Source organism: Bubalus kerabau, chromosome 21 (genome assembly GCF_029407905.1).
Source record: "Bubalus kerabau isolate K-KA32 ecotype Philippines breed swamp buffalo chromosome 21, PCC_UOA_SB_1v2, whole genome shotgun sequence".
NCBI lineage: Eukaryota > Metazoa > Chordata > Mammalia > Artiodactyla > Bovidae > Bubalus > Bubalus kerabau.
The window spans coordinates 41,851,787-41,995,965 of record NC_073644.1 but is presented as its reverse complement, the minus strand read 5'-3'; the positions used below and the strand labels follow the sequence as shown (position 1 = coordinate 41,995,965).

The window sequence follows — 144,179 nt, the reverse complement described above, 5'->3', positions numbered from 1 at the left end:
TCTGCAACTTACTTCCTCTAAAATACAGATATGATAAGGGCCCCTCCGTTTGAAATATGGGAAACAAACTTTGGCAAACATTTCTTTTAAGGGATATTAGAAATGAAGTGACAGTTACATTGTCTATGCCACTATTACTGAACTTACTATGGTCATAGTCATGATGACTGTCTCTTCTAAAACGTTACCAGGATCCTACCTAGCATTTAATCATGAACTTATTAATCTATTCGGGGTGACTATTTCTATAGCTCCAATTTGCTACATCTTTTTTTTTTTTTTTCTTCAGCAGCTAATTCCTTTGTGCTGTTATGGTGAGAACATGTTCTCTCTACCATCTCAAATTTCCGTCCCCACTTCCCTACCATGAACAAATGACAATCTCCCTGAGAGCAGGATTATGTCTATCTTGCTCATAGCTCTGTCCTCAACCCCTTATGTATAGCAGGTGCTCAATATGCGTTTGTGAAGAGAATGATTGAATCGAAACCTCTTTTCTTTTTTCTAATTGAAGTATAGTTGATTTACAATGTTGCATTAGTTTTTAGTGCACAATAAAGTAATTCATTTATGTATATAATATATATTCTTTTTCACATTTTTACTATAACTTATTATAAATATTGAATATAGGTCCCTGTGCTATACAGTAGGTCCTTGTTGTTTATATTTTATATATAGTAGTCTGTATCTGCTAATCCCAAATTCCCAATTTAACCTCCCCCACCCCCCACCCCCAACAGCTTTCCCCTTTGGAAAACATCAGTTCAGTTCAGTCGCTCAGTCATGTCCAACTCTTTGTGACCCCATGGACTGCAGCATGCCAGGCTTCCCTGTCCATCACCAGCTCCTGGAGCTTGCTCAAATTCATGTCCATGAAGTTGGTGATGCCATCCAACCATCCCATCCTCTGTCGCTCCCTTCTCCTCCTGCCTTCAATCTTTCCCAGCATCAGGGTCTTTTCCAATGAGTCAGTTCTTTGCATCAAGTGGCCAAAGTATTGGAGCTTCAGCTTCAGCATCGGTCCTTCCATAAATGAATATTCAGGACTGATTTCCTTTGGAAAACATAAGTTTGTTTTCTATGTGAGTCCATTTTGGAAATAAGTTTATTTGTATCATATTTTAGATTCCACATGAGTGATATCATACAATATTTGTCTTTCTCTGTCTGACTTCCTTCACTTAGTCTGATCATCTCTAAGTCTATGCACGTTGCTGCAGATGGCATTATTTCATTCTTTTTATGGCTGAGTAATATTCCATTGTCTATGTGTACCACATCTTCTTTATTATTTTTTTTTTCACATCTTCTTTATACAATCCTCTGTTGCTGGACATTTAGGTTTCCATATCTCAGCTATTGTAAACAGGGCTGCAATGAAGATTGGGTGTGTGTATCTTTTCAAATTAGAGTTTTCTCTAGATATATGCCCAGGAGTGGGACACTTCTAGAGTTAATGTATGATCCAGTGCCTCTTTTCAATGCACTGTGAAGGACCAGTGTAAGGAGAAATTCAGCAACTGTCCCAATGGTCTCAAGAGAGCAAAATTATTTCAGCTCAACTTGGGAGAATCTCTTCCATGTTGTCGACAGCCAGCAACCTGAGGCTCCTGTGAAAGCTTGAGACAATAACAACAGTTTAAAGCTTTCTATTCATGAGAGTGAAAATGAAGGTAAGAGGCAAGAAAATCACCATTTGAGTCAGGGCAGACTGGTATAGTGGTTAAGAGATCCTGGAGAGAGGTGATCTGGGTTCAGATCCTTGGCTGGCCATTTGCTGGGTGGATGATGTTTGACAAATTCTTTAATTTCGATGTGCTGCAATTTTATCACTTGCAAATGGGGATGCTTACCTCTTGGAGTGTTGTAAGGATACACAAATGAATACATGTGAAATGTTTGGAAGACTTCCTGACTCATGATGACTACTGTATAGGCATTCACTGTTTACATTATTATTATTTACCCTCAAGAAGCCAGCAAGCAGGTCTGCAGGACCAGGTGACCAGAGATCGTTTCTAGGCTGTACCAGTAACTAGCCCCAAGTGCTGGTGCCAACATCTCTAGTTTTTTGTCTTTTCATCTGTAAAATGAGGTAGTAGGCCACATGGAAGGACTTCTGGATTAAATCCTGTAACAATTGCTTCCCTTCTAAAATGGAAATGCACGGGGGCCATAACAATGATCAATGAGTGTGTAGGTATCACACACATGCAAAGTCAATGTATCAGTACAGGGTGTATTCAGTACTCTATTCATTATGAAAACATTTGGATATTAATTTCCAAGTCTGATAAGCCCCACTTGCTCCTCAGGTTTAAAATTGAGTGATCACAAAAGGAAATGGAGGATGAGATGGTTGGATGGCATCACTGACTCAATGGGCATGAGTTTGAGTAAACTCTAGGAGATAGTGAAGGACAGGGAAGGCTGGTGTGCTGCAGTCCATGGGGTAGCAGAGTTGGACATGACTGAGTGAACAACAATAAAAGGAAATAAGGCAACTATAAAATCTTGTGGATGAAATGGATTGCCTGCTGCCCAGCAATTCCTTCTTTCTCCTCCACTCTCTTTGTTCATTTATTTCTTCTCTAACTTTTCCTCCTGTTCTCACTCCAGTTTCATGGGTTCCTACACCTGGAAGCATCTGTCTCATTCTTGATGGCCCCATAATTGAATACATTGCTGTTCTTTTTTTGGAAATTGGATTGTTCGTGTATTTCTTTTTATTCTAAAGTAAAATATGATCTATTTGTCTTCAATGGATAACTGTAGCCAAGAATGGAGATATTTAGTAGACTGGTAAAATCTATCATAAATCTACAAACACATGCAGGACACATGACTTATGGGAAAAGCATAAAATTAATCTGCTGTGGTCCACGTATTATGTGGGCTTCCCTGCCCACTCATGACTTGAGTGAAATTAGAGCCCAAAGTTTAGAAAACTGGACTACATATATATTTATTTCTTTAGGAAATCGAGTGTGTGTTCACTCAGTTGTGTCCAACTCTTTGCCATGCCATGGACGAAAGCCCACCAGGCTCTTTTGTCCATGGGATTTCCCAGGCAAGAATACTGGAGTGGGAAGTCATTCCCTTCTCCAGGAGCTCTTCCCGACCCAGGGATCAAACCTGGGTCTCCTACATTGCAGGCAGATTCTTCACCATCTGAGCCACAAGGGAAGCCCTTAAATATAGTGTAGATTTTTCCAAAAAGATCTATTTAGAAAGATAAACAGTTTCCCTCCAAAGCTGAGGACACAGGAGAAGCCAATGACATAATCTGTCAGATTACTTCCTTTTCCTATTACAGAATTGGCTCAAATATTGACTCTGAAAAGATCTATGTGTCTTGATTAATTTCTTAGGACTCCTGTTGAATTGTTCCTCTTTTAACTGGCGATTGAGACTGTGACTTTTATTAATATCAGATAAGAGAAGCATGGGAAAACATATTAGCTTATTCCCTAAGCATAAAGATAGTCATGGAATATTTAGGGTCATCTGTTACATTTATTATTTTACAGTTTGAATATTGTAGCAGCTAATAGATTAACTGGCTGAAATTCATGCTCAACCTATTCATCCCAAAGGATGAATTCTTTGATTCAAAGAATTTAGAATCAAAGTGGTGTCTAGTTATGCAGACAAATCTGTGTGAGTCGTCAACTAGATTAAGAGGAGAAAATGAACTTTCTACTTATTCCACTTGACCTCATCTGCCATCTCATTTGTAAAGCATGGAAGCTGAAGAATGGCTCATTTCTGGAAAGACCTATGAGCCGATCATGAAAGATGGATGAGGGCTTTAGAGATATTAACATGATGGAGTGAAGAATTCCACTGAGATGTCCTTATCCATTTAGTGTCAACCCTGTCCTGCAGAGCAAATGTTCCCTTCTTAGTCATGCCAGAAGTTAAGCACTGGAGCCTGAAGATGGAAGCCAACAGCAGACTCTGTTCCAGGAACTGTGTTAATATCTTAAAAGAATCATCTTATGTAGATCTCTCAACACTCTGAATGTGCTTGATTGGCCCCTTCCTCTTTGCTGATTTTCATGGGTGGCTGTACTTTCTGATCACCTGGAGAGCTGTTGTAACTCCAGATCACTCAGTCTACCCCCCAACACAATTAATTAGAAACTCTGAGGGTGAGACCACAGGGGAAGTATCTTTAAAACCCCCCATATGATAACTGTGAGTAGCCAAGATGGACAAGGACTGCTCTCAGGCATCTGCTGGACACTGGTCCTCACCAGAGGATGTGGCTCCCTGTACCCCTCTGGAGAGTGACTGTTTGTGCTCCTGCCTAGAGCTGAGAGGTGCCCACCTTCTCTTCCCAAACCTTTCCCCCTCTCTTCTCCATAAAATCCCATAGCTGTGACTGTCTGATCATCAAACTATCCAACCTACTACCCCTCTTTGTTGCCATCATGATCCACCCACTACTGTCACTTCCCCTTAGAAGATTTTAATTCCAGGAGTCTGAAGCCTTGCTAGAATCTGCCTGGAAAAATATGGTCATCGTTAAATTAGAGTGTTTTGCCATTTCCTCTTCAACAAACATTAAACAAACAGTGGCAAAATGTTAACAACTGGTAAATTTGCATGCTAAGTCACTTCAGTCGTTTCCGACTCTTTGCAAAACCATGGACTATAGTCTTTCAGGCTCCTCTGTCCATGGGATTCTCCAGGCAAGAATACTGGAGTGAGTTGCCATATTCTCCTTCTGGAGATCTTCCAACCCAGGAGTCAAACCCCCATCTCTTATGTCTCCTGCATTTCCAGGAAGGTTCTTTACCACTAGTGCCACCCGGGAAGCCCCCCTGTAAATCTGGATAAAGGTAAATAAATATCCCTGTAGAGGGAAATGGCAACCTACTCCAATATTCTTGCCTGGATGATTCCATGGACAGAGGAGCCTGGCGGGCTATAGTCCATGAGGTCGCAAAGAGTTGGACATGACTGAGCAACTAACACACACAAAATAAATATAGAAATTCTTCTTACTATATTCTTTCAAAATAAGAAGCTACCCAAGAAAAGATAACTCAAACAATTTCCATATAATTAGAAACATAATAACATTTATCACACTTGGATTACTAAATAACATGAGTTAAAAAGGAAGTCGTAAAGAAACTTAAGAAATACATAGAACTGAATGTAAATAAAACTACACAGAAAAATATGTTGGAAAGGGAAAAGCAGTCCTGAGGAGGAAATGTAGACATAGCTCTTTGAAATAAATGTATCTGAAAACAAGCAGCCTTATCACCAAGCCAATTTTTTTTCATTCTGGTTCTCCTACTGCTTGGCTCTCGATGCAGGGGCAGCCATGCAAGTGCCCCCAATTCCTGATTGAAGGATAGAGAAAGGAGCCCCAGCACGGCAGAAGTTACCAGGCAGTCACAGACAGAAAGAAATCCAGGAAAGCAATACCATAAAGCTGTTTATAAATCCTAGGTTCACCTTCGAGCTGCATGTGGAAGGATCTGATCCTGAACTAATGATTGCCACCCAGGTCCTATGCTGGCCAATGCATGAGAACACTTGCGACAGATCCAAATAGCATCCAAATATACCAAGCAAGGGGGCTTCCCTGCTGGCTCAGATGGTAAAGGATCTGCCTACAATGTGGGTAGTCCCAGATTCTAGCCCTGGGTTGGAAAGATCCCCTGGAGTATGAAATGGCAACCCACTCCTGTATTCTTGCCTAGAAAATTCCATGGACAGAGGAGTCTGTTAGGCCACAGTCCAAGGGGTCTCAGAGTCAGACACTGACAGCACACAGCACACAATACCAAGCAAGAGCCCTCTGAACGTGTGTCAAAGACTGACCAGAATGTAACCTAGCTGATTGTCTGCTAAAATTTAAAGAAAAAGAAATCAACATTTTTCCATAGGATTTCACATGGCCCAGAGTCTTGTAACATAGTGTTTAAAATACCTAAGACACAGTTCAAAATTACTCTGTATGAAAAGACCCAGGAAATCTCAATTCACTTCTAAAAAGACAGTCAACAGAAAGTAACAGTGAGATGACAAAGATGTTGGAATTATGTAACAAAGACTTAGAAGCAGTTTTATTAAAATTCTCCAACAAACTATTAGGAACACTCTTAAATACAAAACTAGAAAGTCTCAGAAAAGAAAGAGAAGACTAAAAGAAAAAACATAAATTTTAGACTGAAATAGACAACTGAAATGAAAAATCTCACTGAGTCGGCTAACTAGCAGATTGGAGGTGAAAAAGGGCAAATCAGTTAACTTGAGAGAGCAATAGAAATTATTCAATCTGAGCAAGAGGGCAACAAATTTTTTTAAAAATGAGAAGCCTTATAATCTTAAGAGAAAAAAATTTTTAATCCAATGTCTGTATCATTAGAATCTCAGAAGAAGAGAAAGAATGTGATGCTGGGAAAAAAAAAAAAGTGAAGAAATAATGGCCAAAAAGCTCTCCCAGTTAGAGAAATATATAAACCTGCAGATTCAAGAAGTTCAGTAAATCCCAAATAAGATAATCTTAATGAAATGCATCCCCAGAAATATTATAATTAAAATGCTGAAAACTAAAACAAGGAAAAAATCTTGAAAGAAGCCAGAGAAAAATAATTACCTACACAGAGAATCTTTTCGTTTTGAAATAATAATATATATGCGGAAGTTATCAAAAATATAAAGTGTTCCTATAAACCCTTCACCCAGCTTCCTCTAATGTTAACCCAAGAGAACCATGAGAGCATCCTCTGGATGACCAGCTTCAAGAGGAGGAAGACAAAGTCTGTCTTGGTGTGAAGGTCTACCCAGGGTAGACCAGATTCCCCACCAAGTTCAAGCCTACAGGGGAAGGATCCTTTCATTCAGCCAATTCCATCTTTTTTTTTAACATCAAAAACATTTTGTATTTGGGTATAGCTGATTAACAATGTTGTGATTTCGGGTGAACAGCGAAGGGACTCAGCCATACATATACAAGAACCCATTTTCCCCCAAACTCCCCTCCCATCCAGGCTGCCATATAGCATTGAGCAGAGTTCCATGTGCTATACAATAGGTCTTTGTTGGTTATCCATTTTGAATATAGCAGTGTGTACGTGACCTTCCCAAAGTCCCTAACTATCCCTTCCCCCCAGCAACCATAAGTTTGTTTTCTAAGTCTGTGAGTCTCTTTCTGTTTTGTAAGTTCATTTGTATCATTTCTTTTTAGATTCCACATATAAGGAATATCATATAATATTTCTCTTTCTGTCTGACTGACTTCACTCAGTATGACATTCTCTAGGTCCATCCATGTTGCTATAAATGGCATTGCTTCATTCTTTTTAATGGCTGAGTAATATTCCATTGTATACATGTAGCACATCTTCTTTATCCATTCTCTGTTGATGGACATTTAGGTTGCTTCTGTGTCTTGGCTATTGTAAACAGTGCTTCAGTGAACACTGGGGTGCATGTGTCTTTTGAGGCCATGATTTTCTCTGGATATATGCCCAGGAGTGGGATTGCAGGGTCATATGGTAGCAGCCAATCCATCTTTGTTCAACAGTTTTTCCCCATGGGCAAAGCAAAGCTTGTCCTTGTGCTCCTTACCTTGGAAGATGTTTGGAACTTTTTTGACTCACCCCTCCCACCTGAAAGGTTGCTGTTAGCTTAGGTTTTCTCTTTAGAGGTCAGGTATGACACAGAAGTTCCAAGGAGCAGTTCCTCGGGATACCCTGTTCTCTTTCTCTCGAAAATGAGAATAAACCTCCCCAGAAATTCACTTCACCAAGGGAATTCCCTGGCCCAGCATAACCAAAATGGGCAACAAGAATGTCCATAGCAAGGGCTCAATTAAATCTTGTATCTACAAAGCTGGAAAACAAGAGTGAAGTATCTTATAAGCAGATGCATCTCCCAATAAGCATATTTCTGAAGATATAGAACTATATATCAAGGTGCCTTTCCCCTCTTTCTACTGAAGAAAACTTTTTTTGTCCATTACTTTTATTGCTGTTAATTAAGAGATAATACAGTGGTTCAAGTGGAAGCCTGATATAATTAGAATTCTTAGAATAATGTTTTATAACTGTAGATCCTTTAAATGTGAATCTTATCAATTAATTGCTTCCATTTTCTTATATTTCTAGGTAGTATAATTAAGGTATTTTTGTTCTTAACAAGACCCTGAAATCATCCAGAAACACAGCAATAATAATGTTTGATCTTTCTTCTAAAATGAGTTTGAGCTTTTTCTCTTTTGGTTTCATTGCTGTCATTTAAGTGTTTATACAGTAACTCCAGTGAAAACCTCATGGGAACATAATTCTTAGGATAATGTTCTGTAAATGTGTATTCTGTAAATGTGAATCTCATAAGTAATCAGCTTTCCTTTTATTTGATTTCCAGATAGTATATAGTATTTCTATTGTTGCTATCTATTAATAACAAGTTTCTTCTCTTGATCCACAAACAGAGCAGTGTTTTGTGTCTCCGCTAATTCAGCATTTTCACTCATTTCATTTCAATGCTGTTGTTAAGTTCTCATATAGCCATTCAAATAGAAGTTTGATCAGAGTCTTTTCTTCGGGTAGTGTGATGAATGCATTTCATTTGAAAGTAAAATTTCATGAGTGAATTATTAACTTTTATTTCTAGATAAAGAAAGATAGGATTTCAGTTGCTGGTGTCAAAAAATCATTTCCCATAACCTGAACTATGAGAAAAGTTTTACATGAGCAGTCACACCATTGGAGGTATTTGAAATTCAAAGTCTATATCTGCTTTCCATAGCCTGCATTTACCCTAGTTATAAGATTATATAACCCTAGTTATAAGATTAATATATTTACCCAAGTAAATGTTAGTTTACCCTCTGATGGCGCTCACTGTGCATAGTATAAATGCACAGTGTGCAGCCCTCACTATGGACTGCAAAGCCCCAGATGTGCTGAGCTCCGCTGTTCCACCGACCTGTCTCACGCCCACTGAGCTTTGGTCACTCTGTCCTCCCCTAGAGCCTCAACCCACCAAGTCCCTTCCATCTTTTCCTTCATGCTATTCCCTGTCTGCCTGAAATGCTAGCCCCCAACCCCAAAGATGCCTGTCTTCCCTCACTCTTCTGGTCTCAAATATCCATCTTCGAAGCTTTCACTGAGTTCGCAACCAGAATGAGTTCCTCTGTTTCATGACACTCTGAGCTTTGTACCTTTTTATTAGTAGCATTATCAGAATGTGCAGTTGTAAAATTACTCATGTGATCATGTTTGAATGTGTGTTTCCCTACCTCCGCATCGTCCTGGATTAAGTCTGCTTCCTGTTCATGTACCATGTCCAGCATTTTCAGAGCAGCAAGGGGAGAGTGCTCCTGGCACTTGGTGGGACACTTTTCCTCACGCAGGTGTTTTACGTTTGGCTGCAATGACAAAGCATAAAACACAGCCTTCCGGCGCCTAACAAAGCAAGTGTTTGTTTCTTTCTCACTCACGAATTTGTGGATGAGCTGTCGCCTGCCTGGGCTTGACAGGGCTTGGGTTTCAGGTCAGCTTCCTTCTCTGAGGCCTGCTTGTCATTTGAGGGCCAAGGCAGAAGAGACAGTGGCAACCTAGGCCCAGTCCTCACGGAAGACCGCGCAAACCCAGGCGGAAGAGGGGAACATAAGCCGCTTCTCAAAGCCTCTGTTCAGAACACATGTGCCCACTTTTCTGCATATCTTCCACTGATCAGAGGGCCCAAGGTCAGTGTGATAAAGACATCAACTCCATGCAAATGATCTAACATCACCCATGTCCCTTGGGGGCCATTCCAAAGCCACTCTAGGTCCTGGCACCCAGACTCCTGCCTTACAATTAATGTTTTTACATTTTTATTTATTTATTTATTCTCAGGTATACTGGGTCTTCGTTGTGGTGTACAGGCTTCTCACTGCTGTGGTGTCTCTTGTTGCAGAGCCCAGGATCCAGAATGCAGGCTTTGTATGGGTTCAGAATGTATGGGTTCAGTAGTTGCAGCTCCCGGGCTCTAGACATAGGCTCAGTAGTTGGGGCACAAGGCTTAGTTGACTTCCCAGACCAGAGATCAAACCCATGTCCCCTGCATTGGTAGGCAGATTCTTAACTAGACCACCAGGGAGGTCCCGGCCTTACAAGAAGGTTCCAATTAGGAGGCAGCCATGAGCACCCTAGGGGGAGGAACAGTGTGTTCCCAGCATAGTTGTTGGCTTGAGAGTCCCACAGAGTGACAGCATTCGGAGCAGGAGAGGCAGAAGACTTCCTTCAAGGGCCTCAAATCTGTGAGTTTCAGAAAGCTCCTGAGCCCACATCAATCCCACAGCGTGTCCTTGTAACTCCCCGCAGTACTGCGTGAGTCGTCACTTACCTGTCAGCCCGTATTTATGGAGGGCCTAAGGGATGCTGGGTGGCGCTGAGGTAAGGCTGCTGTGTAAGGCGAGGTGCTGGGTCTGGGTCAAGCCCTTCCTTTGTAGCTTCCCCTCCTCCCTCCTCCAGCCCACGGAATTTCCTCTTTCGTTTACACTCACCCCATGATTCCCATGGAGCAAGGGACAGTCGGTCAGAGCCCAGGCGATGAGCACAAAAAAGCAAATGAAAAAGAGGAATAATTCATACAAAATCAAGATGTCAAGGATCTGTCACTTGAGAACTGCATTCTGCTGCTCAAGAACTCTTCTGAGCCATTTTAATTGGATCAGATTAGTCAAATCCTGAAAGACTTTACCTAGCCATATGCCAAGAGACAGTCTTTACATAGTAGATAGGTAATCAATATATGCAGAATGAGTATATAAAGCTATGCAATTAAGTGGTATGCAGGGAGTGTTTGCATCGAACGATGAACCATAACTAAGAGAGCTATGCCCACACACTGCTCTATGAAATGACAGCTTTATCGCTTGATAACATAATCCTATGATATACTGCTATTATTATCCCCCTATAAAAACACAGACAAGATTGAAATATAACCTTAAAAGCTTTGGGAAATCCCATGGACAGAGAAGCCTGGTGGTCTACAGTCTGCGTTTGCAAAGAACACCACTTAGCGACTAAACAAACATATAAGAATAATCAGGCCCAGCGTGGCATCAGAGGGGACGTGGGGCACCTAGGGATGAAGTGTGGGCCTGACCCCTGGTGGTTCTGGTTCTGTTCTTGCCACTAACCAGACAGACTTGGCAGGTCACTTAACACTGGTATTTGAGCTAATCACTTAATTGAGCATTACTCCATATAATCCTCACAATTTCCTGCTCTTATCAGAGAACAAGAAGTGAAGTTTAGGGAAGCTAAATCATAGACCCAATATTTGAGCTGAGTATGTCTGACTTTAGAACTGGTCTTTTCTACCTCGCTTCATTCAGTAGACCCTCAGGCTTTTGTGAACATCAAAAAGGATGTGTATAAAAAGCACTTTTGGAAACGTTGAAACCGACATCAATTACTACTACAAATCACCTCGGGACGAAAATAATTTCTTTTGAATTTAACACAATCATAATTTCTTCAAGGTGTATTATGGACGCGTTACAAGCGTTAATTTGTGTAATTATCGCACAAGTCCACAAGGATGGTCCTGCTCTAATTTTTAGATGTGAAATACGAGTGTTTTGGCGAAACGCTGTTAAAACAAGTGTGATAAAGCTGCACAAGTGACTCGAGGGAGCCGCGGCGGCGACCAGCTTCCTGTGCGTAGATGAGCAGAAAACGGGGAAGCGGGAGGGACTCCCCAGGACCGTCACCGCATGGGAGCGATGATGCTCCCACAGCACAGGAGTCGTTACGCTGCTCAACAGGGATGTAGGAACGGCGCTGAGTTATCAGAGTTCTCCGAGGGAGCTGCAAAAGAACCCGAACCCAGGGGCTCCACCGCCAGGGATGGGCTATTCGGCCTCCAGCCCCGAGACTTTTCCTTGCGAGTTTCCGGGGAGATGCGGCAGCGTGGGCGCGTCCCTGACTGGCTCCTGAGCTTTGGGGCTGTGTGTGTGGGTATGCGTGTGTGTATGATCCCTTGCCTCCCTGGGATTGGGATCGCCCCTTACAGTCCAAATGAAAAGATGTCACCTTTGCATCTCTTCTACAAACGCTTACTGAGCTCCTATAACTCGCCCATAGACAAAATGCGGCGGCGATGCCCGCTAAGACCCAACGCCCGCGAGCGCGCGTCTCGCCGTCTCCTGCGAGCGCGGAAGACAGGGTGCCCGGAACGCCCGTCCGGAACTCGCGGGCGAGCCCCGCAGCCGCGGTGCCCGGCCTGCGCGCGCCCGAGGGCGGCACTGCCCACGCACATGCACACGCACGGGAGCGCCGGGCTCCCGCGTCCCCGGTGCCGCGCCGGCGCCGGCGCAGGGCGCGGGCGGGAGCTCGGGAGTCCGAGCGGGAGGCGGGAGCGGCAGGCGGGGCGGGTGCCCGCGAGCGGCGCTCGTGCATTCGCTCCTCCGCTCTTAAGCTCCGCCCCGGTCCCGCCCACCCCCTTCTCCCGCGCGCGGGCTCCGCGCGCCCCAACCCGCGCGCGTGCGCGCGCGTGCGCAGGCCAGGGCCCTCCGGGGGCGGCCCCGTAGACTCCAACGAAAGCGACGCAAGGTCCCGGATTAACCCTTTCCCCGCTCGCCCATTTAGAGGCCCGGTCGTGTTCCGTGCCTGCGCAAGCCGGCGGCGCGCCTTCCCCCTGGCCCGCACCGCGCATGCACGGGAAGGGGGGGTGCCGGTGGGGGTGTTCGCGGCCGGCTAGACATTCTGTGCTCGTGCAGGAGGAGGGCTGCTACCATCAGGGACGTGCACGATTTCCCCCCCACCCCGCCCCCTCCCCAAACTCCAAAAAAAAAAAAAAAATCCAAAACACACTGCCACCCACCGTGCCCCCGCGCCCCGCGTCCATCCCGTCCCCGGCCTGCGTGCAGCGAGCGCGGGGAGCCCACGGCGAGTGTCTGTGGCTGTGCCAGGCTGCAGGTAAGCGCGGGCCGGGGGTGCGGAAGGGGCCCGGGCCGGCCGCGAGGCGGGCGCGGGGGCGGCGGGCGCGGCGGGGCTGCCTGGAAGAAGCGCGTTCTCGCCGCGCTCGGGGGCACCCGTCAGCTCCAGGAGATGCGGGCGGACCCGGCGGCGCGGCGCGAGCGGGGCCGGGCGTGGGGCCGGGGCGCTCCGGGGGCCGCGCAGGCCGGCGAGCGGGCTCGGGCAGCGGCCAGGCGGCGACAGTGGCTGCCCCGCGCGCGCGCTCGCCGAGTCTCGGCGGCGGAGTTTATGGCCGCCCCCGCTCGCACCGCCGCAGTGCACCGCGGTGGGGGTGGGGACGGCCCGGAGCCCGGCGCCGAGCGCGGCCCGCCGGGCGCCGCCCCTCCGCGCCGCGGGCCCCGCCGCGCCGCCCCCCAGCAGCCCGCGGAGGAGGGGGCCAGGACCCCCGCGCTCGCACTCCCGGGAGCGCCCGCGGAGCTCGGGAAGCCGGCCGCGCGCCGCCCCCGCCCCCGGCCGCGGGAGGGCGGGGGAGGGCCCGGCGCGAGCCGGCCGGGGAGTGCGCGGGGCGCGAGCTCCGGGCTCGCGGGCGGAGCGGGGCGCGGCGCGGCGCGTCGCGGGGCTGCGGAGCCCGGCCACACGCCCGCTCCCGATCCCCGCCGCCGGGGCCGCCGTGGGTCCTCCCTCTCGCGCTCGGAGTCGCGGCCCTAGCCCGCGCCGAAGAGCCCGATTCTAAAAGGGAAAACGGCTGGTGCTCCGCCCGGCTTTCCGGGCGGGAGCTTTTGTTCGGGAAGGAATGCCAGCCGCTGGATCCCGTCCCCCACCTCCCGGGCCGAGCTGGATGGGAGCGAGGCTCGGAGAGGTTCCGGAGGCGGCCCGGGTCCTGCGCTCGGTTCCCTGCTCCCTTCCCATCCAGAAGCGGCGAGCTCTCGACCGGGAAGTGGTGCCGCCGCCATTGTCGCGGCGGCCCCAGGGTCGGGGAGGCGGCCGGCTGGTCGCCGCGGCTTCTGTATACAGTTCGGCTTAGCGGGGCCCCCCGCGCTGGCGCTTTGGAGAAGCAACATGCAGGGGCAGCTTCGTCCAGGAGGTGTGGTTGGAGCGGCATCTTGCCCTCCACCTGTAGGGATACTGGCAACGGGGATCTTCCTGTTTGACTCACCTGAACTTAGCAATTGGAACATTTCAACAGAGGGGGGAAAATGGAGCTATGGAGAGATAGAGTGGGACCAAATAACACATAGGCTTAAAAAAAAAAAATCTAAGTACGTTGCCATGGGTACTGTACGCCTCTCCTGTACCTGGTCCAGGCACCTTTATCCCATAAGCTCCAGAGAGCGACTATAGGAAGTAACCTGGTAGGAAGGCTGCCTTCCCTTGGGGGTGGCCTCAGGCTAGGGTGCACCCTTAGAAATTATTCTGCCCTGTCCTTGCACTTGGCAAGTTAGAAAACAACCTGCCACTTTAGGCAGCTTTATGATGATTTTGCTTTTCTGTAGAGGGTTTTCAGGACTCTGGTTCTGCCACTCTCAAGTTTGGGTGGTCACCGTTCAGTAGAGAAGGCTTGATGTTTTTCAGGATGTTGGTCTGCAAAATGGAGTTTAAACTGGAAAAAATCAGGAATCCTTTGAGCTTCCCTGTAGGGATACAGGCAGACACACCTGGAGTTCTCTAATGCAAGCTTCAAAACCAGAGTGATTTAAGTAACTATATACTACATCATCGGAGAAGGCAATGGCACCCTACTCCAGTACTCTTGGCTGGAAAATTCCATGGACGGAGGAGCCTGGTAGGCTGCAATCCATGGGGTTGCTGAGAGTCGGACACAACTGAGCGACTTCACTTTCACTTTTCACTTTCATGCATTGGAGAAGGAAATGGCAGCCCACTCCAGTGTTCTTGCCTGTAGAATCCCAGGGACGAGGGAGCCTGGTGGGCTGCCGTTTGTGGGGTTGCACAGAGTTGGACACGACTGAAGCGACTTAGCAGCAACAGCAGCATACTGCATCATACAGAAGAGTGGATAGAAGTAAACAGCTACTGTTCCCTGTTAACTGTTGAGTATATGTACTTTTCTTAACTTTGTCTATATTTATCGATGTAAAAAATATACAGTCTATGTTTATATAAGCCAAGCAGAAAAAAATGTGGAAGGCTGTGTATCCAGCAAGAAATGGTAGGGGAACGAGGTACTTACCAGCTTTCACTCTATCTGTGCAGCAATCAATATCCTTGCAAATATAGACAGAGGCTTTGTGAAGGGAACTCCCTTAGTGGTTCCCCAGCCCATCCTTCCCATTCCCGTCGCACACCCCCTCCAGGCTGCCAGTGCTCCAGCCCTTACCTTTTCTCCTTCATATCTGTTCAGAGCTGAACCCGACGCTGCCAGCCACCCTCCTCTTTGTTCCCAACCTGAAAATGGGTACAGGTGCCAGTGACAGGACAAAAAAGGAAAGTTTCTTTTTAAAAATCAATTTTTGAAAACATTCTTGTTTACAACTGGGGATAGGGAAAGAGCCAACTTCACTCTTGTATGTCCTTTTCTTTTGTAGGACTGGCGTGCCCCTGATCAGAGTTATTCTGATCTGAAGATTTTGGTGTTTAAAGCATTAAGATAATAGCCTGAGTTGTTCATGGTAACTATGACTTTGCATATTAAGTCTTTAGAATCTTATTGGTGTCAGCTTTAAAATGTCTCTCAGTTATGTACTAGCATTCTTTGGAGGACTAGGTATTTTCCTCATACTTATGCTTGGTTGAATAAAAGAAAAGCAAGGTTTTTGAAAAGAAACACCCAGGACACATTAATTTAAAAAAGATCACTCCTTTAACACGTGGCAGATGTCTTCCATGCCAGTTCTCCATTTCTTTTTCTCATAAAACCCCACCGCACTTGTCAAGTGCATCCAGGTCTGATGACACTTTGATCTGGATGACAGATAGACTGGCATCCAGGGGGGGAATGAAGCTGCTTGTCACTGTCTTCCCAAATGTCATCAGATTCTCTGAGGGTCCTATTAAACCTTGCCCCTTGTTCAGAAGTGGCCCAACACTGGTGTGAAGACTAGAGGACAACACTGAATGGAGTGTTCTGGAAATGATTTCCCTCCCTGAGTCTGCAGGAGTGATCTGTCTCTTGCGTCAAGGAAGCAGAACCTTGAGAGCTGCTAGTTATTGTACTGAATCTTCCTCGGCATGAAATTAGACACAGCAGACGGCACTGGCGGATGCTTGCCAAACGGTTTTCTTAAACCTTGAAGCTGAGTTATCATTATTACCTCTAGTTATCAGGAAGCACTGGTTTTGGAGCTAGAGTGTCTGGATTTGCTAGAGAAGGCAATGGCAACCCACTGCAGTACTCTTGCCTGGAAAATCCCATGGACAGAGGGGCCTGGTGGGCTGCAGTTCATGGGGTCGCTACGAGTTGGACACGACTGAGCGACTTCACTTTCACTTTTCACTTTCATGCATTGGAGAAGGAAATGGCAACCCACTCCAGTGTTCTTGCCTGGAGAATCCCAGGGACGGGGGAGCCTGGTGGGCTGCCGTCTCTGGGGTCGCACAGAGTCGGACATGACTGAAGTGACTTAGCAGCAGCAGCAGCAGAGCCCTGACGGTCCACTAAATAGCTAGAATATTGGGCAGGTTCCTCAGTTTAAAGTAGGGTAATAATGCCTATCTCTCAAGGTCATTTGATCACTGCCTTTGTGAAAACATGAAAAATGCGTAGCACGATGCCAGGCAGGTATTGCGTGCCCAGTAGGAGTCGTTGTTATTATGAGTAAGCATACGCTGAGTACAGTGAAGATAAGTAGAAGGAACAGTGTGGAAATCCCTAAATTTGGATCTGTCTTTTCTCCTCTTATTCTTGAACCCCTCCTGACAGTGACTTTCTGAAATTGTTAGGGACTGGAAAGTGGTCAGAAAATGAAATCTCCCTGAAATTTTTATATGGAAAAGTACTGTCCATAATGACCAAAATTCTTTTTCTTTATAAACATTTTCTTGTAGGAGTTTTTCATCAGTATGTCTGAAACCATTAAATATAATGACGATGATCATAAAACTCTGTTTCTGAAAACACTCAACGAGCAACGCTTGGAAGGAGAATTTTGCGACATCGCGATTGTGGTTGAGGATGTGAAGTTCAGAGCGCACAGGTGTGTTCTTGCTGCCTGCAGCACCTACTTTAAAAAGCTTTTCAAGAAACTTGAGGTAGATAGTTCCTCAGTAATAGAAATAGATTTCCTCCGTTCTGATATATTTGAAGAGGTCCTGAATTACATGTACACGGCAAAGATCTCCGTGAAAAAAGAAGATGTTAACTTAATGATGTCATCCGGTCAGATTCTCGGCATCCGGTTCCTGGATAAACTTTGCTCTCAGAAGCGGGACGTGTCCAGCCCGGACGAAAACAACGGTCAGTCGAAAAGCAAGTACTGCCTGAAGATCAACCGCCCCATTGGGGATGCTGCCGACCCCCAGGATGACGACGTGGAGGAAATCGGAGACCAGGACGACAGCCCCTCGGATGACACGGTAGAAGGCACCCCCCCGAGTCAGGAGGACGGCAAGTCGCCCACGACGACGCTCAGGGTGCAGGAGGCCATCCTGAAAGAGCTGGGCAGCGAGGAGGTACGGAAGGTCAACTGCTACGGCCAGGAGGTAGAGTCCATGGAGACCCCCGAGTCCAAGGACCTGGGGTCCCAGACCCCTCAGGCCTTAGCATTTAACGACGGGATGAGCGAAGTGAAGGATGAGCAGACCCCAGGCTGGACCACGGCGGCCAGCGACATGAAGTTCGAGTACCTGCTGTACGGGCACCACCGGGAGCAGATCGCCTGCCAGGCGTGCGGGAAGACGTTTTCGGACGAGGGTAGGCTGAGGAAGCACGAGAAGCTGCACACGGCCGACCGGCCCTTCGTGTGCGAGATGTGCACCAAGGGCTTCACCACGCAGGCCCATCTGAAGGAGCACCTGAAGATCCACACGGGCTACAAGCCCTACAGCTGCGAGGTGTGCGGCAAGTCGTTCATCCGCGCCCCGGACTTGAAGAAGCACGAGCGGGTGCACAGCAACGAGCGGCCCTTCGCCTGCCATATGTGCGACAAGGCCTTCAAGCACAAGTCCCACCTCAAGGACCATGAGCGCCGTCACCGCGGCGAGAAGCCCTTTGTGTGCGGCTCCTGCACCAAGGCCTTCGCCAAGGCGTCCGACCTGAAGCGGCATGAGAACAACATGCACAGCGAGCGCAAGCAGGTCACCCCCAGCGCCATGCAGAGCGAGACCGAGCAGCTGCAGGCGGCGGCCATGGCTGCGGAGGCCGAGCAGCAGCTGGAGACCATCGCCTGCAGCTAGAGGCGGGGAACCGGGATGCGCACGCACGCGGCAGGGATGCTCAGCATCCTTTATCGGCATCCCGCATCCCGCATCCCGCATCCCGAGCCATGAATGCCAGCCGCCATGTTTCGTCGGAAACTTACTGAGAACTTGTACTCGCTGGACATAAGGCAGTGCTTGGTTGGGTGTTTTGAAAACTTTGCAAGGAAATAACCGTTCCTTGGTTCTGACCGAACTGTTTCACTGTCCCGTCTGGTGTGTAATATTAATGTTGCCAGTAAGCACCCAGCCCCCGCCCGCCCCCCCCCCTTTTTTTTTATGATTTCTGATTTTAATTTGAGAACTCCTGGGCCCAGTTCAGAAGTGAGAGACTTCTGTCCCTTTTTAAAAGTCCCCCTCTCCGCCTGCTGCACCAGGGAGTGCACCGCACGGAGTGATAATTGAGTGGATTGATTTCCTGACCATCACCATTCTGTGTGACTTACGGGTCACAGTGACATTTTTAAGAACTTTAGTAAAAGTACTTCGTATAGACGCAGGAAATACGGGTGGGTGGTTGACCAAGAACCCTGCGTGCACAGATAGGAAAACAAGTTCTGGAAATGCAAAATGGTGTCAGATTTATATATTTGGTTTGTTAATTTTCTATCACTGTTTTTCATGGTTTTTGTGGACAGATAATGGTTGCTTTGCTGAAGTGTTTCTTCATCCTTTTTGATTGCCCGCATGTGCCCCTCAAGATGTCACATGACCTGAAGGCATGCCAGTCGTTTGAGGGCTGAGTTTTTTCACTCTTACTTGGGGTATTGCTACTCTGCAGCTGATGGGGTTTGTGGGCTGACCAGTGGTGAGAGGGTTAGAAAAGGGAGTGTAGGAACCTGGCTCTCAGAGACAAGGTTTGCACATTTGCAACAAGTCCAAGATTTCCTAGATCAAAATAATTCCTGATTTTGAAATTGGATTTTTGTTTAGGATCAAAATTTAGGCCAAGAACAGGTATACCTCTTCGGGTATGTTTGTGTAACTTAAAGAGTGTCATCAAGCTTTTGGGCTCTCGGCATCACGTGATTATCCATAAAGAAGATGCAGTGTCCTTCCTGAAATCATTATGTTTAAAATCTTTTACCTGTGTAAATAGTATAGAAGCGTTGGTCTTATGTATCTCAAGTACAAATAGACAGCTGCACTTTTTTTGCACATGGGATTAACGATATCTCCATCAGCAACAAAGATCAGTCTGTTTTTAACCAATATTAAAGATTGTCAGACCAAATGTTTATGTTCTTGAAGTATATTTCATCACTGGTTACAGTTTTAAGTGGAAGATGATTGCCTTTTCATAGCCGTAAACTGAATTATAAGTGCTGTTCCAATTCGGGTGTACGAATTCCTAAAGAATGTATTTCTTTAGGAATACATTGAAATACCAACAATAGTTTGAATTATGTTCTGTAATAAAGAATTAGTTCTTTTAGAATGTACCATTTTCAAAAAATGTCGATTTTTAAAATTTATTTTTGGTTGCTAGGGTTTTTTTTTCTTAAGATACATTAAAGTAATTTCATTTCCTAGCTTGTTGCATTAACACTTGTAATTATTATTGTGAGAGAAAGTTTATTTTTTAAACTGGTGTATATGTTATGCCCATGATTGTAGGATGAAGATGTTACCTTTTTAAAAATCTTATTTATTGGTAAATGTTTAGTTTAAAACTAATTTAATTTCTTTTCTTAAATGTTGTTTATTTTCTCCAAAAAGCAGTTGTGTCACTGTGTTTATATGCTCTTCATAGAAGGGGAACCGATTGCTGTTCCTAGACTGTTTTAACCAAAGCAAAGGAAAAGTAATTTAACATCTTGTGGATGGCTACTTCAGCAAATCATACCTGGGGCCTTTGTTTTTGTATATAAAAGAAAATATACTTCTGTCATTCCTGTTTTTGTTTTTTTCCTAGCAGCCTGTCACACACCCAGGTTTCTACCCCAGTGCATTTTCTATACTGTCTTCATCTTGGTTATACAGAGTTGCAAGTTCCCCATGTAGCATTAACCTTCACTGAAACCACATAATCACAGTGGTATCCCCAAAAGAAAGCTCTTTCAGCACTTTATTTGCATCGTGTAAATATGTGTCATTGGTCCTATTTTGCATGAGAAATATATTTGTGTTGTAATTTCCACCACCAGTGCTGGGTTCATCTGTGTTGAGGGTGCATGTTTTTGTTGTGTTCTGGGCAGCGAGGTTGTGACATGGCAGCTCTCCTGTCTCCTGGTCATGAAACCTGCCTCTCTCCCACCTAGCTGGCTATAGTGTCCTGTGGATGATGAAGCCCTCGTGTCCAGCAGTTCTAGGGTACCTCCCTGCACAACGAGTTACTTCTGAAACATGCTTATGCTGAATCTGCCTTGTGAGAAGGAAGGAAATGCCAATGTCAACGTTCAGTTAAGTTCAGTCGCTCAGTCGTGTCCAGCTCTTTGCGACCCCATGAATCGCAGCACGCCAGGCCTCCCTGTCCATCACCAACTCCCAGAGTTCACCCAGACTCACGTCCATCGAGTCAGTGATGCCATCCAGCCATCTCATCCTCTGTCGTCCCCTTCTCCTCCTGCCCCCAATCCCTCCCAGCATCAGAGTCTTTTCCAATGAGTCAACTCTTCACATGAGGTGGCCAAAGTACTGGAGTTTCTGCTTCAGCATCATTCCCTCCAAAGAAATCCCAGGGCTGATCTCCTTCAGAATGGACTGGTTGGATCTCCTTGCAGTCCAAGGGACTCTTGAGAGTCTTCTCCAACACCATAGTTCAAAAGCATCAATTCTTCGGCGCTCAGCCTTCTTCACAGTCCAACTCTCACATCCGTACATGACCACAGGAAAAACCATAGCCTTGACTAGACAGACCTTTGTTGGGAAAGTAATGTCTCTGCTTTTGAATATGCTATCTAGGTTGGTCATAACTTTCCTTCCAAGGAGTAAGCGTCTTCTAATTTCATGGCTGCAGTCACCATCTGCAGTGATTTTGGAGCCCCCAAAAAATAAAGTCTGACACTGTTTCCCCATCTATTTCCCATGAAGTGGTGGGACCGGATGCCATGATCTTTGTTTTCTGAATGTTGAGCCTTAATCCAACTTTTTCACTCTCTACTTTCACTTTCATCAAGAGGCTTTTTAGTTCCTCTTCACTTTCTGCCATAAGGGTGGTATCTGCATATGTGAGGTTATTGATATTTCTCCCGGCAATCTTGATTCCAGCTTGTGTTTTTTCCAGTCCAGCGTTTCTCATGATGTACTCTGCATAAAAGTGAAATAAACAGGGTGACAATATACAGTCTTGACGAACTCCTTTTCCTATTTGGAACCAGTCTGTTGTTCCATGTCCAGTTCTAACTGTTGCTTCCTGACCTGCATATAGGTTTCTCAAGAGGCAGATCAGGTGGTCTGGTATTCCCATCTCTTTCAGAATTTTCCACAGTTTATTGTGATCCACGCAGTCAAAGGCTTTGGCATAGTCAATAAAGCAGAAATAGATGTTTTTCTGGAACTCTTGCTTTTTCCATGATCCAGCGGATATTGGCAATTTGATTTCTGGTTCCTCTGCCCTTTCTAAAACCAGCTTGAACATCAGGAAGTTCACGGTTCACATATTGCTGAAGCCTGGCTTGGAGAATTTGGAGCATTACTTTACTACCATGTGAGATGAGTGCAATTGTGTGGTAGTTTGAGCATTCTTTGGCATTGCCTTTCTTTGGGATTGGAATGAAAACTGACCTTTTCCAGTCCTGTGGCCACTGCTGAGTTTTCCAAATTTGGTGGCATATTGAGTGCAGCACTTTCACAGCATCATCTTTCAGGATTTGAAATAGTTCAACTGGAATTCCATCACCTCCACTAGCTTTGTTCGTAGTGATACTTTCTAAGGCCCACTTGACTTCACATTCCAGGATGTCTGGCTCTAGGTCAGTGATCACACCACCGTGATTATCTGGGTCATGAAGATCTTTTTTGTACAGTTCTGTGTATTCTTGCCACCTCTTCTTAATATCTTCTGCTTCTGTTAGGTCCATACCATTTCTGTCCTTTATCGAGCCCATCTTTGCATGGAATGTCCCCTTGGTATCTCTAATTTTCTTGAAGAGATCTTTAGTCTTTCCCATTCTGTTGTTTTCCTCTATTTCTTTGCATTGATCGCTGAGGAAGGCTTTCTTATCTCTTCTTGCTATTCTTTGGAACTCTGCATTCAGATGCTTATATCTTTCCTTTTCTCCTTTGGTTTTTGCTTCTCTTCTTTTCACAGCTATGAACTATGGAATGAGGTTCGTGACATTGTACAGGAGACAGGGATCAAGACCACCCCCATGGAAAAGAAAGAAATGTCAACTTTACTACTTTGTATTTCCAAGAATTAGAGTGAAAATATAGATGATACTTTAATATTTTTTAAAGATACATTTTAATCTTTTGAAGTTCTCATGTTCATGCTCACTCTACTACCCCACCAGGCTCCTCTGTCCATGGTATTTCCCAGGCAAGAATACTGGGTGGGTTGCCGTTGCCTCCTCCTGTGGATCTTCCCAACCCAGGGATCGAACCTGCATCTCCTTTGTCGCCTGCATTGCAGGTGGACTGTTTACCAGCTAAGGCATCAAGGAAGCCCTTTGAAGCTCTAATAGTATCGTTAAAGAATCACTTCTTATTTATTTATTTATTTTTAAAGCCCACAAAGCATCCAAGTGTCTGCCTGGTTCTAGCCTGGCAACTCAGAATTGGAGCCACATTTGGGGTACATCCCTGGTGGTTTTTCTGATGGCACCTAGCATTGGGTGGGTATGCTGCTGCTTTACAACAGTATCAGATGTCATTTAATTTAAAAAAATGCAGTTTGTCGTTTTGGTTGCCCTCTGAGGTTTGGTGCCTTTTAGCAAGGTATAAAGCAAATGGGACCATTTGGCTAGACTGAGAGCTTGGGACACCATTGATCTGAGATGGTCCCTACTGACAGGTGTGCAGAATGTAAAATGAAGATAGCAGCTTCCCATGCACATTGTTGGGGAGATGAATGTTATAATAGGATTATGTCCCATGGGGGAACTCCCATGGAACTGATGCCGGGGGGGTCAGTCAAGATGGGGTCCTTGGCTTCCTGTGGCTGGTGGACTTCACTGTGCATCACACAAGAAGTGTGTTACCACTTCTTTTTGAGTCCTGTGATCAGGGTCGCCAGTCTGAAAGTGGGGTGTTTTGTGTTCATTTGTAGCTTGCTGACACTCAGACAGTCCTGCTTCTGCTACTGCTAAGTCACTTCAGTCGTGTCCAACTCTGTGTGACCCCAGAGATGGCAGCCCACTAGACTCCCCCATCCCTGGGATTCTCCAGGCAAGAACACTGGAGTGGGTTGCCATTTCCTTCTCCAATGCATGAAAGTGAAAAGTGAAAGTGAAGTTGCTCAGTCGTGTCTTGACTCTTCGCAACCCCATGGACTGCAGCCTGCCAGGCTCCCCCATCCATGGGATTTTCCAGGCAAGAGTACTGGAGTGGGGTGCCATTGCCTTCTCTGCAAACAGTCCTACTGGGCAGTAAATACGGTAAGACTTGCCATGCTGATGTGACAGCTTCCTTCTTTCATTTGGGGGCATGATTATAAGTATCAGTTCCTGAGTCTACCTTTCACTTGTGGAGCAGGTGCAGGGTTCTCTGTCCACTGTTAGAACTACTTTTTCATTATATGAAAACCATCTACTTTTTTTTTCTATTTGTTCAAAGAGAATGTCTACAAACATTGATGGTAGTTGGTGGTAGCTTTTATGCCAACTTGCATGGCTTCGGTAATGATTGAGGAAGGGAATTTTAGACAATCTAAAATGTAGGTAATCTGCATTCTCATTAAATTGATCACAAATTCAGAATTGTTAGAAATCACAGAGGTCACTATCAAGTCAGGATGATAGTAACAAATTCCTCCTATTCTGTTGTGGGGAGAAGCAGTGGTGGTGTTTATGATGAAAATGATTGATTTTGGTGGATGTAGTTTCCAACTTCATGGATTATGTTGTGTAAGGTTATCTATAATTTAGTCATTGTGTATGCATGCTCAGTCATGCCAACTCTGCAACTCCATGGACTGTAGCTCGCCAGACTCCTGAGTCCATGGGATTCTCCAGGCAAGAATACTGGAGTAAGTTGCTGTGCCCTCCTCCAGAGGATCTTCCCAACCCAGGGATCAAACCTGTGTTTCCTGCATTAGGTCAGTTCTTTATGCTGAGCCACTGGGGAGGCCCAACTTAGTCTTTGTGTGCTGTGCTGAGTCACTCAGTTATGTCCGACTCTTTGCAACCCCATGGACTGTGGCCCTCCAGGCTCCTTTATCCATGGGGATTCTCCAGGCAAGAATATGAGAGTGGATTGCCATTCTCAACTCCAGGAACTCAAGTCTTTGGGAACCTAGAATTCATTTTCCCAAGTAGTGGTGTTAGTGGTGATTAGTTCCCCCAGCAGATGTAAAAGCCTTTTGTGTAAGTGGAAATGAACTAGTTTAACAGAACTTCTGGTCTTGAATTCTGAGTTAGGAGTTAAGGAAAGAAGGGAGAACAACTCTCAGGTTCCTCTCTGCCCTTCATCTTGAGCATTTGCCTGCTTCTCTCTCACTTAACTCCGCATCCCCACCAAATGTACGGGAACCATAATAAAGACATCCAACTGCAGGCAAAGTGACCACTGAAAATCATTCCAGGGACAGACGAGGGCCTAAATGTATTCCCTCCTTCCTTCTAATCCTCCACTGAAACCTGTGAGCACTCACAATTGTAGGGATTCCCTGCCCCCTGGTGAACACCCATTCCTATCCTGGGACCTCTAACTGCTCCTTGTGGCTTGAATTCTATATGTTTTTTGCCTGCCTCTTTGAACCTTCTTCCCCTTGGAACCATTCAAAATTGGTTTAACCCTGCTTGACAAAGCTTTAGGTACGTGAAGATAAGTGTGTGTGAGTAGTCCTCTCCGATTCTTTGTGACCCGTGCGAGGCTCCTCTGTCCATGGGATTCTCCAGGCAAGAATACTGGAAAGGGTAGCCATTCCCTTCTCCAGGGCATCTTCCCAACCCAGGGATCAAACCCAGGTCTCCTATATTACAGGCAGATTCTTTACCACCTGAGCCACCAGGGCAGCCCATGGTGAAAATAGCATGTCCTTAATTCAGCGTGTATTAAGCCTTGTGTGAGGCCAAGAGCTGAACCCTGAGATACAAAGGGAGATTTGGCCCCTGGCTAGTAGGGTAGCCCTTTCCCAGTCTTGTCTTCAGCAGTCTTTTAAAAAATGAAGATGGCGTTTTCCTGATTCCTTAAAGATCACCATACTGATCTTATCTCAGGGGCCCTGGGTGTGATTTATCTGGATTACAACAGATTTCATCAGGTGTGACTCCGTGATCTCTTCCAGAGATGCTCCCAGTTACCTTTCTTCACATAAATCTTTTCAGTATAGCAAGGAGGGATGGTGGGTTCATGGGAAGAATTTTCAAGTCAGGCTTGAATTGGATCCCGATTCTGCTTTTCAATTAACGTATACGTTTAGGCTTCCCCGATGGCTCAGTGGTAAAGAATCCACTTGCAATCCAAGAGACGCAGGAGATGAGGGTTTGATAGCTGGGTCAGGAAGGTCCTCTGGAGGAGGAAATGGCAACACACTCCAGTATTCTTGCCTGGAGAATCTCATGGACAAAGGAGCCTGGTGGGCTCTCAAAGAGTCGGCATGATTGAGCAACTGAGCACATCACATCATATACATTTAGGCAAATTCTTAGCTGCCCTGAGCCTTCATTTCATTATTTCTAAAACAGTGATTGGGATTTCTTCTTCATGGTCTGCTGCAAAAATTAGTGATAACCAGTACACACCTACTGCTTTTGAGGTGCACCAAAAGTGTTCCCTGCTTAAGGGGCGTTCTCAATAGAGAAGCAGAAACAAGATTGAATTTCTCTTGACTTTGACATCTGTCAATCATTGGCCGTAATCTGTAAACCTAGACCTCACTTAGCCTTCTTATCAGGTGATATCTGTAGAAGATGTGTTTATCTTAGCATTTCTGTAATCTTCAACCAGTTCACAGCCTTGTCCTCACAAATTCCTGTATTCCTCTAAGAGTTGTCTTTGGTTCTGTAGTCTCCCATCCTTTAAGTGGTTCATGGGAGTGTGGTCAAGTGTAAACACTGGTCTCCGGATGGCTCCCTGCTATTCGGAAACATGTGTGATGGCAGAGTCAGAATTGCAGTTTTGACAGCTGGCTTTTGAGTTTCCTCTCAGAAATCATGCATTTGGGGAGATATGTTTACATGTACTTTTCAGATATTGTGTGTATTTGGCCTACACCTGACCTTTGCTTTCTAGTTTGCATGAATTCCAGGATGACTTGTTGCATTCTCACAAAAGGGACTTACACTACTGCTCAGGAATTCGGTCCTTTTTTTAGTTCCAGAATACCATTGTACTGAATCACTTTGCTCTTTTTTTTTGGAGGATATTTCCATTGATCTTACATAAAACTACTTTCTGTCGATTAAGATTAAAGTGTATGGGTCAGCAAATGCTTCCTGGATGTCTCGTGTGTGCCAGGCCTTGGACTAGACACTGGGAGGTAACAGTGAGCAGGACAGACACCTGTCCCTTTCTCATGAAGCTTTCGTTCTGGGATGGAGTTAAACAGTGACTTCCCCAAGTTTTACTAAATTTTACAAGAAACCATAAATGTGAAAAATGCTTTAAAAACTGCTCTCACATGTATTTCAGAGCAGTTCATGGAATATACTTTAGGATGTAAGTAAACATTTTGAATGCATAGTCATGAAGTTTGGTTGTCCATGAGGAACATTCTCAGATGACTTTTGAATGTATACTAAGGAAATATATTTGTTCAATGTGACCATTTTCATAGAATGGTTCTCAACTTTTCTCACTGATACTGGATTTTGGAACTAGCCGTGTAAAAAGAGACCATGGTTTATTCTTAAAAATAATGAATGCTGTTGTCAAGTAAGAGTACTTAGGTACTTCCCTGGTGGTCCAGTGGCCGAGACTCTGCATGCAGGGGGTCTGAGTTCCATCCCTGGGACCTAGATCCCCCATGTCACAACTAAGACCCAGCGCAGTCAAATAAATATTTTTTTTTAAAAAAAGGGTACTGATGTAGAGAAAGTTAGGAGAGTAAAAGCATGATAACTTGGGCTTCTTACAGCATTGAACAAGGATAGTAATACCTGGGAAGAAGGGACCTCTATGAGCAATACAGGATATCCAACTGAGATTCATGAGGTCTTCCTTTAGAGTGCACAGGTCAGGGCAGGGTAGCAAGCCAGCTAAGGGAAACATGAAATCTCATCTGTTGCTTTTAGATCACCATGAGGTGCCCTACCATTTCAATGGAGCTCTGTACAAAGCATCCTGTGCTGTTTCACTTACTTGGAATGTGGTTATTTTTTTGGTTTCAATCAGAGGGGAGAAGTCTTTTATAGATGATTCCTATAAGTGATTCTTACAGATCATGGCTGTTTCTTTTCCTTTTTTTTTTTTTTTTTTTTGTTTTCACTTGTCGCTTTGAACTTCTGTCACTGGATATCAAGAGGATCAGGAATTAAAGCATAAAAACTAGCACATGTTGAATGTTTACCAGGTATCAGGCACTATACAGACAATCGCTTTGTATGATTTGTGATGACTCTTGGGTACGCATTATTATGGATTAAGATGTCAAGATTCAAAGAAGTTACAAAGGCTGCCAACATCAAATTGTTTTCAGAGCCATGACAGAGGGACCAGTCCATCCGCCTCCAGGGCCTGTGCCCTTAGTCACACGTGTTATATGCCCTCAAACAAGCAGAGGAGCAACTCTGACCCTGCCCACGTTCTTACCACCTTCAGCCCATTGTTAGGGGAGCAACTGGAGGGCAGAGGGGGCATTTATGTAAACTGCTGCTTCTAAGTTTGTACAATAAATTAGTACCAGTATTTTACTTTCTGTGCATGTTTCCCATGCAAGGGGCCTAAATACTAACCAACATTGTTTTGTCTCTTTTCCAGTCTGGAGGCTGCCCCCAAATAATGTGGAAAACTGCAGACAGAATGTCATGGATGATTGCAAAATAACAAAGCTAGCCGTCTGCTTTCTTTACATGTCCCGTTATGCAGTGAGCCAGGGAAATCCCATCAGACCAGAGACCATCGAATTTGGCACCAGGATTAACTCTTTATATGTATAAAAATGGTTACCTATGTCAGGAGTTCTCCCATACACTCCCTTCTTTCTGAGAGGTGCTAGAAAACTTGAATTCAGGTTCTATCTCTACCGTTTTCAAGCTGTCACCACTTTGGGCTGGTTGCATAATCTCTTAATTTCTTCAGCCAAAATGCAAACAGTGATTCCTTGTTCAGCTGACTCCACTCTTGCTTAATATTTCAAAGATAAATTCACTTTTTGCATAATTTAGCAGACAGGAAGTTTAGTTTTAAAATGTTTTGTAAGATCAAATATAATTGGTTTAAAATGTTACCAGCCTCAAACTGGATGACCCATAGAGAAGGTTAGATGGATAAGAGGAAATTAATTACACTTCATTCTTGTACATTTAATTAAGTGAAAGATGTGTGTATGAGGACTGGCTTTTTCTGAATCTTAGAATATTTTAGCTGCTCTTCTGTAATCTTCCAGCAAGCTTTCAGCCAGTTAGAAGCAGAAAGTATTAACCAGATTGGAAGGCTATGGATCAATTGGTCTGATAAGCATAAATAGGATTATATTTGATAGTCTGTAATAAAATGTGGCATTGAGAATTGAGGAATGAAAAATAGTAGGGATGAATTAATTTTAGGTGCTGTGTAACTAATCATTATTTCCCAAAACTCACTTCTTTGAATTATGAGGCCATAAGAGTTTCCTTGATATTTTTCCATGTAAATTTAGTGAACATCCATCTCATGTAGACACAAAATTAAAGAAATATAAAAATGTATTTTTCCTTGTGATGAGAACACTCAGGATTTACTCTCTTAAAAACTTTCATATTTAACATACACCAGTGTAGATTGTCATGTTGGGTATCACATCCCTAGTATTTATTTATCTTATAGCTGGAAGTTTGTACATTTTGACCACCTTCATCCAGTTTCCCTCCCCACCCCTTCGCCTCTGATCACCACAAACCTAATCTCTTTTCCTATGACTTTGTCTCTGAGGTATAACTGACCTACAACACTGTTAGTTCCTTGTCCATGACATAGTGATTCAATATTTTCATCCATTACAAAATGATCATCATGGTAAGTCTAGTTACCATCTGCTACCATACAAAGATATTAGGTAATTATCGACTCTACTCCCCACACTGCACATTTCACACCTGTGACTCATTTATTTTGTAACTGGAAGTTTGTACCTCCTTATCTGCCTTCCCTATTTCTCTCTCCCCACCTCCCCTGGTCAACTACCTGTTTGTTCCCTTTATGGCTGTTTCTGTTCTGTTATGCTTATTCATTTGCTTTGTTTTTTAGATTCCACATATAAGTGAAGTCAGGCATTTTACCAGGCATGAGATGATATCTCCTTGTGGTTTTAATTTGCATTTCTCTAATAAGCAGTGAAAGTCGCTCAGTCATGTCTGACTCTTGGCGACTCCATGGACTATACAGTCCATGGAATTCTCCAGGCCAGAATACTGGAGTGGGTAGCCTATCCCTTCTCCAGCAGACCTTCCCAACCCAGGAACTGAACTGGGATCTCCTGCATTGTAGGCAAATTCTTTACCAACTGAGCTAAAAGGAAGCAATGAATTGTGCACCTTTTTTATGTGCTTGTTTTTGCACTCATCTCACACGCTAGTAAAGTAATGCTCAAAATTCTCCAAGCCAGGCTTCAGCAATATGTGAACCGTGAACTTCCTGATGTTCAAGCTGGTTTTAGAAAAGGCAGAGGAACCAGAGATCAAATTGCCAATATCTGCTGGATCATGGAAAAAGCAAGAGAGTTCCAGAAAAACATCTATTTCTGCTTTATTGACTATTCCAAAGCCTTTGATTGTGTGGATCACAATAAACTGTGGAAAATTCTGAAAGAGATGGGAATCCCAGACCATCTGATCTGCCTCTTGAGAAACCTATATGCAGGTCAGGAAGCAACAGTTAGAACTGGACATGGAACAACAGACTGGTTCCAAATAGGAAAAGGAGTTCATCAAGGCTGTATATTGTCACCTGTTTATTTAACTTCTATGCAGAGTACATCATGAGAAATGCTGGACTGGAAGAAACACAAGCTGGAATCAAGATTGCCAGGAGAAATATCAATAACCTCAGATATGCAGATGACACCACCCTTACGGCAGAAAGTGAAGAGGAACTCAAAAGCCTCTTGATGAAAGTGAAAGTGGAGAGTGAAAAAGTTGGCTTAAAGCTCAACATTCAGAAAATGAAGATCATGGCATCCGGTCCCACCACTTCATGGGAAATAGATGGGGAAACAGTGTCAGACTTTATTTTTTTGGGGCTCCAAAATCACTACAGATGGTGATTGCAGCCATGAAATTAAAAGACGCTTACTCCTTGGAAGGAAAGTTATGACCAACCTAGATAGCATATTCAAAAGCAGAGACATTACTTTGACAACAAAGGTTCATCTAGTCAAGGCTATGATTTTTCCTGTGGTCATGTATGGATGTGACAGTTGGACTGTGAAGAAGGCTGAGCACTGAAGAATTGATGCTTTTGAACTGTGGTGGTGGAGAAGACTCTCGAGAGTCCCTTGGACTGCAAGGAGATCCAACCAGTCCATTCTGAAGGAGATCAGCCCTGGGATTTCTTTGGAAGGAATGATGCTGAAGCAGAAACTCCAGTACTTTGGCCACCTCATGCAAAGAGTTGACTCATTGGAAAAGACTCTGATGCTGGGAGGGATTGGGGGAAGGAGGAGAAGGGGATGACAGAGGATGAGATGGCTGGATGGCATCACTGACTCGATGGATGTGAGTCTGGGTGAACTCTGGGAGTTGGTGATGGACAGGGAGGCCTGGTGTGCTGCGATTCATGGGGTCACAAAGAGTCGGACACGACTGAGCGACTGATCTGATCTGATCTGATCTCTGGCCATTTATATATTTTTGGAAAAATGTCTGTTCAGGTCTTTTGACTATGTTTAATTGGATTATTTTGGGTTTTATTAGAGTTTTAATTTAATTTTTTTAACTGAACTATAGTTGATTTACAATGTTGTGTCAGTCTCTGCTGTACAGCAAAGTAACTCAGTTATGTTTTGTTGTTGTTCAGTCACTAAGTTGTGTCCAACTCCTTGTGACCCCATGGACTGCAGCACACCAGGCTCCTCTGTCCTTCATTATCTCCCAGAGTTTGCTCAGATTCACAGCCATTGAGTTGATGATGCCATCCAACCATCTCATCCTCCACTGCCCCCTGTTCCTCCCACCTTTAGTCTTTGCCAGCATCAGGGCCTTTTCTGATGATTCAGGTCTTTGCATCAGGTGGCCAAAGTACTGGAACTTCAGCTTCGGCATCAGTCCTTCCAATGAACATTCAGGATTGATTTCCTTTAGGATTGACTGGCTTGATGTCCTTGCTATCCAAGGGACTCTCAAGAGTCTTCCCCAGCAACACAGTTGTAAAGCGTCCATTTTCCAGTGCTCAGTCTTCTTTATGGTCCAACTCCATACTTACTGCTCTTTATTACAAGCCAGGTCCTGTAGGAGGAGGCTGGGATACAGTGAGAATCCTCATAATTAATTGAGTGAGGGAAGAAAGATCTGTAAGCAATTGTAGTCTCATGCAAGGGGAGTATGGGCTTGGGGTGCTGGTGGTGCCCCACAGGGAAAGAGCACCGGATTCATACTTGGGGTGAGGGGAGGTTCTTGGAGAGAAGGATTTCTGCATACTAACTACATCACACGTGGTCTCCGTATTGATTTCTGGTAGGCATCTTGGATATGACAAATTCAAAATCGTCCTCCTGACTTGACCCTCAGATCTCCCCACTCGATCTTTCCTGTCTTACCGAATGGCAACCCCATCCGCCCACCTGTTGAGGCTATAAAACCTCTTCTTTCTTTTGCATCCTACATGTTAGACACATAACCCCCTACTGGCTTAGCCTTCACAATGAAGCCAGCATTTGACCACCCTAGTTCTAAGTTCTGTCTTGCCAGGAAATTACAGTGATCTCCTCCTAGGCCCCCCTGCTGTATCTTACTATTGTAAATTTATTGTTTTGTTTGTTTTCTCTTTCCCCCACTGGAATACAAACTCCATTATAATTGGAATTCAGTCTGTTTTATCCCTTACAGTATATTCCCTAGATAATCCTAGAACCGTGTAAATTTCTCTTGACATGTTTGTGTTTGCCTTCCAGACATTTTTCTCTATTTTTATGCTTGTGCTTAGTTGTTCAGTCATGTCTGACTCTTCATGACTCCATGGACTGTAGCCCACCAGGATCATATGTCCATGGGATTTTTCAGGCAAGAATACTGGAGTGGGTTGCCATTTCCTCCTCCAGGGAATTTTCCTGACCCAGAAATCAAACCTGTGTCTCCTGCATTGCAGGTGGATTCTTTAGCTATCAGGGAAGCTTCTTTTAAGCTACCTTCTATTATGTATTTAAATAAACATAGGATCATGTTATATACCCTGTTTTTACCATGCTTCTTTCATTGAACAGCATTTTTTAGTAACAATACTGTTTTTGCACAGTATAATTTTGTTTTTGTGTATTAGTCCAGTATTTGAAATAGTTTATTTATTCAAGCTTTTATTTCCCTGGTGGCTCAGAGGTTAAAGCATCTGCGTGCAATGCAGGAGACCCGGGTTTGATCCCTGGGTCGGGAAGATCCCCTGGAGAAGGAAATGGCAACCCCCTCCGGTATTTTTGCCTGGGAAAGCCCATGGACGGAGGAGCCTGGTGGCCTACAGTCTAAAAGGTCACAAAGAGTTGGACACGACTGAGCAACTTCACTTTTAACTTTTTTGTGTGTCCAAAGCTCACCATTCTGACCAAATATTTGTTCACATCTCAGCACAGGGTATGTCCCTCAGATTCATCTTAGGAGGCAGACTTGTTGATGTTCAGTTGCTAAGTCATGTCTGATTCTGTGACCCCATGGACTGCAGCAAGGCGGGCTCCCCTGTCCTTCACTATCTCCCAGAGTTCAATGAGATTCTGTCCATTGTGTTGGTAATACTCTTTAACAATCTTATCCTCTACTGCCCCCTTCTTTTGCCCTCAATCTTTCCCAGAATCAGGGTCTTTTCCAGTTAGTAGGCTCTTCGCATCAGGTATACAAAGTATTGGAGCTTCAGCTTCAGCATCAGTCCTTCCAGTGAATATTCAGGGTGGATTTCCTTTAGGATTGACTGGTTTAATCAAGATAAAAATCACTTGTTGGGTCAAGATATATAGAAAATTATAAAGTCTTGTTACCAGCTGCCAGTTTACATCACAGAAAGGTGGTATTATTTATATTTCTACCAGTTTCATACAATTTCTTTTAACACTTACACTAGCAGGTGTAGGGGGTATAGAAATAGCTTCAGTTTTTTCAGGATAAATTTGAAGAAACCAGTAATAATTTGATCCTTTGAAGATAAGAATCTTTCTTTTTCAGTCTATTGCATGCTCTGTATGGTATCATATTCAGTCTAATTTTGTGAAAGTCACTTGAAAGGGGTGGAATAACCTTTTCAGTGGTTTCCTGGAGAGTCTTTAAAAGACTCTCATTTAGAAGGTTCCTATAAAAAATATTTTTACTTAGGAATGAAATTTTCATTAATATATTACCCATAACAATTCATACCCATAATACTACTGCATGTTTTCTGTAAGAAATTCTAAATATTGTCTTTATTTTTATAATAAAAAAAATTAATGCCCAGTGTTTTGTGGAAGGCACTCTGACAAGCAAGCATGACTGCTAGTTGCTTGCATGTTCTATTTTTTGTATTTGGACACCAGAAAATTCTAGTATTGTCATGGAATAATAAGGATGAAGGTAGATTTAGTGCTTAAGAGTTGCAATCTTGCAAATGGCACTGAGCAAATAAAAGATTGGTCACTTAATCAAAAACTTTGGTAAAGTAACATGTACCTTAAACATTTATAGGTAAACCACATAGATGTACATTTTTTTTACCTCCATATGATAGAAGCTCAAGACATTTCTCATGGATTAGATGATTAGGTTGTCATAATCTTAATAATTCATAACCATAATACTACTGTTTTCTTTAAAATAGAACTTAAGCCCATTTTTGGTTTTGAAATTTGGTTTATATTTAATTTGTAATTTTAATAGTTGTGTGAGAGCTCCATATATTTAACTCATATAAGGATTTATAGTTGTCTTAATTTGTATATGCTTATGTGACATTCTCATAATTGAAGCCAGTCTCAGGGATAGATGAGAATTTTTTTTTTTTTTAATTTTAAAAGGTATGTGTACAACATTCCAATATGAGAATCACTATCATATTAGCTAAGAAGGAATTATCATGAACTGATACAAAGAGATACACACACACCTTTATTGATCCACCCTAACTCTCCATCTCCAACTTTGTTTCTCAAATTAACTCCAAGTTGGCCTTTAAACACACAAGGAAAGCTCTAAGCTGTGAATATTGGTGAGAAAAGTGGATACAAAAATGAATAAAACTTGGTCTCTGGTTTCTAGACATAAGTCTGGAGGCAGAGAAAAGTGACATAGTGTAATCCCTCAGTCACAGATACTATTTAACAAGGCAAGAAGTTAAGTGCCATGAAAAAAAAAGTAGAGGTGGCTACTTTGGAACATTGAGAGCATGGATGCTGCTGGTATTTAGCTTTTTGCACAGTGAGTTTCGGCATTAAAAACTGTAACATGAATCTTCAAGAATACTTCGTCCTGAACTTGCCTCTCTATGGGCTGAAATCACTATAATGGTGACAGATTGTTCAGATCTCAGTTGATGTTTGCTGTTATTATTGCATAAACAAACCGTATTGTTTGCAATTGCACTTTCCTCTAGGCCCAGGAAAATCTGTTAAAAGGCAGTGTGTGTATGCGTGTGTTTAATCCCTGTAAGTATGAAAGCTATACGTCTAAGAGACTGAAGCTAATTCATAATTTCAAAATGGCATTGGCAGTTTACTGCACATAAAGACTTGGCTCTCATAGATTTTTACACATCCAGATGTTCATGTGTTAAGTTTTCTAGAGTACCAAACGTTTGTTCTATTCAAGGAAATTATGCATATATAGGAAGTTTTGACAAAGTCTACGCTCTTAACCCCTCCCAGGGAGAAATCTGGCAAGTACTCATGTTTCTACCCAAACCTAGTTGTTTCACAGAAGAACAGACCCTAGGGTTTGGGGAACCAGGCTAGGTAGTCAGATAAACTGAACAACCAGATCTGGTCTTAAGGACCAGTCTACAGAGACCTGGTGCCTGGGCTGTTCAGGCACAGCCCTGGTGCCCAGGTCTCAGGATGGAAGATCTCAGTCTTGAATGGGTCAGAGTCAGGCAGACCAGGTTCTAGGAGAAGCCCTGCAGGGGATTCAGGTTCAGAGTTTGGGGAGATAGAAGCGGAGACCAAGTTCTGCCTATTAAGTTCTCTGTGGAAGTAGAAAATAAGTCAGAATTTGACCATGAGTCCTTCACAATGGTCAGATTAATGACTGCCAGGGGAGGAGAGAGACTCACAGATTATGATCTTTCTCTGTTCTTTAAGGCATGATTTACTGTCTGAAATTCATACTAATTTTTTTTCTCCCTTCCTTCCTCTCCTCTCCCTTCTTCCCACTCCTTCTCCCTTCCCTACTTTCTTCTTCTTCCTCTTTTCCTTCTTCTCTCTCCCTCCCTGCCTCCTTTTTTTCTTTTCTTCTGTATTACTTTACTGGGGCTGCCACAGCAAAGTACCACAGACTGGGTGACTTCAAAGAAGAGGAATCTATTCTCTCAAAGTTCAGGGAGCATCAGTCAAGGTTTCAGTAGGGCCGTGCTCCCTCTGGGGTTTTCATGCCTCTTTCACAACTTCTGCCTTGGCATCCTTGACCTCCCCTGCATGGCTTGGTCTCTGCTTCTGTTGCCACTCGCCTATCTGCCTTGCATGTTTCTATGGCTCTCTGCTTCCTCTCCTCTTAAAAGGACACCAGCCTTGTTATATTTAGGACTCATCCTAATCCAACATGCTCTCAATTTAACTTAACCGATTAAATCTGCAAAGGTCCTATTTCTATATAAGGTCACGTTTTAAGTTCTTGGGTGGACAAAAAAGTTGGGGGGAGACATTATTCAATCAGATTCCTTTCTGTTTATCCATCCCCTCCACCCTGTTTTGCTTTTTTTCCCTTTCTTTTTAGAGCTTTAATCAGTTACAAGATAAGCAATGAGCTGGTTATGTCCTTCCTTGTTTTTGATGACTTTTTACAAATCACTCCTTGTTATGTTTTTCTCAGCATTCATGAATTATAAGATCATCAATAACTCAAAGATGCATTATTTATTTTAAACATGCTCATTAGTCAAGCTTCACATATTTTCTTGGATTTTTTACTTATCTTCTTTAATTATCCTGCTCTTTTGGAGCCTGCTTGAACATCAAATGTCAGTCAATGCATTTTTCATAACTTGTAATGGATTCTCGGGGTTTTATTTTTACTAAGCCTTTCAAACATGGAAAATATCTCTATCAACCTATTCATTTCTCATTTTTAAAACAGCAGGAGATTCTGTGTGGCTTTAGTTTTTGATGCAGATATTTACACTCTCCTGACAAAGGGGTGATGCCAAGCAGTAGAGGCCAGTGAGAAAAATGCAAAGTGTGAATAATATTATTTCATTAAAATAGCATCATTTCTGCATCAAGAAGAAGAAAGTTGACTGGAAATGCTTCTTACTAACATCCACATTGTTGCAGGCCAAAAATGGACTTCCAAGTCTCATCAGGTAAATCAAATAACTATTGAGGAAATTAAACAAAAAAAGTAACCATGGCCTGTGTAGACAGTGGACTGGAGGGGAGTAAGAAGGAATGTAGTTAGGAGCCTGTTGTCATAGTGACAAACTGCAAAGCGACAGTAAGAAGCAGAGGACCAGCTCTGCCTGAGCAAACGGTGGGGCTACGAGTGTCCTCAGACCCATCCACAAGGAAAGAGATGTCAGAAGACTAGTGAGCTCTGCCCAATCTTTATTCCCTCTTTCCTTCTTGGAGAGAAACAAAGGGGATGCAGAAAAATGGAAATAGGGCCTGCAATATTCCTGACTGGGGAGAGAGGAAGAAACCTCCCCCCACCACATCTATTTATCCATATAGTCTGCAATTTCTGTCTCCAAAGTAAAGTGTTAGTGGCTCAGTGGTGTCTGACTTGGACACGACTGAGCGACTTCACTTTCTTTCTTTTCCTCATCTTCACCTGGAAGAGTGAGGAAGCAGACTCTCCAGTCTTTTCTTGTAAGGCCTCTAATCCCATTTATGTGGGCTCCACCATCAGGACCTAATTACTCCCAAGCATGTTGGGGGCTTCAGTACAGTTCTGTTCAGTTCAGTCACTCAGTCGTGTCTGACTCTTCGCGATCCCATGAATCACAGCACGCCAGACCTCCCTGTCCATTGCCAACTCCCAGAGTTCACTCAGACTCACGTCCATCGAGTCAGTGATGCCATCCAGCCATCTCATCCTCTGTCGTCCCCTTCTCCTCCTGCCCCCTATCCCTCCCAGCATCAGAGTCTTTTCCAATGAGTCAACTCTTCGCTTGAGGTGGCCAAAGTACTGGAGTTTCAGCTTTAGCATCATTCCTTCCAAAGAAAACCCAGGGCTGATCTCTTTCAGAATAGACTGGTTGGATCTCCTTGCAGTCCAAGGGACTCTCAAGAGTCTCCTCCAACACCACAGTTCAAAAGCATCAATTCTTCAGCAGTCAGCTTTCTTCACAGTCCAACTCTCACATCCATACATGACCACTGGGAAAACCATAGCCTTGACTAGATGGACCATTGTTGGCAAAGTAATGTCTCTGCTTTTCAATATGCTATCTAGGTTGGTCATAACTTTTCTTCCAAGGAGTAAGCATCTTTTAATCAGTGATTTTGGAGCTGCAAAAAATAAAGTCTGACACTATTTCCACTGTTTCCCCATCTATTTCCCATGAAGTGATGGGACCAGATGCCATGATCTTCGTTTTCTGAATGTTGAGCTTTAAGCCAACTTTTTCACTCTCCTCGTTCACCTTAGGGTTTCTTTTTTTTTTCTTTTGAACCTTTTATTTTGTATTGGGGTATAGCCGATTAACAATGTTGCCATAGTTTCAGTGAACAGCAGAGCAACCTTGTGTGCATATGCATGTATCCATTCTCCCCCAACCTCCCCTCCCATCCAGGCTGCCACCTAATATTGAGCAGAGTTCCCTGTGCTGTACAGTGGGTCCTTGCTGGTGATCCATTTTAAATAGAGCAGCATGTACAAACTCCCTAACTATCCCTCCTGGGGGTTAGGATTTAACATATGCATTTTGGAGGGACACAAACATTCAATCCAAGGGGCTTGGGGTGCCCCTTGGTGCCATCACAGGCACACTCCTCCTGCCTCCTCCCTGCTGCAGTCCAGCATGGTGATGGCCAGTTTCTTTATCTTCTGGAGAATCAGGATTGTCTTGTTAGTACTATGTCCACAGCCCTAGCAGAGTAAGTAATAGATGGTTGGCTGGTGACCAATAATGTAAGCATTGCAGTTACAGGGAGCCTTGGTGCCTCTTTCCTGAACTGACTAATGGTTTGGAAAACATAGATTCATCAATTTTGTAGATTCATCAATTCATCAACTTTCTTATAAAGTAGGGAGAATGACAGACTCAGAACTGGAAAATTCAAAGATTTAAAATGCCTCAGGCTGGGGCTTCCCTGGTGGCTCAGTGGTAAAGAATCTGCCTGCCTATGAAGGAGAATATAGGTTTGATTCCTGATTTTAGACAATACCACATGCTGCAGAGCAGCTAAGCCTGTATGCTACAACTATTAAGCCTGTGACATTACTTTGCCAACAAAGGTCCATCTAGTCAAAGCTATGCTTTTTCCAGTAGTCGTGTATGGATGTGAGAGCTGAGTGCCAAAGAATTGATGCTTTTGAACTGTGGCATTAGAGAAGACTTATGACTCTTGAGAGTCCCTTCAACAGCCAGGAGATCCAACCGGTCCTTCCTAAAGGAAATCGGTCCTGATTATTCATTGGAAGGACTGATGCTGAAGCTGAAACTCCAATACTTTGGCCACCTGATGCAAAGAACTGACTCATTTGAAAAGACCCTGATGCTGGGAAAGATTGAAGGTGGGAGGAGAAGGGGATGAGATGGTTGGATGGCATCACCGACTCAATGGACATGGGTGAGTAAACTCTGGGAGTTGGTGATGGACAGGGAGGCCTGGTGTGCTGTAGTCCATGGGGTTGCGAAGAGTCGGACATGACTGAGCGACTGAAACTGACTGAAGCCTGGAAGCCAGAGCTACTACAGCCCGGGGGCCCTAGAGTTGGTGCTCTGCACCAGAGAAGCCACCACAATGAGAAGCCTGTGCGTCAAAACTAGGGAGTAGCCCATGCTCTCCGCAACTGGAGAAAGTCCACAGCAGCAACAAAGATCCAGCCCAACCAAAAATAAAATAAAATACCACAGGCTGAGACCAAAAAGGTAAAGTTCTAGAGAGAAATTTTAAATTCAACAGGTCGATTCCTGTTGTGCGGTGGTTCTCAAAGTGTGGCCCTGACCGGTGTCAGAAAAAATAGAATCAAAACAAAATCTCTTGTCAACCTAGAAAACCTTTTCAAAAAGATAGAAGAGAAAGAAAATGGTTTTGTTTTGAATTAGCATTAAACCAGAAAATGATAAGAATCATAGAAAAGTCACTAAACAGATAGCAAAGACGTCAAGAAATCACACCCATTTAGGCAGCCAGGAAAATGAAACCCATTACCTCCATGTTTTCAAGATAAAGGGTAACTGATGCTCAAGTGAGAGGACTAACTACCTTCATATGAAGGAAAAATTAATTTCTTCTGTCTTTACGACAGAAGGCATTTGGGGACAGGTACCTGCTGAAATTGGGTTTCCCAGGTGGCACTAGGGGTAAAGAATTGATGCTTTTGAACTGTGGCATTGCAGAAGACTCTTGAGAGTCCCTTGGACTGCAAGAAGATCCAACCAGTCCATCCTAAAGGAGATCAGTCCTGAATATTCATTGGAAGGACTGATGTTGAAGCTGAAACGCCAATACTTTGGCCACCTGATACAAAGAACTAACTCATTTGAAAAGACCCTGATGCTGGGAAAGATTGAAGGCAGGAAGAGAAGGGGACAACAGAGGATGAGATGGTTGGATGGCATCACCGACTCAATGGGCGTGAGTTTGAGTAGACTCTGGGAGTTGGTGATGGACAGGGAGGCCTGGTGTGCTGCAGTCCATGGGGTCGCAAAGAGTCAGACACGACTGAGCAACTGAACTGAGCTGAAGGGATAAAGAACTCACCTGCCAATGCAGAAGACCTAAGAGACACAGGTTCTATCTATGGATTGGGAAGATTCCCCTGGAGGAGGGCATGGCAACCCACTCCAGCATTTTTGCCTGGAGAATGCCATGGACACAGGAGCCTCGTGGGCTACTGTCCACAGGGTTGGGGAAAAGAGCCGGACACGACTGAAGGGACTTAGTTGCACGCACACACACAGACACAGACACACACAGCAAACCCCACCCCCACCTCCCCACCCCCCTGCCACCCCTGGAATTAGGCATCTAGACTCCCAGGAAACTGGGAGGGAGGGGTGCTGTTACTGCTTTCTTGATGGTTACATTCTAAGTGCTGGCTCCACGGCCCCTTTCAAAGAGAAAATTCCTGTATTGTAAAATGGGCAAGGGGCTTACTTAGCCTTTACAAAGATCTACATACATTTCAAAAGGCAGAGAAAGAGCCCACAAGGGGGTTTTCTAAAGTTAATGATCTCTTTTTCTTTGCACCCTGGAGCATTTGATATTCTTGTTACTTCTAATTTCTTTTACCCTCACACCAACAGCATCAGTATCACCTAGAACTAGAAGTCAGAAATGCATATTCTCGGATCCCACCCCAGACCCACTCAGAAACTCTGGAGAAATGGCCAGGCAGCATGTGCTTTCTAATAAGTCCTTCAGGAGGGGCTGATGCTCCGAAAGCTTAAGAATCACTGCAGACAACTGTTGACAGCAGGCCACTTGAAAAGGATCTAGGAAAGGTGAAGGATTTCACTGAACTTGAATAGTTATCTGTAGTTTGCATCACATTGGTAGTCACTGCTCTGCTGGTCCATGACCTTCAATTAGTTGACAGGAAAGGAAGATGTCTGAAATAAATGTATTAGATGGTCCAATTGTAACCACGTGCATGACTGAGATGTAAAAGCAGCATTATGCAAAATGAGCACTTCTGGCTCTAGGTGCATTCTCTAGTTGAATAGATGAAGAGTTGCCTGGTTTTCTGGAAAATTACAAAATGCCCAAATAAAGCCATATAAACCAAACTCAAAATAAGACACTTGTGCACTCCCCACCCCTGACCTCCGCATGAACCCTTAAGTTCACCTGACTTATAAAAAGTATTTATTTATGGCTGCACTGGGTCTTCATTGCTGCCTGCTGGCTTTCTCTGGTTGCAGTGAGCAGGGGCTACTCTTGAGTCACGGTGCACGGGCTTCTCGTTGCAGAGCACAAGCTCTAGGGCGAGCGGGCTCAGTAGCTGTGGCACATGGGCTTAGTTGTTCCGCATCACACAAGATCTTCTCAGACCAAAGATCAAACCTGTGTCTCCTGCACTGGCACGTGGGTTCTTTACCACTGAGCCACCAGCGAAGCCCAATTTTATTATTTTTTTAAATGTACTTTATTGTGGTTGATTTACAATAATTGTATTGTACTGTACAACCGTACTGCTGCTGCTGCTGCTAAGTCGCTTCAGTCGCATCCGACTCTGTGCGACCCCATTAAGCAGCAGCCCACCAGGCTCCGCTGTCCCTGAGATTCTCCAGGCAAGAACACTGGAGTGGGGTGCCATTTCCTTCTCCAAGGCATGAAAGTGAAAAGTGAAAGTGAAGTCGCTGTCGTGTCCAACCCTCAGCAACACCATGGACTGCAGCCTTCCAGGCTCCTCCGTCCATGGGATTTTCCAGGCAAGAGTACTGGAGTGGGGTGCCATTACCTTCTCCAGTTTGCATTAATTTGTTCAGTACAGCAAAGTGACCATTTTCATATAATTTCCCTTATGGTTTATCACAAGATACTGAATACACTAATAGTTCCTTGTGCTACACAGTAGGGCCTTGTTGTTTATCCATTCCGTATACACTAGTCTGCATCTGCTAATCCCAAATTCCCAATCCTTCCCTCCCCAACTCACCCCCACACACACCTTGCCAACAAGTCTGTTCTCCATGTCTGAATCTGTTTCGTAGATATGTTCATTTGTGTTGTATTTGAATTGCCATAACCTGTATTTAACCAAATCATGCAAGAATATAATCAGAGGTTTCCACTACAGTCCTTATGTATGCAAACTGTTCACCAAGGTGGCAAGAGATGAGTTTTTCCTAATACAAACTATCTTAACTAGGAATTTAAGCTATTTCAGTGAGACTGTACTGACCATCAGAATGACAAAATCCATGGACATTTAAGGAAAGGTAGTACAGACTTGGGTCCCTAGAGGATTTCAAGAACTCCTTTCTTTAAAAGGACTCCGATCTTTCTTTTTCTTCCCCTTATTTGGCCCCATAAGAGAATCACAGAATTCTGAACTAAACTGTAATGATCAAGTTATGCCTTTAATTACAGAAGAAAAACCGAGGCTAAAACTATCAAGTAATTTACATAAAAGGAAGGGAGCCAGGTTATCTAACACAGAATAAGTGACTACAGCTCAAAGAATGCACGCCGGGCCGCCCCCCGCGCCCCCCCCCCCCACCCATTCTTTTTGCTGTTAGTTGCACCCTTCTTGAAAAAATACCATCTTTGATCATTCAGGAGCAAACATAAAAATTACTCAAGTTGAGTCTTCTGCCTCCTTGTAAGACGCACTTAATTTTTTTAAATTTACTTTTAATTGGAGAATGATTGTTTTACAGTATTGTGTTGGCTTCCAGTCATATTAACATGTATTTCAAAACCATGAGGTGAAAAGTGAAAAAAGGCCATAAAACAAGAATCCAATATGCCATTCTTTGCACACGATATCAGAACATGCACTTAGAATTTCTCACAATTGTGTTCCTGTGGAGATACACTTGGTCTTACTCATCTGCTTCTCCTGTAACCCCAAGTACGTAAAATACATATTTACATTTTAAAAGGAAGTACTTTTCAAATGTACTGTCCAGCACCTGGACTTCTCCGACTAAAAGGCACCATCTCTGAAACTGTTGTGGTTTCAGAACAGAAACCAAGTATGTGGAAAACAGATTCCTAGAGTACAAGGGTCAATATTTGGCCGCCAGGCACGCGAACCCTGGCATCCATCTCAGGGCCTCAGCTCTCCATCGGCGTCCCCGGGGGTGTGACAAGCTCGGGCACTTCCCAGTTGGCCCAGATCGTCCAGGGCGGTCTGAAGCAGCCTTCGCAGACTCGGAAGGTCTCGGGAAAAGCCACGGGGCAGGCGGGCGGGCATGCCTGGGACAGCAGGTCGCTCGCACAGCAGCCGCTGAACTGGGTCCATTAGCGCGCCTTTATCCCTGCGCAGCGCGTGGTTCTGGCCCAGGCCGTCCTGCATCAGGACCGCCGGGGCCTCCATCGCCTCCCACCGCGCTCCGCCGCCTGCCGCCGCCGGAAGTGCATGTCGCTCGGGGGCGGGTCACGGCGGCGGCGCGTCCGGCTCCGCAGTCCAGGCCGGGCCGAGGCCCGAGCGCCCGTGGGCAGGGTCGCCAACACTATTGGCTGCAGCAGCGGCGAGCCGAGAGTCCTGACGCCGGCGGGCGGCGGGGAAGGGAGGAAACCTAGGGTAGACTGGAGGCCGAGACTCGGGACCGGACGCCGCGCTCGGCGGAGGAATCTGACTCCGTGGCAGCGCGCAGCGACTTCCGGGGGGCTCCCTCCGCGGGCCCGCGCGCAGGTGCTTAAAGGGGAAGCCGCGCATCCCTGGGAGGCTGCGGGTTCCCCGGCCCCCGCCGATATACCACGCAGTCTTTGAGGTCTTTTGAGGTTCCACATTCCTGGATGTTAACATGTTACGCCCAAAACCTCACAACCAGGAGGAGGCAGGTCTAGTAATCCCCGCCCACCCCCGCCCGCCTCCAGCGCTTGCAAAATAGGCCGTCATTTGGGGCTTCCAATCTGCCAGGAGGCTTCTAACCTGCCAGGAGGCTTCCAACCTCCCAGGTTCCTGACGCCTTAGCCTATCGCATCCTAGCCACCCGGCTCTATGAAGCCCTTGCTGGTTCTTTGGTAGGTTTGTGTTTTTGTTTTCCTGAGGACACAAGTAACTCAGAGTTGACACACTTACTCTGGCTATAAAGTCGGGTGGGTCGTTGGCGGAACTTCCCGAATGTCAAGTGTTTGAAGATGAGCTTGAACTTAAGGTGGCGCAGGGTCTGTAGATTGGAAGGGACCGTGTGGGTTTAATGCCGCCTCTATATGAATGAAAGGAACACGTTCCATCTGGTTCAGTTCAGCCAGTTTTCTGTTCCTTCTTGAGTCAGTTTTGGTAATTTGTGTGTTTCTATGACATTTTTCAATTTTGTTTAATTTATTGGTGAACAATTAGTCATGGCATTCTTTTTATGTAAAGTTGGTTGCAGTGTCATTTTCATTTCTGATTTTAGTTATTTACATCTTTTTCCCCTCAGTCTAGCTAAAGTTTGCCAATTTTGTTGAAATTTTTTCCCCTAAGAACAAGACATTTGATTTCATGGAATCTATTGTTTTTCTGTTATCTATTTCACTTATTTCTGTTTTAATCTTTATTATTTACTTTCTTCTACTAGTTTTGGGTTTAATTTTCTCTTCTTTATCAAGTTTCTTAAAGTGTGTTATGGACCTAATTCAGTTCAGTTCAGTTCAGTCGCTCAGTCGTGTCCGACTCTTTGTGACCCCATGAATCGAAGCATGCCAGGCCTCCCTGTCCATCACCAACTCCTGGAGTTCACTCAGACTCACGTCCATCTAGTCAGTGATGCCATCCAGCCATCTCATCCTCTGCTGTCCCCTTCTCCTCCTGCCTCCAATCCCTCCCAGCATCAGAGTCTTTTCCAAAGAGTCAACTCTTCACATGAGGTGGCCAAAGTACTGGAGTTTCAGCTTTAGCATCATTCCTTCCAAAGAAATCCCAGGGCTGATCTCCTTCAGAATGGACTGGTTGGATCTCCTTGCAGTCCAAGGGACTCTCAAGAGTCTTCTCCAACACCACAGTTCAAAAGCATCAATTCTTCGGCAGTCAGCTTTCTTCACAGTCCAACTCTCACATCCATACATGACTTCAAAATTCATATACTGAAGTTCTGATTCTCAGTGTGACTATTTGAAAATAAGGCATTTAGGGAGACAGTTGAGGTTAAAAGAGGTCAATAGGGTGGTTTTGTTTTTCTGAAGAACCCTAATATATTCTTCTTTTAGTCATTTCTAATTCTTCTTTAATCAAGGGTACATTCGTGGATATATTCTATAGGAAAATATATTTCAAGTGTATTTCCTACAGAAATAAAACTACTTTTTACAAACAAGAACCAGGCCCATTGTGTGTGTGTGTGTGGTTCTGTGCAGTCTCAAGATGTATTAAAAGGCTTGAAAATATATTGAATGATGGTACACACCTACTTTTGTACAAGGTTCTGTGTGTGTGTGTGTGTGTGTGTGTGGTGTCCAATTTTTTGCAGCCCCATGAACTGTAGCTCACCAGACTCCTCTTTCCATGGAGTTTTCTAGGCAAGAATACTGGAGTGAGTTTCCATTGTCTACTCCAGGGGATCTTCCCAACCCAGGGATCAAACCCACATCACTTAAGTCCCCTGCATTGACAGAAGGATTCTTTACCACTAGCACCACCTGATGAGATGTAAAGTTGGAAGCTCAGGCAGAATTCTCTGGGAAAACTTTAGTGTTTGCTCTTAATGCCTTCAACTGATTGAGTGAGGCCCACCCAAGTCATGGAGAGTAACTGCTCACTTTCAGTTCAGTTCAGTTAGTTCAGTTCAGTCGCTCAGTCGTGTCCGACTCTTTGCAACCCCATGAATTGCAGCACGCCAGACCTCCCTGTCCATCACAAACTCCTGGAGTTCACTCAGACTCACGTCCATCTAGTCAGTGATGCCATCCAGCCATCTCATCCTCTGTTGTCCCCTTCTCCTCCTGCCCCCTATCCCTCCCAGCATCAGAGTCTTTTCCAATGAGTCAACTCTTCACATGAGGTGGCCAAAGTACTGGAGTTTCAGCTTTAGCATCATTCCTTCCAAAGAAATCCCAGGGCTGATCTCCTTCAGAGTGGACTGGTTGGATCTCCTTGCAGTCCAAGGGACTCGCAAGAGTCTTCTCCAACACCACAGTTCAAAAGCATCAATTCTTCAGTGCTCAGCCTTCTTCACAGTCCAACTCTCACATCCATACTTGACCACAGGAAAAAACATAGCCTTGACTAGATGGACCTTTGTTAGCAAAGTAACGTCTCTGCTTTTCAATATGCTATCTAGGTTGGTCATAACTTTCCTTCCAAGGAGTAAGCATCTTTTAATTTCATGGCTGCAGTCACCATCTGCAGTGATTTTGGAGACCCAAAAAATAAAGTTTGACACTGTTTCCGCTGTTTCCCCATCTATTTCCCATGAAGTGGTGGGACCGGATGCCATGATCTTCGTTTTCTGAATGTTGAGCTTTAAGCCAACTTTTTCACTCTCCACTCTCCACTTTAAGGTCAATAATTTGAAATGTCAATCACATCAAAAACAAAACAAAACAAAAACAAACAAACAAACAAAAAAACCCCACCTTCACAGCAACATGAAGACCAATCTTTGACCAAATAATTAGTCACCATCATCTTGCCAGGTTGACACATAAAATCAGCTACATGTACATTTAGTCATTTTAGAATAAACCTTGAAGACATTCAAAGAAGTGGCCTAGGCAAATGTGGGGATTTGTAGGAGAACTCATCTCAAAGTTGTTTTTTATTTGACTCACAAATCTTTTAGAAAAGAAGTGACATCAAGAATATTTCAAAACAGTTACTTCCATTAGGCAAGTAAATGCAGAACCATGTCCCTGTCTGTGTGGGGTTACTCAGAATATATTTCAAACTGCTAAAAGCAGTTATAACAAAGGACAATGTGACCAGCAAATGAATGGTTGTTTTTATTTCCAGCATGTACCTTTATCACTTGTTCACTGTCTTTGGGCCATCGTTTACAGTGACTCAAACTGTGAGTCAGGAGTGAGCTGTCCCCTGATATCACATTAAAAAGACTTGTGAGACTCATAAACTATATGGGCTTGATGAATGGATCACGTATGGAATTGAAATAGCATTTTAAATGGTTATATTTTTCTTGCAGATATCCTCAGGAGACAGTCTTCCTGCTTCCTGGAATGAATGTGCTTTGCTTTGATGTGGCCGCCGTACTAAGGTAACAGTCTGTCTTGATCATTTGTCAGTGCGTCTGGAGCCCCAGCTATCGGCACCAACCTTTACAGATTTGTAGGGGAATCAGATGAGTAATGCATGTGCAAGCATTTTGGAAGCAATAAAAAATTAGAATGTTGATGATACAGGTAAGACAGTGTCTTTACCAAAGAGATTGTAAATGTCAGAGGATTTATCAGAGGCCATTTGTTGGTTGCAAAGCTGGATACAGTGTTTAAATGAATTTTGGCATTTTGGGTGGGAAGGATGGTTTAATTGCATTTTTGGAGCTTTCAGTGTGGGAAACAAGGCATTAAAGAATTCATTGAACTCTAGATTTTAATAGTGGAGGCAATAATATGGCTTCTGTGACTCTCAGTTTAACAAGGTTAAGTGGTCCTTTAAAGGACAGAATTCTAAGACCAACCATTTGGGTTTATTGTAAAAAATACCAATCATGAAAACTTTTGAGAAAATCTTCTCTTACCTTCTGGCCCCTCTTTTTAATGCATTTGTTGAAATGCTGGCACTCTCCATCCTGGGTCTTTATCTTTTCCTCCTGTGCACCTTCTCCCTTTGTTATTAAAATTAGGACAAGACTTCACTTCTTTGTATTCCAAAACTTCCAGATCTTTGCCTCCAGCTCTCTTCTCACCTCTGGACCACTATTCTCAACTGCTTCCATGTGTCAAAAGGATCAAACTAAATCTAAGTTGAAATCCTTATCTCTGCATCAGCTTCTATTGCCGGATCTCTAACTGGGCTAATAGCATCACTGTTGTGTTAGTTGACCCTGCTGCTGCTAAGTCGCTTCAGTCGTGTCCGACTCTGTGCGACCCCATGGATTGCAGCCCACCAGGCTACTCCGTCCATTGGATTCTCCAGGCAAGAACACTGGAGTGGGTTGCCATTTCCTTCTCCAATGCATGAAAGTGGAAAGTGAAAGTGAAGTCGCTCAGTCGTGTCCGACTCTCAGCGACCCCATGGACTGCATGAATTCACACAGTCTCCTGGCTGTGTCTACCAGGTTCCTCCATCCATGGGATTTTCCGGGCAACAGTACTGGAGTGGGGTGCCATTAGCTGCTGGGTAAATTCCAAAATTTTTAGTGGCTTAACCAAATAGATGTTTATTTCTTACTAATGTAAAGTCCAGTCAGTGCAAAGAAGGTGTGAGCCTTCTTTCCAGGGACCCAGGCTCAGAGCAGCTCTTCTTCCATCCCCATGTGCGCTGACGTCTAGCTGATGGGGGAGAGAACAGAGGACAGACCGGAAGTGATGCTCATCCTTGGCACTCATTCCTTTGACCCCAAATCAGTCACCTTGTCACCCCTGACTGCAGGGGAGACTGGGTTAGGTCATCTGGCTCTCTGCTCAGTAAGGGCTTACCTAATCACTACTATTTAAAATTACCAACTTCTTCCCAACACTCGCTCCCTATTCCCTTCTCCCACTTAATTTTTCTCCATAGCAACATTCATCCTGGTGAAAAACACCTGTTTCTATATGTTTGTGCTTTTGTTCCTCCCTCTCCAATGAGAATGTAAGTGTAATTGAGGAGAGAAGCCTTGTCTTCTTGGTTCCCTGTCATATCATCAGGGACTGTGCTCAACCTATAAAAATCTCAGTGTTTGTTAAAAGTGAGAATTAATGAAACCAAGTGCATATAGTGAGTAGGCAAGTCGCTGTATAAATCTGGAGCTTAGACGAGAGGTCTTCATTGGGGCAATGCATTTGGGACTCACTGGCATAGAGATAGGGTGACCATGTATCCAAGTTGGCCCTGAACAGTCTGGGCATAATTGCTAGTAGTACCCCTCCGTTACTCTTAAAAATGCTCTGTTTTGAATGATCAATTGTAGAGTTCTAAAAATTCGTGATAAATAAAACCATAGAACTGGATGGGGTTCCCTAGAGAAAGCCTGTAAAGTAAAAACAGAAGAGGATCCAGGAGGAGCTTAGGTTCCTTAGGAACTTAGGTTCCCTAACTTTTAAAGGCTCAGAGATGAGGGAGGAGTCAGAGAAGGAAGGAAAAATCACAGAATCACAAAGCCAAGAAAAAAGAGTGGTTCCAAAAGGAAAGTGAGAGATTGATCAAGTCAAAGTCTACCAAGAGTGGAGTTAAAATGAGGACTGAGAGATACCTGTGAGATTCTCGGAAATCAGGGAAGACCTCGGCAGTAGGCCTCATGGTGGAGTGATTAGGGCAGAAGCCAGACTGATGCAATGGAGAGAGGAGAGATAAGGAAATGAAGACAGCAAGTTATAGAAAATCCAATTAGTTTGGTTATGAATATAAGAGAACGGGCAAAAATTCTGAATCACCCATTTAGCAGATTGAGTGTGTGCTGAAGGCAAAGCTCATAGCAAAACAAATATGCAAGAATTTAGTACTTGACAATTTGAAACAATGAACTAAAGGAGTCATTGCCAACAGCTTACAGTTCTGTTGGGCCTTCTGTTTGTTGTTTTAATGTTGACTTTACACGTGGGAGAGGGTACCTGAGTACTTAGTCCACTGAGCAATCTGGTCTGGCCCTGAATGTGGTCACAGTGGAGGTGGGAGTGGCCTTGAGAGAGAACGCTTTCTGTTTTTGTTAGAAGAGATTTGAGCTGAAATGTTGCTGGGCATGATCCAGGTGAGAGGGACCAGCAGAGCACACAGGAGAGGGCAGAGAAGATGGATGGTAGCATTTCACCTGAGCAGGTGGGAGGACAATGGGAAGAGTAGCCAGAGGTGGGTCAAAGGGTATGGACTGGCTGTAACTGGAAGGAAGGAGGAGGATCTGGGCTCATGTACAGCTGGGTTTGTCCAGGTAGACTTGGGAGGAGAGGACGCTGTGGCCTGAGGTCTTAAGTGCCCCTGACAAGGAGGAAAGACCAGCTGTGTGTGCAGGAGGTGTCTGTCTGTGGTTTAGAGCAGGTAGAAGAGTGAGAAAATCACCAACCAAGGAAACAACGTCAAGGGTGCTTTTGAGGTTGATGATCATGAATCATCGGCCGACATGTCTTCAGTTACCCAGGTGATTACAGGAAATCACAGGTTTTTCTTTGATGGACCAAAACCACCGAGAGAGAAGTATTTAAGAGGGACGTTATCTTCCACTTGTTTTTTTTGCTATGCCATGAGTCAGCATAAACATGTGGGGAAAGTAGGGATTGTTAGGAGAAAAACATTCTGGAAGACATTCACTCTGTTTTGTTTTGTTTCTTCTGCAGGAAAGAGTGGGACTGATACTCAGGTTTTCCTGAGATGCAGGTCTCACTGGACTGGATGGGAGTCAGGGGGCCTGGGTCACAGTCCTGGATCTATTGGAAACATGTGAGCCTCTCTCTCTGAGCTTTGGTTTTCTCACAGAAAAGCTGTGAACAGATGATCCTGTTTTCCTTCCGTTTCCAGAATCTACGAGTCTATGATGTTCTGCCTCCATCTCAGCTGCCTCCAGCTGACAGGCAGGCGTGTAAGTCCTAGGCTTCATTGTGGAGTTGGAAGAGTTCTTACAGATCACCTGAGCCCAGATTTGTGCTCCAAGACACTGGCTTTGGAGGGGTTCTGATGAACTTCTTGCTGGGGGGAGTTTCGAACCCATTAGCAGATGAGGCCAAGGAGTCAGGCCGGGATAGACTGAAACATTGTTTTATTACTGGTCAGTCTGATGCTGGAAAATGTGGATTAGAGGAGCAGGCCAACGGCCTCTGTGATACTGAATTCCCAGATGAGGTCATTGTACCCACCAGAGTCACAGGAGTGCGGAACATTGCAGGTCTTCCTGCATCATCCCTCAGGGTGTGATCACATGGGGAACAGAGGAAGACGCAGACTTTCTGCAGGGTCCCGGCTCCCTGGAGGCCAAGGGAGGAAGCAGGTCAGTCAGCAAGTATCAGGTTCTCTCCTCGACTTACCACTCAAAAAAGTTACTTCTTGTAGGGAGAAATAAGGGTGCAGCAGAGAGGGAGAGAGGGGCTTCCCTGGTGGCTCAGTGGTAAAGAACCCTCCTTCAAGCAGGAGACACAGGAGATGCAGGTTTGATCCCCGAGTCAGGAAGATCCTCTGGAGGAGGAAATGGCAACCCACTTCAGTATTCTTGGCTAGGAAATCTGATGGACAGAGGAGCCTGGTGGACTACAGTCCATGGGGTCACAAAGAGTCGGACATGACCGAGTGTGCAGGCATGCACACACAGAGAGGGAGACAAGGAAGGTGGGAGACAGAGATAGAGAAAGAGCAGGATTTATGGGAATGGACACCATCCTTTCCAAGGTTTATGAAAAGTGTAAGTGTGAACTCCAGGTGTCTGCATGGCAGGGCAGTTTTGGTCATATAATACACACATTATGTATGTATATGCATATGTGTGGGGTACATACAGATTAAGTGGGCTACGATGTTATTTTGTTCAGATGTAAATATATGTGAAGATACTGGCAGTGTGTATATCTTCCCTCTGTGTTGAAGTGGCTGTTCATTTAAAATCTCAGATATCAAACCAGGGTCAAATTAATGCTTTTCCATGGACAGAGGCTCAGATGTCTGTGGGTATTTGTCCATTAAACTTTACCTTTACACGTTTGTTTGTTTGTTTTTCTTTTTCTTTTTGGCCACACTGCATGGCATGTGGAATTTCCCTGACCAGGGATTGAACTCATGCCCCCTGCAGTAGAAGCATGGAGTCTTAACTACATCAAATAACTATGAAATACCAAGTTGGGGAAGGGGCGATAACAAAAATGAATCTAGGATCCTATTAGAAAATAAATGGTGTGTATATTTGTGTGTGTGTGTGTGTGTGTGTGTGTGTGTAGTAGTAGTTGGTGGTAACACATACCAAGATTAGTTAGACAGGAAAAACCTCTCCAGGAGTGATACCTAAACTTGGATTGGGATGGAAGGAAGAGCATCTCAGTTGGCCAGAACTGCTGTGTGCAAGTCCTAAACAAGCACTGAAAAAAAGCACTTAGTGCGGGTGGTAGAGAGTCACAGACCTCAGATGGGGAACAAAGGTTTTTGGTTTTTTTTTTTTTTTTAAATAACTGAGAGCCAAACTTTTTATCATGTTGTCTGATAGTAGAAAACTTAATCTAGTTACTTCTAGGCAGGCCCAGTCAAAATGATTGATTACTCAGAAATTTCTGAGTAAAGTTCTGGATTTTAAATAGCTAATACAGGATCTCCACTGTGCACGTTTCTTCTGAGGCTGTGTCTAAACTCAAGGGGAGGGGGTGGGGAGGGGGTGTCCCGTTTGCAGGTGCCTGCTCTGCCTTTGGTGTTGCTTCCCTGATGGCTCAGTAGGTGAAGAACCCTTCTTCAATGCAGGAGACACAGGAGATGCAGGTTTGATCCCTGGTTTGGGAAGATCCCCTGGAGAAGGAAATGGCAACCCACTCCAGTATTCTCCCATGGACAGAGGAGCCTGGTGGGCTAGAGTCCAAAGGGCTACAAATCTGACATGACTGAGCAACTGAGCAAGCACACTCTGCCTAGGCAGTTACTGAGGCATGACTTTGTCTGTCCTTTGCTTTTGAGACTTGATGCCTGGTCCATCGTCTTAGATGCCCATGTCTCTGCATGGCCTCCGGTCCCTCTGGAGCCTTCCTTATTCTGACCTGAGGACCCATCTTGAGATGGAGCCTGAGACCTGTCCCTATGTGTCCAAGCCCTTCTGTGTGTGTGTGAGTGTTCTCTAGGGCTGGAAGGGCCTAGAAAGTGACCCTGAAGCTCACGTGCCTGACCATTCACTTCGCCATCTGTACGTTATCCCTCTAGCCTCAGCCTGGAAATTTTCAAGAGGCTGGAGGACTTTCTGAGCTATGAACCCTTGGAAGTCAGATGAAGTTCTTGGGATTTTTCCAAGTTCATCTGGGTTCTCAAGTCATTTCCCCTTGAGGCCTGCTGGCTGAAAAAAAAAGCACAACATGAGTGTTAAGTTTTATTTGGGGTAATATGAAGACTGCATCCTGGACAACAACCTCAGATAGCTCTGAGAAACTGCTCCAGAGGGGCAGGGGGGAAGATCAGTATAGATGTGATTTTGGTAGAGGGGAATACATGCAATCAAGCACGTATTTTTCCAAAAAGTTTCTCGTGACGTCTCATGAAGCCTTTGCTAGTTACGAGGAACAGTCATCACCATGAAGGATTTTAGTGCTTTTCTAGATATGATGAGATACAAGAATGGGCTCATAAAATCAGCTCCTGAGAACATCTGAAGACCTGTCATGCCAGTTTTTCCCCTGAGCACAGATTCCTCATTTCTGTTCTCTACCCTCAACTCCTTCAAGGAGTGTTGAAGGTCAGCAGCTGTGGCAGCATGTGATGTAATCCTTGTAGAGGTGGGTGGCAAGCACACGTGGCAAGGGCCAATTTGTAGCTGACAGGCCCTGCCTCTCCATGGATTGACTGGGGCTGGGGGCAGGCTGAGACACAGTCCCTTTGTTTGGAGATCTTTCTAAATCTATAGTTTCTTATCTATCCTTGTTAAAACAAAAACAAAAACCTTGCCTCCAAGCCCCAAAGGAGATTTCAAGCAAAATAAATGCAAAATATTTCCTTTGGGATTTGAATGAGTTTTCAAACAAAATAAAACAAATGCAAAACTGGCTATGCTTTTTTCCTGTTTTTCATTCTGACTCGCTTTATGTTACAAGCTTAACCTTGAGGCTGGGACTCAAAACCTTTCCCCTCTGCTCTGGCAATTGATTGAAAGCCTCGGTTTTCAAGACTTTAGCCGCTGCTCTGCATTTCAAACACTTATTTTAACATTCAGATGCTAGGAAAGTGATTGTTTATTTTCTGAACTCAGGTCAGTCTCTCTCTGAAGCAGTAAGATCTAGCCTAAGGTCTACTGTTGTTACTTAAAGTGGTGTAAAAATCAATTACCACGAAAGAAAGTGAAAGTGTTAGTCATTCAGTCATGTCCCACTCTTTGCAACCCCATGGACTGTAGCCTGCCAGGCTCCTTTGTCCATGGAATTCTCCAGGCAAGAATACTGGAGTGGGTTGCCATTTCCTTCTCCAGGGGATCTTCCCTACCCAGGGATTGAACCCAGGTCTCCTGCATAGCAGGCACATTCCTTACTGTCTGAGCCGCCAAGGAAGTATTGCAGGTGAATTCTTTACCTTGTGAGCCACCCCGGAGAAGCCTGTTACCATGCTAGTTATGCATTATTGGCTTATTCAAAGACCTTGTAACTGTCTTCTCCTTAGATGTATCTGGCAACTTCTCAGTAGTTCTAACTATCCATGCCCCTGCCCAATATCCATTGATGGAAGCCAAGCCGTGAGGCCCATTATCTCCTCATCTTTGTCCACCAGCCTTCCAGAGTGACCTCTGCATCGCTCACTTCAGTCTCTGGGTTCTTTCACTTCCTCCCTGGGGATTGTTCTGCAGTCACTTACAGAGGTGCTCTCGAGACCTTGCTGTCCTTCAGGTCTCCACCTTAAACCAAGAAAGCCTATCTCCAGTCCTGGCAGCTTTCTTACTTTGCTCTTGTGAAGCTCATCTTTCAACCTCACAACTCCTAATCCAGAACAACCTCTTATTCTCCTCCTTAGAGAGTTCCCCATGGCTTAATTTTTTTACCACTTGGATCCCATTGGCTAGTGCATCTCAGCTGTACATTCACACCATAGTGAGGTATCATCACATACCCTGTAGAAGGCGGAAAAGTAAAAGGACTGACAATGCTAGGCGTTGATGAGATATAAGACAAGGAGCAACTAGAACTCTGGTGGGAATGTAAAGTGTTACAACCACCCTGGAAAACAACTTGATAGTTTCTTATAGCATTAAGCTGTTACTTACCCTCAGACCCATGCATTTTACTCCTAGGTGATTATCAGAGAACAGAGTGACTGGGCACACGATCCACACCCAGACTTATGCAGAACATTGACAATAACTTTATTCATCATAGCCAGAAACTAAAACATCCTCGAAGTCCATCAACGCTATTGAGCTACACAAATTGTGGCAGATAGAGATACAACGTTGGTAAATTTCAACAATGTAAGGAGCAACGGAAACCAGACACCGCAGAGCACACACTGCAGGATTCCATTGATGTGAAATTCTAGAAAAAGCTGGAAAAGCTATAGTGACAGATCAGGGACTTGGGGACATGCAGACGTGGATTGGGGCCGACTGAAAAGGGACACGGGCTTGAACAGATGGGGCCTGCCTCAGCATCAGCAAGAGGCAAGTCAGCTGATGGGCAGGATGAAGGGTGTGTTTCTAAATATTTTAAAAGATGTGCTAAAAGTAATTTCTTTTTAAATGCTAATACATCAACATCTTGCTACTCAAAATGTAGCCCACAGACCAGCAGCACCTACAGCATGGACATCACTAGGGAGCCTGTTAGAAATGCAGAATCTCAGGCCCACCTGCAGTCTCAGGAGTCATCATCTGCATTTTGACAAGATCTCCATGGGATTCGCGTGCACAGTCGGGTTGGAGAATTACAGGTTAGGAGAATATCTAACATACTTAGTTTTCATTCCTGTAGGGTGTCCCCCACTCATAGCTCAGCTGGTAAAGAATCCACCTGCAATGCAGGAGACCCCGGTTTGATCCCTGGGTTGGAAAGATCCCCTGGAGAAGGGAAAGGCTACCCACTCCAGTATTCTTGCCTGGAAAATTCCATGGACTGTATAGTCCATGGGGTCGAAAAGAGTCAGACACAACTGAGCGACTTTCACTTTCACTTTCAGGGTGTCCTCCACTCCCAGTAGTTTCCTGGAATGTGTTTAATACTTGAGGCGGACTGATTACCAAGCCTTTTTCTTTTCCTACACTCCATTATTTTTTCCTGGAGACAGAAATAGCAACCCACTCCAGTATTCTTGCCTGAAAAATCCCATGGACAGAGGAGCCTGGCGGGCTACAGTCCTGGGTCGTTGGACACGACTTAGTGACTAAACCACCAGTGCTCTTAATAAATCCATTAATCCATTATCACATTTAATCTTCACAACAAACATTCAAGATACCGTAATCCTTCTATTGCAGTTAAGTCACTTATCTGAGGTCACACAGCTAGTAAATAGTGAAGATGTTCTATTTGAGGCGGACTGATTCCCAAGCCTTTTTTATCTTCCTACACTCCATTGCTTTTTCTTGAACTTAATAAAGAGTAAATTGTTGATGCACTAAGGGAATACACTCATTAAAATTTAAGCTTATGAAACAGAGACCTTTTGAGCATGTTAAATGAGGTCTTTCAGTTGTTTAAAAAGTATTTCAAATAGTGTCTTGCACTTCTGTCAGTAATAAAGCAGAGAGAGTGACGCATCATTGGTTTCCCGTTTCTGGTGTAACCCAAGAAGTGGGAAGACTACATCCTGCATATACACACCCTTCATCCTGCCCATCAGATGACTTGCGTCTTGTTGCTGCTGAGGCAAGCCCCATCTGTTCAAGGCTGTGTTGAGCCAGGTGCTAAGAGCAGTACTGATTGTTTTCTGCTCAGACTGCCCATATGCCTCCATGCAAACTGTAGTCCAAGAGCTGTAAAACTATTTGCATTTGCAATCTATCAGATGGCTTTGAACAAAACTAGTGCCAGTAAGGCCATTTGAATGCTTGCTATTTGCCAAAAGAGTGTAGAGCTTATGGCCACCAACCAAATTAGTAAGAAATCTGGTGTTTTCAGAAAAGCTATATTTTCCAGGGAGAGGTGCAAGTGAAGAAACCCCAGTGAAACACCAGTGATGACCCGGATCACCTTTTGTTCTTGGAAAACTCCACTCAGCTTCAAAAACAGGCTAAAACCCAAAGCCACTGACGTTTGCTTTGAGTGTAGAGGATCCTTATGTCACCCTAGCTCAGGGGTTGTAACCCAGATGGATTTGTTTCAAGCTGGGTAATATCTAGTGTGGGCTGTCCACACCACACAAGCAGTTCTTGGCAGAAGGAGAAAATGTTTTAAAATAACAGTATATTAGAAGCTTGAAGTGAGCATGGTGGTGGCCATGTCTGGGTAACTTCAGAATAGAACTGGGTGTACACCTGGGTGGGTGTTCATTTGGATAAAGGCAGGGAAAGCACTGATGTTTCTTGATTGGTCTCAGGGCTCTTCTCACACCTGAAGGGAACTCTCTTGGCCCCACCTTTCACAGGGGTTGTGTGTGTGTGTGTTGGTGGAGGAGACCTGCCTCATCTAGGCCTCTTTCCTCTGCTCTGGACAGCCCTGCTGTCTCTCACACGATGACCTTGAGGGTGTCCAAGCTCGGAGCTTTCAGAGCAGCCTGGGAGCAGGGGGCCTGATGTAGCGCCCTCCTCACACGCTCCATCCTCAACTTGTTCTTCCCTCCAGCGTCCTTTCTGACCTTATGTTGAGAGAGGAGTCATGGACTCCAAGGACCCCTTCCTTAACTAAACAGAGGGGTCCCACCCCTCTGTTGACCCAACCCAACTCTGAGAACTCGAGTCAGCCTCTAGAGTAAAGCTTTTTGAGTTAAAAAAAAAAATTTTTTTAAGGGCAAACTCATCCTAAATGCCAGTCCAACATCCACGGGGGGGCGAGAGACAGCAGGTAATTAGAAGCAATTAGCTGCCCCCTGCCGGGAAGCCGGCCTTTACCTTTTCTCTCTTCCTCATCCGTCGGTCCCTCTCGGTGGAAGTGGTGCTGCTCCCCAGGCAGCGGGTGCGCCGCGCTGGCGCGGGCATGACAGCTGGACCGAGCAGCAGCCTCCGCTCCTCGCGTCGCGGCGCCGGGCAGAGCGGTGCATTGTGGAGGCGGAGCGCGCGGGGCCGGGACCGCGCGGCCAGAGCTGTCCGAGGTGCTGACCGCCCGACCCGCGCCCAGCGCGCCGTGCACCGGCCCCCAAGCCGTGGCCTGCCCCTCACCTTCCGCCTGCCCGTCTGTCTCTCCTTACCTTGGGGCGCGGCGGCTGGAGGAAATCATGGTATTCGCTCCAGGTACACTGGCACCTTGCTTTTTCACCAGGTGTCCGAAGGGGAGCAAGGGAGAGAAGAGAGGCGATAGAGAGAAAAGGCCTTTATCTTACGGGGCATCTGTGCGTTTTGGAGTTACTGTCTGTGAGCGGGCGGTCGCGGGGTGGGGGGGTGGGGGCGCGGGAGAGAGAGTGTCCCTCTTCCCCTAAACCCGCCCCATCTGTCCTCTAAGAACCTCGGGCTCGGTCCTGCCCCATCACTGCTTCCCGCCTGCCACTCCGTGTCCCGTCGGACTCCGGCATCTTGAGAACGGGGACCTTGGCCAGCAGCACGCGCCCCTATTTGAGCGGGAGGGCGGAGGGATGGGGCACGGAGTAGTGGGCTTCGGGCTACTTCGGTGGGAACCTTCTTCAGGGCCGCTTCCCCCTCCGTAGAAGTGGCAGAGGGACCAGGGACCTCCTGAAGGAGAGAAGTGTGTGCCGCCCGGGGAGTGGGACCAGGGACTTCCTGAAGGAGAGAAGTGTGTGCCGCCCGGGGAGTGGGACGGAGGGCGGAGGAGGGACGCGTACTCCTTAAAGAATTGGACCTGGTACCGAGGCTGCCACTGCGGCGCCGCCGGCGGTTGCAGTGTGTTTTTGAAGCTAGCGGTGAAGGACTTATGTGCTTTTGCTGCTGTCTGTGGCTACAAGTTGGCCAAGAGTCAGGTTTGCCTGCGGTTGACCGGCGGGCCGGTGTATTTGAGTCACCGCCCCGGCCTCCCTCCCGCCGCAGGAAGGACTTGGGCGAGTGTTTCGGCTGAGGTCAGTCGAGTTAGGGAGTGGCAGGGAAACTTGACCGTTGTTAATGTAGGAAGCTCTTTCTCCGGGACCGACCTTCGGTCTTCCCGCCCACCCCCTCTCTTAAATGACAGGCTCTGATAGTAATATCATTGAAGACCGCTTGGCGGGGGGCGGGGTGGGGGCGGGTCGGCGGGAAGGAGAAAGGAAAAGAGAGAGGCCTGAAAGTCTTTAACTTTGTTGTGATTCTTTAACTTGAAAGGTTGGTTTGCATTCGCTGTGGCTGTGGACCTCAGCTAGCTAGGGAGGAAAGGTAAAATGCATTTTTTTTTTAAAAAAAGGTTAAGAGTTGAGCCTGGCCTTCAAAAAATTCAAATAAAAACAGGAGAAAAGGAAGCCTCACCCTGCCCCCACCCACCTCCCCGAAACCAGCTGAGGAGGCAGGAGTGAGTGTCTGTCAGTTCGGACACTCACTGCAGGCAGTGACTCCGAGAAAAGCCCCAGAGCCCTTCTGCTGTCTGTCCCAAATAACTCAAGGCGGGTCAGGTTCTGTTCAGCGAAGAACATTCAACCAACCCAGGGTCTGGAAAATTGGGAAACAGCAGCTCCTTGTTGTGTTTATAAACTGCTGCTGCTGCTGCTAAGTCACTTCAGTCGTGTCCGACTCTGTGTGACCCCATAGACCGCAGCCCACCAGGCTCCCCCGTCCCTGGGATTCTCCAGGCAAGAACACTGGAGTGGGTTGCTACTTCCTTCTCCAATGCATGAAAGTGAAAAGTCAAAGTGAAGTTGCTCAGTCGTGTCTGACTCTTTGCAACCCCATGAACTGCAGCCTACCAGGTACCTAATGCTTTGTAAGTGGGGGTGTAGCTCAGTAGTAGAGCGCATGCTCTATGGGGCTTCCCCCATGGCTCCGCAGGTAAGTAATCTGCTTGCAGTGCATGAGACACAGGAGATGCCAGTTCCATCCCTGGGTGGGGAAGATCCCCTGGAGGAGGCAATGGCTACCCACTTCTTTATTCCTGCCTGGAAAAATCATGTAGACAGAGGAGCCTGGCTGGCTACATGACTGAGTGACTAACACTTTATAAAGCATTTTCAGGTCTTTATCTCATTTGATCTTCAAATTACCCTCTGAGGTAAGCAGTGTCATCTCTAGCTTACCTTCTCCTGGAATGGTGGTGGTTCCAGATAATCTTGTCAACCTCAGTTGGAGTTTTCTGACTCCAGATTCTCTTTCTCCCCGCCCCCCCCCCCCCCCATACCTTAGGGCCTATCTTCCTGACAAAATGCTATACCATTTTCAGGGGTAGCTGCCTTTTGGTCCAAGGTCAGACATAGCAAAAAGGAAGTGTTCTTACACTTCTAAGGTGGGAGATGGACTGGTGTTGTTGAGTTAGGATTGTTGGGTGATGTTAACTTTGTTGTTTAGTCACTATGTCATGTCTGACTCTTTTGCAACCCCATGGACTGTAGCCTGCCAGGCTCCTCTATTCAGGGGATTTCCCAGGCAAGAATAGTGGAGTGGGTTGGTATTTCCTTCTCCAGTGGATCTTCCCAAAACAGGGATTGAAAAGGGATTCTCCTAAGGTGTGATTGTGGGTGAAAGGTTGTGAAATGAGTGGTGGGTAATTTCTGGAGTGGACTGACTTGGCTTAAGCAGCCCACAATATAGATAGGGCTTTATTTTTCCATTTCTCCCCAAATTTTGAGTTAGTGCCATCTCTTTATAACCCTCAGAGACGGCATAAATTGACCTGAATAGGATATGTACAGAAACCCATAGGGAAACACTTTTTGGGTCATTTCTGCAATTTTGAATTTCTCTTGAAAAGTCATAAGCATTTTGGGGCAATAAGGACAGGATGCTAAAAATATTATGTCAATTACCTGCTCGTCTACTGATCATTGTAACATTATTCTGAAAGAAAATCAGAACAATGAATTATTTTTTTTAACCCTGCTAAATTTTCAGCATCACCGTCCCATTTCTAGGACTATCGCTCTTCTAAATCTCTTTAATCTGGAGCTCCAGATGTTTTGTACTAAGTCAAGGGAAACACTCCCCCACCGCTTTCTCCAAGCCAACCTGACACTCCTGAAGGGAGGGAACAGAAACAAGTGCTATGATTATACCAACATTTATTTTTAAAAGTGTTACATAATTCAAGATGAAAACAATAACAAACTAACAATGGGCTGTTCATTGGGTCAGTGGGCACTATGTCCTTCAAAACCCATTGTAGCTTTTCTGGATTTTAGCAAAGGGAGACAAGAAGCCTGAGGTCTAGTTCTGGCCTTGCCTGCACACACTGGCCTGTCTTTGAATTGTCCTGCTGCCTCTCTGCTTACCTTAAAGGCAAGGTGAAAAGTGACAGAGATTCATGAAGCCAATTTAAGTCCAAGAGTACAGTGGAATGAGGTTCATATAACTCTAGTTATGATTCACTCTTACCATATTTTTGCATTCTCTTCTTTCAATTAATCTACAGATTATAAGGGACAGAGCTTAAGTTGGGCAGGATCTTTGGGTGGTTTTTTCACTTTACATAGGGTAGACAATTCAGTTCTACCCTTTTCCTTCTTCTTATACCATTCATGGGTCTTCCCGGTGGCTCAGTGGTAAAGAACCCATCTGCAAGAAGGAGATGCAGGTTTGATCCTTGGGTTGGGAAGATCCCCTGAAGAAGTAAATGGCAACCCACTTCAGTATTCTTGCCTGGGAAATCCCGAGGACAGAGGAGCCTGGTGGGCTATAGTCCATAGTGTCCCAAAGAGTCGGGCATGACTAAAGTGACTTTGCATGCACACACTCCCTTGACTTCTAAGTTTAGTTTGAAAAACATTTAGCAAAAATAGTTCTAGAGAGAGCTGTCAAAAGTATTTAAGAAAATATATATTGCAAGGGGGTTATAGCTTTTCTTTATTTACATAAACCTATTACCAATTCCTGAGAGATCCATGAATAAATAAATTATATAGCAGGCAGTCTTAACTGTAAGGTTTACAGTCTGCCAACTTAAATTCTCTTCTGTTGGCATAAAGGGTTTTTTTTTTAACTTTTATTAATTTATTATTTTTAAAAATTTATGTTCAGTTAAATTGACCTCTTTTTGGATGTACAATTCTATGAGTTATAACTCATGCGCAGAATGGTATAACGACCACAGAACAGTTCTGTTGTATCAAAAAATCTTTTCCTGCTTCTCTTTTTGTAATCAGCCCTTTTCTCCTACCCCTAACCTCTGGTGACCACTGATTTATTTTCCACTATTACAGATTAGCTTTTTCCAGAATATCATATAAATGGAATTATATGGTGTGTAACCCTTGAGATTGGCTTCTTTTACTCAGTATAATGTCAATGAGATTCATCCACATTTTTGCCTACATCAAGAATTCATTCCTTTTTATTATTGAGTCGTATTCCATTGTAAGGATGGATTCACAAGGTATTTATCCCTTTGCCTGAGTATTTAGGTTATTTTCAATTTTTGGTGATTATGAATAAAATTGTGATAAACATTTCTGTATGTGTTATGTGTGAACATAGGTTTTCACGAGTCTATGAATATTAATACCTAGGCTTGGAACTACTGGATCTTATAGTAGGTATATGTTCTTCAGAATTTGTACCATTCTGTACTATCATCAGCAGTTTACAAATTCCAGTTGTTTTTCTAACAGGTATGTAATGGTATTCATTGTCATTTTATTCTGCATTTCCCTAATGACCAATGATTTTGATAATTTTTTTCAGAATTTTATTTGCCATATGTGCATCTTTGTTTTGTAAGTTAATTTTTACTTTATATGGGGATAGAGTTGATTTACAGTGTGTTCGTTTCAAGTGTGCAGCACAGTGATTAAGTTTTATATATATATATATATATATATATATACCCACTCTTTTTCAGACTGTTTTCCCATATAGGTTATTATACAGTATTGAGCTCTCTGTAGTATACAGGTGGCCCTTGTTGAAGTTGTATCTTCTTTTGGTGAAGTGTCTGTTCAAATCTTCTGCCCATTTTGTGGGGAGATGTTTGTGTTCTTATACTTGCATTTTCAGAGTTCTTTATATATTCTAGATACAAATCTGTTGTTGAATATGTGATTTGTAAATATTTTTCATCTAGTTGTGGCTTGACTTTTTATTCTTTTAACACTTTGATCATTTTTAAGGGCAAAAGTTTTTAATTTTGATGCAATCTAATTTATCAGTTTGCTTCTTCTAAAGATTTTACTTTTGATGATGTCTTAGAACTTTTTGCCTAACCCAGTGTCTGGAGAAGGCGATGGCACCCCACTCTAGTACTCTTGCCTGGAAAATCTCATGGATGGAGGAGCCTGGTGGGCTGCAGTCCATGGGGTCGCAAAGAGTCGGACACGGCTGGGTGACTTCCCTTTCACTTTTCACTTTCATGCATTGGAGTAGGAAACGGCAACCCACTCCAGTGTTCTTGCCTGGAGAATCCCAGGGATGGGGGAGCCTGGTGGGCTGCAGTCTATGGGGTCACACAGAGTCAGACACGACTGAAGTGACTTAGCAGCAGCAGCAGTGTCAGGGAGAATTTCTAAAAGTTTTATAATTTTACATTTAGATTGAATCATGGGATTAGATGCCCCCTGTCAACACTTCATGTAAACCTAATTGTTTCCTCAAGGCCCCACCTCCTAATACCATCACATAGGAGCTTAAGGCTTCATCATAATAATTTTGGAGGGACAACAAACATTCACTCCATAATAAGTTGATCAATCCTAAAGGAAATCCTAAAAGATGATGCTGTGAAAGTGCTGCACTCAATATGCCAGCAAATGTGGAAAACTCAGCAGTGGCCACAGGACTCGAAAAAGTCAGTTTTCATTCCAATCCCAAAGAATGCTCAAACTACCGCACAATTGCACTCATCTCACACACTAGCAAAGTAATACTCAAAATTCTCCAAGCCAGGCTTCAGCAGTACATGAACCATGAACTTCTAGATGTTCAAGCTGGATTTAGAAAAGGCAGAGGAACCAGAGATCAAATTGCCAACATCCATTGGATCATCAAAAAAGCAAGAGAGTTCCAGAAGAACATCTACTTCTGCTTTATTGACTATGCCAAAGCCTTTGACTGTGTGGATCACAACAAACTATGGAAAATTCTTCAAGAGATGGGAATACCAGACCACCTGACCTGCCTCTTGAGAAATCTGTATGCAGGTCAAGAAGCAACAGTTAGAACCAGACATGGAACAACAAACTGGTTCCAAATTGGGAAAAGAGTACATCAAGGCTGTATATTGTCACCCTGCTTATTTAACTTATATGGAGAGCACATCACACAAAATGCTGGGCTGGATGAAGCAAAGGCTGGAATCAAGATTGCCAGGAGAAATATTAATAGCTCAGATATGCAGATGACACCACCCTTATGACAGAAAGAGAAGACGAACTAAAGAGCGTCTTGATGAAGGTGAAAGAGTGAAAAAGCTGGCTTAAAACTCAACATTCAAAAAACTAAGATCATGGCATCTGGTCCCATCAATTCATGGCAAATAGATGGTGAAACAATGGAAACACTGATAGACTTTATTTTCTTGGGCTCCAAAATCACTGCAGATGGTGACTGCAGCCATGAAATGAAAAGATGCTTGCTCCTTGGTCAAAAGTGTTGGTCAAAAGCTATGACCAACCTAGACAGCATATTTAAAAGCAGAGACATTACTTTGCCAACAAAAGTCCGTCTAGTCAAGGATATGGTTTTTCCAGTAGTCATGTATGGATGTGAGAGTTGGACTATAAAGAAAGCTGAGCGCTGAAGAATTAAAGCTTTTGAACTGTGGTGTTGGAGAAGACTCTTGAGAGTCCCTTGGACTGCAAGGAGATCAAACCAGTCTATCCTAAAGCAAATCAGTCCTGAATATTCATTGGAAGGATTGATGCTCAAGAGCTACGCTCCGATACTTTGGCCACCTGATGCGAAGAACTGACTCATCAGAAAAGACCCTGGTGCTGGGAAAGATTGAAGGTGGGAGTAGAAGGGGACGACAGAGGATGAGATATTTGGATGGCATCACTGATGAGTCAATGAACATGAATTTGAGCAAGCTCCCGGAGTTGATGATGGACAGGGAAGCCTGGCATGCTGCAGTCCATGGGATCGCAAGAGTTGGACATGTCTGAGCCATTGAACTGAACTGAAAGGAAATCAATCATGAATATTCACTGGAAGGGCTGATGCTGAAGCTGAAGTGCCAATACTTTGGCCACCTGATGTGAAGACCCGACTCATTGGAAAAGACCCTGATCCTGGGAAAGATTGAGGGCAGAAGGAGAAGGGGGTGACAAAGGATGAAGTGGTTGAATGGCATCACCTACTCAATGTACATGAATCTGAGCAAACTCTGGGAGATGGTGAAGTACAGGAAAGCCTGGTGTTGCTGCAGTTCATGGGGCTGCAAAGAGTTGGACATGACTTACAACAAAGTTGATTTTTGTATATGGTATCAATTATAGGTCGTTTATTTTTTTTTTTTTTGCAAATGAATATCCAAATGTTCTAATCCATTTTTCAGAAAGATACTGTTTCTCCATTGAATTACCTTTGCAACTTGTCCAGATTTATTTGACTATATTTGTGTGGGCCCATTTTTGGACTCTTTATTTCATTCATCTTATCTTTCCACTAACACCACACATATTGATGACTACAGCTATATGGTAAGTCTTAAAATCAAGGAGTGGAAGTCCTTCAACTTTGCTTTTCTCTTTTAAAATTGATTTGGTTATTGTAGTTCCTTTGCCTTTCCATATAAATTTTAGAATCAGCTTGCCCATATGTACATAAAATCTGCTGAGATTTTGGTTGGAATTTTGTGAAATCTGTGTTGTTTAGTTTCCAATTATTTGAAGATCACCTGCATATCTTTCTCTTATTTATTTCTAGTTTAATTTTGTTATGGTCAGAAAAATAAGTTTTCTATGGCTTCAATTGTTTTAAATTAGGTAAGGTTTGATTTTGAGACAGAGCATTGTCTGTCTTGGTGAATGAATCATATGTACTTGGTAAGATTGTGTATCTGCTCTTTTCAGGTGAAGCTCTTTATCAATGTCATTTTGATATGGTTGGTTGATGATGTTGTTCATTTTTCTCTTTTCTAGTTGATAGTCAGCATACTTGGTCTATTGACTACTAGGAGAAGAATGTTGAAGCCTCTAGCAAAAAACCCGATTTTTCCGTTTCCCCTTTTGTTTTATCACTTTTTCTTCATCTATTTTGCTGATCTCTTATTAGGTGCATATACATTTAAGATTGTTGCATTTTCTTGGTGATTTGTCTCTTTTATCATTAAGTAGTGTCCCTCTTTATCTCTGGTAATTTTTCGTACTCTGAAGTCTGTTTTGACTGATAGTCATGTTGTCACGTCAGCTTTCCTTTGAGTACTGCTTGCATGGTACAGTTGATTCTCATTATTCACAGATTCCATATTTGTAAATTTTCCTACTCACTAAAAGCTATTAGTAAAACACATCAAATGAAATTAGTGTTCACAGCACGTTTTCTGTGTCATTCAAAGACATGTATGGAATGGCAAAAAAAATTTGAGTTGCTTGACATACATATTCCTAGCTGAGGTTGAACAAGGCGGTGGTTTGCTGTTTTGTTTCAGTTCTCATGCTGTAAACAAATGTGCTTTTTGTGGTCTATTTAGTTTTTTACAAATTTGTGCTTTGTGTGTGTGTGTGTGTGTGTGTGTATGTGATTTCACTGTTTAAGGTGGCCCTCAGTTGTAATGCTGCTGCTGCTGCTGCTACTAAGTCGCTTCAGTCGTGTCTGACTCTGTGTAACCCCATAGACAGCAGCCCACCAGGCTCCCCCTTCCCTGGGATTCTCCGGGCAAGAACACTGGAGTGGGTTGCCATTTCCTTCTCCAACGCATGAAAGTGAAAAATGAAAGTGAAGTCGCTCAGTCGTGTCTGACGCTTCGCAACCCCATGGACTGTGGCCTACCAGACTCCTCCGTCCATGCAATTTTCCAGGCAAGAGCACTGGAGTGGGGTGCCATTGTAATGCTGAGGTGTTGTCTAATGTCCTAAGTATAATAAAGTTGTGATGTGTCTTATGGAGGAGGAAAAGAGGCTTGCAGGAACCTAATCCTTGTGTTTTCCTTGGGAGCATTAGTTCCATATTTGCTAATTCACTGTTTGCAGTGACTTTATAGGATATAACTGCTGTAAATAATGAGAATTATCTGTATATTATTGTCCATCCCTTTACTTTAATACCTTTATCATTGCATCCACTGTGGGTGTCTTATAGACAGCATATTGTTGGGTCTTGCTTTTTAATCACATGTAGTGCTTTAAAGGTGGTAAGTTAGCTACTGACTGCCAGGATGTCTTTCTTGTATAATTACTGCATTTTCTAATTCCCCATCATCATTTAAAATTTAACAATATTTCATCAATTGAACATTTTTACTGTTATAGTTCTAGAAATTTTAATAAGCACAGATAGTCAAAAAGAAAATAAACATCACAATATTACCCAGCAGCAACTGTTGATATTTTATATATAACTTCTCAAACATTGCCTCTATAACTACATCTCCCACTTTTTTCAGCAAAAACGTTATCGTGACATGCCTGTTATTTCTGGATGTGACTATTTACACAATGTACCGTTATCTTTTCATGCCATTTAGTTGTCTTCTACATGTCATTTTTAAGAGGCATAGAGCAAAGTTGTCATTGTTCCCATTTTTACAGATGGTAAAAGTAAGGTGCAGAATGCCTGACCAATTTTAGGTTTCAGAACCAAGGTTTGATGTCAAATGCACTTATTTCTGTACACAATGTCATTTTAAAATACATTGCAAGCAACAATTTGCACACTAGAATTAGAGACAAAAGAAAATAGATAGAACCAGTCTCTTTTGAGGAGAATCTCTGTGTACTGAGCATCTCTTCTGCCAAGTTAGAGGACACGAGGTACTCTTTCAACCACCCTGAAACCGGCCCCATCCTTTCACACTTGCTGAATTCTTCATCTTTTCCTGGCAGCTGTCAGTAATGGAGAGTGAAACAGTAGACAGCCAGAACTGGCAAAAGATGACCTGGAGAGCAAAAAGGCCTAACAGGTTTACACAGGGCCTTACCATTTCTAAAGCATTTATATTAACTAACTGCTATATGCAAGACATTCCTTGGGTTGAGAATAAATGGCACTGGGTTAAGTATAGTCTCTCCTCCTCTAGACCACTCATGAGAATATTTCTGTTATTTCAGTTATTCAAAGTTAGTTGCTGCAGAAGCTTGGGTTTGGGGACCGATCGGCCTGGATGCAAATAGCTCAGCTCTGCCATGTCCACACTTAGTGGCACTGGCTAAGTCATGTTATCTTGGTGATTTGTTCCTGTGTTAACTGAGGGTCAGAATATCTGTTTCCCAGAGTGGTGATAAAGGTGGAATTGAAGTGCCTGGCTGACAGGGGATTGAACAGTAGCCATTACTGACATTATTGTTTTAAAAGGCAATGACTAAGATTGTGTATTTTTTAAAAAATATTTTATTTATTTATTTATATGGCCATGCTGCAAAGTCGCTTCAGTCGTGTCCGACTCTGTGCGACCCCATAGACGCCCACCAGGCTCTCCCGTCCCTGGGACTCTCCAGGCAAGAACACTGGAGTGGGTTGCCATTTCCTTCTCCAATGCATGAAAGTGAAAAGTGAAAGGGAAGTCGCTTGGTCATGTCCGACTCTTAGCAACCCCATGGACTGCAGCCTACCAGGCTCCGCCTTCCATGGGATTTTCCAGGCAAGAGTACTGGAGTGGCTTGCCATTGCCTCCTCCAACTAGGTCTTAATTACAGCATGTCGGATCTAGTTTCCTGTCCAGGAATCAAACCTGGGTTCCCCCTGCATTGGGAGCATGGACTCTTAGCCACTGGATCACCAGGGACATTCCAAGAATGTGTGTTTCACACACTTATGCATGTATATGATTTCATGATTGGGTCATCAGTCTTGGGGAGCTATACAGTTGATTCTCTCTGTGCAAGAAGACTATCTTACTGGCTCACTGTGTCACCTGGATGGAGGTTGTGAAACTTTGAAGTGAAATGCTGTGACAAACTGAACTGATGATAAAGCAGATGTCAGAGAGCATCCTGGGATGAATAAGCTATGAATCATGGAAAGTTGCTGTTCAGAGGCGCGCAGCTGTGTGCTTGAAAGCAGATGGCTGTCTTGCTGATCTGAATGATTCTAATCATCTCTAAAATTAAATCTGAATGATGATTTTCTGGTAAAGGTATACTTTAATATTTGGTATATTTTTCATATTTAACTTGCTCAGTTCATTTCAGTCGCTCAGTCGTGTCTAACTCTTTGCGACCCCATGTATTGCAGCACGCCAGGCCTCCCTGTCCATCACCAACTCATTGCTTCTTAGGGTAAATTGATATTTTGGGATTTGAGATATTGATTCACATTCTCTGTGCCTTTTTTTTTTTTTCTTGGAGCCTTAAGTTCCCATTTTGTGATCGTATGTCATTGGTCACACACACATTCTTAGATACTCTTCTTTGAACATTATCTTTGGTCCTTTGTAAATCTTGTTAGGAATGAGACAGGAAGGGGGCAGGGCACAACCTTTCCAAGAATAACATAGCCCCAGGACACGACATAAAGTGATTATGCCCCACTGAGTCCATGATGGTGGACTTCCAGTAGACCTTAAGCCTCAGTATGCGAAATATATTCAGATTATGAATGTATCTGAACAAATCTCATAAACTATGTTTGAATGATCTCTTTAGTATTTAGAGAAGAGGCCTTCATAGAGTCCTCATCTGTGTTGTGCTGTCTGATAGAAGTTGTTCATTTTTCCCTCCATGGAATTTATTTCTAATGTTCTTGTGTAATTTTTTTTTTTTTTTTTGCCTTCCCATTTAAATTTTAGGTTGTTTCAGGAATAAAAAGTGAAATCCAGTCTTTGTTGCAGTATAGTAGATGAGATTTTGATCACCCCTAGCCAGGGAATTTGGAATGAAGTGCTCTATAGACTTAATTGCAATCTGACTCATGCTTCAGAATAAATTATTTCCCCACCAATCAGGCCATGCTGTACAAATACATACGTAATAGTTGTTTTGCTCTAAAACTGACTTATGTCAAGAAGGACAACATTATGTGTTCTTCATTATGTGTTCTTTCTAGTGCCTTTGGGGCAATGATAGTAGGGTGGAGCTCAAGACCTCAAGAATGGAATTCAGGAAAAAGAACAGGCATAGCTGCTCTCCCTCCCAGTGCCTTAGAGCAGAGCTCTTAGTGAGAGTCATTGCCCCCTGGCCTGGGGAGAGAGGCCTTTAGTAGCCTTAGTGGGAATGGAGCTGGGATGTTGAGAATGCCAAGGTTGGTGTGTGTGGGAGGGGTGGGAGATAAATACTTTAGGTAATTGCATATATTTATTCAATCTGTTAGGTCTTCCCTGGTGGCTCAGATGGTAAAGAATCTGCCTGCAGTGCAGGAGACCTGGGTTTTATCCTTGGGTTGGGATGATTCCCTGTAGAAGGGAATGGCAACCCACTCCAGTATTCTTGCCTGGAGAATTCCATGGACAGAGGAGCCTGGAGGGCTACAGTCCATGGGGTCGTAAAAGAGTCAGACATGGTGGAGTGATGAAACAACAACAACAGCAACATACATGTATACTTCTGACCAGAACAGTGGAAACACTGCACAAAACTTACTGAACTGTCTTTATTTCACTTCATGACATGCTCATGTTCTACCAACATTGACCTTATGCTCCTGATGACTCAGGAGGGCCTGGTAAAAAGGAACTAAGGACCATCCTATCTTTCCTTTTCCTTCTGTGTTGTTGTTTTCAGCTTAGGTTGTTGCCTAATACAGGGGAGTGGTAGGCACAAGAAAGAATGTGATCGGGTCCCTTGGTCATGCACATTTCATAGACATCACTGCCTTCTTCCTGGGTTCTAAGCAGGCTGTGGTTCTAACAGCAAGTGTGGCTGCTCCCCTAAACCCCTCCCTCTATTGTAGACAAAACACAATAGTGCTTGCCTGGGGGCCTTGCATCTCATTGAATTCATGCATATCACAGGTACTCAGTTGTGTCTGACTTTGTGAGACCCTACGGACTGTAGCCTGCCAGGCTCTTCTCTCCATGAGATTTCCCAGGAAGAATACTGGAATGGGTTGCCATTTCCTCCTCCAGGGGATCTTCCCAACCCAGGGATTGAACCCACATCTCTTACATCTCCTGCATTAGTAGGTGGGTTCTTTACCACTTATGCCACCTGGGAATACATTTCATGATCCGTTGTAATTCTGTGCTCACGGGGCATCACTGAAGCTACACAAACATGTGTATGGGGTGGCTGAGAATGATATGTTGCATGGATCTCCTCTGGGCAGGTCTGTGTTCCATCATCCCATCCAACTTCACTTATAGAACTCAAGTTCATTGATATGATTGTTAAGACTTTCAAGACAGCAACAGCAGAGCATTAAATCCAGCACAGGAGCCTTCTGAAGGTGGGGCTCCATGTGACTGCATCAGTCACATGCCCGTGAACCTGGCCCTGGCTGCTGGCATATCTCCTGGCTTGAGGCTAGGGATGCCCTGAACATTGTGTGGTAGCCAGGCCTGCCCCCCATCAAAGGCACTGCTGGAAAGGTTGGTCTTCTATGTCTGAAGAGCATCTGAGGTCTGCACACAGCGCCAGTTCTCTCTGTGTTTCTGGAGCTGTTCCCCTGGTGGTCTCTGCTCCGAGATCCTCCATGTCATGGTCACTTCATGGGAGACCACCGTTTTCTGCTCACCCTGCAGTCGTTGGGCCCCTCTCTGCTTTGTCTGAGTGGGTAGTTCTGCTTATTGCTCTTTGCTGTCATCTTGCTGATGAGGACAGATTCTCCAAGGTGGACCTCGACGGCTTCTGGATGTGGTTCGTGGCCCTCAGGGTCCCAGTAGTCAGTGCCCCCCTTGAAAGGGAACCCTCATGGGCACTGCCTGTCCCTCAGGGCAGGACAGTGAGAGGCGGTGGCCCTCCAGAGCCTGGCTCGTCTCGTGCATTGGTTCCCGGGCTGTCCTAGCCAGGCCGCATCATCTTCAGTACCAGGGTCTACAGCACTCTTGTGACTTTTCTGCACATGGGAAAGTTGGGGAAGAAATGTCCATGGGCGAAGAGCTGGCTTAGGCAGCCAGAGAATGTAGTGCAGGGAGCAGAGAGTGTGTGGAATGAACTGGGGGTTGGGGTGGGGGGGCGCAGAGGGGAGGGCAGTGGGAAGGGAGGCTCCAGGGCAAGTGCTCCAAGCATCTTTCTTGGCTTGTTGTCTTCCTGTACCAGGATGTGTGCAGGGGGGCGAGTGTAAGCAAAGGTCCCAGACAGCCCAGAATCAACCCTCCACCCCTTTTCTGGTTGTTATCCCATTTCTAGGTCTCTAAACATGTGTAGCAGATGGCAGGGGTGGGGATGATGGCAAAGAAGGGCCAGTCTGGACAGGTGCTCATATGGCAGTTGCTGCTGCCGTACCACCCTCCGTGTGGTCCAGGGCTTAATGATTGTGTTCCCAGCATTCAAGACCATTCTCTGAAGCTTCTTTCTGAATTCCCAGAGCTTGAAAAAAAGTCATAGTTAAAGTGTTAGTTGCTCAGTTGTGTCTGACTCTTTGAGACCTCAGGGACTGTAGCCACCAGCCTCCTCTGTCCATGGAATTCTTCAGGCAAGAATATTGGACTGGCCCATTCCAATATTTGGAATTCCCTTCCCAGTTGTCATTCCCTTCTCCTGGGTATCCTCCTGACCCAGGAATCGAACCCAGGTCTCCCACATTGCAGGCAGATTCTTCACTACCTGAGCCACCAGGCAAGTCCCAGAGCTTGGTTCTTGTTGATTATTTATGAAGCAAACACTCTGTGCCAGACCTGGGCTCCTGTAAAACAGTCATGACCCCTGCCTTCAGGGGGCTTATCATGCTTAGTCACAGAGACTTGAAAAACAGCTACCCAGTGTCTTGACTCTGTTTTTTCCATCAAAGGAAAGGACATGATTTTATTCCAATTAGAATATAACCAAAGTCAGCCCCTCGTTTCTGTTTTGGCTCACAATTGAGTCGCCAGCTGCTTTTGTTGGTCTTTTATGTCACTGACGGCTGATCATCTTTTTGGACATGGGGAAAATGTCAGTATCTTGAATCAATGATTTGGAAAACAAAAAATATGCAGAAGTTGAGACAGCTACACAATAAAATACAACACACACCAGAAAACACCTACTATGCTCCATAATGTGATATTTTAAAAACTTGTTTAATTCTACAAAAGGCTTTCAGATTGTGTTTATTACATCTGAAGGAAATTCACGTGTATTATGCAGCAGTGTCTGGTCAGTCAAAGCAAGTTCTGGGGAGAGGATCTGAGCATTTTCATGGTTAGTAGTAATTAATATGGTTCTCTTAGGCTCTTTAGTTTGCATGTTACAGTGTCTACTTGCAGAATTTTAATGATTAAATGATTTTTAATCAGTTGTGAAATGAAATAATCCTCATGCATTAGAACTCAGAAAATATTTAAGTAAGACTTTTCACCAAATCTTTTGTCCTTCTTCAAAGTATCTGATTATGCTGTAAACTTTCAAACAAGAAGTGTGTTACCTACATCCCATCTCTATTTTCTTCCATCTTGACTTTTTTCTTCATTGGCAGGACCCTGATATTCACAATTAATATGAAGGAGGGAGTTTTATAGATTTGGTATAAATGAATTGAGTCAGGCACCTTAGAAATTGCTTCTCCAGGCAGTAAGAATTCAATTTCTTACGTTCTTGGAAAGTACCAACAGAAAGAGACCAAGGAAAACTCTTTTCTGATGGAGGTTTTTTCTCCCTAAAAAACGTTTTTATTTTATTTTATTCAAACGTTTTTATGAATCGTCTTAGCCTTTGGTAACATGATTTCTTGGAGGAAAATATCGATGCATATAATTATATTAAAATTATGTAAAATATATTAAATAATTTGGTCTGTGAAGTATCACAAGGAATAGATAGGGCTATGAATCAAGGACTAATCATTCTATCAATAATTACTTATTAAGGAAGTATACAGTATAGTCAGAACCCAGTTTATGGAGTCAGGCTGCCTCGGTTTGAATTCTGCTTACAAGCTGTATGATGTTGGGCAATTTACATAGTCTTTTTTTTTTTTTTTTTTGGCTTGTTTCCTCATGTATAAAGAAGGATAAAACATGACCAACCTTATTCTAGTTATTACTACTGCGTCACAAACCACCCCAAAACGTAGTGGCTTTAGCAACAGGACACTAGTCATTTGGGTCATGAATCTTCAATTTGGGAATGGGCACTTGGCAGAGACAGCTTGTCTCTGCTCCACCGCATCAGCTCGGTGGGATGACGAATATCTGAAGCCATGTGCACTTCCGTCAGCTGATGGTTGATGCCGGCTGTCAGCTGAGATTCGACCTGGGTGCTATTGGTTGGAACGTCTCTACATGGCCTTCCCGCATTGCCTGACCTCCTTTACACTGTGGTGGCTGGATCCATGGTGAATATCCCAAGGGAGGAAAAATCCATGTGGGTGTGGTATTGCCTATCCATAGAAGTCAGCCATCCCTTATCCCATATTCTGTTAATTGAGACCTTCCAAAATGCTCAAACAAGGTCAAGGGGAAGGGAATAGAATCCATTTCTTGATGAGGAATGGCAAGGTTCTGGAGACCATAGGAGACCAGAGATATGGCTGTGGTCATTTTGGGAAAACAGAATCTTTGACTTGCTTGATGTGGTTTTTGTGAGTCAGTTCATAAATAAAATATTTAGCACATGAAGCAGTAAGCACACGTGCTGTTGTTATTGCAGAGCATGTAACATGTGCTAAGGGGATTGTGTAAGTTCTCTGGTTAGAAAGAGAATTCTGCAGTTATCAGTTGTCCCTAATTTCGGCATAAGGAAGCCGAGGGCTAGAGACTAACTTGCCCAGCCATCCAGTGAAAGAACTCAGGTCATGAGACCAAAGTTGTGAGTGCTTGTTATTTCAGGTCAGACTCTGGAAACTTACAGAGCTGGCAATCATGGAAATAGACCTCTAAATAATTGATTAAGACAAGAAATGAATGCTCTGTCTCTAGAGAGCTTTGGAATCAAAGATAGACCTGATTATAGAAGAAATAGCCCTTTTCTCTATCTTGTAGTATACTTGTGTTCAGTTGCAAAATTGGTTTTTCTGCTTTTATTTTGTGGTTGATAGGATCAGATGAAATTCTACCCAAACTGCTAATACCACTTATTTTGCCACATAATGCATACAAGGCAGTAGTTTTGTTAAAAATTGTAATATTTTTATAAAATATCCCATATGTATGAAGGCTTGCCAGTCTCATATACAAATATTTATTACTGTACCAGGAGACTGTACCGGAAGAAGTGGGCAGATGAGAAGTACATGGTGCAATCCAGGTCATCAGGTGGCAGGATGGAGCTGGGATGTGGTGGGGGGTGGCTCTTGTTCATTTCAGAAGCCTTTACCTCCCACCCCAGGGCCCAGCAAGCCCCAGCCCAAGCTCACTCCCACAGGCTGAGATGCTGACGTGAGACTGCAGGAGGGAGCCTCGCTACCTTGGACCAGTTCTTTGCAAATAAACTTTCTCTTTCTTAATGATGCCTCTGTGATCATCTTTATGTTGGCACAGCCTGGCCAGTGCTCTCCCTAGAAAAAGCCCATTTCCATTGGTCTTGGCTAAGCTAATGCTTATTGAGTCGTCCTCCTGGAAACTTGGGGCAAAACAGGGTCTGTCTGCTGGCTCCCAAAGGCAGATTTGACATTTTCTCGATGTAAAATTTCAGTGGTTACAGTTACTAAAACTTCAGGCCAGTATGAGACTGAAGGGCTGCAGGCGAAGTGTGACTTACTTGCTGGGCATAGGCTGTAATGGTGGGCAGTTAATATGAATAGGTTTTAATCAGGGAGGACTCGTTGGGTTGGGGGCAGGGAGAGGAATGGTGGTCCCCTCTACAGTCTGCCGTGCCTGAGGGCCTCTCTTTCTTCCTGGCTGTGGGAGAAACCGCGCTACTTCCTGCAGATAGAGGAACAAAGGAGAAAATTCACGAAATGTGCTCGCTGTGCCAGGAACGTGGCAGGTGTCCAGTACAGGTTACCTAGAGGCAGCCTCAGCAGCAGCATTATCAAAGACTGGCATAGAGCACTTCAGCTAGGGGAAATATGAAAGAAGGCAACGTGGGAAAAGTAAATGTGATGTGTAATCTAACGCCAGCTAGACTGTAAGGGAAAAGTTTTCAGTGGGCATCGGTGAAAAGTAAAATATTTAAGATAGAACCAGGACAACGTCATAAAACTCAAGATATTATCATGTTTATTACTAATAAACTCCTGTTATATGACTTGGCAATGGTTTATGAGACTGCCCTGTAAAACATCACTTTTGTTGTAAAGTCAATTGTTATAGACTTTTGATAGGATGATGTTCCTGGTATTCCTGCAAAATTAATAATATTGATATGGGAGACACTGATGCTCGCCTAGACAGTAGCAACTTCTCCATCATCTGGGTAAGAGTCCTATTTTTGTCCTGGTTTCAACCTTTTATCCATGTGGCTCAGGTAGCCTATAACCATCTAGGCTATAATGGTAGTTCTGTTCTTGTTGACAATGATTGGTTCAGGGTGGAAAAGGAAGAAGGCGTCTAGTAAAAAGTTCCTAGCTCTTGGAAATAGCTACATTCTGCCTCTGGAGATTGCTTTATGAAGTTGTGATGCCTGGATCTACTGAAGCCGTATTGTGGACATGAGGGAGAGATTAGCCATCATTTTATTATTATTTTCATTGGCTTAGTTTTGCCTGGGGAGAGATGCATTCCATCATCTCTCCATTTTTTATACTGGATGAATGTATCTTGCTGCTGTTTTTGCACATTCTGCCCGTGTTAAACCCTACTTCTTACTTCTGCTCCATAATAGTGTCGATTGCAATCCCAGAGTCTCTGCTCTCTTGGGCTGATTGGGTCCCACTTTCCTGGCAGTGCTCTTATAGCATATTTCAGAATGTGGCTTTTTCCCATTTCCTATGTCTGTTCAATCTCATATGCTTTTCTTCCAGAAATTTGTAAAGTTCTGTCTTTATTGGTGTCCTCTGTTCCATTTTCTCTTCTTTTTGTGGTTGTGGGTTTATTCTTTTTTACATTTTTATGCATTGGAAAGTGCACAGGCTAATGCTTGGGCTTAGTGGATCAGTTTGGTTATTTCTTTTGTAAATTGCTCATTATAGTTCCATTATTTATGTTTTAATATTACTCCTTTCAAGGATTAAACAGTGAGAAGTCAGCTGAATCAGTAGTTCAGCTAAAGTGGAGATGCTGAGGATCAAACCCGGGACCTCACACCTGCAAAGCATGTGTTCTACCACTGAGCTACATCCCCACTGCTCATTATATTTCATTCCTATTTATATTGGAGTTGTCATCGATTTGCAAGACCTATTTATACACTAAGATATCAATCCTTTTTTCCGTGTATAGCCAATATTTTTCCTACTTTATTGCTTTTGAGAATTGTTTGTGTGGTTCATGACATATGGAAGACTTTACTGTAGTGTAGTAAAACTTATCCATCTTCTTCGTGGTTTCTTTCTTTGTTTTTATTCTTAGAAGGACTTTTTCTCCCCAATATCAGATGTATATTTCCTATTACATTTTTGATCCTCCCTTCCTCCCTTTCTTTTTGAACTCAAATGGGTTAAACTTAACTGATAACACTTTCAGTTCATGGCACACCATCATCACTGGTCCTTGCAGAGCCCTTGCTTTTTACTTTCTCTTTTCCCTTTTGTCTTCTACCCTCAGTGGCATTTCTCTATCCAACCATATACATCTACTGTAGTGCATATAGTGTATGTTCTTCATTTTAGAAAACCATTCACCAGTTTTTATCCATCTGGAGTTAGAGATTAAAAAATTAAAAAAAAAAAAACCCACTCAGTTTTCTTACTACCTCTCTGTAATTATTCCAACTGCCTTCTTCACCAAATGTCAGGTTCCAGGTTTTCTAACCTGTTCTGTTTCTCGGTCTGTTTTGGTGCTAGGATCACACTGCCTTAATGATGATCTAATTTAAAAACATTTGAATATGTAGAAATGAAAATCACATGTAATGCTCTTCCTGTATCATTTAATTCTTCACTTTTTATTCATACGCTAGACAAGGGGGCCATTCTTCAATAACTAGCAGCACATTTATATATGTTAACGTAGTAAATCGCTGTCACTGTCATCTAAGCCAGTCACGTGTTATGGTTTTCAGACTGAAAACTATCGTGACTCTAGGAGCAGAAACATATTTAAAAGTAGTGCCTATGACTAATTCAGAAGGCAACATGCCTCAGTGAACTCTGGCTTAGAGTTGCTGAAGATGCTGACTGTGATTGACACGCTCATGACCTTAAATCACACTCGATCAACTTCTAAGCAAATAATTTCAAATGCCATTTTGTGGATTGATAAGGTAGGAGCCAAGAATGAAATCCGGGTCTGACCTTCTTTTTATCCACCCCGAGCAAACTTTTCTTTCTGGAATTGATATTTATCAGCAGCTTTCGTCTTTCCTGTGTGTTTATGGTGGGGTTGTGGTTTAAATATGGTTCTTATTTCATGGAGCATATGGAAATTGGTGGTGAGAATCAAATTTGCTGCTTTTGGACAAAAAATAGTGCCTTGTTCCATGAAGCAGCTCTCGACAGTGGTTCTAGGTGCTTGATGTGGGGGAGGAGATAGAGAGAGAAGGAGAGTAGCAAAGACTTTTTATGCTTCCCAGGGCAAAACAAAAAGGGAAAAGTGGCAACTGAGGAGCGCCTGAAGAATTAAATGTAGTAATTCAGAAAAACTAAAACTCTAGCATTTTGTTGAAGGAAAAAAAACAAAACCAAACCCACAACTGCTTTCCTTTAAGATGTGAGAATTTTAATTTCTACCAATAATTGGTAATATAATAATTGAGGGGGCTTGGTTTGGAGGAGGACTTGGGACACTTTAGGTAATTTAGGTAATTATTTAGTTCAGGGAACCTTCTCACTAATAGATGCTTATAATTTTTCTGGATACTGTGTACATTCTAATTGATTTACTAAAAGCCACATAGTTTAAAAGCCATGAAAATAATAGTTAATCACAGTAATTGCATAGCACATTTTACAATGCTGAATATGAGAGGATTTTTAGAAAAGGAAGGTTGAACCCAGATAGGTCAAGTGAATTGTGTCAGTTTATTCAGTAGCCTAGGAGCGGAGTTGGATTTGCATATCAACCTTTATCAACGCCCAGTGTGGGTTCTGCCGTGTAGGAAATGCAAACTGCTTTCTCTAAGGATCACCTGGCTGTCTGGAGCACTGGGTGGAGACTGAGAATTAGCCAAGGTCACTTTCAACCACTGTGTGCTCACTGCAAAACAGTTGAGTTCATTGGATTAGAGATAATGAAGGGGAAGTTAGATACACATTTTTCACTTGCTTTTCCTGAGTTAATTTTCTTTTGAGTGAATGAAAAATTCATTTAGTAAAATAAATACCAAATTTTCATATATCTGAAACCACCAGTGGCTCTAAATTGTGTTGCTTTTTGTTTGCTAAGTCATGTCTCACTCTTTGCAACCCCATGAACTTGAGCACTCCAGGCTTCCTTGTCCTTCACTATCTCCTGGAATTTGCTCAAACTCATGTTCATTGAGTCAACGATGCCATCCAACCATCTCATTATCTGTTGCCCCCTTCTCCTCCTGCCCTCAATCTTTTATGATATCAGGGTCTTTTCCAATGAGTCAGCTCTTCGCATCAGGTAGCCAAAGTGTTGGAGCTTCAGCTTCAGCATCAGTCACAAGCAGTGAATTACTTACTCCTCAACTTCACAGAAGGGCTTCTCTGGTGGCTCAGATGGTAAAGAATCTGCCTGCATGCAGGAGACCCAGGTTTGATCACTGGCTTAGGAAGATCCCCTGGAGAAGGGAATGGCTACCCACTCCAGTATTCTTGCCTGGAGAATTCCTTGGACAAAGGAACCTGGTGGGCTACAGTCCATGGGGTCACAAAGAGTTAGGCACGACTGAGCAACTTTCACTTTTTCACTTTCAATTTCACAGAATTCTACTCTGTAAAGGCAAAATAGGCACTAATAGGGCATATTTTTTATCTTTTTGTCATCTTGCTGGGATTAATTTATTCCTCCCCCCTGGGTTAACATGATTTTACATAAAATCATTTCCATGTGTATTTATTTTTTGTTTTTTTCCATGTGAATTTTAAATTAAAATATGAGGTTTTTTTTTTTCCTCCCAGCCATCCTTTTTTTCATCTTGCTGTAAATTTTCTAAACACAGTTAGAGAATATAGTCCGAATATATTCACAAATAGAGAATATATTCCAGGTGTAATATCTGCCTATGCTATATATTCAAATGCATATCATCTTTTCTGTTCATTTGATAAAATGACAACCTCTACCCCTTTCCCAGTTTTCTAAAAAGGCCTGATTGTTGTACTATTGGATTTTTTAAATAAACTGCCCAGTACATTATGTGACTCCCATAAGTCTACCAGATGGATCCCAAAGATACTGAGTCATATTGTTCAGCCTTCTGAACACACATATTGTTAACATTATCTGCCAGCGTTTTAAAAACTCATTTGCAAATATTCCACCTGTTAATAATTCAGAGATTTAGGAGTGTATCTTTTAGTTTTCTTACTTCTTAGAATCCGTTTTAATCCATATCTGTTAACACCAATCAAATACTGAAAAAAGAGCTTGAAGGCTGCCAAGAAGACAACATGACTTTAACATACAAAGAGTTTCAAGCATGTATATGAGGAGTTTTTCCCATAGATCGTATTTTTAAAACATAATATGAAGTCTTTATTGTGTACCTTTCATAGTGCCTTTTGAAATGATTTCTGAATAATCAAAACATTTTGTTATTGAAGCATAATATATCAGATTTAATATAAAAGTCAGATTTAATTGAGGAATGAGATGCCCTGAGAGTGCCTGTAGCTTGACTGAGATATACTTGGTAGACTTTTCCAGGCACTGCCTGCAGTTTCAGTTGGAATTTAGTAATGTAGTTTTATTTTGGGGTGGCTCATTTGCATCCTCAGCAGTACTGTCGTCCTTTCCCTTTGTCCCTCCCTCGCTTCCTTTCTTCTTTCCTCTGAGTCTGAGTCTTGCACCAAGTGTGCGGTGCACTTGCTGTGCCCTGACCTGGGGTTTTGAGGCTGACCGCCAAGGCTCCCTGAGACCCAGAGTGAGACACATGTTCCGTGGGTCTGACAGCCGCTCCTCACGTCGGGGTTTATTTTCCTTCAGTCTCTCTTCCTTCTGAAATATCACTGGAAAGAAAAAAAAAAGACATAAAGCATCTGATCTTGCTTTTCACTTCCTTTTCTATTTCCAGCCACCTGTTCTTGTTTTCTAATTAACCGCAACACAGTGACAAGAGCCAAGATTCTCATGGTTCTGTAAAACGCAGAATAAAAAAAAACCACATCTACTAGATTGATGCTCTAAGGGAGACTCAACATCATATTTGAGGAAGGCGACTCTCTTATTTCCTTGTCCGATTTGTAGAGGAAGCAATGGTGACTTGCCTTCTCACTCCTCTGCTTCAAAAATGAATCAGAGGTTTCTGTGTATAGTGTGTGATAAAGGGGAGGCTTGTTCCTAAGAGCTCAGAAAGGACCAAAGGTGGACTTCGAACCCCATGCTTCTAGGCCAGGGCCTCTGCACAGGCTGATGGCCTCCCAGCACCTGCATGTAAACTGATTCAGTAGAGTCTGGTGTGTGCAGGGTTCAGGGGGTTGATAAACGCCTGGGGAGTCTTCATGGCAGACGCTTGGCCAATAGGAGTAAAATCACCTGGCAACATCCGATGGGCCTTTCCACACTGCCTTTCTCTGAAAAGTATTTGAAACCAAGCAGAGGGTGCTGAGAACTGACAAGGGCCCTGTAAGGATGGGAAAGGAGGAGAGAAAGGAGAAAAACTGGCTAGTAGGAAATGAGAGAGAAGAACTTGCTGTAAATTTCCAAAGTGGCAATTTACTGGGTTAGATGTGGCTAGGAAATTGGAGCAGCCTTTCTGATATTCTCATGCCAGGGTGCTTTCTGCACAGAGGCTGGTGCCAGAAAGGTATCTCCCGGGCGCTTTCCTCCTGAACTGGACTTTTATCACAGTGAAGCAGCAAAAGGTAGCAAAGGTAGCCAAAAGCAGGGAAGGGAGGAGACAGAACAGGTTGGAGAACGGAACCTGGGCGCCTGGGGTGGCAGTCCCTCACTGAGCAGATCCTGAGTGTCTGCTGTGGACCAGGGCTGGGCTCCGGGGTCAGGATAGATGGGGTCGTGTCCTGGGGGCTGATGGTCTAGTGAGGAGGGACAGACCAGCAGCACAGGTCAGGCCACTGTTGGCAGACGGGTGGCCAGTTCATTCCTGACAGCTCTTCGTTCACTCATTCCCTCTTGATGGGAGACTTCCTCCGTAAGGAAGTAGCTTTTCTTCTCTGGGCTGAGGTCAGAACGCTAGTGGGGCATTGCTGCATGGGGCCAGGCGCCCCTTTGGAGTGGGCAGAGCTGGACGATGGCCGGAGGAAGGCTAGTTCCACACTGTGCCCCAGCTCCTGTGCATGTTCCTCCATTAGGAATTCGTAGATAACATCTGTCTGATTTTCACTGCTTCCGGCATCTCTCGGCTTATATGGGAGCCAGAAGGACCCGAGGGCCATGGCGCTGTTTCAGGGCATGGGGACCTCATGCCTGTAGCTCCCACTTCCTGTGGTTGGAAGACACAGTCTCACAGAACTCCTTTTCTGTTGAGATGAATAGCATTCACATTCATCAAAAAACATTTCTCAGTTCATAGCCTCTTTTTGTCATTGGGTTGTGCATGAGGAGATCTGTGAAATATTTTAATCTGACAGTGGAATCGTCTTCAAAAGGGTAGGAAACTGCTCCTTCAAGGAGAGTAAGAAAGATCTTACTTTCTGTTAGGCACAGTGCGCCTCTGCTTGTCCTTCTCAGGCCCCTGCTGTATACGCCTGTCCCCATCCGGGACAAAGAATTGCTACTGAGAGATTATTTAGGTAAAATATTAAAATTTAATCTTGCACTGATGACTTGTCACAGCTGGGAATCTGATTCCTTCTTTAGCAGAAAATGGTGATTGTGAGGATTATGCTGTTCATCTTTAAGGAGGACAGTACAAGAGGATTTTTGTCTCTGTTTTTTGAGGATGCCTCTGAAGGCACTCAGAGAGCGAGGATCAGCTCCTTCCTGCCTCCTTTCCTCTCTCCTTCCTTCCTCCTCTGCCTCCCTCTCCCCTTTCCATCTTGAGTAAAAAGGGAGAGTGTGAGCCTAGTTTTGACCAGGAACTCAGAACCTTTCATTAAATATTTACGAGAGCTGGTAATTCGGTCAAGTAATTCTCATTTGAATGAGGACAGGAAACTCTGCATTGTGTTTCTAGCTGCTTCAGAGCTCTTGGAAGGACAAACTATAAATGACCTCATGCTTCCCTGGTGGCTCAGACATAAAGAATCCGCCTGTAATGCGGGAGACCTGGGTTTGATCCCTGGGTTGGGAAGATCCCCTGGAGGAGGGCATGGCAACCTACTCCAGTATTCTTGCCTGGAGACTCCCCATGGGCAGAGGAACCTGGCGGGGTACAGTCCATGGGGTTGGACACGAGTGAATGACTGACTAAGCACAGCACAGAGGCTTTCTGTGATCAGAAATCACTGTGGATGCGCTGGTGATTCTAAGTGTGTGTGATAAAATGAAACCACAGTCTTGTCTCAAAGGTTTCCCCTGACAACACTCACACACACAGTTACACACTGACACATCTACACATTCACACACACATTCATACATATAAACATTCGTGTACACACCCACACCCCATCTAGGGAGCAGGGCAGACAGTTCTATGTCTACGGACATTCCATCCCGGTCTGCAGCAACCCCAGGAGTGGCCACCAGGGGGCAGCAGAGGCCGCAGAACCTGGCCGGCCCCCTGGAGGGGTGGTGTGGGGAGCTGAGCCTCTGGGGGTGGACCTCTGGGGTAGGAACCTGGCTCCCAGAGAGAGGAGAGGAGAGTTCCCCCAGCATCCCCAAGTTTGTTCTGCTTCCTGTTCGGGCCTAGTATGTCACCTTTTTAAACACATGGGTTCACATGGTCCTTAGCTTTCCTGTCCCCTTTATGCCTGGCTCCCATGTTCCTGGAGTGGCCATCTGTGACCCTACCTGCTCTCCTTTCCTGGCACATCCCTGGGGTGGGGGACTGCAGGAGCCCACAGTCTGGGCCAGCTGGGGTCGTTTAGGGGCTCCAGGAGGGGAGGAGGGGCAGTGGGTGACATGGCCACGCGTGAGAAATGAGCTGAAGAGAAGAGGGGCAGTGGCGGTCACAGGGTGGTCTGTCCCTCCCACCCCATGCTGTTGGAGGGATGGACATGTGGAGGATGGACATCTTTTCATTCTTGTGAAAAGTGTCATATACCCTAGTTTGGAGTCAGACTCTTGTTTCCCTGTTCCTCTGCATTGCCCTTTCTGAATCTCTCCTGCACAGAAATTCTAGAGCTGCTGCTCACTGCAAGAAAGTGGGGGCTGGAGGACTTGGTTTCCTGCATCTTTGGGGTGGAAGGAGGGAAACTTGTAGCTGAGTTTTGCAGAAATCCATGTGGAGACCAGAACAGCCTTTTGGGTCTCTCTGAACTCACAACCCAGTCTTGATGGAGTTATTTGCTATCCAAGTGTTCAGAACATTAAATACCTAACACATTTCCAAGGTAGTATTTTCGCAAGCATTTTTCCTGCCTCAGTTTCCTCGAGTGAAAAACTTTTTTCCCCCGTGTGTGTGTGTGTGTGTGTGTGTGTGTGTCTATGACAAAAAACAAAAGCCGAGCTGCCCTCATAGGGATGTCTGCAGTTTGCGTATTTAGTGACCCAGTGGGGAAAGGTGACAGCTAGAGATGCTGCTTCTTATACAGCATTTACCACCAGCTGTGTGTGATCCAGGGAAAATCACTAATCGGATTTGGCCTCAAAAATGGGAACACTGACCTTTTCCAAAACCCACCAAACTGGAACATAATAGGGTTAATGTCATAGAGGCAAATGACACTTAGGTTGTTGGGGGGGAAACAGTGTATGTTTTTATCAGAAGTATATTCCTAAGGTCCTTAGAAGCATGGTTTTGATGGATATAAATTGGGAATTAGGACCTGTTATTAACCACCTTGCACTTGAGGTCCTCTGATGACTTCCCGTTGGGGCAGGTGCCCGGTGGAACAGCAGGATCTGAGGGGAGGGGGAGAACACGAGGGCTCACGGCAGCCTTCTGGAGGCCAGCCCCAGGGGGTGGGGGGGTCTCTCCAGAAACTGCCCACAGGGATGGGTGCCTGATTGCGTGTGGGGGGATGGGGGAGGGGGTTACCCTTCAGGGTGGAAAGATGCTGAAGACAGATTCAGTCACATCTCGATTTCTTGATTTCAGCATGTTTATATTGGGCGTTTCGAGTTTAAAGCTAATTAAATCGATTCATCATCTTTTGTGAAATACCAAAACGATTTGGTAAATGCTAAGTAGGCTAGCAGATGTTTACATCACTTAACACAAGGCGCAGGCTACCTGCAACGTGTAGGTGATTCATTAATTTCAAGTTAAGTTTCACGCATGTAAGTAAATGGCAAAACTAAGGGTTTCGGTTGCGGCTCCGCCTTCTGCTGTGTTTGTGCTGTGGGTGTCTAGCCAGAAACTTGTTGCCAAGACCCTTGTCAAGGAGCTTTTTCCCCCTGTGTTTTCTTTTAGAATTGTATGGTTTCAGGTCTTATATCTGTCTTTAATCCATTTTGAGTTAATTTTTGTGAGTGGTATGAGATAGGGCCTAGTTTCATTCTTTTACATGTGAATATCCGATTTTTCCAGCACCGTTTTTAAAAAATTTATATTTTCTCAACTTTTTATTTTGTGTTGGTGCGTGGCTGGTTAACAATGTTGTGACAATTTCAGGTGAACAATGAAGGGACTCAGCGATACATATACATGTACCCACTCTCCCCCAAACTCCCCTCCCATCCAGGCTGCCACCTAACATTGAGCGGAGTTCCATGTGCTGTACAGAGGGTCCTTGTTGGTTATCCATTTTGAATATAGCAGTGTGTACATGACCTTCCCAAAGTCCTTAACTGTCCCTTCCCTCGGCAACCATAAGTTCATTTTCCAAGTCTGTGAGTTTCTTTCTGTTTTGTAAGTAAGTTCATTTGTGTAATTTCTTTTTAGATTCCACATATAAGGGATGTCATGTGATATTTCTCCTCTATCTGACTTACTCCACTCAGTATGACACTCCCTGGGTCCATCATGTTTCCAGCACCATTTATTGAAGAGACTGTCTTTTATCTCTTGAGTATTCTTCACTCCACTGTCGAGTATTAGTTGACCATACACGCATGGGTTTATTTCTGGGCTCTCTCTAATGTTCCATTGGTCCGTGTGTTTGTTTTTATGCCAGCACTGCATGGTTTTGATTACTGTAGTGTTTATAAAATAGCTTGAAATCAGGAAATGTGACACCTCGTGCTTTATTCTTCTTTCTCAGAACTTCTTTGGCTATTCGGAGTCTTTTGTGGTTCCATATATAACTTTTTGTTTTGCTTTTCCTCTCTTAAATGCTCTGAGTGGCTTTTACCTCATGACTTCATCCTTCTCTTTCTCTGTTTGAGCTCATTGCATCTCTTTTTGTCCCACATGCTCTGCCATAGGTAGAAATTCCTGACCCAGAGCAAAGTGGTGATGAGGGCAGTTAAGGTTAAACCTGCCTTGCAAATCCCCAAAGGGATCCCCCAGACACAGAATCTCACAGACTGCCTCTGACTTCTTAATCGATATTTCTTCATAATGGATGAGCGAGGGGAAGACGATTTAGCTTGGATGTTAGGTCACAGCTAAATTCAGAGTAGATTTTCTTTTCCTTCTCTGTCTCTTGTTAAGAACTCATCCTGCTCTTACCCTTAGAGCCATCCGTCCTCCACCCAAAGAGTGAAAAGTGACTTCACGCAAGGATCATTTGCGAATTCACACAGATCTGGCTTGGCTGAGATGCTCTTTCTGGGGGCACCCCTGGCCCTTTGGTACCTCGTTGTTGCCCACGCACTTTCGCTGTTTGGTGGTCTCAGCCGATCTCCCTGAGGGCCAGCTGGGGCCTGCCGCCGGTGTACGTCTTCTTGCTTTTCACTTTATCCTTGCTATTGCGTGGAAGTCATCACTCCTTTATTCTAGTGATAGAGCCTTCCTGAGTTGTAAGCTGGGCACATGGCTATCAGGTTGGTGACTGTATTTGTGGTCTTCTGTGTGGTAAGTGTGGCCACGTGGCTCCGTTTCCCCCAGTAAAATGTGAGCAAAGTGATGTTCGCAGGGTCCGCCACAGTTCCTCCAAAGAAAATGCCCCGCCCTTCCTTTTCTCTTTGGCTTCCTTCCAGCCCCAGAGGGGATCTGCGTTAATAAGCTCCACTCATGCAATACTTTGGCCACTTGATACGAAGAGCTGACTCATTGGAAAAGACCCTGATGCTGGGAAAGATTGAGGGGAGGAGGAAAAGGCGATGACTGAGGCTGAGATGGTTGGATGGCATCACTGATTCAATGGACATGAGTTTGAGCAAGCTCCGGGAGATGAAGAAGAGGGGAGCCTGGCGTGCTGCAGTCCATGGGGTTGCAGAGAGTGGGACATGACTGAGCAACTGAACAACAATGTGCAGCTGAGGGCGATGCAGTCAGAAGTGACAGAGCAATGAGATGGAAGGAGGCAGGCTCTTGCGAGAGCCTGGAGAAGCAGAACCACCAGAGGATGCTGGGAGGATGGGAGTAGAAATTGGGCCCATCATTGGGGCAGACCCGTGGAGATTCTGCTGGAAAGGGAGATAGGGAGACAAGAGGGGTATGTGTTAGGCACTCAGTCATGCCCAACTCTTTGCAACCCCATGGATTGTAGCCCACTGGGCTCCTCCATCCATGGGATTCTCCAGGCAAGAATACTGGAGTGGGTTGCCATTTCCTTCTCCAGGGAATCTTCCCAGCCCAGGTTTTAAACCTGGGTCTCCTGCATTGCTGGTGGATTCTTTACTGGTAGAGCCATCAGGGTAGCCCCTGCTGTGCAGGGCTCCTCGCAACTAATGTGGTGGGCCCCTCTAGAGATCTTATTTATTAGCCTCTTTTCCTACTAGCCCTGGCCTGTTTAACCCCCCACACCCCCAATTAACCTTGTGCTTTCCCCTGCCTTTCTGTTCTTGGCCAGGTGAGAAGCCTGGAAGTGAGCCCGAAGAGGCGAAGCTGCAGACCGCCAGCAGACAGATCGTGCAGAATGCCATCCTGCGAGCCGTGCAGCAGGTCTCCCAGGAGAGCCAGAGCCGGAGGAGGGACGCCAGGGCCGGCGACACCGCCCGGGGCAACCTCCGGCCGGGCGCGGGGGAATCGACCAAGAAGCATGAGAAGTAACACGCAGACGGGGCTCTTATCACACGCTTGGTTTCCAGCCCTTTTTCAAGTGTAGGATGTGTCACCAGAAACGTTGCCGGTAAAGCAGACCGAAGAGCCATTCACACCTAGCAGTAGGACGAATTCGAGCTAGCCCTTGGCCGAGGGGCTCTCTCGGGCACGTGCATCAGACAGCTCTGTCCCTATGAAGGCAGGGCCTCCGAAACAGGCAGACAAGACGCTGCCATTGCAGGTGTAGTTTCGCAGCACAATTCATTTCTAAAGTTCTTTTAAAAAAAATGGTTCTGTCTTCTTTGTTTATTTGGCCTTGTATGCATTCTTCCTGTAACTTAACTCACCAGTTCTCTCTGCTGAAGCACCGAGTGCCCTACTGTGGTCTTTACAATATTTAAACAAGGCTTGCTGGAAAGGTGAGGGAAGGGCATTGCAGTCCTCCTCAAATATGGAACTGAAGGCTTTAATAAAGTGGGTTCAGGCCCAAGATCATATTAAGAAAAGGTAAATTCTAAGTCCCTCAGGATCTTATAGAGGCATGTATTTATATTATTTTGTAAAAAAAAAAAAAAAAAAAAGGAAGAATTTAGATTTTCAAGGACTCAGTCTCAATTCTCTCAATTGTTTGATAGTTGATATTTTCTCCCTGTGCAGAAAGCCTTGCGAAATAGTACAAATTTCTTTTTCTATTTCACAGTGAAAGTAAGACAGGTGAACCTAAGTGCACGAGTGAAGAAGAGCCGGGATTGTAGATTCCATCCTGAGACGCCCTGGGGTCTGATCATGAGATGCGGGGTCCTCGGAGGGAGCTCTGAAGCCTTATAAATGCCATGTGGCCATCAGACTATGCATATAACACTAGTAATTTGCAAAGAGGAACTTTCCTTCTCCCATCCACAAATTAGATTTTTTTTTTTTGAGACTATGAATATCATACCTATCTTGAACGAATGACATGTAAAATGGGAAAAATCGTTTTCTCAACTCTCTGAAATGTGAAAATACAGTGAGATCAACAAAGCGACCATGTTGTGAATGCAGTCGTGGGAGTGTATGTGCGCAAATGGATAAAGCCACCTGTGTTGCCACAGAGTGAGCTCTGCTCCCCTCCCGCGTGGGGCCGTACAGCCCTCTGTGTCCCCGCTGTCCTAATCCCTGGGCTCCCCAACAGTTACTGAGCTTCCGAGAACAGAGGAAGAGTCTGACCTTTGTTAGAAACTTTTGGGCTTCCGAGTGTCAGTATCTACATCTGACGGTTTTTTTAAAAAGCAAAGTACCAGCGAATGAAGTATGACTGATATTGACAGACTTCTAAAATCCCACTATTTACACTTTCCAGAATGGATACTGTTGAGAAATAAATGAGAACAGTGTCTCATCAGTTCTGTTAGACACTCTCACACCATGTGGAATGTGATGGAATAAATTTACAGGGAGAATGATTAGGGAGGGAGCAGAGGGGTGAACCTTCAAATGTGGTTTATTCATAATTTTCTGTAATACTCATGACAGTTGAAGAACGAGTTTAAGTTGAAGTTATATAATGGATGGAATATAATTGTACAACCTAGATAATAGGAATGAAGGTATTAAGGGAACTGAGTCAGGAGTATCCACGATTGAAAAAATAAATCTAATGCTTGTATTTTGCAAGTGATCCGGCCCTCTGTCTACTGAGATGTCTGGATAGAACCAGCCTTGGGTTTAGCTGCCAGATGGCAGAAACCCATAAACATGCTCTCTTTCCTTTCTGGTGTGTCTGTGCTAATACTCTGGGGGATCTTGGAGAATCTCTGATTAACCTCTGTATCTAAATGTTATTTATAAATAAAATATACCCAGCTTTGAAACATGTTGTCATTTTAAGCCAAGTTTTCTTCACCCTACTGTTTGGCTCCTTTCATATGGGTCCATGAGGCATCCCAAGGCTGTTTTCCAAACCTCTAGATTCTGGGATCCTGAAAGCACTTCTTAATGGGTCGTCACTGACCCTGTCTGAACACAGCTGTGGGATGCGGGTTCCTGAAGCGTGCAGGAAAGCTTGTGTGTGCTAAGAGGTGGCCTTTTGATCTCAGGAAGTGCAGGTAAGTAGGTTTGGAAGCCAGGTGTCTTTCATGGTCTTTCTGAGATGGAAAGTCTACAGCAAGGAACAGAGATATTGATATGTTCTTGGAAGGCAAAAAGAAAGTTTATCTGTCACTGCACTCGACAGGTTGGTGCCTTATTAGAATCCTAAGGAAATGGCAACCACTCCAGTATTCTTGCCTGGAGAGTCCCATGGACAGAGGAGCATGGTGGACTACAGTCCATGGGGTCACAAAGAGTTGGACACAGCTGAGTGACTGAACACACAAGAAAACTCAGCCATAAAAATAAATGCATCTGATAAAGTCCTCCTTGTATCTGTCTCAGTATAAAGTTATGAGGTTTTAAAGGAGCCAACAGAACTTCATTTGGAGGTGGCCTTTCCCCTGATTATGCTCACAAGCCAGCACAAAGCTTTTGGTCCTAGGAATCGGTTGTATATGTGTGCTCAGGCATGTCTGACTTTCTGTGACCCCATGGACTGCAGCCCGCCAGGCTCCTCTGTCCATGGGATTTTCCAGGCAAGAATACTGGAATTAGTGGGAGCATGTATTTCATGTCCTTTACCTTCCTGGCTTAATAGATAGTAAAACGCGCATAGACCTCGCAACTCTGTTTTCAGCTCTTTGTCTTGGGCTTTGCCTGTCCCTGGCGTGGAGCTGGAGAGAAATTCCTTTTGCTGCTTTGTTTTTCTGCAGTCACCCAGCCACCATGAACAGTATTTCAAAGAGAACTTACTGCTTCATCTTTGTTTCTCTTTTTTCTCCTTTAGCTGCTTTAGTCTCCATTTATGGCATGGTTTCTGGTTACAAGTAAATGAATCGGCCATTTAAAAATAATCTTTGAAACTGCGCCACTTTGACTATTTTCAAAGTTTAAGGTCTATAAAAAATTACTATTAAAAATTACAAAAAAGGAAGGAATTTTACACTTATCCGCAGTAACAACTATTCTAACTAAAAAGTAGAAGAGAATGAAATCCCTGAAAAATCTGGTAACTAGTTTAGCAACTCTAGGACCCAAACTGGTGTAAAAACTAAATACCCCAGTTTGAGTAATTCTTCAGTTTATGTAAAGAGAAAGTAGAAAATACAATCATATTGTTGGCTCTCTTGAGTGTGAGAAAGTTTTCTGAAATATGTGACTACACGTTAACTCACGTGTGTTATCACAACTTCACTATCAAGTTGTAGTCAGGAAGATTTTATTCTCCTTTTGCAGAGAAAGTCACACTGAATCTCAGAGAGGGTAAGTATGAAAAGTGAGTAGCTATTGGGCATAAGAACACATACATCGGGCTTCCCAGGTGGCTCAGTGGTAAAGAATCCGCCTGTCAATGCTGGAATCCCAGGAGACGGAGTTTGATCTCTGTGTTGGGACGATTCCCTGGAAGAGGAAATGGCAACCTGCTCTGATATTCTTTATTTTTTTTCCAGGTAAGAATACTGGGGTGGGTTGCCATTTCCTTCTCTAGGGGATAGTCCCAACCCAGCGATTGAACCCTGTCTCCTATGTCTCCTGCATTGGCAGGAGAATTCTTTACCACTAAGGAAAGGAGGATTCTTTACCACCTGGGAAGCCCCGTGCCTAATCCCCACTTCAGTATTCAGGAGAGTCCCATTAACAAAGGAAACCGGTGGGCTATAATCCATAGGGTCACAGAAGAGTTGGACACAACTGATCACATACCTACATCCGTCACTGTTCTTTGTGGGCACGTGCATTAGCTGGGGAACTTAAGAATATAAATTCCAGGGATACTTATGTTAAGATGGACTAATCAAACTGCCTTACAGAATAAGGAATGTAAGACATAGTAAAGGGCCAGCAAAAGCCATCATCGGGAGTAAAAGAATGCCATCACCCATGAAAAGTGGCAGCAAAGAAAAGAAACAGGAGACCCCAAGGGAACAAAACAGAAAATGGCAGCAGAGCATGGGAAGCGACTCCTTTCCCTTCTGCTCCTCAGAAGCCACAGAATCCTGACCCCCATGTGGAGAAAAGCGGATGAGGAGGTGTCGTGATTGTCTTCTGGCTCCAGTGTAGGGTAGAAATAGGTGAAACAGGAAACAGGACTCCTTTCAGAGACATGACAACCTGGTCTTACAGAAATGAAAACAGGGAGACAGGAAACAAAACACATATTTAGAAATCTCATCATTTTCCAGGGAAATGGATACATATACTCAACAGTGATATTTCCAAGAATCAAAGAAAAATTCTTGAAAATCCTAGGCTAAGAGCTAGTCCTTCACAGAGGTAGAACTTGGAGCTGGTGTCAGACTCCTTCAGAGCAGTGTGTGACATCCTAAGGTAAGAGAGAAAGGCTCTGGAGAAGCTCTGAAGGATGGAAAGTGTGAAGCAAGGATGTTATTCCCAGCCAAGACGTCACTCAAGGACAAATACTATCATAAAAAAATGGTCAAGAGCCCTTCTTTGAAAACCTACTTGGCTGGAAACTTCAGCCAACTAAAAAGATAAAGAATCTAGGTTGTTGACCATAAAGAAAGCTGAGTGCTGAAGAATTAATGCTTTTGAACTGTGGTGCTGGAGAAGACTCTTGAGAGTCCCCCTTGGACTGCAAGAAGATCAATCCTAAAGGAAATCAGTCCTGAATATTCATTGGAAGGACTGATGCTGAGGCTGAAGCTCCAATTCTTTGGCCACCTGATTCGAAGAACTGAGTAATTGGAAAAGACCCTGATGCTGGGAAAGATTGAAGGCAGGAGGTGAAGGGGACGACAGGGATGAGATGGTAGGATGGCATCACTGACTCAATGGACATGAGTTTGAGCAAGCTCTGGGAGTTGGTGATGGACAAGAAAGCCTGGTGTGCTGCAGTCCATGGGGTCACGACTGAGCAACTGAACTGAGCTGAACTGAACTGAGGTTGTTGGGAAGCTGTAGTATAATGATCAGTGAAGAGCAATTCATGCGTGCTAAGTCACTTCAGTCATGTTTGACTCTGCGACCATATGGGCAGTAGTCTGCCAGGCTCCTCTGTCTATGGGATTCTCTAGGCAGGAATACTGGAGTGGGTTGCCCTGTGCCCCTCTAGGGGATCGTCCCAACCCAGGAATTGAACCTGCGACTTCTGCATTGCAGGTGGATTCTTTACTGCTGAGCCACTGGGGAAGCCCAGTGAGGAGCAGTGTTTTCACTTAAATATCAAATGAACATGATGTAATTGCAAAAATTGGGCTAATGAAAAGATTGTGAGTTGTTCTACCTTGACAAAATAAAAACATAACTTACAAAAATCAGGAGATGGGGCTGAGGACATGACATTGTGCTAATGACTTCATCTATTAGAGAAAGACAATTTATCTCATCTTAACTTGAATGATTTAGCTTTAAAAAAAACCAAAGATTCCAATCCCTTAATTGATTTCAAAAATGTCCTTAACCCTCAAGGAATGCATTAAAAAATAATTTCTTATGATAAAGGTTTATTTAAAGTGTAGCGATTCCTTTAGCTTCCTTTTAGTTTCTCTTTCTTTCATGAAATTAAAAATGAATGAAGTTACATATATTAATTCCCTGGATACCAGGCATGACTGTTGTTTGCTCACGCTTCCACTGAAGGTGATCACTAGACTCTTGCAACTCTGAAGATCTGGAGTTATCATCCAATTGGGAAAAAACAATTCTGCTGATTCTTACACCTGGATCACAGATCCTATGGTTCTATGCAATAACAGAAGAAGAGATAGCTTTATTCACATACTGCTTTCATTTTTAAAATCCCTTGTTCTCTTTTCTTATTGAAGTATAATAATAGTTGATTTACAATGTTGGTTAGCTTCAGGTATATAGCAAAGTGATTCAGTTATACATATATAATTAATATATATAATTAATATAACCCAATATTATAATTATATACTATTATTAAATATATTATCATGTAATATAATATAAATTACATAATTATATTATTAAAATATATTGTAAGGTATAATTTATAAAATATTTTATAGAGTATTATATATTTTTTATTTTATATACTAAAATATATTATAAAATATAATAATATATATAATATATCAACTATAATATATATTATATATCTACTATTATATATCTACTATAATATATGTGTGTATATATATATATATATATAAGATATATCTATAATATATCTATACTACCCACCAGGGAAGTGTATATATATGTATAAATAATACATATATATACATACAAATGGAGAAGGAAATGGCAACCCACTCCAGTGTTCTTTCCTGGAGAATCCCAGGGACAGCGGAGCCTGGTGGGCTGCCATCTATGGGGTCGCACAGAGTCGGACACGACTGAAGCAACTTAGCGGCAGCAGCAGCAGCAGCATACATACAAAAATATATATACTTCCCTAGTGGCTTAGCGGAGAAGGCAATGGCACCCCACTCCAGTACTCTTGCCTGGAAAACCCCATGGGCGGAGGAGCCTGGTGGGCTGCAGTCCATGGGGTCGCTAAGAGTCGGACACGACTGAGTGACTTGACTTTCACTTTTCACTTTCATGCATTGGAGAAGGAACTGGCAACCCACTCCAGTGTTCTTGCCTGGAGAATCCCAGGGACGGGGGAGCCTGGTGGGCTGCCGTCTATGGGGTCGCACAGAGCCGGACACGACTGAAGAGACTTAGCAGCAGCAGCAGCAGTGGCTTAGCTGGTAAAGAATCTGCCTGCAGTGCAGCAGATCTGGGTTTGATCCCTGGGTCGGGAAGATCCCCTGAGAGGGGAATGGCTACCCACTCCAGTACTCTTGCCTAGAGAATTCCATGGACAGAGGAGCCTGGTGGGCTACAGAATATATATATGTGTGTATTTTATTTTTCAGATTCTTTTTCCTTGTAGGTTATTACAAGATGTCAAATATAATTCTCTGTGCTCTACAGTAGGACCTTGTTGGGTATCTATTTTATATACAGTAGTGTGTATATGCTAATCCCAAACCCCTAATTCGTCCCTGCCTCACCCCTTTCCCCTTTGGTAACTGTAAGTTTGTTTTCTGTCTCTGGGTCTGTTTCTAATTTGTAAATAAGTGCGTTTGTATCTTTTTTTTTTTAGATTTCACATATAGGTCATATGATGTTTTTCTGTCTGGCTTACTTTGCTTAGCATGATAATCTCTAGGTCCATCTATGTTGCTGTAAATGGCATTATTTCTTCTTTTTTATGCTGAGTGACATTCCATTGTATAAACATACCACATCTTTATCTAGTCATTTGTTCATGGATGTTGAGGTTGTTTCCATGTTTTGGCTATTGTATGTAAATAGTGCTCTTATGAACATTGGGATGCATATATCTTTTCTAATTATAGTTTCCTCAGGATATATGCCCAATAGTGGGATTGCAGGATCATATGGTGGTTCTATTTTTAGTTTTTTAAGGAACCCCCATACTGTTCTCCATAGTGGCCGGACCAATTTACATTCCCACCAACAGTGTAGGAGAGTTCCGTTTTCTCCATACTCTCTTCAGCATTTGTTATTTGTAGACTTTTTGAGGGTGACCATTCTGACCAGAGTGAGGTGGTACCTAATTATCATTTTGATTTGCATTTCTCTAATAATTAGTGATGTTGAATATCTTTTCCTTTGCCTGTTGGCCATCTGAATTCACATACTGCTTTTCAGTTTTTAAAGTAAAAAATGTGCCTTGTGTGTGTGCTCAGTCATATCTGACTCTTTGCAACCCCATGAACTGTATAGCTCGCCAGGCTCCTCTCTGTTCATGGAATTCTCCAGCCATTTCCTTCTCCAGGGAATCTTCCCAATCCAGGGATCTAACCTGTGCTTCTTGTGTCTCCTGCATTGGCAGGTGGATTCTTCACCACTGAGCCACCTGGGAAGCCAAGAATGTGCCTTCAGTTCAGTTCAGTCACTCAGTTGTGTCCGACTCTGCAACCCCATGAATTGCAGCACGCCAGGCCTCCCTGTCCATCACCAACTCCTGGAGTTCACTCAAACTCGTGTCCATCGAGTCGGTGATGCCATCCAGCCATCTCATCCTCTGTCATCCCCTTCTTCTCCTGCCCTCAATCCCTCCCAGCATCAGCATCTTTTCCAATGAGTCAACTCTTCGTATGAGGTGGCCAAAGTATAGGAGGTTCAACTTTAGCATCAGTTCTTCCAAATAACACCCAGGACTGACCTCCTTTAGAATAGACTGGTTGGATCTTCTTGCAGTCCAAGGGACTCTCAAGAGTCTTCTCCAACACCACAGTTCAAAAGCATCAATTCTTCGGCGCTCAGCTTTCTTCACAGTCCAACTCTCACATCCATACATGACCACTGGAAAAACCATAGCCTTGACTAGACGAACCTTTGTTGGCAAAGTCATGTCTGTGCTTTTGAATATGCTATCTAGGTTGGTCACAACTTTCCTTCCAAGGAGTAAGCGTCTTTTAATTTCATGGCTGCAATCACCATCTGAAGTTACTTTGGAGCCCCCAAAAATAAAGTCTGACACTGTTTCCACTGTTTCCCCATCTATTTCCCATGAAGTGATGGGATCAGATGCCATGATCTTTGTTTTCTGAATGAGAATGTGCCTTAGATCCTCTCAACTGAATTCTACCAAACCATTTAACCAGTGTTTTCTCTACACGCCTGACACTTGTGTTTAAGAACCAACCTCCTGCACACTCTGCACTAATGCTCAACTACTTGTTACACGTGTGGCCAGCGTTGTTGGTGGGCACTCATAATCCCTTAGCATTTGCCATTTTCCTCCACTTGTGTGCTCAGCCCACACAAGGATAGCTGGAGGCACCAGGGAGCTAGGTCCCCAGGTGAGGCTTTCAAATGGTAATGGATGGTAATAAGTACCCCAGCCTCCTTGCCCTTGGGTGGACCAATCCAGAGGCTCTTATCATGACCAGCCTGATTCATTTCAGGTGTACACGGTCCCTCCCTTTCCTCTCTCTCTCTCACTCCGCCATCTTCCCACTGGTAATTTCTTGGGTAAGCTCCGAAATGAACTACTTTCATTCAAATCTTCATCTCAGAGTGAACTTTTCTCAGAAACCCAAACTATGGTACTATGCGCTTAGTCACTCAGTCATGTCCGACTCTTTGAGACCCCATGGACTGTATCCCACCAGGCTCCTCTGTCCATGGGATTCTCCAGGCAAGAATACTGGAGTGGGTTGCTATTTCCTCCTCAATGGGCTCTTCCAGACCCAGGGATTGAGCCCCTGAGCCATCTGGGAAGTTCAGTGGTTCTATGATTGTTTCTTATCAAAGAAAACTGAACTCACTAAAGACTCATGTTTGTTGCAGGCAAAGCTGAGCAGCTTTTTCGGAAAGATAATCTGCCTGAGCGGAAGCTGGCATCATTTGAAACAAATCCCTGATGTCACAGACTGTGAGTTACTGAAGAAATCAGACGTGGTGTGTATTTTAACTTTATTATGGAGATCTTGGCTGTCTTGATATTGATTTATCTTGGTCCTGTTTTCCAAGTTGGCTAATTTATAACAATTGAACCTACATAAATGTTATATAAACAGGAGAGGGAGGGAAAAGCGGCTGAGGTACTGTTGCCGGGCCATCCACCTCGTGAATCTAAAGAGCTGAGATGTAACAGGAAGCTAATGTCAAGTCCCCAAACTTGAGCAGCTCCTTTCCTGACAAAATGGAGTCCTTTTTGGCAATTCTTGAGAGGGTCACCCCCCTTGACATTTATTTATTGTTTTGCCTCTGGTTTATAATTAAAGGTTGCCCTTTGAAGTCTGGAGAAATTGGAAGTCTGGAGAAATTCTCCAGAATAAATTCATGAAGATTTAGAATTTCTTCCTAGTTTTTTAAAAGTTCAAAGTGGGTGGGAAAAGGCAGTGTTGTTGGAATCAAGGGAGCAGGAATCTGTCCACCAGGTGGGCTTGTGCTCCAGGTGTGATCACTCAGACACCCTGTGTTGGTCCTTCACACCATTTATCACAATCTGCCATTACATGTTTATTTTTTAGGTTATTTGCTTAATTTCTATTTCTACAGCTAAACTGTAGGCTTCATGAAAACAGGTGACATGTCTGTCTTGATAACCTGTATCTTCATATGGTGTCAGCAAAGAGTAAGCTTCCAGTAATTACTTGCTGAACAAGCGAATACATTACCTGCATGGTATCAACAAATTTCTTAATTTCCTGAGACTTGGTTTCCAAAATGTAAAATAAAAATTGGCTAAGATGATCACTAAGCTTCTTTCTGGTTCTAAAATTAAATTATTCCATGTAGGGTTTTTTTTTTCCTCTAATTTTTAAATTGAGGTTTTATATAAATGTACAGCTTGATGAATTTTTATGTATGTGTATAGCCAGGGAAGTACCATTAGATTGATATAAGCACATTTCCTCATGCCCCTGCCCGATTGATACCTCCATAAAACTAACCACCATTTTGACCTATATAATTAAAGATTAGTTTTGCTCATTTTTAAACTTCATTAAAGATGGAATCATGCAGTATGCACTCTTTTTTGTTTGGGGGGAGTTTTTTCCTCAACATTTTGTCTGAGATTCACTCATGTTGGTGAAAATAGTGGTAATTTTTTTTTTAATTTGCTTTGTATTCTATTACATAAATATATCTCTAGTTATCAACTCCATTAGGGTTTCCCCTCAGTTTTGGATATCACGAATAACATCCTTGTCCATATCTTTGGGTAATTAGCCAGGAGTAGAATTTCTGGGTCATCACATATATGTGTTTACTAGATTCTGTCAAAGGGGTTTCCAGTGTGGTAGTAATATGTGAGAGTTCCAATTGCTTCATATGTTTGAGGCAGACCTCATCCTTCTAGAGGGCCTGTGTTTCCTGAAACATGAGTTATGGGGAATTTCACTTCCCAGCCTCCTGCCCATTCTGCCAGAATCCAGCATGAGTCCTCTGGGGGAAAGCCCCCTTTTGGATATCTCTTGTTTCTATTCAGTCCATCAGACTGCCAGAATCCTTGCTGATTTCACTTTCCTCAGTCCTCATCCAGAATCAGCCAAGACCACTCCCCCCTGCCCTGCCCCCTCCAGAAAGACTTGCCCTGATTTTCGACTCCTGTTTAGCCAGTTCCCATCACACCTCATTACTCTGCTTTATTTCAAGTATGCGTGCTTAGTTGCTCAGTTGTGTCCAACTCTTTGTGACCCTTTGTACTGTAGCTCACCAGGCTCCTCTGTCCATGAAATTCTCCAGGCAAGAACACTAGAGTGGGTTGCCTCCAGGGGATCTTCCTGGCCCAGAGATTGAACCCATGTCTCCTGCACTGGCAGGCAGATTCTTTACCCACTGAGACCTTGGGGAAGCCCTATTTGAAGTATGCTCTTGGTAATTCATCTACTTTTTTACCTCTAGTTGCTATAGCAAGAGCATTGGGCTATGTTCTTTCCTGAAGCAGAAATCCTCTGATTCTGTGAATTATTACTCTAGACATGGCACTAGTGATATCATACCAGTTACAGATTGACTAGGATCAAAGAAAAGAACAAAAGGCCAGTTTTGTTCCATTAGTTCCCATTTGTTTTAGAATTACAATATGGGGCAACCTTGAGTAACTTCCCTGATGTGCTTTCTGATAGTTTCATAACAAGGAAGTTTTGATAAGATCGTAGTCACTTAAATCATGTCGAGGAGGGTAATAAAGGAATCCAGTGCTATTAGAGAACAGCTCTTCTCATCTCTTCATCTGTTTTATCCAACATTCTGCAAATTTTCCTTTTCTCCACTGCAATCATCTTTTCTGCCTCCATCCAGCTTCTGTGTCACCCCCACGCCTTAATGATTGTGAATCCATCTTTGGAAGGAGACGAGGTGAAAGAAGGGAAGGGAGAAGGCTAATGCAGATCAGGAAGGGAGTGAGATTAGTGCTCTAAGTGGAAATGTCATATATGGGCACGTCCACAAGGACAGGCGTGTGTGTACTGTATGTGTGCATTGGTATGTATTGGGGTGTATTTATGTTCTAGGTCTGAACATGCATATGGAGGATAAAATTAAGTTAATAGTTTTGATCTTGGTTCTAAATGAAAAGCAGGCATGTTTGATAACAATTTTCATAAGTATTAAATAATTTGCATTAAAAATAATTTCTTTGAGTTGCACTCTTCTGTGGCATTAGCACAATTAGAAGTGGTTTTTTTCAGACACAGCTTCCCTGGTAGCTGAGATGGTAAAGCATCTGCCTGCAGTGCAGGAGACCCAGGTTCAATCCCTGGGTTGGGAAGATCCCCAGGAGAAGGAAATGGCAACCTACTCCAGTATTCTTGCCTGGAAAATTACATGGATGGAAGAGCCTAGTAGGCTACAGTCCATGGGGTCGCTAAGAGTCAGACACGAATGAGCGATTTCACTTCTTCAGACACATGACCTCTTGATTTCCTGGCAACCTTGTCAGCCAGGCTTCTAAAGAAAATTCTTTCATTCAGATTGATTTATGAACTCAGAGTCCTTCTGTTGTCTTAAAAAGAACAAAACAAAGGCAACAGAACAAAAATACCTTCCATCATCTTTACTAAAATAATTTTCCTTTTGGAGTAGCTTCCTATCCTAATTTGTCTCAAGTCACTTATTTTGATTACATGAAGAGTTTATTGAAAATTGGAGTTCCTGTTGAAATAATGTAACTATTAAACTATTACAAACCATTCTGCTGATATTTGTTCAAAACTAATTAGATTTGTGACCTGAAGCAAATGAGTTTATCTTTCTAGTGCTAGTTTTCATTATTTCAGAGAAACAGGATCATTATATGGGTCTGATTTTTTTTTTTTAATTGCAGTGTGGTTGATTTACAATGCTGTGTTAATTTCTGCTGTACAGCAAAGTGACTCAGTTATATATATATATAATATATTTATGCTTTCTTTTTCATATCCTTTTCTATTATGACTTATCACAGAATATTGAACATAGTTCCCTGTGCTATGCAGTAGGACTTTGTTTATCCATCCTATAAACTAGTTTGCATCTGCTAATCCCAAACTCCCAATCTGTCCCTCCTCCACCTCCTCCCCCTTGGCAAGCACAAGTCTGTTTTCCGTCTATACAAAAGTTACAAAATTCTCCTTTGTATTATTAGCTGGTCTGTGAACAGTATCCAAATGCTGGCGTCATTGCATTCGGTCCTATGAGGGTCCCAAGAGTTAAGTGAATGGAGCGCTCTTGAGGCAAATGCATCCTTAATCCTAGTGAGACATCAGTGCCAAACCCACTATGTGGTTTGTTAACCTGGTCAGGCCAGCAGGATAAGCCTTGTTGCCTAGACTAGTGGAAAGCCGAAGCATCCCACTGTATACCTGCTTTGGTGTTTTTTTTTTTTAAAGCCCCCCTTTATTCTTTCTGGGCTTCCAAAGATAGGGAGTATTGTTTGGTCACTAAGTCGTGTCTGACTCTCTGCAACCCCATGGATGGCAGCACACCAGGCCTCCCTGTCCTTTACTATTTCCCAGAGTTTGCTCAAACTCATGTCCATTGACTCAGTGATGTGATCTAACCATCTCATCTTCTGTCACCCTCTTCTGTTTTTTTTTCAGTCTTCCACAGTATCAGGGTCTTTTCCAATGAGTCAGCTTTTCACATCAGGTGGTCAAAAGTATTGGAGTTTCAACTTCAGTATCAATCCTTCCAATGAATATTCAGGGTTGATTTGGAATGGCAAACCACTTCAGTGTTCTTGCTCAGAGAGCCCCATGAACAGTATGAAAAGGCTAAAAGATAAGGATAATGCTTGGAAGAGTCTCTCATACCATATACATGAATAGACGAGAACAATTAAAAATTGGTTTCATGCAGAAAAGATTCCAAAAAATATATTTTTTTCCAATTCAGTTCTATTTGTACTACCCATAAAGGCTACACCTAGTCTCACAAAAGTTATATCGTGTGATTAATGATCTAGTTATGTATCTATTAGGATTCTCTTTTGTCCTTGACCTACACAAAAAACAACGCTTTAAAGGTGGAGTGAAGCAGTTCCTCGAGCTCCCTCTAGAGGGAAAAGTACACTATTACATTGCTTTAGAGGATTAGCTCACCAAATCCTGTTACTGTTTGTGTGTGTGTGCTCAGTTGCAGATCCCGTGAACTGTAGCCCTCCAGGCTCTTCGGTCCATGGGATCTTCCTGACCCAGGGATCGAACCCTCGTCTCCTGCACTGGCAGGCAGGTTCTTTACCACTAGCCACCTGGGAAGCCCAAGAGCTCATGTAAATGATAACAATGATAATAAAAGAACTACAGCATCCATGAAGGCAATGACCACAGCTCCCTTGCTTTGTACAGAGTGACTGCTCAATACACATTTTGGAAGAATAAAGAAATTAAGTCATTAGTAGAAACTTTAATTAGCATTTATTATGTTCTAAAATCCATGATTAGTTTCTTGCATGTACTAACCAATTTAATCCTTCTCTTTCTATAAAGTGTCTGCCACAATATGCCCATTTTATACTTAGTGAGGTTAAGGAACTTAACCAAAACCATCATCTAATAAATGGTGAGGTCAGAATCTGAAGAGAAGCATCCTGCTCTTTGCTCGGGACCACAGCCTAGTGTGGAGCCCAATGGTGGAGTGGGAATCCCGTGGGAGGCGCTGGGAGACTGGGTCCCTCTCCTTTCCCAGCCTGAGTGTCCTCACATGGTAAATACACAGGGTGACAACCTCCTTCCCGTCTTTCTGCCAGGCAATTGCGAGGATTAGGTTTAGACCAAGGGTGACTATAAAATATCTGGCAGAAAAGTCAGTGTATTTTTGAAATGCTCAGTAAATAGAGGAGTGGGAGTGGGGAGTTTAGGCTGGAGAAGGGTGGGGAGGTTCCCTTCTCAGCAAGTTTACTGAACTGAGGAACTTGAGGGCTTGGGGGTAACTTCAGATTTCCCTGGAAATCTTGGGACTCCGAGTCCAGGGGGCTGGGAGTAGATGTGGAAAGAAGAGCAATCCTTTTGCTTCTTAAGTAGAGAGATAAGTATTTGCAAAGTCTTTACATCTATACATTGGAGACGTTAATTGGCCTTAGAAGGTCTTGATCAATACTATATTTTGTTAATAAGCCTTGAAATGCATATTAGTAATTTAAATATGATTAGAGAATGTTTTTAGTTACAGAATGATACCATCTGTTTTCTAAAGGTTTTTCTTTTTCTTTTTTTTTGGTGCAGTATCTGGAATGTATCTCTGGGCTCCTGTCAAATAGTGGATAAAGTTAAGGTTTTTCTCATCTAATTAAGGATGCAGGATAACCTAACTGAGTTATCAAGGGGCTGCTCTCTCTCCCTCCCTCACCTCCTGTCCTCCTGCCTTTTTTTTTTTAATAAGTGAATTAACATGCAGTTTAAATGGAATGAATTATATAGCCCATCAGGAGATATACTTTAATAGCTCTTGGAACAAAAACTAATAGGAAAATAAGCTTGATGGAATCTAAAGTTGCCTTAAAATTTAGATTGAAATTGGGCTTTAAAAACATATTTATTTGTAATTGAAGGATAATTGCTTTACAGTAGTTGGTTTCTGCCATCCATCAACATGAATCAACTGTAGGTATGCATATGTCCCCTCCGTCTTGAATCTCCGTCCCTGAAATTGGATTTTAAAGCACTTAATGTATAAGTTCTAGAGTTCAAACACTGATGTATTTTGACTTTGATTGCTTTTTTTTAATGTGTGTGAAAATTTGATACAACATGTCTAAACTATGGCATTTAACTGTGTAGCCTTAGTGATGGTATTGCCTTTAATAATTTATAATTAACCACATGTGGTCATAAAATGTTAGAACTGAAGGGACTTTCAACATAGCATTTCTCAGAGTTCTGTTGGAGCCTCGTCCTCTAAGATGCTCTGGGGAAAAAAATTGTTCTCCATGCAGTCAAGTTGGAAGACACTGCATTTCATAGTTCACTCTTGGAAACTGACAATGCACAGGAACTTAAAAAGAAACTCTGAGAAATTCTGCAGTAGTGAAACCTATTGGCATTTATTTAACCAACTGTTTCTGCAGTATGTTTCTCCATGGAAACTTTTCGACAAATAGCCGTTTGTGACTTGAAGGGAAAACACTGGGGTATTTAGTCCAGAGTCAAGTGACTTGCCCACAGTCATGATGCTTAATGTTGACAATGCCGGTCACTTGAACAACTCTGCCTGCAGCTTCTGTTAAATGTTTCTGAGATGAAAGGAACAAAGAGGGTCTGTTTTAACTAATTCTCCACAGAGGATGTGAAGCTTTCATGTGATTCTCAACTAGCGAGCTACTTCACTTCCCTGGCTGGACACTAGGTGTCACTCAAGCTGTTGAAAAGCAGTATCAGGCCATCTTCAGAAAAGGAAGTTCTTCCCCGATTAGACATTGAGATTTAATTTCTGCCGGATATTTTCAGTGATGATTACTTATATTCTTTTCCTTTTCTTGAGTTTTTTCCTCTATAGTTACCCTGTAGCAGGACCATTACGCCAGCTTAATCAGATGAGAACATTTCTGCCTTATTTCCTCTTAAAAAAAAAAGTCTCAGAAAAAGTAATTTTCCTCTCCCTTCTTACAGTTTCTTTCTCTCTCTCTCTTTTGAACTTGCCACTTTGCATTCAACAAATTTGTTTTCTTACAATAGACTCAATTTAGTTGTTCAATTACTCACAACATGACCATATTAGGGTTGTTTGAAGGTTTCTGTCTTTCAGTGCAGATTTAGGAATCATCTCCTTTCTTAAAGTTTCTCTCTCTCTCTCTCTTTTTTGCAGCTTACCACATGACATGCAGTGTGATTCTTCACCATAAACTGTAAGGCTTGGATAGACCCACTTATTGTTCCCTTGTCATCAAGGAATTTGTGCTATTTTTTTGGCAAGTTTTTTTTTTTTTTTCTTCCCAGCCTTATTTTGTTTCAGTTAAAAAGCAGACTTGAAATATTAGCAAGAGGACACATCTGTAGTCTGTTTTCCTTCCTTATTTGATTTGTGGAAGTTGAGACTCAGACATTATTCTTGACTTTCTGATAATTTTTCTGGACGAACTCTGGGATTGACATCTGTGATGCTTGGAAGGACAAGTCCTGCCTCTGTAAAGGACTGTGGGTCTAGACTAAGTCGGACAACCCCGTAGACCATGAGTCATACCCTGGGGCTTGTGACTTGCAGTTATTACGTCACTGTCCTCTGTCTGCTTGGAAAACCTGGTTTGTCTCTTTGATGCTTTTGAGTCACTTATAAAAGGAGGCTACCAGGAGGCTAGATAGTGGAAATAAGAAAAAATTCAGTATAGAAAGAGTGAGAGAACAAACAATCCACAAATAATACACTAGATTCTTGGAAATGAGTTATGTGAGAGTAGGTTTATAGGGTACTCAGAGGTTGACCACCTTATGCAAAAGAAGATATGTTAACTTCAAAAACTGTTTAAAGAATTTTATTGGGGTATAGTTGATTTACAATGCTGTGTTTCAGCTGTGCAGCAAAATCAATCAGCTTATACATATACATATATCCATTCTTCTTAAGACTCTTTTCTCATGTAGGTCAATACAGAGTATTTTTAAGAAAGATTTTTGTGAAGACCTAGGAGAAATCAATAAAAAATTATTTTCTTTTCCCAGTTAAAAAAAAATGCAATAGACTAGTCAGTATGACAACTCTAATCAGAATTACAGACTTTCTTGTGTAATTATCTTTAAAAAAATAAACCAATAATATCTGACTACTTAAATAATGTATATTCATAATCAAAATCTGGGAAGTGAAAAAAGTACATAAAGGATGTGTCAGTCAGGCATCTCTTCTTATCAGATGACAGAAACCCATCCAAACTTATCTGAACACAGGAAAATGTATGACTCAATATAAAAAAAGTCAAGAGATTTGGTGAAGTTTTATTAATAGAAAACTCTGGATCAATGGTAATGTTGGATTGAAAGATGATATTCTTTCTAGAGATCACATTAAAAAAATTTTTTTTAAACATCAAAAACATTTTGTACTGGGGTAGAGCCAATTAACAATGTTGTGGTAGTTTCAGGTGAACAGGGAAGGGGCTCAGCCATACACACATGTGTCCATTCTCCCATAAACCCAATACCATATTTCTTTATTTTTGTTGGAGTATAATTGATGTACAATGTCGTGGTAGTTTCAGGTGAACAGCAATCTGTTATACACATATCCACTCTTTTTTAGATGCTTTTTCCATATAGGCCATTACAGAGTATTGAGTAGAGTTCCCTGTGTTACACAGTAGGTCCTTATTAGATCTCTATTTTATATATAGTCATGAGTATATGTCAATCCCAACCTTTCAATTTATCCCTCCCACTATTCCCCAGTGTGTGTGTGTGTGTGTGTGTGTGCGCTTAGTTGCTCAGTTGTGTCTGCCTCTTTGTGACCCCATGGACTGGAGCCCACCAGGCTCCCCTGTCCATGAAATTCTCCAAGCAGGAATACTGGAGAGGGTTGCCATCCCCTTCTCCAGGGGATCTTCCCCCTCAGGGATTAAACCTGGGACTCCTACATCACAGGCAGATTCTGCACCATCTGAGCTACCAAGGAAGCCCTGGTAACCCTAAGTTTTTCCTACATAGAGGTCCTCTTTCTTGAGCGAGTGTCTCTTTTTCTCTCCCTATTTTGTTTCTACTGTCCTGTATCTTGGCTTCGTGTCAGAAGGCTGTCTTAATGAGGTGGCAAAACCACCACCACAAGAAAAAGTCATGCTGTCAGTTCTAGGTTAACAGCAGCCTTGTTAGCTGAGCTTTAGGTTTTGCTGATGGCTCAGGCAGTAAAGAATCTGCCTGCAATGCAGGAGACTCAGATTCAATCCCTGGGTTGGAAGATCCCCTCGAGAAGGGAATGGCAACTCACTCCAGTATTCTTGTCTGGAGAATTCCATGGACAGAGAGGCCTGGTGGGCTACAGTCCATAGGGCCGCCAAGAGTTGGACACGGCTGGATGGCATCACTGACTCGATGGATGTGAGTCTGGGTGAACTCCGGGAGTTGGTGATGGACAGGGAGGCCTGGCATGCTGCGATTTATGAGGTCGCAAAGAGTAGGACATGACTGAGCAACTGAACTGAACTGAACTGAACTGACTGAAACCACTTTCACTTTCACCAGCTGACAGTGACCCAGAGAGAAGACATGCCTCTTTCCTGATGCTCCAGGGAAGGTGCTGATGTCCAAGTTCAGAGCCCATGCACATCCCTGACCTAGCCACGGTGGGCAGCCATTGACCAGCATCCTCTGGCTGGTCCTAGTCACGTGCCTTCCTCTGCTCGGGGAAAGGAAGGTCAAGAGCCTCAAACTCACAGAAAGGATGCCTATGAGAGGAGGGGCTGTGCTCCACAATAGAGCGGAGAAGAGGTCTGATCCTGGTGAGAGAGCAGGAGCTGCTTGAGTTACCTGCAGAAGAAGAGAGTATTTATCATACCCCACTCAGAGATAATGACCAATAACATTTTTTGGTATATCCTTCCAGTTTTAAAATCTATATGTTTAAAACGGAGTTCTCCAATGTTGTCTCCTGTTTTCTATGTATCATTACAACTGGCCTTGGGTGTTTCTTGGTGAGGTCATTTCTGAGCCTCTCTGGTTCCTTCTTATTGTTTAGTCACTAAGTCTTGTCCAACTCTTTGCAATCCCATGGACTGTAGCCTGCCAGGCTCCTCTGTCCATGGAATTCTCCAGGTAAGAATACTAGAGTGGGTTGCCATTTCCTCCAAGAAGGGATCTCCCTGATCAAACCCACATCTCCTGCATTGGCAGGTGGATTCTTTACCACTAAGCCACCAGGGAAGCCCCCTCTGGTTCCTGGATGGGTCCCAAACACTCCCCTATTATTTGGGCATGTAGGAAGTTAGCAAATGAAGGAAAATCTCTAGGACTTTTTGCCATGACCGAGCCACACACATCTTCAGGGAAGGAACCTCTGTATCTAGCTTGTCATCACTTTACCCAGCATTTGATAGGTACATTTAAGCAATTGATGGATTTAAGTGATTTTTGCCAAATGCCTTTTGCTGTGGGATCCACAATGTCAACTGTTCCTCAAAGATTTATGACCCACAGATGTTCTCACAGTTCCAGCAAGGACAGAGCTTATGCCCTGTGAAGTCTTAGGCAATCCTCTGTAACTCCCACCACTGGAAGCAGTCCTCCAGAAACGCACAGTGGAATGTCACTTGCCTCCTCTCCCTTCCCGACTGTGGGAATTCCAACTATTTTAGTGGGGAGATAATCTGGGTGATGTTTTTACTCTAGACTTAGCAATGAGTCGCATGCTGATTCACTTTTCTATTTTGCCTATGGTTGTGGGCAGGAGGGGGTTTAAGAGTTAAGGAAGGTACATGATGGGGGCCCAGGGAGATGAAGGAAGAAAAAAGTAAAGGAAGGGAAGAGAGAAGGAAAAAAAGAAGAGTTTTGCACGAAGAAGGAAATGGCAACCCACTCCAGTGTTCTTGCCTGGAAAATCCCATGGACAAGGGAGCCTGGTGGGCTACAGTCCATGGGGTCACAAAGAGTCGGACATGACTTAGCGACTAAACAGGAGCAGATTATAGCAGCAGATATTAGCTTGGGTGTATATGTCGATAGCAATGTGGTTGGTTGGTATTTTCAACCACCACCTCTGTAATTTATTTTAAAAAGTCTTTACTGAATTTGTTGCAATATTGTTTCTATTTTCTCTTTTGTTTTTCTGGCATGTGGGATCTTAGCTCCCTGACCAGGGATTGAACCCACACACCCTGCATTGGAAGGTGAAGTCTTAACCTCTGGACTGCCAGGGAAGTCCCCACTTCTATAATTTTCATCTGAGTTTCAGTGACCCACTTTAGGCCAGGATAGAAGACTTGAAATAAGAATGACTCTAAAATGTCCTCTTGGTTGAAGTTCTTATTGCTTTGAGAGGTGAAGCGGTTTGCAAGTCCTTCTCCAGGCCGGAATTAAATGCACCAACCTGCTCTCATTCGTGAAATGTATGCTCCATTTAGTACCAGACGACAGAATGAGTCATCACTTGGGGGAAAAGAAAAAAAGACTTTTCTCTGTGTGCTCTGCCAGGTTGTTTGTGTTTAAACCTGTGAAGATTTTGAGATTGTTTAAGCCTTAAAGCAAGGGACCGATTATCAAGAGATGGATTTCTGGGTGCAATGAAAAAAGATCATTTTGACTTAGGTATCCCTGTATTTGGCTTCCCAGGTGGCACTAGTGGTAAAGAACCTGCCTGCTGATGCAGGAGATGCAAGAGATGCAGGTTCAATTTCTGGGTCAGGAGGATGCCCTAGAGAAGGAACTAACTCCTCACTCCAGTATTCTTGCCTGGAGAATCCCATAGACAGAGGCTTGGTGGGCTATAGTCCATAGGGTCTCAGAGTCAGACACGACTGAAGTGACTTAGCATGCATGCATCCCTGTATTAATACCTCTCTAGACAGAAAACCTCATTCAGGCTGAGCCTTGGTGCTACTAGGTCATTTGCAGCTCTGTGGATATTGAAGTTTTGAAGAGTGAATAAACACACAGGAATTACATGATACATAAAACACAGCACTTAAGCTTACAGCCTACCCCCCACAACCATTTACCTCCAAATGTTTCAATTGATTGTGGTTTAGTAACAAAACTATCTGAAAATTGTGTTTTATTGGCTGGCAACACACAGTGCAGGCATGCTCAAGCTGATTCCACTCCTGCAAAGTCACTTCAGGGATTTCTGAAAGTCCCCAGACTGTGTCCAGGTCCTCCCCAACAGGAAGGGTCAGCCGCCACAAGGAGACCCCTGGCGACCACTGTTTGCACCAAGGCATCACTCCCCCTGCTGGGCATTGCAGCTTCCATCTGTTTTGGTGGTTCTTTGTGGTGTCCAGCTTAATCCCATATCTAGCTTGATGCGGTTTAACATGTGGGATCTGCTTTTGTAGATACCAGGTTTTAAATGAACTGTCCAGTGGCTGCAGTCACTTCCCCAGTTTTGTACCAAAGATGTACTCTATTTTTTCCTTTTTTTTCTTTAAATATATTAAAAAAAACTTTTACGTGTTGTGTTGGTTTCTGCCATACAACAAGGCAAATCAGCCATGATTATACATCCCCTCCCTCCCCCCATCCCAGCCCTCCAGGTCATCACAGAGCGCCCGGCTGAGCTCCTGTGCTACACAGCAACTTCTTACCAGCTATCCATCTCACACCTGGGAGTGTATATATGTTGATGCTACTTTCTTCATTCATCCCACTCTCCTGCTCCCCACCTATGTCCACAAGTCCATTTTCTACATCTGGGTCTCCATTCTTTCCCTGCAAATAGGTTCATCAATAACATTTTTCTAGATTCTGAAAGTATGCATTAATATACTTTGTTGGTTTTTCTCTTTCTGACTGACTTCCCTCTGTATAACAGGCTCTAGGTTCAGCCACCTCACTAGAACTGACTCAAATGCGTTCTATTTTATGAGTGAGTAATATTGCATTGTATATATGTATGACAACTTTATCTATATGACCCAAAGATGTCTTCTTAAAGTTCAGTCAATCCATGGGTGGATGGCTCTCATGCTCTACAAGGAATACTCCCTACTGATGCCAACGGCAATTCTTTTTTTATTAATTTAATGTAAAAAATAATTATTTAATTATTTGTCTGGCTGGATTAGATCTCAGTTGCAGCACGTGGAATCTTAGTTCCCCAAGCAGTGATCAAACCCAGGCCCCCAGCATTGGGAGCATGGAGTCTTAGCCACTGGGCCACCAGGGAAGTCCCCAGCTCAATTCTTTGAGAGGGATTTTTTCCTCTCTTAATCTCTTAGTTTTATGAAATTACAAAATTTTAAATTCCATCTCATCACTTTTCTTTTTACTCAATTAATCCTTGAATCAGTCAAGGTTCTTCAGAGAAACAAAACCAATGAAGGGGAGAGGGATAGAAATTGATGGAGAGATGTGTTGATTTGCTTTTAAGGAATTGGCTCACATGCTTCTGGGGGCTGGCAGGCTGGAAACTTGGGACTTCCTCAGTGGCTCAGCAGTAAAGAACCTGCCTGTGATGGAGAAGACACAGGAGATGTCGGGAAGATTCCCTGGAGGAGGGCATGGCAACCCACTCCAGTATTCTTGCCTGGAGAATCCCATGGAAAGAGGAGCCTGGCAGGCTACAGTCCCTGGGGTTGCAAAGAGTCAGATACAACTGAGCAACTGGGCACACAGGCTGGAAACCCAAGGGGGTACTTTTCAGTTACAGTCCTGAGGTAGAATTCCTTCTCAAGCAAACCTTAGTCTTTGCTCTTCAGGCCTTCAGCTGATTGGCTGAGGCCCACCCACATTATTGGGAATAATCTACTTAAAGTTGACTGACTTTGTTGTTATTCAGTAGCTCAGTCATGTCTGATTCTTTGCAACCCCATGGACTGCAGCATGCCAGGCTTCCCTGTCCTTCTCTCTCTCTTTTGGAGTTTGCTCAAACTCATATCCATTGAGTCGGTGATGCCATTCAACCATCTCATCCTCTGTCATCCCTTTCTCCTCTTGCCCTCAATCTCTCCCAGCATCAGAGTGTTTTCCAATGAGTCACCTTTTTGTATCAGGTGGCCAAACTATTGGAGCTTCAGCAAGTCCTTACGATGAATATGATCTTCTTGCTGTCCACGGGACTCTCGAGAGTCTTCTCAAACATCACAGTTCAAAAACATCACTTCCTCTATGCTCAGCTTTCTTTATGGTCCAACTCTCAGAATCATATATGACTACTGGAAAAATCATAGCTTTGCTGTACAGACCTTTGTTGGCAAGATGGTAGATGTTTATCATATCTACAAAATGCACAACAGCAACATCCAGGCTGATGTTAGAACAAATCACTGAGCTCAGTTTACATAGAAAATTGAGGCTCAGGAGGGTCGAGTGACCTTCTCAGGGTACCTGGAGTGGACAGAACCAGGATCAGCATCACGGTTTGAACTCTCCCAAAGCCCACTTTCTTCTGTGCTTGTGGAGGATGGCACTCAGGGGCCACTCCTTGGATTGGGTGCCCCTCTTTGCGTTCCCACTATGTCCTACATGTCTCTATCACCCGACTGGACACATCTCATTCTAACTCAGCTATTGGTGCCTTCCTGTCCGTCCTGCCGTTTCCTCACTAGGGCTAGATTCCCGCCTTGGTCCTTGTCCAGTTCAGGACTGGCATGTACTTTTTCCAAATGTTCATTGATGGTAGATGAAATACCTGCCCTCTATATTCTCCCAGAGGTGACCCAGGCTCCCACTCTGCTCACTGTGCATTCAGTGATTGGAGGGGACAAATGATTTCCTGTCCAACACCCACAGGTCTCTCGATGATGTGACTTTTCCAGGACCCTTTAATTACTGAAGACTGTCCTGGCTGGGTCTCTCTTCTTACATCTCTTGACTTGATGTGACAGACTGGAGTTTTGTATCTGCATGAAGGCCACCAGGGCTTTTCTTTGGGGCAAATCACCACCAAGTTGCAGAGTCAGAAGTGCAAAGAGCACACCCACATACACCACGGGGAAAGCTGGCCTTTGGAGAAATGATACTATTTCCCTGTTTTCCTGCTTCCCCTCCAAAGTCTTGCATTATGTGCGTCTCTTAGAGAATAAATTTTGGGCTTTTACCATACCAAAGATTTTCCATCATTTGAGGAAGCAGCCCACCTCCTTTTTTCATTTTTAAAAAACCTTTGTAATGCGGTATATCCATATAACAATGTTGTGATAGTTCCGATGAACAGTGAAGGGACTCAGCCATACATACACGTGTATCCATTCTCTCCCAAACTCCCCTCCCATCAGGCTGCTATATAGCACTGAGCAGAGTTCCATGTGCTATTCAGTAGGGCCTTTTTGGTTATCCATTTTAAATATAGCCGAGTGTACATGTGGGTCCCAAACTTTCATTCTCATTTACAGGAGCTATGGCAGCAAGTGTTGAGAGGCTGGGGATCTATTGGGTGGCCTCATGGCTTTCTGGCAAGCTCTGTGATCCCTAAAGCCCTGAGCTCCCCCGTCTGGGACCCTAATGCCCTCGAGCACCATGGAAACCTGTGGGAAGCAGCCATCCCAGCAGGCAAGATCAGATGGGCTCTTGGATGATAAGTTAACCCTGTCCTTCCTTCTGTAGACAGAATTGTTTATTCCTGTGCATCTTCACTGAGTAAGAATCCTGTGGGCTTTGACTTGAATAGAAGTGGCCGAATGGCTGTCTCTATAAATGGTCTTCTAAACTGCGGCCACCAGTAACTCTGTCTTGGATTGGGACTGAAAATTTCAACGTTGTCTCTTGGCTGGCAGGTTACTTTTTCCTCTCCCTCGCTCCAAACTCATCAGTGTGATGCCAATTGTCCTATTTATTTTGGGACAGAGACCAGCCTGGATTGTTTCTCCACCAGTCCTGCTAAGCAGTGTGTAGAGGGGGATAGTGATAAAACAGCCAGGCCCATGATGAGATTTTAGTTTCAGAACATGACATACTCCTTGGTCCAAAGGGCTGTCGTCTTTGGAAGACGGGCATGTGGGCAAGTCACTGCCAGCTGGCAGCCCGGACCCTCTGGCACCCCGCACACGCTTTGGTGTGGGTCGTGGAATCCAGGGGGGCGGAAACCGCAGCTGGCAGAGTCCCGGACCCCAGCCCGGCTCAGCTGCTGGGTGGCCCCACTCGGAGGAGTGCAGGCGGCTGGTGCTGGCCTAGCCGTGAGCACATTTGCACGGAGTGAAAGGAAACAGACAGAATGCTTTCCTCACAAATCCACCCACCGTTCCTCAGGAGAAGAAACACAGGGGAGGACTGGGGAGTGCAGGCCAAGTTCCTGTAAGGAGAACACTGCAGTCACCACTGGGAAATGGAGCAGAGGACTGGGGTCAGGGCACCGCCTCCAGCCCTGAGGCCACGTGGAGCCAGGTTGCACTCAACTGTCTGAGAAGCTGGGCTGGAGAGAAACAGTTTTTAAAGGAAACCCCTTAAAAAACCCAACTTTATCTTTTAGAGCGCTTTTAGATTCAGAGCAACATTGAGAGGTAGGTACAGAGATTTCCCATAAATCCCCAGTTTCCCACATGCACAGCCTCCCTGGCCATTCACATACCCCACCAGAGGGGATGTTGGTTATAAGCGATGAACTTAACACTGACACCTTGGTATCACCTACTGCTTGGTAATGGACTTTTGTTAACAATTCTTAGTGGCTTGGATTTCTTTTCTTTCTTTTTTTTTTTTTAACTTTTTATTTTACATTGAAATAGGCTTAGATGGTAAAAAATCCACGTGCAAGGTGGGAGACCTGGGTTCGATCCCTGGTTTAGGAAGGTCCCCTGGAGTGGGGCATGGCAACCCACTCCAGTATTCTTGCCTGGAAAATCCCCATGGACAGAGGAGCCTGGTGGGCTGCAGTCCGTGGGGTCACAAACAGGTGGACACAACTAAGCACAGAGCATAGTTGATTAACAATGTTGTGTTAGTTTCAGGCGTATAACAAAGTGATTCAGTTACACATATACATGAATCTGTTCTTTTTCAAATTCTTTTCCCATGTAGATTGTTATATAACATTGAGCGGAATTCCTTGTGCTATACAGTAGGTCCTTATTGGTTATCTATTTCATGTTTTGTTATCTTTTTAATTGGAGGACAATTGCTTTACAATAATGTGTTGGTTTCTGCCATACATCAACGTGAATCAGCCATAGGTATACATACGTCCCCTCCCTCATAATCCTTCCTCCCATCTCCCACCCCATCCCGGTTATTCACTTTAAATATGGCAGTGTGTACATGTCAGTCCTAAACTCCCTAGCTATCCCTTCCCACCCTGGTAACCATAAGTTCATTCTCCGTGAGTCTGTTTCTGTTTTATAAATAAGTTCATTTGTATTGTGTCTTTTTAGATTCCACATATGTGATATCATATGCTATTTCTCTCTCTGACTTCACTCATATGACAATCCATCCATGTTGCTGTGAATGGCATTATTTCATTCTTTTTAACGGCCAGGTAATATTCCGTTGTGTATATGTACCACACCTTATTAATCTGTTCCTCTGTAGATGGAATTCGGGTTGCTTCCATGTTTTGGCTATTGCAAACAGGGCTGCAGTAGACACTGGGGTGCATACATCCTTTGGGCCATGTTTTTCTCTAGATATATTCCCAGGAGTGAGATTGCTGGACCATGAGGTCAGGGGCAGCTGCCGAGAGTACCAGACTGTGACGGTGCAGGAACAGCAGAGAGGAGCTACCCCGCGTCCGAGGTCAGGGGGGGCGGCCGAGAGGAGATACCCAGCATCTGAGGTCAGGGGCTGCAGCCGGGAGGAGCTACGCCACGCCCCTAAGCCGGAGGCCAGGGGCGGCGGCCCGGAGGAGCAACCCACGCCCGAGGCCAGGGGAGGCGACGAGAGGAGTTACCCCTACGCCCCAAGCCTGAGGCCAGGGGTGATGGGTGGGAGGAGCTACCCCACGTCCCTAAGCCCGAGGCCACGGGCAGCGGCAGGGAGGAGCAATCCCACGTCCAAGGAGCCGTGGCTGCGCGGGCGCAAGAGGGCCTAGAGGAGCTATCCCACATTGAAGGTCAGGAAGGGCAGCGATGAGGAGATACCCGTCGTCCGAGGTAAGGAGCAATGGCTGCGCTTTGCTGGAGCAGCCCTGAAGAGATACCCCACGCCCAAGGTAAGAGAAACCCAAGTAAGATGGTAGGTGTTGCAAGAGGGCATCAGAGGGCAAACACACTGAAACCATACTCACAGGAAACTAGTCAATCTAATCACACTAGGACCACGGCCTTGTCTAACTCAATGAAACTAAGCCATGTCCGTGGGGCAACCCAAGACGGGCAGGTCATGGTGGAGAGATTTGACAGAATGTGGTCCACTGGAGAAGGGAATGGCAAACCACTTCAGTATTCTTGCCTTGAGAACCCCATGAACAGTATGAAAAGGCGAAATGATAGGATACTGAAAGAGAAACTCCCCAGGTAAGTAGGTGCCCAGTATGCTACTGGAGATCAGTGGAGAAATAACTCCAGAAAGAATGAAGGGATGGAGCCAAAGCAAAAAGAATACCCAGCTGTGGATGTGACTGGTGATAGAAGCAAGGTCTGATGCTGTAAAGAGCAATACTGCATAGGAACCTGGAATGTCAGGTCCATGAATCAAGGCAAACTGGAAGTGGTCAAACAAGAGATGGCAAGAGTGAATGTCGACATTCTAGGAATCATCGAACTGAAATGGACTGGAATGGGTGAATTTAACTCAGATGACCATTATATCTACTACTGCAGGCAGGAATCCCTCAGAAGAAATGGAGTGGCCACCATGGTCAACAAAAGACTCCAAAATGCAGTACTTGGATGCAATCTCAAAAACGACAGAATGATCTCTGTTCGTTTCCAAGGCAAACCATTCAATATCACAGTAATCCAAGTCTATGCCCCAACCAGTAACGCTGAAGAAGCTGAAATTGAAAGGTTCTATAAAGACCTACAAGACCTTTTAGAACTAACACCCAAAAAAGATGTCCTTTTCATTATAGGGGACTGGAATGCAAAAGTAGGAAGTCAAGAAACACCTGGAGTAACGGGCAAATTTGGCCTTGGAATACAGAATGAAGCAGGGCAACGACTAATAGAGTTTTGCCAAGAAAATGCACTGGTCATAACAAACACCCTCTTCCAACAACACAAGAGAAGACTCTATACCTGGACATCACCAGATGGTCAACACTGAAATCAGATCAATTATCTTCTTTGCAGCCAAAGATGGAGAAGCTCTATACAGTCAGCAAAAACAAGACCAGGAGCTGACTGTGGCTCAGACCATGAACTCCTTATTGCCAAATTCAGACTGAAATTGAAGAAAGTAGGGAAAACCAGTAGACCATTCAGGTATGACCTAAATCAAATCCCTTATGATTATACAGTGGAAATGAGAAATAGATTTAAGGGCCTAGATCTGATAGATAGAGTGCCTGATGATCTATGGAATGAGGTTCATGACATTGTACAGGAGACAGGGATCAAGACCATTCCCGTGAAAAAGAAATGCAAAAAAGCAAAATGGCTGTCTGGGGAGGCCTTACAGATAGCTGTGAAAAGAATAGAAGCGAAAAGCAAAGGAGAAAAGGAAAGATATAAACATCTGAATGCAGAGTTCCAAAGAATAGCAAGAAGAGATAAGAAAGCCTTCTTCAGCAATCAATGCAAAGAAGTAGAGGAAAACAACAGGATGGGAAAGACTAGGGATCTCTTCAAGAAAATCAGAGATACCAAAGCAACATTTCATGCAAAGATGAGCTCAATGAAGGACAGAAATGGTATGGACCTAACAGAAGCAGAAGATATTAAGAAGAGATGGCAAGAATATACAGAAGAACTGTACAAAAAAGATCTTCACGACCCAGATAATCACGATGGTGTGATCACTGACCTAGAGCCAGACATCCTGGAATGTGAAGTCAAGTGGGCCTTAGAAAGCATCACTACGAACAAAGCTAGTGGAGGTGATGGAATTCCAGTTGAGCTATTCCAAATCCTGAAAGATGATGCTGTGAAAGTGCTGCACTCAATATGCCAGCAAATTTGGAGAACTCAGCAGTGGCCACAGGACTGGGAAAGGTCAGTTTTCATTCCAATCCCAAAGAAAGGCAATGCCAAAGAATGCTCAAACTACTGCACAATTGCACTCATCTCACACGCTAGTAAAGTAATGCTCAAAATTCTCCAAGCCAGGCTTCCTGATGTTCAAGCTGGTTTTAGAAAAGGCAGAGGAACCAGAGATCAAATTGCCAACATCCGCTGGATCATGGAAAAAGCAAGAGAGTTCCAGAAAAACATCTATTTCTGCTTTATTGACTATGCCAATGCCTTTGACTGTGTGGATCACAATAAACTGTGGAAAATTCTGAAAGAGATGGGAATACTAGACCACCTGATCTGCCTCTTGAGAAATTTGTATGCAGGTCAGGAAGCAACAGTTAGAACGGGACATGGAACAACAGACTGGTTCCAGATAGGAAAAGGAGTTTGTCAAGGCTGTATATTGTCACCCTGTTTATTTAACTTATATGCAGAGTACATCATGAGAAATGCTGGACTGGAAGAAACACAAACTGGAATCAAGATTGCCAGGAGAAATATCAATAACCTCAGATATGCAGATGACACCACCCTTATGGCAAAAGTGAAGAGGAACTCAAAGCCTCTTGATAAAAGTGAAAGAGGAGAGTGAAAAAGTTGGCTTAAAGCTCAACATTCAGAAAACGAAGATCATGGCATCTGGTCCCACCACTTCATGGGAAATAGATGGGGCAACAGTGGAAACAGTGTCAGACTTTATTTTTCTGGGCTCCAAAATCACTGCAGATGGTGACTGCAGCCATGAAATTAAAAGACACTTACTCCTTGGAAGGAAAGTTATGACCAATCTAGATAGCATATTCAAAAGCAGAGACATTACTTTGCCAACAAAGGTTCGTCTAGTCAAGGCTATGGTTTTTCCTGTGGTCATGTATGGATGTTAGAGTTGGACTGTGAAGAAGGCTGAATGCCGAAGAATTGATGCTTTTGAACTGTGGTGTTGGAGAAGACTCTTGAGAGTCCCTTGGACTGCAAGGAGATCCAACCAGTCCATTCTGAAGGAGGTCAGCCCTGGGATTTCCTTGGAAGGAATGATGCTGAGGCTGAAATCCAGTACTTTGGCCACCTCATATGAAGAGTTGACTCATTGGAAAAGACTCTGATGCTGGGAGGGATTGGGGGCAGGAGGAGAAGGGGACGACAGAGGATGAGATGGCTGGATGGCATCACTGACTTGATGGACGTGAGTCTGAATGAACTCCGGGAGTTGGTGATGGACAGGGAAGCCTGGTGTGCTGCGATTCATGGGGTCGCAAAGAGTCGGACACGACTGAGCAACTGATCTGATCTGATGGTAGTTTTATCTTTAGTTTTTTTAAGGAACCTCCATACTGTTGTCCATGGTGGCTACAGCAGCTTACACACCCACCAACAGTGTAAGAGAGTTCACATCTCTCCACACCCCTTCCAGAATTCATTGCTTGTGGGTTTTTTGATGACGGCCATTTCGACTGGTGTGAGGTGATACTTGGTGTGGCTTGGATTTCTTTACATTGAGGGAGGGAAGCCCAGCTCTAGCTTTTCCTCCTGTTTTATTCCTGATGGACTTCTCTGCCTTTTCATTTGCCTCCAGCCCCTACTGAGGTCCCCACAGTAGCAACCTCATCTGACCATTCCCCTGAGATCCCACGGAACTGAAAGGCTCTGCTGCTCTGTCACGCGCACCTGGAAAACGTACTGCGATATTCCGTGCATTTATCTCATCTTTTCCAAGAGACTGTGCACTCCTTGAGTACAGTGACCGTTGTTCACATGCTCTCAATAAAACACGTGTTGCCTGAAAGAAGTTTTATTTTTTTTTAAGAGGATAAACACCAAAGATATCCAAACACTGGGATAGTTCTGAAAGAGTTCTGTTGTTATGATTATCCATTTTGGCATCACACCACCGCAGGAATGAAAGAGCAGTCTGCTTCAGGGCACAAGGATGTGATTTGCCAAGATACAAGGGGCTGTGTCTCAGTGGTCTGAGCTCCATGATCCAGACAGCGGGCTGGGGTTTGTAACAGACACATGAAACACAACCTTGTCAGATGTTGTTCGATGTTATGAAAATCTTATAAATTACATGGAACAAAGGGCATTTACTCTAGAGCAGGAGATATTCCAGGTGGAGAGACAAGCACAATTTGGAAAGAAAGATGAAGCTAGAGCAAGCAGAGGATACTGAGGGATGTTAACGAGGATCACTTCTGATGGTGAGTGATTATTGTCACCCTCCTACCCACCGGTCAATAATGATGTCCAGAAATGCAAAATCTCTGTATATATTCCACAGTTTTCTCTGACTTTTAAAATGCAATAAATAACATAATGTGAGTTTTGATTTTGTGTGTGTGTGTGCGCAAAAATTCAGTGCATTTATGGTATTAGATATTTGCAACATTATGTCCTCATTTGCAGATAAAACCAAGTAGTTTTAATTTATATGAATTGATTATGGATACTCAATACATTCTTCCACCTCATGTGAAGAGTTGACTCATTGGAAAAGACCCTGATGCTGGGAGGGATTGGGGGCAGGAGGAGAAGGGGACGACAGAGGATGAGATGGCTGGATGGCATCACCGACTCGATGGACATGAGATTGAATAAACTCTGGGAGTTGGTGATGGACAGGGAAGCCTGGCGTGCTACGATTCATGGGGTCGCAAAGAGTCAGACACGACTGAGCGACTGAACTGAACTGAAACAGTAGACTTTGTAAATATTCCTTAATCTTTACTGTAATCTGCATCCCTTTTTTGGGTACTGTTGCCTTATGGGCTAAAGTGTCTTCCAAAAATATTGTTACTATGAAGTTAAGATTTTTTTTTAAATCTTGAATAATATTTTATTTAATCATTTCTGTTTACAACTGAAACTCTGTGAATTCAAAACTAACATCCTTGCCCGTGAGCTTCTTATAAGACAACAGAAAATATTTCAACCTTGCGTTCCATGTTGTTCGGCTGTGCTTTATCCAAATGGACCTTTATGAGTAGGCTACTGTCTAACTTCTTGTAGATTCTCTTGCCCATAATCTCACTTGGGAAAACCAAGTCCTCCAGGATGGCATCATGCGCAGTGGTCAGAGATGTTTTTGCTTATTTTTCATAAGGCTTATTCGAGTTGGCTTAGGCAGAATTCTCCTCTGAACGATGAAGACAACATGCTTTCTACTGAACTTCCTCTCCAGCTCACACATGAGCTGCACCTGGATTTTCTGGAAAGACTTCAGTTGCGGAACGGGAACAAAGATGATGATAGCTTTCCAGCCACCACCAACTTCAGTTTCCTTGGCGGCCACGACGTTCAGCTCCCACAGCTGGGCCTTGTGGGCTGAGTTCATCTCCAGCTCCAGGAGGGCCTAGGAGATGCTGGACTCAAACTCATCCGGCTTCTCACCATTGGGCTTCACAATCTTAGCACTGGAACTGAACATGGCCTCGACCTTGCAGATGCGGCCAATACTTGTTGCCACTGCCAACACTAGCAGGCCTAGGAAGAGCTGAAGTTTAAGATTTCTTTCTTTCTTTCTTTTTTTTTTTGATAGTGGAGAGGTTTTATTTTATTTTATTTTTCCTCATCTTTTATTTATTTATTTATTTTAAAAATTTTTATTTATTTATTTATTTTTTTTTACATAAGATTTCTAAACTTCAGAAATATTAACTTGGAAGCAGTCAGTCCCCTGACATTTTGAGTAACTCCCCTCCTATATTTCTATGTTTACCAATAGATTTAGAAATCATCTTAAAACTCATGGTGATTTATGTTGCCAACTTTATATTATGCTTTATGGCACCATTTTTTCTTTTTTTATGGAAGTAGATTTACAATATTGTTTTACAATATTATATTACTTTTAGGTTACAGCAAATTGATTCAGTTATAAATACATGTAAGTATTTTTTTCAAATTCTGTTCCATTATAAGTTATTACAAGATTTTGGATACAGATATATAGTAGGTCCTTGTTATCTCTTTAATGTGCAGTGGTTTGTATCTGCTAATTCCAAAGTCCAAATTTATCCCCCTTTCACTTTTGGTAACTGTAAATTTGTTTTCTAAGTCTATGAGTCTATTTCTGTTTTGTAAATAAGTTCATTTGTATCATTTTCTTTTTGATTCCACATATTAGTGATACCATATGGTATTTGTCTTTCTCTGATTTGACTTAGTGTGATCATCTATAGTTCCATCCATGTTGCTGCAGATGGCATCATTTCTTGCCTTTTTTATGGCTGGATAATATCCTATTGTGTATATATACCACATCTTTATTGATTCCTCTGTCGATGGACATTTATGGTGCTTTCTTGTCTTGGCTAAAGGAGATCAGTCCTGGGTGTTCATTGGAAGGACTGATGTTGAAGCTGAAACTCCAATACCTGATGTGAAGAGCTGACTTATTTGAAAAGACCCTGATGCTGGGAAAGATTGAAGGCAGGAGGAGAAGGGGATGACAGAGGATGAGATGGTTGGATGGCATCACCGACTCAATGGACATGGGTTTGGGTGGACTCCAGGAGTTGGTGATGGACAGGGAGGCCTGGCATGCTATGATTCATGGGGTCGCAAAGAGTCGGACATGACTGAACTGAACTTTTTTTGGCTATTGTAAATAGGGCTGCAATGAACACTAGAGTGCACGTATTTTTTTGAATTAGAGTTTTCTCCAGATATATGCCCAGGAGTGGGATTGCTAGATCATATGGTAGCTCTATTTTTAGGTTTTGTTTTTTTAATATTTCTTATTTTATTTATTTGGTTGCTTAGTTGCAACATGTGGGATCTAGTTCCCCAACCAGGGATCGAACTCAGGTCCCCTGCATTTGGAGTGTGGAGTCCCAGTCACTGGACCACGTGGGAAGTCTTTTTAAAAACCATTTATTAGAGACAAAAAAAGATGAAGATATTTCTTAAGCTCCTTTACACACAAATTATATGTTTTTTAAAAAGATCACAGACCAGGGAATCTTACACCTTTCCAACTAAATGCTTTCCAGAACAAAATTAACTCCTTTGCTTAAAGTCAAAAGAATGAATGCTAAATTCTTAAATTATAATAGGGAGTGGGCAAAAAATAATTCCCAAGAGAGATATAAGAAAACTGAATTCACATTTTAAAATTCTATAATATCTACAGAGCCTTAACTCTTGTGTATTGGCTTCATGGCAAGTTTACTATTTGTAACAAAAGTGACAAAGTCAGAATTGTCTATCCAATGTCAAAGCCCCTATTGGTCAAAACTGCAAAATATAAAGAATCCACTCTAATTCTGATCCTCTATCCTCTGAGTATTCAACACCTGACCTCTATGGCATCCTGTCCTGAACTGTCTTCTAAAGCATCACCCCATCATCCTGTCCCATACCTATGGAGAGAGTAACATGGAAACTTACATCACCATGTGTAAAATAGATAGCCAGTGGGGAACTTGCTGCATGTCTCAGGAAACTCAAACTGGGGCTCTGCATCAACCCGGAGGGGTGGGATGGGGAGGGATATGGGAGGGAGGTTCAGAAGGGAGGGGATATATGCATACCTATGGCTGATTCATGTTGAGGTTTGACAGAAAACAAAATTCTGTAAAACAATTATCCTTCAATTTAAAAACAAAACAAAACAAACCTACCTATGCTATGTTCAATCCTTCAAGCCAGCAGTATGGGCAGAGAATCTGATCAACAAAACCATAACGATGTGTTTATGGAGCATTCATGGGCCAGCACAGATTTGTCCACTAACGTAAGTTAGCAGTGACCTCTAAAAGAGAGAGCCTTTAGCAAGAGGCTTGGCCACATGACCTCAGTAGTGAAATACACGGAGCGCAGGAGGAGACTAATGTTTCAGACAATGAAGCGCTGCTGAGGCACCCTTGACCCACTGAAAGAGGGGATGACCAGTAGATCTTTGGATATGTGAGACTGAGACTCAGGAGATAGATTTGGGCTAGAAGAACTAGACTTGGGACATTAGCACATGAATGACCATTACAACCATGGCAGCGGGAGTACTTCACATTGTCCAAGAAAAGTGTCTCGAGAAGAGAGTCGCTCGCCTTGGTTCCCAGCAGCACCCTTTGGTCAGCCTCTCTCTCAGAGCCTGCTGCCATTCCTGCCACCTCCAGTCTTTCTCAATTCAGCAGCTGGAGGGGTCCTTTTGGTGACTGATTCTTTTCCTCAAAACTCCCCAGAGACTACACCCATCTCATTTGAGGATTCCCAGGTGGTGCAGAAGCCACCTGCCAATGAAAGAGACCCCAGAGATGTAGATTCAATCCCTGGGTCAGGAAGATCCCCTGGAGAAGGAAATGGCAACTCGCTTCAGTATTCTTGCCTCATGCCAGGCGCTGGTCCCAGAGACACGGGCAGGTGACATCCCTGATTTCATGAGACTCACACGAGCACATCTCAAGCCGGAGAGCCCAACGCTAAACCTCCTCTCCCTGCCGCTGGAGCTGCAAGTCTAAGCGCACCCTGCTTGGAGCTCCACAAAAAGACCGCCTGAAACTGAGGCTTCACTCTTCACGCAGCCCTAAACCAGCCCAGTGGCCTCACCCGGTGCTTACTTCCCTTCTCTTTCATCAGGCCTCTGGGTGGGTTCCCCCTATTTTTATATTTTTAAGGAACCCCCACGCTGTTCTCCATAGTCTATGCTTTCACCTTTGTTACATGAACTTGAACTACAAATTGGGACTTGTTCTTAACACATTCTTCTCAGCTTTAGGCCCAAGTGCCAACCCCAGCCCATTCAGATTCCTAAAAATCCCTCATATCTTCCCGTCTCTCTTCCTTCCTGGGGACTTGGGCTCTCGGGGCAGCCTGAATGTGTCTATCATGGCACTGACAGCAGCCTCTCACCTCCATGTGAGCGCACACTGGGCTCACCACGATGCTATCCCCAATCTGTGGCAGGTGCCAGACATGCACTTAATTAATATTGAATGAAAGCTTGATGAATGAATGAATGAATGAATGAGAGCCCTATATGTCTGAAGTATCAGGAATTCTGAATTAGTCAATCATTAGCCTATGGTGTTCAATTAAGCATCACAAACAATTTAGACTAGGCGGTGCCTGTCCCAGTGGGCAAGCAGTTTGCTAGGAATTGTTTTAAGGGACTGAATGATCTACTTTATAAATTTGATGTGTTCTTTGGTTATGATTTTGGGGGCCAATGTTTTCTGAAACCAATTAATGTCTCGGTTTGAAATGACAATTATGTCGATCTCATGGGTAGGTGATATTTCCTCCCCAAAGTAGAAGAGGGTGAATATTGGTGTCTCTTTTGGAAACCAGACAATGGGGTGATGGCATGACAGCTGTGTTATCCTGAAACCAGGAGAAGAGGTAATAATAAAGTAAAAACGGCGTGCTAGGTCATGAGTATGTATCCCTCAGGTCAGGTCAAGCCAAAGACAGATGCAAAGAGGCCAGCGGAGGTCATCGGAATTTGAGCTCTCATTCGCCACCTCCTCTATCCTATTGAGGGCAGCTTGGAGGGGATTTTGAAATGCAGAGGGTAACCATCCTTCTCTCCTAGAAACCAATAAATGGATTTTTCTAGAGCTCAGGGTGAAACCCCAGAGATGTCAAGAATAAAGGACCACTGTCACTTGTGATGCCATCCAACCATCTCATTCTCTGTCACCCTCTCCCCTCTGCCTTCAGTCTTTCCCAGCATCAGAGTCTTTCCAATGAGTTGGCTCTTCACCTCAGGTGGCCAGAGTATTGAAGCTTCAGCTTTAACATCAGTCCTTCCAATGAGTATTGAGGGTTGATTTCCTCAGATTGACTGAATGGCACCACTGATTCAATGGACATGAACTTGGGCAAACTCCAGGAGATGGTGAGGGACAGGGAAGGCTGGCATGCTGCAGTCCATGGGGTCACAAAGAGTTGGATACAATTTGGCGACTGAAAAACAACAGTCACTTGTGAGTTTTAACGACGCTCCCTGCACTTTATACAATTTCTGATCATTCTGTTCTCTCTTCCCTGGGACCCCTCATTGAAATGAAACTTGCGATTGTTCTCCAGTGGCTCTTGAGAGGTTCAGTTTTCCCTCCCTGTTTAATGATACTCTGTGTGTCTGTTCCATATCTCTGATGTGTGGTTACTGAACATTTTGCAGTGAGAGAAAGTGCCTGCCACCTTGTATTCCCCTTCTGCTTACAGGACTCTCGCAGCTCAGAACTGACGTCTGTGTGGGAGTTTTTAGGCAACATTAATCTTGGGTCAGTTTGTCCTGGGTCACTGTGCGTGGGCAGCCCCTGCCCACCTTAAAGAGAACCAGGTGGGCGGGTGCAGTTGGGTCAGAACCATCTTGTCGCCCAGGGCTCCAGGCTGAAGTGCAAGGGAGAGTGTCTGAAATCCTAGTTTTGATGGAGAAAGTGCCCAGACCTGGAGGTTTTAGGGTCTAGAATTAATTGAAGACAATTAATTCTAAACAAAAAGAAGGAAGAAACAAGGTGTTGGAGTAAAAGGAGTGATCTCTTCTCTGTGTTCAGAGAAGTTTCAGAGCGGGCAGGAAGTCTTGGATCTTTTAAGAGAGAGGTTTGAGGATCTAGGTCAAGTAAGAAGTGTCTTCACAGCTTTGTCTTCATAAGGTTGGAGAAGCTTCCAACTCGAAGTAATGAGCCAACATCTTTCCTTGTGAAGTATTACATTTCTGAAAAAGACTGTTCATGAATATGAAAAAAGATGCAAAACGCATGTTGTTTATCAGTCACTCGATCAATGCCAGACTAAGGCTTCTAAAGACCCTAAGAGGTAGAAATATTTCTGTAGCCAACCCAATACATGTAAATTAAGAGGAAATCAATTTTAAATGGTAAGCAAATGTGAGGAAGTCAAAGAAATTCTGTTTTTTCACCAGAATGACTATTTTCGTGTTCTTTTAAAATTTGAACAGTCAAATTATTTTAAAATGATTGAGGAGGGGTGGAGGTGATTTGCCCTGCTTTCAAAGTGAAAATGTTAGTGGCTCAGTACTGTCGGACTCTAACCTTCTAGGTGCCTCTTGTCCATGGAATTCTCCGGGCAAGAATACTGGAGTGGTTAGCCATTCCCTTCTCCAGGGGATCTTCCCAACCCAGGGATCAAACCTGGGTCTTCTGCATTGCAGGCAGATTCTTTACCATCTGAGCCACCAGGGAAGCCCTTGCTTTGTCCCCAGCTTGTATACAGTCTGGATAATTCTATGCTGAGCAGATGCCTTTGGGAGAAAGATCCTGCTTTTCCTAACAGGCCCATAGGCGGAGTTCCTTGGTGGCAAAATCTGTCCTTGAGAACCATGTCAGCCTGAAGTACAATGCTGTCATCTGGTGACCACATTCTGAAATTACAATTATATCTCCCCCTGGGGCTCTTGTCATCTGCTTCCTGCACCATTGTTAAGAGACACCAAATAATTTTACAGCCAGAGTGATATTAGAGCAAATTGCATGCAGCTTTTCCAGTTTACAGATGAGGTATCAAGACCTTAAAGTGGCACAGCCAGAAGGTGGCCCTGGCATATGACTAGTTAATAATCCATTTTATGGTATAAGTAGACACTCCGTGCCAGCAAAGTTGAATTCAGATGGCAGCTCTGCAATGGACTAGGGCTTCCCAGGTGGCTCAGCAGTAAAGAATCCGCCTGCCAATAAAGGGGACATGGGTTTGATCCGTAGGTCGGGAAGATCCCCTGGAGAAAGAAATGGCAACCCACTCCAGTATTCTTGCCTGGGAAATCCCATGGACAAAGGAGCCTGGTGAGCTACAGTCCATGGGGTTGAAAAAGAGTTGGACATGACTTAGAGACTAAACAACAAATGTAATTTTCTAGCTGTAAAAGTATTGTGCAAATGATCAAACCTTGCTGAACCTCAGTTTACTTGCATGTAAAGTGAGAATTCCATTAGAATACACCTTGTGGGTTTACTGGAAAGATTAAATCACATAATATAACCTGCAGACATGATTGAGACATGACTGGCGGAAGACAGAATATTGTTAGGATAAGTGTGTCGGTGGACACACAAGGATGCCTTGAATATTTCCAGAACTGTACAAACAGGACGGTATGCTTCAGAGCCATTTAAAATCAAATGATGTAGAATAAAAAACTAGCACTCTTTCCCCATTTCCTTCTTCCTTTTTGTAAGATGCCAAATTGCTCTCGATCCATTTCACTGTCTTATTCTACTGTCTTTAAGTTCCAAAGCTCTTCTTTGTTGAATTTCTTGCTGAGCCTCAACTCTTTGGGGTAACTAACATGCTTGTAACTACTCTCTAAACTGAAATCCCTGTGAATTATCTTGTTTTGAATCCTGAAGTGCCAAGACCGAGTCAGTTGATGACTCTGATGTCAGCAGTTAACGCTGTCACTTTAGCGTAAAGTCTGACCAGGTAGAGCCTGACACCATGCTTTAAGCTTCCTCTGCACTTGTGAGGACATGTAACACCTGGGGAGGCCTAATTCGGAAAATAGAATCTAACCATCAGAGCTTTCGAATTGTGGTGCTGGAGAAGATTCTTAGAGTCTCTTGGAGAGCAGGGAGATCAAACCAGTCAATCCTAAAAGAAATCAAGCCTGAATATTCATTGGAAGGACTGAGGCTGAAGCTGGAACTCCAATACTTTGGCCACCTAATGTGAAGAGCTGCCTCACTGGAAAAGACCCTGATGCTGGGAAAGATTGAAGGCAGGAGGAGAAGGGGACGACAGCAGATAAGATGGTTGGATGGCATCACTGACTCAATGGACATGAGTTTGAGCAAACTCTGGGAGATGGTGAAGGACAGGGAAGCCTGGTGTGCTGCAGTCCATGGGGTCACAGAGTCAGACACAACTGAGCGACTGAACAGCAATATTCGTCTTCTAGCTTTTCTTTAATTTTTGCTTTCCTCAAAGCTATCTCCCCCATGATTAGTTTCCCCAAATACTAATAAGACCATTTAACTCTCATGGTGAATTGCATCATTCGCCTTCTGACAAGTACTACTGGAATCAGCTCAGGCAATCATGGTGTGACTTTCATCTTTGTTAGATTATAAATTCCTTGGCATCAAGAGAAATTATTCCACACAAGGAGGTTCCTCAAAACAATTAAAAATAAAATTGCCATGTGATATAGTAATTTCACTTCTAGGTATTTACCTGAAGAAAACAAAAACACTAATTTGGAAAGATATTATACCCCAATGTTCACTGCAGCTCTATTTACAATCGCCAAGATATTAAAGCAAAGTATCCACTCATACTCAGCCATAAAAATATGAAATCTTACCATTTGAAGCAATATGGATTAATCTAGAGGGCATTATGCCAAGTGCAATAAATCAGAGAAAGAGAAATACCGTATGATCCCAGTTATATGTGGAATCTATAAAAACAAAACAAGCAAAACAAGACCTGAATAGACCTAGAGAACAGATACAGAGAACAAAAGGGGGCTGACCAGAGGAAAGGAAGGTGAGGGGGTGGGTGAAATGTATGAAGGGAACTAAGAGAACTGTGGTGTTGGAGAAGACTCTTGAGAGTCCCTTGGACTGCAACGAGATCCAACCAGTCCATTCTGAAGGAGATCAGTCCTGGGTGTTCTTTGGAAGGAATGATGCTAAAGCTGAAACTCCAGTACTTTGGCCACCTCATGCGAAGAGTTGACTCATTGGAAAAGACTCTGATGCTGGAGATGGAGAAGGAAATGGTAACCCACTCCAGTATCCTTGCCTAGAGAATCCCAGGGACAGGGGAGCCTGGTGGGCTGCTGTCTATGGGTCGCACAGAGTCGGACACGACTGAAGCGACTTAGCAGCAGCAGCACACCTGAAACTAGCATAATATTGTGTGCCACCTCTACCTCGATACATAAAAATGTTAACGAAGTTCCTGTCACATCATAGAAGCTCCAGTACTTTGGCCACCTGATGCAAAGCACTGACTCATTGGAAAAGACTCTGATGCTGGGAAAGATTGAAGGCAGGAGGAGAAGGGGACAACAGAGGGTGAGATGGTTGGAGGGTATCACAGACTCGATGGACATGAGTTTGAGCAAGCTCTGGGAGTTGGTGATGGACAGGGAGGCCTGGTGTGCTGCAGTCCACGGGGTTGCAAAGAGTTGGAACATGACTGAGCAACTGAACTAAACTGACACATACATTGTACATATGCATATAAACGTTTATATGTACACACATACCGATTGTACATATATGTGTGTAATGTGCATATATATGTATGGATACATATAAGCATGTGTATGTACACATTAAGAAATAGTCACTCAGTCTGTCTGTATGTATGTATGTATATATGTATGTAGTGTTTGTCTACCTCTCTTGCATATATATGTGTATGTGCTCAGTCACTCAGTCCTGTCTGACTCTGTGACCCCGTGGACTGTAACCTGCCAAGGCTCCTCTGTCCAGAATACTGGAATGGGTGGCCATCCCCTTTTGTGGGGGATCTTCCTGACCCAGGGACTGAAAGTGCGTTTCTTGCATCTTCTGCATTGGCAGGCGGATTCCTTACCACCGAGCCACCTGGAAGGCCCGAGTGTGTGCCGCCTTTTCGTCCGTCCGTCCCTTGGTGGGCAGCGAGGCTGTCTCCATGCCTTGGCTATTCTGAATAACGCTGCAGTGCACATGGGGGTCCAGATAGCTTTTTGAGTTACGTGTTTTCATTTCCCTTAGATCAATACCCAGAAATGGAATTGCCGGCTCATCCATATTTTGTCCTTGATAAACAACAAAAAAACCAAGTTGATAGTATTCCCAACATTTTTCTTTCCCAAGTTCCTGCCTCTCTCAAATCCTCCTCCGTTCTTCCAGACTATTATTCTTTCCTTATGGTTAACTGCCTCACTCAGAAGTTGACTATTCTGTTTTAGGCTGGCTTAGTTCTCCCCTGTGGCCATGAAGCTACTGATTCACAAGTCACAGGGGCTCAGGAGATATGGAAAGAGGCTGGTTATTATCTCTATCTAGGTATTTTCCTGATAAGAACACATCAACCCTGCCAGACACTGCTGACACGTTGATCTGGGACTTGTAGCCTCCCTATTTGTGAAAAATTAAACTTCTGTTGGTCAAGCCAGTTTACTGTTATGCAGCCCCAGCCAACTAATACATGGCTTTCCTGAAGGTGTTCCTTCCTTTCAAGGACCCAACTCCACAGGAAGTCAGAGAGATCAGGGGTTTCATCTGCATTGCTCAGTCTCCTGGCCACAGAGCGGGGAAGAGAAAGATGTGATGTGGGTGGAAGGTGGGGAGGGCAGGGAGGCAAACAGAGAACCCCAAGGACGAAGGGCAAATACAGAAAACATAGAAGAATGAAAAAAAGAGAAGAGAGTTGTCTATAGAATGTATGTTCACAAGGAAAATGAGAATCTGCCTTGTTTGAAAACTTCAAAGGTCTGATCCACACTCATATTTAGTGGGATTGTATCTAGAGACTGCAAGCTTAAATTGCTCACAAAACACATGAAGCTAAAAATAGCCTTTTGGAATCTAGTCTCTCGGTAGGCAAAGTGTCCTGGCATTTGATTTGCAGTTGAGGTACGTCGCCTCCAAGTTAATTATAGGGCCGTGGTTTGAACAGCTAGATTTGGAATTTTCCAGAACATTTAGTTAGAGCTCAGGAGAAAGCATGGTGCTAAGTGCTCTGCAGGATAGAGGATTTTATATGAGATGTTTTATGAGATTGGTACCCCAATACCCCTACCAGGGGTAGTATTTGAGCAAACCTGGAACTTGCATTTCACAAAGGAAATCAACCTTGAATATTCATTGGAAGGAGCTGAAGCTCCAATACTTTGGCCACCTGATGCAAAGAGCCAATTCATTGGAAAAGACCTTGATTCTGGGAAAGATGAAGGGCAGGAGAAGGGGATGATAGAGAATGAGATGGTTGGATGGCATCACTGATTCAGTGGACATGAATTTGAGCAAACTCTGGGACATAGTGGACAGGGAAGCCTGGTGTGGTGCATAGGGTTGCAGAGTCAGACACGACTTAGTGATGGAACAACAACAACAGAACTTTCATTTGCCTGGAACACCCAGTATAGGCACGGTGCGAAAGGCAGTATTTAAGGTACCTTGTTTGTCATGAAGAAGTCTTTTGGTCCTTAGGTGGGTGTTTGAGGCCAGCCCCAGTGCAGTTACTATCTGTGTCCACAAGATGGCAGTCACGGCCAGGAAGGGGCTGCAGGAGCCACTGGCTGGCCCTTTCCAGGTTGGACCGTGGGTGGGGTTTCTAGAGGTTCCTGGAGGAGGGCTGAGATTTCATAGTAGTTCTTCCCTAGGAGTGGGGGAAAGGATCAGGTTGAAGTAGCTGGGAAGCAGTCAGGAGGAGGGGAAGGAAGAGATAATAAAAAATCAGCCGAAAGTCTGGAGCGGGAGGACAGGATTGTTTTGATACTGAGTTGAGACACAGAGGTTAAACCAGAGACAGGAGGAAAGTCAGAGGAACCAGAACACCTGGTTAAAGGGCGAAAGGCCGGGAGATAAATCAGACAGCAGAGTCTACAGGAGGTGGGCCGAGGACAGGGGCGTGTCAGGGCAGCCCTGGGAGAACTAGAGTCTGAGGTCCATGCACACTGCCGGTTCTGACTCCTGCCCATGCCCCTGAGTGCTTCCAGGAGAGGGGGCTCAGGGATGGATTCTGACTTACCAGATCTTGAAGGAGGAGCAGGGACAGAAGACATAGATCGAGCCAAGTTCACAGCTGGTTCAGGGAAGGCAGTACTTCTGATGGGCTGGAGCAGAACTTTGTGGAAAGGGGGAGATAGATGAGACTGCAAAACTAGGGGTTTATCTGTTCCAGGTGAATCCTTGGATGCTCAGCCAAGCAGGGTGGCTACCTGGTTGAACAGAAATGATGCCGTCACTAAGATACTTTAAATAAAAATTGCACTGGTGCTTTGCTGTGCTTAGTTGCTACGTCATGTCCAACCCATTGTGACCTCATGGACTGGAGCCTACCAGGCTCCTCTGTCTGTGGGGTTCTCCAGGCAAGGATCCTGAAGTGGGTTGCCATTTCCTCTTCCAGGGGATCTTCCTGATCCAGGGATCGAACCTATGTCCCCTGTGTCTCCTGCATTGCAGGCGGATTCTTTACCTGCTGAGCCATCAGGGAAGCCCACTGGTGCTTTGGGAAGAAACAATTTGAAGCTAAATACAAAGATGATTTGAAGGAGATTAGTGTCAAGCAGTGGAGAAGGCAATGGCACCCCACTCCAGTACTCTTGCCTAGAAAATCCCACGGACGGAGGAGCCTGGTAGGCTGCAGTCCTTGGGGTCACAAAGAATCGGACATGACTGAGTGACTTCACTTTCACTTTTCACTTTCATGCATTGGAGAAAGAAATGGCAACCCGCTCCAGTGTTCTTGCCTGGAGAATCCCAGGGACGGGGGAGCTTGGTGGGCTGCCGTCTATGGGGTCGCATAGAGTCGGACACGACTGAAGCGACTTAGCAGCAGCAGCAGCAGTGTGAAGCAGTGTGAGTGATTCCAAAGCTCTGGAAGTAGTTTAGAAGTATGGCATTAAGAATTCAATATGGTAATGATATTTGAAAAAACTGGATAAGTGTTAAACAGATTAGTGGCTTATGTGTAATGAGAAAAAAAGCTTAGGAATGTTTTTATACTAGTTCTTAGTAGAACTGGAAAACATATACACAGACTCAGTTAGATTATATAAATTCAGAGAAAGAGTTAAAGAAATACTAACACCTAGACATTTAGGTATTTTACTTTATTTTCTACCAATGGTTTTGTCTAAGGCATGGATGTAACCATCTCATCCCAAATGTTTTACTTTGTAATCAAACCTCAGGAGGTCTTGGCACACTTCAGTGTTTCAGTGGCCTTTAGAAATGTTTGTCTTATTAGAATTCCCCAGATAGCCTAGACATGTGTCTGTACTTATCTTGGAGATAAAATAGCTATAGAAGGGTACTGTCCCAGCTCAGAAGATGCCACTCAGCCCCTTCTGCACTAAAGAATGTGCTGTCGACTAAAAAGATGCATAATGTGAGAGCTGTGAGCTAAGTTTTATTTGGGGCAAAATGAGAACTGCAGCCTGGGAGACAGTACCTCAGATAGCTCTGAGAGCTGCTCCACAGAGGCATGGGGGAAGGTCAGTATAGATGTGACTTTGGTGAAGGGGGAGTACATGCAATCAAGCACGTATTTTCCAGAAGGTTTCTGTTAGTCTCATGAAGACTTTGCTAGTCCCGAGGCATAGTGTTACCATGAAGGATTTTAGTGCTTTTCTAGATAGGAGGAGAGACAAGAACTGGGCTCATAAAATCAACTCCTGAGAACATCTAACTATCTGAAGGCCTGTCCTGCCGGTTCCCCACTGAACACAGAGTGCCTCTTTTCTGCTCTCCAGCCTCAACTCCTTCAGGGGGTGTTGAAGGTCAGCAGCTGCAGCAGCACATGATTCAATCCTTATGGAAGTAGATGACAAGCACCCTTGGCAAGGGCCAGTTTGTAGCTGACATTACAAATACTCCAGGGATGCTCTTATCGAAGAACGTACATCTGTTGGGTGGGAGACTTGGTTATAACCTACGTTAGATATTCGTCTTGAGGTGTTACCCATGGTTCAGCAGGACTGTATACAAGAGGACTGTGTCTTTGGTAGCAGATATAAAGGCACATCTATATTTCAACATGGAGTATATATTTTTTGACATGTGGGCGGGGGGGTGGGGGTGGAATTTGCCATTTCATTAAGCTGTAGCCCCCCTAATCTCAAGCCTGTACACGTAGGTAAGAGTTTGAAACACTGCTGTTAAACATGTTAAGGTTTGAAATTAGGATGAAAGCTGGTTTTCTGTCAGTGGAAAACCATTCTTCTAGAAATTGAGTTCTGTTGACTGGGGGAAAAAAATGCACCACCTAAACATTGAGAATTATGTTTTATTTGGCAGATTTTCTGAGGACTTAAGCCTGTAAGATGGCCTCTCAGATCACTCTGAGGGAGGGCTCCAAAGACGTAAGGGAGGAGCCAGGATGGGTAGGGGTTTTTGTAACAAAAACCAAGTAGTCAGAACATCAGAAGATTACCGTTAAAGAAAACCAGACATTTTATTTTATTTATTTTTAATTGGAGGATAATTGCTTTACCTGGTGGCTCAGATGGTAAAGAATCTGACTGCAATGCAGGAGACCCGGGTTTGATCCCTGGGTCAGGAAGATCCCTTGGAGGAGGGCATGGCAACCCACTCCAGTATTCTTGCCTGAAGAATTCCATGGACAGGGGAGCCTGGCAAGTTACAGTCCATGGGGTCACAAAGAGTTGGATATGACTCGTGACTAACACTCACTCAGTTGCTTTACAATGTTATATTAGTTTCTGCTGTGACGGGAATCAGCTCTAAGTATACATATATCTCCTCCCTCTTGAGCCTTCCTTCCACTCCTACTCCCCACCAGGCATTTTAAGTTAATGAATTTAGGCTTTTCCATATATATGTGTTGGGAAGATCCCCTGGAGGAGGGAATGGCAACGGACTCCACTATTCTTGCCTGGAGAACCCCATGGACAGAGGAGAACCCCATGACCCTACAGTCCATTGGGTCAGAGTCAGACGCGACTGAAGGGACTTAGCATGCATATATATGAAAGATGCAAGAGTCTGGGCTCAGTGATATTGCTCCGTTGGGTGCGCCTCAGCTATCTGGGGCCAGTATCTTGCTCTTTTCCATCCTGAGTGCCCTCAGGGTGCACGGCTGGGCGTGGCTGATGGCTTAATGGCCACAGCATCCTTTGTTTGCTGATAAGGCAGGCAACAGTTTTTCATCCATTGCTCCATGCTTCCAAATCTCTGCTTTATCTTCATTGTCGCCCCTGTTTCCCTTTGAGGGGCCCTCCTCACCTGTTATCTTCATTGTCGTCCCTGGGTCAGGAAGATCTCCTGGAGAAGGAAATGGCAACCCACTCCAGTACTCTTGCCTGGAAAATCCCATGAAGCGGGGTAGACTACAGTCCATGGGATCGCAAAGAGTCGGACACGACTGAGCGACTTCACTTTCACTTCCTCACCTGTTACAATTTCTCCCTCAGCCTTGCCACTTCATTAGCACATGTGCATTCATTCTGTCCACTTTCCTGTGGGCTGCAACCTATTCTGACCTTTCTTTTCTCCAAGCTTTTTGTATCTTGCTTGATATTCAATGCCACGATTTATGTTTGCATTTTTTTCCCCGCCTCTTAACATAAGAGAGCCTTTCCTTTACCTCCTGTCCCTGGCAGAAAATAGATACATCATAACAAGACTATTTTTAAGTCAACAATATAGATATAATTAGAAAGTTTAGATGGAGACCAGTTTTGGATCAGCCCTATCAGAGCTATGTTTTGTCATCAGAGTTGTTCTCTAATCAGCTCTCTTGCACCCATGCGTGCCAAGTCACTTTAATTGTCTCTGACTCTGTGACCCCATGGACTGTAACCCACCAGGCTCCTCTGTCCATGGGATTCTCCAGGCAAGAAGACTGGAGTGGGTTGCTCTGCCCTCCTCCAGGGGATCCTTCTGACCCAGGGATCAAACCCGGGTCTCCTGCGTCTCCTGCATTGGCATGTGGGTTCTTTACCACTAGCACCACCTGGGAAGCCCTAATTAACGACCCCCCTCCGCACCCCCTACCAGTGGCTGTGAAATCCCTACTTTCTTCTGTTTTAACTTTGCTGATACTGCACTTCTGGGATGTCTGTGGTCCAGCAAGGAACTGGGACAGGATGGTTTTTCCCCATAACGTCATCAAGGAAAAGAGTACGAATAGCACAACAATGCTCAGTATTATGTAGGCACTGGTTCTTTATTTTTACAGTCCTAATTAATTTTCATGGAGAATTTTTCCCATGATAGCAATTAATTTTCATGGGATTTTTTTTTATGGTACCCACAAGAAAAGCAAAGGTTAAACTTGGGAAAACATACTAATAATTTAGAGACAGGAAAGCTGAAGAGGAAGCACTCCTAAGATAAAAAACTTTAGCTTCCGGCTGCCCTGATTCTAATTGTTTTATTACTCCCATAGGATTTGGCTGAATTACTTTTTACATCTCAGTTTGCCTAAGTACATCCATTCATGGTCGACAAACAGTTGTTTACAAGGAGGTCTTATATTGAGTTGGCCAAAATGTTCCTTTGGTTAGTGAATTCATTGTTCAATAAAGTTCTTGGTGAATATGAAAATTATCTTTCATTTTTACTTAAAATAGGACAAACTTTTTGGCTAACCTAATAGATATATAATTTGCAAGTGCAGATCATAAAGGACCACTTGTCTGTTTATTGTGAGAGATTTCCTAAAGATCTCTTTTGCTGCTTTAGTTTTAGTTGTCATGTATTTGAAAACAATAGTTGCTATTCCTTGAAAATATTTTGTTTGCTTATTCACTCATTATTTCATTAAACATTTGACTACCTACAAATAAATTTATTACTTTAGTGTTTTCCTTATTAAGCAAAATTCTGTAAGTTTGCATTTAAAAAATTGTAGTCAGGAGGTATACATTAATTACTTGTCAGGGATTAAAAATCAGGTTTCCTGGATTCTTATACTGAATGTACTATTTTAGCTGGGTGAATGTAAACAACGCACATAATTAGTCTCAGCTTTAGTTTACTTATTTGTAAAATGAGGATATTGTCTGCTTGGCATCAGAGGATTTGGGTGAGGATAAAGGCAAATAATTTGTGTAAAAGTGTTTTGCTAAATTGTAAAATGTTACATAAGTGTAAAGGCGTTGACATTGACTTCTAGCAGCTAAGTCAGGTATATAAAGGTGTGCTTTCTTTGTAACTTCTATGACTTTAAGCCTATTTTTAGAACATTAAAAAGTTGAATCTGTCAGCAAACTTATCCATTTGTGTTTCAAAAACAGCACCTGGAAACATCTCTTGACTGTCACGAGGCAAAGAGGCTCCCAGAACTTTCCTGTTGTGGACGTTCACACATGCATGTAGAACCAGGTCAAACTGCTTCCCTGGCCGGCTCAGTGTTCTGGTAGACCAGTGAGGTTCATTGAACACAGTGGCAGAGAATGGGGAGTGTTGGATCTGTTTTAGGTAGGGGGTTCAGGAAAGTTCTCTCTGCAAAGTACCATTTGAACAGAGAACTGGGAGCAAAGCCATGTGAGTATTTGACCCAAGAGTGTTCCAAGCAAACTGAATGAGTATCTCAGAGTAGAAGTATCTGGTACATGTATCTCAGTATATTTGAGCCAACATTTCTGTAATATAGATCTAGAAGCTGAACTATATTTGTGAATGTTATTTCATAATGAAAATTAGTGGGTTTATGCATGTGTCTGAAAAAAAAGTACATAAATTTGAAATAATTTATTCTATAACCTCCCAACACTTCATTAGGCAAGGATTTCAGCTTCCTTCTATTTGTAATGTCCTATGAAGCCTGGAGCCATTAGCTTCAGGTCAGAATTATTTGTTCTTGCTTTTTGCCAAAACTGATGGAACCAGGCAGTTTGCCATCAAAATGGGAGCCATCCAGCTTCTAATTTCTGAATGAGGTTGAGAAGGGAAATACATTTGGAAAAGAAAATACATTTCATTCAGAAATAATTGCATTCACTTCTTGGATGATTGATAAAGAACTGACCTAAAGTTATTCAGGAAGACAACAGGAGCTTGGAAGAAAGAAACCAAATCAACACTGTGGCTTTTTGAAGTCAAAAGTCAAGAAAGGCCTGAGTCTTCATCAGTATTCTGTTACATGCAACTCTGATTTATTCAAAACCTGAGTTTAGGAGTGGTATTTGCCTACTAGGAGAAATCTTTACCCCAGAGAGGAGGATATGGATTGCTATGGAATGGGGACCAGGGAACGCTCAGTTGTTACTGGCCTCTCTGGAGCAGAGAGAGATTCTTAGGGAGAGGAGCAGTAGTGACAGAAGGCCTTCGTGTTCCTGGCATTTTTGCTGCTTAAAATCTTGGTAGGGGCTTCACTGGTGGTCTAGTGGTTAAGGATTCACCTGCTAATACAGGGGACACAGGTTCAATCCCTGACCCAGGAAGAGCCACATGCTGCTGAACAACTAAGCCCTCGGGCCACAATTACTGAGCCAGCACTCTGGAGCCGCGTGCTGTAACTGCCGAAGCCTGCATGCCCAGAGCCTGTGCATGTGCATGCATGCGTCTTAAACTCCTTCAGCCATGTCTGATTCTTTGTGACCCTATGGGCTGTAGCCCGCCAGGCTCCTCTGTCCATGGGGATTCTCCAGGCAAGAATACTGGAGTGGGTTGCCATGCCCTCCTCCAGGGGATCTTCCTGACCCAGGGACTGAACCCAGGTCTCTTGCGTCCCCCGCAGTGGCAGGAGAGTTCTTTACCACTAGCACCAACTGGGAAGCCCACAGGGCTTGTATTCTGCAACAAGAGAAGCTACTGCAGTGAGAACCCCGGGTACTGCAACGAAGAGTAGCCTCCACTCACTGCAACTAGAGAAAGACACACATTGAAGACCCAGTGCAGCCAAAAATAAATAAGTAAATAAATTTTAAATGATTACATAAAACACATTTTCATAGGTTGCCTTGAAACTTCTGTGTGTGTGTGTGTTTAGCAATTTAAACATACCATATAATACAGCAATATTTTACCATCATAGCTTGTGCCAGTATGCTTGTATTTTTTCTCATACTTTCTGTGTAAATAATATAGGTTTCCTATATTTCCTATACAAAATAGTCCTTTCCATATTATAAAATATTTCTACATGCTTTATCTCACTTGGTACACACAATCCTCTTTAGTTTCCATGTAATAATAAAACTAAGAACATTTATTGAATGCATGATTTCATTTTATTATTATTCTCCATTTTATTGATGAAGAAGCAGAGTCTTTAGCAAAGTAACTCTCAGATGGTTTTGGATAACTGAAGTAACGAAAAAACCCAGTGATGGTTTTACTGATGTAATTGGATGTAAGGCTATTTTTCCTCTCAGGTTCAGTTGTGATTTGTAAATTTCTCTAGCGGGAGACCTGGGTTCGATCCCTGGGTTGGGAAGATCCCCTGGAGAAGGGAAAAGCTACCCACTCCAGTATTCTGGCCTGGAGAATTCCATGGACTGTATAGTCCATGGGGTTGCAAAGAGTCAGACACGACTGAGCAACTTCCACTAAGTTAATTACCCCCCAAAGTAGGTCCAAATTCAAGATTGAGGAGACAGACTGAGATTGGTTAGCACTGTTGGTTATCCATTTCCAGTAGAAACAGTGTAGGCTCAAGACCCTGGCGGAGGAATCTCTCAGAAGAGAAAAGCAGGACAAAATGGTAGCATTTCCTGTGTTTGCTACAGAACAGGAAATTGTTTCTTCTTATTTCAAGCCAAGTGAATGTGTGTGTGTGGGGGGCTTTGAGGGAGTCACCCAGAAAGACTGATGCAGCTCCTGTAGTTTGCAGGTCACAGAAGAACTGGGATCTGATGTATGGCTTAAAAAATATCTAAACTCAGGTGGTTCTGATAACTGGCTAGAGAAGCAGAAAGAGGGAAAGATGGGCTTGTATTAGGAGCATCATATATGTGGCACCCCTGGACCAGGTATGACCAGCCTAGTCCTTTAAAAACCCTGTGCAAGAGGGCTGTCTGGAGGGCTGAAGGGACAAAGGGGAAAGTCAGGGGCTGAGGAGTCAAAAGCGGCCAGGTAGAGGAGGGGCATTGCCTGCGTCTTGGGGGTGGGGCTATCTGAGGGTCTTGTGAAAGTGCCCCTGGGTGAGAAAGAATCAATGTCTGGAAATTGCCGCACCAGAGGACAATGCATGGTTGCAACCGTTGCAGCTACCTACTGTTGGTATCAGTCATAGTAGAATTGATTATGCCGCAATCATCAATTAACTGAAGATCACATCAGCTTAACACAGTGAAAGCTCTTTCTGTGCTTGTATAGAGATGGATGGGGTTTGGGTGCCTTGCTGCATCTTGTTGCCATATCATCTACAACATGTGGTCGCAAAGGCTGTTGCAGCAGGGACCTTAGGATGAGTGGGCCAGGTACACAGGCTCCTGACTTGGTCTGGAAGTGACTTTTATTAGCCAAACTGACTACAGAGGAGGCTGGGAAATGTAGTTTGCCCATATATGAAGGAAGAGGATATGGTACAGTAAACACACAGAGTGTCTTTGCCCACGGTTCCTTTCTGCTCTTCCCAGTCCCTGGTCAGCACTGTGGGAGCTGGGGGCAGCCTAGGGAGTGAAAGCAGGTGCAGAAAACCAGAGCAGGCTAAGAATGAGCCTTCAAGGTCAAATTATGCCAAAGCTAGAGGAGAGGAATTGGTTTAAAGTAATAAGGTTATTTAACGTCAGTTGGACATTTGATTACTGAAATGAAATGGTTCTTCTTGTGGCTGAAAATGACCCGAAGAAATGCATTATTTGAATTTGGCCATAACATTTATGGAAACTGCATAAGGTTAGTGTATAGAAACACATTAGATTTTTATATAGTGATTTTGTAACCCAAAGCTATACTGAAGGCATTCTACAGTTTTTCTGTGTATGGAATCTTTAGGATTTTCCATATGTAATTTCATGTCATCTGCAAATAGTGACAGTTATACAATCTTTTCTGATATGTGAAAAGTGAAAGTGTTAATCGCATCATTGTGTCTGACTCTTTGTGACCCCACAGACTGTAGCCCTCCAGGCTCCTCTGTCCATGGAATTCTCCAGATGTGAATACCGCCTATTTCTTTTTCTTATTTAATTGCTCTGGTTGGAATATCCAATACTATGTTGAATAACAGTGGCAAAAGTGGGCATCCTTGTCTCGATCTTAGAGGAAAAACGTCCAGCTTTTCACCATTGACTATGATGTCCTACACGGCATATTATATGGATTTTTCATGTATGGCCTTTATTAGGTTAAGATACATTCTCTCTGCATCCTCTTTGTTGAGAGTTTTATTATAAGATGGGTATTGAATTTTATTGTATGCTTTTTCTGCATTTATTGATATGATCACATAATTTTTGTCTTTTTTTGGTTAATATGATGTATTACATTGATTATTGTGAATGTAGAACCATCCTTGTATCCCTGAAGTAAATCCCACATGGTCACAGCATATGATCCTTTTAAGATATTGTTGAATTTCATTGGCTAGTATTTTGTCAAGGACTTTCACATCTTGTTCATCACGCATATGCTACTGCTACGTCACGTCAGTCATGTCAGACTCTGTGCAACCCCATAGATGGCAGCCCACCAGGCTCCGCCGTCCCTGGGATTCTCCAGGCAAGAACACTGGAGTGGGTTGCCATTTCCTTCTCCAGTGCGTGAAAGTGAAGTCGCTCAGTCGTATCCGACTCTTAGCGACCCCATGGACTGGAGCCTACCAGGGTCCTCTGTCCATGCGATTCTCCAGGCAAGAGTACTGGAGTAGGGTGCCATTGCCTTCTCCGCATCATGCATATGGGCCTATTATTTTCTTGTGGTGTTTCTCTGGTTTTGGTATCAGGGTAATGTAGGCCTCATAAATTGATTTGAAAGTGATTACTCTTCCTCTTTTTTTTTTGGCTATTCCTCTGTGTCTCCATTTTACTTGACTCGCTGTGTTTGTTTCTAAGCATTAAACAAAGTAGCCCCCTCTCCCGGTCTTGAAGAAGTGGCCTTGTGTAGGAAATGAGCGTTAACTCTGCCCTTGCTCTTGATTGTCTCTTAAACTTTTGTGATTGTCTAAGTGACTGTTTCAGTGGCTCCCGGTAGTTGAGGGTGTGCCAATACCTGTCAAAGTCCAAAGTGGAGAATCTTAGCACTTAGATTCAGGCTGACGGGAAGCCGATTCCTCAGGCAGCAGCCTTTATAGCGTTAGTTGCTCAGTTGTGTCTGACTCTTAGTGACCCCATGGACTATAGCCCACCAGGCTTGTCTGCCCATGGAATTCTCCAGGCAAGAATACTGTTGTGGATTGCCGTTACCTTCTCCAGGGGATCTTCCCAACCCAGGGATCAAAGCTGGGTCTCCTGCATTGCAGATAGACTTACCATCTGAGCAAGCAGGGAAGCCCGCAGCCCAACGGGACTGTAGCAAAAGTCCACTAGCCACCAGAGCCAGGCGATCCAGAGGTGTCGCCTTGGCAGCAATCACAAAAATCAGTGCCAGCTGAGTGTACAAGCTCCTTTCCAGAAGTGAGGCAGAGGGAGAGTGCGGAGGTGGCCCCCACTGGTCTCCATCCCTAGATTGCCCCTCCGTGCACCCCTAGGTGTGTGAGAACCTGAAGCCTGCCCCTCAGCCTGGAGCTCCAGGGTGAGCCTTTCTCTTTCTCAGAGAGATTGGGGGTGTGTTCAGTCTGCTGTCTGTGCTGTGCCCTGCGTGATAGCCGGCT

The 144,179-nt window shown here is 43.9% G+C and overlaps 2 protein-coding genes, 1 non-coding gene and 1 pseudogene across 5 annotated transcripts; 3 read left to right on the top strand and 1 right to left on the bottom strand.

Annotated features, from left to right (window-relative positions):
* The first annotated feature begins 12,822 nt into the window (after window positions 1-12,822).
* ZBTB14 (zinc finger and BTB domain containing 14) lies at window positions 12,823-20,216 on the top strand. Its single transcript, XM_055559013.1, has 3 exons — window positions 12,823-12,950; window positions 15,497-15,580; window positions 16,956-20,216. Exons 2-3 carry the CDS (start codon window positions 15,578-15,580, stop codon window positions 18,300-18,302), a joined length of 1,350 nt encoding a protein of 449 aa, XP_055414988.1. The 5' UTR covers window positions 12,823-12,950; window positions 15,497-15,577; the 3' UTR covers window positions 18,303-20,216.
* A 24,233-nt stretch (window positions 20,217-44,449) lies between these two features.
* Window positions 44,450-90,050, top strand: AKAIN1 (A-kinase anchor inhibitor 1). 3 transcript variants are annotated; one of them, XR_008706473.1, is made up of 3 exons: window positions 44,450-44,748; window positions 47,847-47,918; window positions 88,956-89,095. XR_008706473.1 is itself a non-coding variant. In XM_055559014.1 (2 exons), exons 1-2 carry the CDS (start codon window positions 58,817-58,819, stop codon window positions 89,153-89,155), a joined length of 216 nt encoding a protein of 71 aa, XP_055414989.1. In that variant the 5' UTR covers window positions 58,712-58,816; the 3' UTR covers window positions 89,156-89,739. The 3 variants fall into 3 exon arrangements, 1 of the variants encoding a protein (XP_055414989.1); XR_008706472.1 differs by lacking the exons at window positions 44,450-44,748; window positions 47,847-47,918 and adding exons at window positions 58,712-58,832; window positions 89,847-90,050 and having other exon boundaries at window positions 88,956-89,234; XM_055559014.1 differs by lacking the exons at window positions 44,450-44,748; window positions 47,847-47,918 and adding an exon at window positions 58,712-58,832 and having other exon boundaries at window positions 88,956-89,739.
* An 11,331-nt stretch (window positions 90,051-101,381) lies between these two features.
* Window positions 101,382-101,453, top strand: TRNAC-GCA (transfer RNA cysteine (anticodon GCA)). The gene has a single exon. It is a non-coding gene; the product is annotated as a tRNA-Cys (tRNA).
* Window positions 101,454-121,689: 20,236 nt separating this feature from the next.
* On the bottom strand, window positions 121,690-122,262 carry LOC129635825 (40S ribosomal protein S7-like; annotated as a pseudogene).
* Between the last annotated feature and the right edge of the window lie 21,917 nt (window positions 122,263-144,179).